This window comes from Sus scrofa, chromosome 3 (assembly GCF_000003025.6).
Source record: "Sus scrofa isolate TJ Tabasco breed Duroc chromosome 3, Sscrofa11.1, whole genome shotgun sequence".
NCBI classification, from domain to species: Eukaryota; Metazoa; Chordata; class Mammalia; order Artiodactyla; family Suidae; genus Sus; species Sus scrofa.
Window position 1 is genome coordinate 69,481,013 of NC_010445.4, and position 113,703 is coordinate 69,594,715.

The 113,703-nt window shown below is 49.9% G+C and overlaps 6 protein-coding genes across 10 annotated transcripts; 3 read left to right on the plus strand and 3 right to left on the minus strand.

Annotated features, from left to right (window-relative positions):
* EGR4 (early growth response 4) lies at window positions 4,907–7,776 on the plus strand. Its single transcript, NM_001285968.1, is given in 2 exon segments — window positions 4,907–5,526; window positions 5,928–7,776. Coding segments are annotated over 2 exon segments (1,770 nt in total). The 5' UTR covers window positions 4,907–5,072; the 3' UTR covers window positions 7,244–7,776.
* On the plus strand, window positions 15,515–44,842 carry FBXO41 (F-box protein 41). 5 transcript variants are annotated; one of them, XM_021087375.1, is made up of 14 exons: window positions 15,515–15,793; window positions 28,916–29,050; window positions 30,528–31,794; window positions 33,856–34,081; window positions 34,580–34,653; window positions 34,922–35,280; window positions 36,582–36,823; window positions 37,056–37,171; window positions 37,293–37,445; window positions 37,602–37,697; window positions 39,841–39,959; window positions 40,134–40,292; window positions 40,497–40,612; window positions 40,745–44,842. In XM_021087375.1, exons 3-14 carry the CDS (start codon window positions 30,893–30,895, stop codon window positions 40,805–40,807), a joined length of 2,625 nt encoding a protein of 874 aa, XP_020943034.1. In that variant the 5' UTR covers window positions 15,515–15,793; window positions 28,916–29,050; window positions 30,528–30,892; the 3' UTR covers window positions 40,808–44,842. The 5 variants fall into 5 exon arrangements, with proteins under 5 accessions (XP_020943034.1, XP_020943035.1, XP_020943038.1 ...); XM_021087376.1 differs by having other exon boundaries at window positions 30,745–31,794; XM_021087379.1 differs by having other exon boundaries at window positions 28,916–31,794; window positions 40,157–40,292.
* On the minus strand, window positions 46,226–59,477 carry CCT7 (chaperonin containing TCP1 subunit 7; the record flags this gene model as incomplete). The annotated part of the gene is given in 11 exon segments (NM_001170522.1): window positions 46,226–46,447; window positions 47,282–47,488; window positions 48,217–48,349; window positions 48,746–48,843; window positions 49,449–49,637; window positions 50,713–50,877; window positions 53,387–53,558; window positions 54,142–54,194; window positions 55,699–55,824; window positions 58,452–58,558; window positions 59,324–59,477. Coding segments are annotated over 11 exon segments (1,626 nt in total), but the record flags the coding sequence as incomplete, so codon positions are not given.
* PRADC1 (protease associated domain containing 1) lies at window positions 65,826–71,002 on the plus strand. The gene is made up of 5 exons (XM_003125011.4): window positions 65,826–66,732; window positions 68,899–68,999; window positions 69,396–69,505; window positions 70,071–70,238; window positions 70,462–71,002. The coding sequence occupies exons 1-5, from the start codon at window positions 66,498–66,500 to the stop codon at window positions 70,580–70,582; spliced, it is 735 nt and encodes a 244-aa protein (XP_003125059.2). The 5' UTR covers window positions 65,826–66,497; the 3' UTR covers window positions 70,583–71,002.
* On the minus strand, window positions 71,719–85,001 carry SMYD5 (SMYD family member 5). The gene is made up of 13 exons (XM_003125012.4): window positions 84,855–85,001; window positions 80,206–80,314; window positions 79,107–79,246; window positions 78,267–78,388; window positions 77,816–77,885; window positions 76,892–76,996; window positions 76,013–76,075; window positions 75,736–75,806; window positions 75,327–75,433; window positions 74,876–74,932; window positions 73,926–74,020; window positions 73,190–73,260; window positions 71,719–73,089 (listed from the first exon to the last, which is right to left on the minus strand). Exons 1-13 carry the CDS (start codon window positions 84,948–84,950, stop codon window positions 72,942–72,944), a joined length of 1,254 nt encoding a protein of 417 aa, XP_003125060.1. The 5' UTR covers window positions 84,951–85,001; the 3' UTR covers window positions 71,719–72,941.
* On the minus strand, window positions 85,100–90,153 carry NOTO (notochord homeobox). Its single transcript, XM_003125030.4, has 3 exons — window positions 89,616–90,153; window positions 89,061–89,275; window positions 85,100–87,287 (listed from the first exon to the last, which is right to left on the minus strand). The coding sequence occupies exons 1-3, from the start codon at window positions 90,031–90,033 to the stop codon at window positions 87,129–87,131; spliced, it is 792 nt and encodes a 263-aa protein (XP_003125078.1). The 5' UTR covers window positions 90,034–90,153; the 3' UTR covers window positions 85,100–87,128.

A 113,703-nucleotide genomic window follows, 5' to 3' on the forward strand; every position in this document is an offset into this window, starting at 1 on the left:
AATTGTATATATCTGGGTATAGAAAATGAAGAAAGATATCTTCATTTTTTCACATTATAAATTGTAATGTTTCTCTCTTTTCCAATGAGTCTATGTTAATTTTTGCGGTCATTTAAAAAATAATAATAGAACCCAAACCATAAGTCAACTTCTGAACATGGTCAGGAAAGAGGGAGGGGACAGAGAAGGCCCCTGGTAGTGGGTCCCTCGCCTCAGGGACAGATAATGGACTCCTTCTAGCCTAATGGTCCGTGAGGCCCAGGGCACCCCAGGGTCTTGGGGAGGGGAGTTGTGTATCGCAGAGATTGCAGTTGGAGGCAAACTTCATCTCTGCTGCAGCCTCCATGGCCTTGTTCCTTGTTCATCTGTTGGCTGGATCTTGCCTGTGTCCCTGTTTTTAAATAAATCTTTTAGGAAGAGAAAAAGAGAGGGAATGGAAGGGGGAGGGGAGAGAAGAGAAAAGGAGAGGATGAGGCGAGAGAGGAGAGGCAGAGAGGAAAGAGAAGGGTGAGAGATGCTGCGTGCCTGCATCTCCATGGCCCCAGGAAGTGGGACGTGGAGCTGCTCCTCAGCATCTCTGCCAGGAGTCGCCATGGAGACTGAGCGCTGGCCTCTTCATGATTAATACTCTGAGGCAGCTGTCTTCTTGGAGTCTTTTAAAATATACACTATTATTTGAACACAATGATATTTAGAGCAGAAAGATCAAGGTGGGGAGTGGGGGGAGGAAGCAGTAGTCTTACCCGAATGACAGGGGCGGGGCCCTTCCCAGAGAGAGAAAAGGGAGGCTTACTTCTCCCCATCCCTCTCCCCTCCTCCCTCCCCAGATCCAGAGCTTCCAATCTCATCCACTGCGACATCAGCATCGACATCAGCATCCGAGGGGCTGTGCGGTGCCTGGCACAGGGCTGTATTCAATGAATATTTGATGAATGAATTTGTTCATTCATTAATTCATTCAGGAATTGTCTATTCAGTGCTTGCCTGGAAAGTAAACTCTCCTTCCCCCACCCTTTCCTATGGAAATCAGAAATTTCCTCTCACCCTCCCCAAGGTCACATTCACACCACCAACCACCATCACCACCAACGTTGACACTCGCTCCCAAGGGCCTTTATGCTCTCCTCTTCCGCATGTGTGTGACGTGACCCACGGCATTCCTAATGGCAGATATTCCAGGAAATTCTTGCAAGAATGGACACCAGCCAGATGGAGTTTGCGCATTATACCCTATTTCAAAAGCTAGAGGAAAATTCTCCACCTCAAGCCATCCTAAGGTGAAGTTTTTTTGCAAAATGTATGATCTTTTCCTAAATTATCCTACGGACTAGGTCAGCCTGGGCTTGACTCTCAGCCCCAGCACTGAATAGAAGTGTGGCCATGGGAGGAGTTCCTGTTGTGGCTCAGCGGTAAAGAACCCTACTAGTATCCATGAGGATGCAGGTTCTGCATCTCTGGCCCTGTTTCAGTGGGTTAAAGGATCCGGCATTTCTATGAGCTGAGGCGTAGGTTGCAGATGCTGCTTGGATCTGCTGTTGCTGTGGCTGTGTTGTAGGCTGGCAACTGCAGCTCTGATTCAACCCCTAGCCTAGGAATTTTCATGTGCCCTAAAAAATTTTCAGGTGTGGCCCTAAAAAGCAAAAAAGAAAAAAAAAGGGGTGGATTTGAGTGGGTTCTTTAACCTTTTCAAGTCTGTTTCCTTATCTGTGAAATGGGTCTTCAGTTCCTCATTTCATAGACCTTTTGTGATGATTAAATGATATGTCTGTGGAGGACTTGATTTCCTTCTTTTCTTGTGTGTAAATTAGTGTTTTTATATTTGAAGTACAAACTAAAGTGGAGCTTACGGATCTAAACTCCTCTCTCCTCCATGCCCAGGCAAAGACCTTTGTTCTATCTGGGCCCAGAATCTCTTTTTAAGTTGGTAAAATTTGGGAGTAAGAGGAGCTGAGCTGGGAAGGGCTACAAAGTGCCCACTTCCCTTTTATATTCCTTCCTCCTCCTCAAGGAACCACAGGCAGGTGCAACTACCCTCCAGAGGTAACCGTGTGTGTAGTGGGGTGTGTGTGTGTGTGTGTGTGTCTGCTGAAGGTGATTGGTGCAGGAGTGGGACTGGGCCAGCCTACACCCAGAGCACAAGCTAAACTCCCCATCTCCTCTCCTACTCACTCCTCCCTCCCCGGCTCTGCCTCTAGGCCTGGCCTCTAACAAGAGGAAGGTGGACCTTCATCTTAACACAGACCTAACCCAACGGCCCTTGGCAGAGAGCAGCAATGGCCTGGGAACTTGCCAAAGGAGTAGGGGAATTAGCCATGACTAAGAAGGAGGAGGAATGCTGTGGCAGAGGGAAGAACAGCAGAGGGACGGAGAACCTGGGGCTGGCCAATCTGGCCCGACGGGCCAACCTGGGGAGCCCTGGACACCAGCCTAGCCAAACTCCTCCACTCCCCCTCCCTCCCAGGCAGCAAGATGCCAGCATGGATTTGAGACATGTGTGTCCTGTGTGTCTGATGTGGGCTCACCTGGCTTTGGGCAATGTATTTGGGTTAGAATTAAACACAGGGTCAGAAAGAGAGTGTAAGGGAAATAGTGCCCTGGGTGTCTAATCCTTACAGCCATGTGCTCGGTTTCTGCATCTCCTACATGGAAACATCTGTGCTGCTAACACAGAACTCTATCCGCGCCATTGCTCAGGTCATGCTGCATGTGCACAATTTCCAGATGCAAGAAGATGAATGCAAGTGTGTCAGCATGTGTTGTGCGAGTGATTATGTGATGACATAGTCTGTAAACACACATGTGGTGTTGTTGTGGGGTGGGTGGCAGGGCAGCTAGGGATGGAGTTGGATCTCAGGGTCCTCAGAGATGGCAAAGCAAAATCTACCTTCCGGCCCCTCATAGGCACTTAAAGAATGAATATTAAATGAATGAACATTGAGAAGCTGAATGAATGAACGTTTGGATGATGAACATAGGGTGAAAGGCCTGAGAATTTGGTGGGATTTGGGCATTCTTGGTACCCTCCCTTGAAAAGGAGAGTAGTGGTGGACAAGGGAGGCTGGGAGATACGCTGCCTGTCATCACCCCTGAATGGCTTTGTTCCCATTCCTAGGAAAGTGAAGAAGGAAGAGAGAATCCCAGTCTTGCCCTCCCTGCCCTCTGGCACTCAAAATCCCATGAATTTTTTAAAATTTATTTTTTTATTTTAATTTTAATTTTTTTGCTTTTTAGGGCCGCTTCCAGGGCATATGGAAGTTAGGGGTCAAATCACAGCTATAGCCACTAGCCTACACCACAGCCACTGCAACTCCAGATCCGAGCCTTTCTGCAACCTACACCACAGCTCATGGCGACACTGGATCCTTAACCCAATGAGCGAGGCCAGGGATCAAATTCGCATCCTCATGGATACTAGTCGGGTTCATTAACCATTGAGTCACCAAGGGAACTCTCCCAAGAATTGATGCTCTTCATAAAGAAAAACATACTCTTCCCTGTATTTACTTAATCTTAAGTGAACTATAACACAAAATAAAATGAAAAATTTTTAAAGATGAGAAAATAAGATAGAGGGAAAACCACAGCAGAAGAGAGATGAGATTAGGAGCATAAGCAGGCTTCACTGCTGGAGTTGATTGGCCTTCTGCAGTCAAGATCCACAGCCTCTCTAAGGTTAGGGAATTTCTTTCTTTCTTTCTTTTTTTGGTCACACCCAGGGCATGTGGAAGTTCCTGGGTCAGGGACTGAAACCTTGCCACAGCAGCAACCCAAGCTGCTGCAGTGACAACACAAGATCATTAATCCACTGCGCCACAAGAGAACTCCAGAATTATTATTTTTTTAAGTTTTGCAGAAAAAGCCCAATTATTCCAGGAACTGATTTCTGGGAAATATAGCCTGTGGATTCTTTGTGTACTTCTGGGAACAACATTCTTAAAGTCATTTATACGAAGGCAGAAAAAAGTCTCCCACAGAAATATCTCATACCCTGGATGGATGGGTGGTGAGGGAGGACCAAGCAAGAACTGGCCCTAGTTCTCTGGAGGACAATTGCCAGTTGTATCAAAATTTTACATACTCTTAGATCCAGATTACACTCATTGGAATTTCTCTTACAGATATATTCACTTTTATGTACTCAAGGACTACAACGATGGTCAGCAAAAGCAAAAAGTTGGAAACTTTCTATATGCTAATAAATAGGGGATAAATTGACCTCCCTAACAATCGAGTATCATACAGCCTTAGAAAAGAATGACCCAGCTCTTAATATTTGGACATGGAGCAACCTCTCAGCTATTATAAGTGGGGAAAATTTATATTGCAGGACAGCATGTATGTCTGCATATGCATAATTTTTTAAAGGACCCTAGACGTGGCTACCTCAGGAAGGAGTTAAGTCGGGAAAAGAGAGACTTTGACTTTACAATTTAGAATATATCCTTATGTGCCGGTTGACTTTTTCTCTCATGATAATTTTTAATTTTAATGTTATTTTTCCAAGAATAAACTAAACAAACAAACAAAAAACTATTAAGAAAATAAAAACACACAGATGTGAGCAAGTAACGAATAATGGCAATAGTCTCTAGGGTGTATTCAGTGCCCCAGTGCTTAGAATTTCACATGCTCTAACCCGATGACTCTTTGGAGCAAATTTATGATGTAGATATACGTATCTCCATTTGACAGGTGAAGAAACACTGAAGTTCAGGGAGATTAAATGACCCAGCTGGTAGATGGAAGAGAGGAGATTCGAACCCCAAACCATGGAATCCCTAAGCCCACGCGGTCTTTTCCTAGCAGTCCTTCGGCTTCTGCTTCCGCGCGGAAAGTGCACTTGCTGGACGTCTGGCCTCAGGCGGCGCAGCGCCCGGGCCAGGCGCACCCTCGGCCCGGCGTGCACGGGGCTCCACGCTCTGGGAGCGCGCGCGCACGCAGCGGCGCGGGCCCGGCGGCGGCTGTAGGGGCGACGTCACAGCCCGAGTTTTCCTTTTCGGGAGTCCCCGGCACACATCCTGTGTCCATGTTTGGGCATTTACGTCACGGCGGCAGGGCCGGGGCCTCCCGAAATGGCAGTGGCCCGGGGAGTCGGAAGCCCTGAGCCAGCGCCGCCGCTGCTATATAAGTGGGGGGGCCTCAGGTTGGGGGAGCCCGGTTGCGCTTTGGAGAGGCGAGGAACCGCCATCCGAGGCGGTCCCAAGGAGCAAGGGCGCCTCAGCCACCCCCCATCCCCGAACGCTTTCCCAGAGGTGAGAGCCCAGAGCCAGGAACCCGGGCTCCTGGGTCTGCAAGGCGCGGGGTGCCCCGACTACCGGCCTCCCCGCCATCCGCGCACCATCCGAGCCCAGCGGGCGAGGCCCCCGGAGCCCCGCAGCCGCCGCCGAGCCATGCTCCACCTTAGCGAGTTTTCTGGCCCCGACGCGCTCCTAGTGAAGTCCACCGAAGGCTGTTGCTCCGAACCAAATACTGAACTGCCCAGACTGTCCACCAGGGACCCAACCGCAGCCTCTGGCTATCCGGGAGGTAAGGAGCGCGGCCGGGGGTGCTCAGACGACGGCGCAGCTCGGGGACACACGGTGCCTGAGAACAGGCAGGGACTGGGACACCGGAGCTATGGGGGTAAGGGCCATAGGAGATTCGGGGTCCTGTGGTGCGCACCCCCAAACCCACCCCCACCGGGCCTCCAGCGCCTCTGCAGGAACCTGTGTGTGTATCAAGGCGTCTTTTTGCCTGTGCACGTGTGTTTTGCGTGTGCATGTGTGTATGTGCGTCTTGGGGCGTATGCTGGCTCCGGCTGGATCTGAATGTGCAAAAGGCACTTTGTGTATGTTAATGCGCACCCAGGGCTTCTTGGGTAGGGGCTGCGGGTTCTGAGACGCGGCCGTTGATGTGCGCCGTGTTGATTCCTGCTCCCTCCTCAGCAGGTGACTTCTTGAGCTGGGCCTTGAGCAGCTGCGGCGCCGGGGGGGACTTAGCCGACTCCTGCTTCCTAGAGGGGCCTGCACCCACGCCCCCTCCAGGCCTCAGCTACAGTGGTAGCTTCTTCATCCAGGCAGTACCCGAACATCCGCACGACCCGGAGGCACTCTTCAACCTCATGTCGGGCATCCTAGGCCTGGCACCTTTCCCGGGCGCTGAGGCGGCAGCATCCCGGTCTCCTCTGGACGCCTCTTTCCCCGCAGGTTCCGACGCCTTGCTGCCAGGTCTGCCAGACCTTTTCTCCCCGGATCTGGGCGCTGCCGCCTTCCCAGAGGCGTTCTGGGAGGCCTCGCCCTCGGCGGGCGTCCCCTCACAATGCCTGTATGAGCCTCATCTCTCCCCACCCGACGTCAAGCCAGGCCTTCGGGCTCCTCCGGCTTCCCCAGAGCTGGACACTGCCACAACCTTCAAAGGTCCCTACGCGCCGTGGGAGCTGCTCTCAGCCGGGGCTGCAGGCAGCTGTGGATCACAAGGAGGCTACCAGGCCGCTTCAGAGGCCCGTTTCCCCCCGGTGGGGGCCAAGATTGAAGACCTGCTGTCCATCAGCTGCCCCGCGGAGTTGCCGGCTGCCCCCACCAGCAGACTCTACACCTCGGGGGCCTACGACGCTTTCCCGCTGGCCCCAGGTGACTTAGGGGAGGGGACCGAGGGCCTCCCAGGGCTCTTGACCCCTCCTAGTGGGGAGGGAGGGAGTAGCGGCGAAAGCGGAGAGTTTCTAGATGGTACGCAACCGCAGCTTTCCCCGTTGGGCCTCCGCAGCGCCACCGCGGACTTCCCGAAACCTCTGGTGGCGGACATCCCCGGGAGCAGCGGCGTGCCAGAGCCTCCTGGACCGCCGCCGCCCGCCCCATTCCCCCCAGCCAAGGCGAGGCGCAAGGGGCGCCGGGGCGGCAAGTGCAGCGCACGCTGCTTCTGCCCTCGGCCCCATGCCAAGGCCTTTGCCTGCCCGGTGGAGAGCTGCGTGCGCAGCTTTGCGCGCTCCGACGAGCTCAACCGCCACCTGCGCATCCACACCGGCCACAAACCCTTCCAGTGCCGCATCTGCCTCCGCAACTTCAGCCGCAGCGACCACCTTACAACACACGTGCGCACCCACACGGGCGAGAAGCCCTTTGCTTGCGACGTGTGCGGCCGCCGCTTCGCGCGCAGTGATGAGAAGAAACGGCACAGCAAGGTGCACCTCAAGCAGAAGGCGCGCGCCGAGGAGCGGCTCAAGGGCCTTGGCTTTTACTCGTTGGGCCTCTCCTTCGCCGCCCTGTAAGGGTGAAATGGGTTTGTAGATTGGGGCGCCGCCGCCTGGCGCGCAAGAGAAAACCTGGCCCGCCCCCGCTCTCCGCTCTCTTTCCTACTTCTTCCCGGCACGCCCTGGGGCGGGCCTCTAGTCCGGCTTCCAGTTCCCTTGAAGCGCCCGCCGCACACGCCTTGTTCAGCACCAGCTTTCTGGACAGCTCCCGCGGTCCCGGCGCAGTCTCCGAGTCAGACGCGCTACAGAAGGATGCGCTCTCACCCACTGAGTAGGCACATCCCTGGGACTTAATACAATCTTTTGTAACTGGCGCACACCCCACGCCCTCTCTTAGCCCCCCCCCCCCAGAGATAGGCTGGGGCAGCGCCGAGCTGGTCTCGCGCGGGATTTTGTACAGCAATGTCGTTTTCAGCAGCCATTGGTTGTAACGTTTTGCTTTGGGGTTATTTCCTTTTTGTTGTTGTTAATTTTTGTAAAGCAGACGCTACTCTCAAGCAGTTGACAAAACTGTTTATTTTTGCAATTAAAATTATTGTGCTAAAAGCTTACTGGATCTGCCATCTAAGCTCCTGACCATTCCCTCAACAACTACCCCAAGAGAATGTGCCAAAAGAGAAAGGAGATCCTCATGCTCATGGAGTCATTAAGCACCCATTAGGCACTGTAGCACATGGTAGGCATTCAATAAATATGTACTGAATTAACAAATGAAGTTAGTCACAGCTGACCTAAGGCCTTGAGGTGTTTCTGGAACTTGAGAGTGGTTGAAAGGCTTAGGTATTAAACATTGTCACATTCTATCCTCCTTAGTTCTCATAACCCTGAGTATAGCATCAGGAAGCCTCCCTCCTGGTAACCCAGATAGGAACAGACAGGGTCAAACTCAGATCTGTCTGGCTCCAAAGCCAGTGCTTTTTTTCCCCAACCCCAGAATGGCGGCACCTCAGCTTAATAGCAGTATTTGGAAAGGCATCCTACCAAGAGGTGAAATAGATTTGGCAACTAGAGGGAGCTCTAGGCAGTAATGACAGCAGCAGAAGACTGCAGTATTTGAGTGCTGTTTGTGAACACCCAGAGTGTTGGGTATCACAGGGTCTCCAGCCGGTGCCTGTGCATCTGTATGAGAATCACATGCTGTCAGGGCCAAAAGGGACTCAGCATTCATTCATCCAGACGACTGACAGGCAGAGCCAAGCCCAGCAAGGAGAGGGTGCTTGTTAGAGGCCCACCGTCACATTAACTGCAGCCCACTTACTTCTAGTCATGCACCAGCCACAGCTCCTTTTCCCTAGCTCTGCTTCAGGTGAACTACCAATGACTTTGGAAGTGGGGTAGAGCTAGGAGGGTGGTGAGGAAAGTAGGATCTTATGATGCAGAAGGTGGGGAATGGGTGAAACTTGGCCATCCCTTTACTCCCCACACTTCCAACTAGAAAGCTTTTATTCTTTCTGGCCATCTTGGGTGGACACTGGAGCATTAGAAGCCTACTGTGCACCCCATCTCTCCTCCCTAACAACTCCTCTCTGCTAAGGAGAGGATAGAGCCCCCTGGAGGCTTCATTCTTTAAAGAACTCAGCTATTCTTGAGTTAAAGAGAGTCCTATAGCCTAGGATGCCAGATCAACCCTGCTTCTGGTCCTTTGGTTACTTCATCCCTTCACTGTCAGATACAGTCATCTTCTATCCCCACAGTCCAGCTAACCAGAGACAAAATTATCAAGTCAGAGAATTCCACCCATTTTTCCCATCAAGGGTTAAATGCTTTCATGTGGTTGAGTACCTTGGATCAGATAAGCCAATTTGAAGTAAGGGATTCAATACTACCTCTTCTAGAAGAGTTAACATTTTAATAGAGTACCCTGTTTAATAGAGGCTACTACTACTTTAATAGAGTAGGACAATGTTTCACCCTGTAGTGAGGTTCAGATGATAGACCATCAGCCACTGTAAGAGGTAAGTGGTAGATTTATGTAAACATAAAGTGATGACTCATCTTACTGTTTAAATGACCACACTTCTCACTTACAGGTATGGACCATCTGACTTCACATTCCATATAGTAGGATAAGAAAGAGCATAAAGGCCCAGATTTCAAGCAACTGGACCCAAACCAAACAACCTACATACAGGCTGTAGGTGGGTGGTGTCTAACCTCCCCACCCATGCCCCCTTCAGTAGCATTCTGTCAAGTACTAATCAGCTCTGTTTGACCCACTTTGTCCTCACACCCACCTAGGCCTAAAATCACTGATGAGAACATTAAACCCCAAAGAAGTGATTTAGTAATGTTGCTGGTACCAGAGCCCAAGGTGGTTTTAGAACTCCCTGCTGAGAAGTCCCTCCTATTACTCCAAAGGGAAATGGCTCCATTTAACAGAACTTCCCCCTAGGGGTTTTGAGGGAAAAGAATGTTAGGCCAGAGATGGAAAGTGGTTTGTTTTTTTGGTTTTTGGTGGGTTTTTTTTTTGTTTTTGTTTTTGTTTTTTTGCTTTTTAGGGCTGCACTTGTGACATATGGAAGTTCCCGGGCTAGGGGTCAATTTGGAGCTACAGCTGCCAGCCTACCACAGCCACAGCAATGCACGATCCTAGCCATGTCTGTGACCTACCCAACAGCTTATGGCAACGCCAAATCCTTAACCCACCAAGCAAGGCCAGAGATCAAACCTGCATCCTCTTGGATGTTAGTTAAATTCGTTAACCACTGAGCCATGATGGGAACTCCTGGAAAGATTAAAAAAAAAAAAACAAAAACAAAAACAGAAAATCATCCCAAACCCAGGACCCAAACATACTCATGGACTAATAGGGAGCTCATTTTCCTTACTTGCTCCTATTTTTCATCTGGTCCTCAAAATATGGGGGTTTTTCCTGCTCTGAACTCCCTCCTTCCTCATTTCAACACTGTCCTTGGAGAGCACATTAATTCCTAAGCTTTCAGCTAACAGTGCTACATAGATGACTTGTAAGCCAGCCAGCTCTCGGCTCTACTCCAGCTGAAGCCCCAAAGTTCTGACTAACGAACATCTCCATATAAGTATCCTACCACCTGTCTAAAATCAAATCATCCTTCCGTATACCCAATTTATGCTAATGAAACCATCGTTTGTTTGGTTCCCTCAAATCACCTAAATAACTACTGTTCTTCTGAGGCATTTGTTTTTGCCCCCATTCCACCTCTGCATCCAGGCTGTCACTCAGACCTGTTGGATTTTAATGATGGGTCTTATTGAAGACTATAGAGTCTTATCTACTCTAATTCATGGCATATTGTTTTCTTTTATGTATTGCAATTTTTAGCTTATGAGCTCAGTCCTAAGTCGGGGTTTACCTGGGCAATAATATTCTGTAACCTGGGTTGAGGGTATGTTTCTCCTAAGTAATTTTGTATTGGCTTCTGCCAGGCATTCTAGGAATATCAACTGATGAAGACCAGTCTTTTTATTTTTTTGGTCTTTTTAAGGCTGCACCTGGAGCATATGGAGGTTCCTAGTCTGGGGGTCAAATCAGAGCTGTAGCCTCGGGCCTACGCTACAGCCACAGCCATGCCAGGTCTGAGCTTCGTCTTTGATCTACACCACAGCTTACAGCAATGCCAGATCCTTAACCCACTGCGTGAGGCCAAGGAACGAACCTGTGTCCTCATGGATACTAGTCAGATTCATTTCCACTGAGCCATGATGGGAACTCCTGAATATCAGTCTTTATGTTAATTGCTTGGCTTGGGATTCTTGTACTATGCAGGTGTTGTGAGTTCAAACTCTAATTTGGGTAGTTATAAATTCTCAGAGGGAACTCCCTCTGCTGTACCCAGGGCCCAGGTCACGACTGACAAGAAACATGCTTCCTTCCCCACATCTCCTGTGGTTAATCGCAGCACATCTTGTGCTTATATTTGTTAGTCTGAGTTCCCTTGTTTTGGTGCAAGTAGATTTGCTTTCCTTTTTGAAATTTCAGCTAGGCATTTCAGATATCTGTTATATTTTGTGAATCGGTCCATGCATTCTGTAGCAGGAGGGACTTTGGCTTATTCGAAATACTGCTGAAGGAGTTCCTGTTATGGCAGGTGGGAAATGAATCTGACTAGTATCCGTGAGGATGAGGGTTTGATCCCTGGCCTCGTTCAGTGGGTCAGGGATCATGGCATTGGTGTGAGCTGTGGTGTAGGGCACAGATGCAGCTCGGATCTGGTGTTGCAGTGGCTGTGGTGTAGGCTGGTAGCTGTAGCTCTTAGCCTGGGAACTTCCATATGCCATGAGTGTGGTCCTAAAAAAAAAAAAAGAAAGAAAAAGAAAAGAAATATTGATGAAAATTAAAGCCAGAAGATACTGATTCCTCTATTAAAATATTTCCCCCATTTCTCCTCTGTGCCTATTGCCAGCACCTCAGTCCATGCCACCCCCTCCACATACACAAACACTTTGGCTCTGACAAGCACATATAACACGAAGGGGAAGGAGCTCACAGGAACATGCTGTTTGACCCCTTCTTCTCTGGAGGAGGAAACTGAGGTCCAAGAAGTTTGAGGATTTTCTTAAGGGCACACAGATGAGGAGAGATTCAAATGGGCCTTGAACTTGGGCTTTCCACTTCCAAGACCAGTGTATATCCATATGTCCACTTGTTGTACAAGTATTTCTGAGTGCCTACCATATCCTGGGCCAGTGGTTCCTGAATTTTTCCCTTCCAGTGCACCTGAGGAATTCAACGCACATGCATTAGTAACAAAGCCTCACTCAAATCATCTCACCCTGGAGAGACAAGGAAGAGTAATGGGAGTCTAGATGCAGTCGGATACGGAGGAGAGTTTGACAGAGCAACCTAGAGTGCTATTTCCTCCCTCTTCACCCCAATATCTGTGCCCTGTTTTGAGACAATCCTGCACTATACCAAACTACTTCCTGTGGTCCCTCGCCACCATTCTCTCTCCTTCCATTTCACATTGCACAGCACTGATATAATTTCCCTAAACTGTTACTCATGGTGTTTTATCTCAAACTGACCACAGCTTCCACCTTCCCACCAAAAAATACATTGCAGTTAGAGCCCTCCATATCTGATTCAATCTTATCATCCACCCTCCTCTGTCATCTCTCCCTTTGCTCTGTCCTCTCCCCTCCCCCACCCCCACATATTATCCAAATCCTCCCACTGTTGGTCCCCTTCAAGGGCAGAGACCTTGTTTGATCCACATGTGTAGCCACTATATCACCAAGCTTTCTGCCCAGCACACCTAGATGCTTAACTGTTGTGTTAATGGGTTGGCAAAAGAAAAAGATGGAGCTCCCATCGTGGCTCAGCAGAAACAAATCTGACTAGCATCCATGAGGACCAGGTTCCACCCCTGGCCTCACTCAGTGGGTTGAAAATCTGGCATTGCCGTGAGCTGTGGTGTAGGTCGAAGACGAGGCTCAGATCCTGAGTTGCTGTGGCTGTGGTGTAGGCCGGCAGTTGTAGCTCTGATTCGACCCCTAGCCTGGGAACTTCCATATGCCATGGGTGTGGCCCTGAAAAGAAAAGAAAAAGAAAAGAAAGCCTAAAAAAAGAAGGGAAAAAGAGAAGGGGGAAAAGGAAGGAAGGTGGTTTGAGAGCATGAAACTGGGAAAGGATTAGGAGGGAAATGGAAAGAAGCAAGACTGAGGTCCTGGTCCAAGCTATAAGGTCCCATGAATGGGATCGCAGTTCTGGCTGGTCTGTGCCTGTCAATTTCTTCCTTAATCCATGATGCTGTGCCTCAGCTCTGGGCCTCCAGATGTGTCGTCATTCAGCTCTCTCCTTTTTGGTTTCTCTGGCCCACATGGAGTGGGATTCAGTTTAACATTTTTAGAACCGTGGTTCCCATAACAACCAAGCAGGAACTGTTGTCCATAAAATGTAGCATGGGCACACGTGTGAACATGCATACACATATATGCACAGGTGTACATGTGTGCACCTGCGCACACACACAAGTACATGCATGTTGACTTACACGTGCATTCACTCGTACATATACACACTTATCAACCAACATGTATGTACATGCATGCATCTGCACATGCGTGTACTCATAAACACACATGCACACATGTGCATATGTATAGCTATACACCTGCACACACATCTGATATATACACATGCACAAAAATGCATGTGTACATACACAAGCATGCCCCAAACTGTTTTTGCATATTCGCAGGAAACACAGAGTGAGGACAAATATCACCAGAACAAAAGACAATATGTGGATATTTTTAGCAGTCTGCACAAGCAGGTGGATTTAGAGAATCTTCATTTTTTTTTTTTTTTTTTTGGCCATGCCTGAAACATGTGGAATTCCCTAGCCAGGGATCAAACCTGCGCCACAGTAGCAATCCAAGCCACTGCAGTGACCATGCCAAATCCTTAACCCACTGAGTCACAAGGGATCTCTTCATTTTGGCAGGGGAAGGCTCAGTGGGGTTAGTATAGCAAAGGGGTGGCTGGAGGGCACTGTATTTAAGCATAGACTTTGGAGAAATGTGACTTGAATTCAAATCCTAATGTGCCCTTTCTTGAGCTCTGAACTTTAGCTTTCCAATCACTGTAAAGTGGGGGTGGTAATAATAACACCTACTCAATAGGTTTATTGACAATTGAATAATATGCATAAAAATGATTAGTGTTATGCCCAGCATTTGGTTCATAGGAGCTGTTGTAATTGAGGTCTTAGGATAATGATTTCTTATTTGCTCAATCTAAGACTTTCTGAAGGGGGAAAGAAATGCAGGAGCTAGAGGAAAGTCTGACATGACTGGCCTGGGTCCATATTAAATTTGCCTCTATTCACAAGCCACCTGACAGGAGTTCCCACTGTGGCTCAGTGGTTAATGAACCTGACTACTATCCATGAGGATGCTGGTTCAATCCCTGGCCTTGCTCAATGGGTTAGGGATCCAGCATTGCCCTGAGCTGTAGTTTAGGTCACAGACATGGCTCAGATCTCCCATTGCTGTGGCTGTGCTGTAGGTGGGCAGCTACAGCTCCGATTCAACCCCTAGCCTGAGAACTTCACTATGCTGCAGGTAGGGCCCTAAAAAGCCAAAAAACAAAACAAAACAAAACAAAACCAAACCAAAAACCAAAAAGCCACCTGACAACTCTACAAATTATCCTTCCAGGTACTAAATAAACAATGTCTCTGGCTTAGCAGAAAGAGGATGGGGTCAAGGAAAGTCGCCATCAGCCTCATTTATTGGAGAACCCTGGGGCCATGCTGGATTTCTGTTCTGCTATAGCTGGACCACCCCTCATGGTCTTGGCCCTCATCCCTTCCCAAGCCAGTTTCTTTGCCTTTGCCCAAGCACTACCCCTAGTCTGAAATGCCGTTTCTTCCTTTCCTTATCCAAAGCTCAATTCATCTCAGCACTGGGCTTAGTAACCCCAACACCCTGTCCGATTTCCCCACTGTGGCCCTGGAGATTTCCTTCAAGCCTAGGAGAGTCAGGTAATTCCTGCTTCAACAGCTGGATGGGCAGTAAGCCCAGGGTGGGCCCTCTAGGTGCTCCAGTCCCAGGGAGCTAGGCTTCTCCCTAACCAAGCGGTGAGGTGGGAGTGGCTGGGAAGGAACCAGGGCCAGAGGCCACTGCCCCTTTCTTCCTCCTCTAGCTGCTGGAAAGGATTTGTGACAGGGACACGTGCTCCTAGACAGCACCCTCAAGGGCAAGGTTGGGTCTCAGGGCATGATGGATGGACTCTGGCTGAAGACACTCCTAGTTCCTCTGGTTCCCTCGGGATGTCGAGAGGGCACTGACCCAGGCAGGCTCCGCTGAGACTGTGCATCTGACCCGAGGTCGCTGAGTGCACAACCCAGGCGCGCATCCCAGGAAGCTGCCTAGGGCCCGTGGTGCAGATCCCAGGAGTAGTGCAGCCTGCCGACTCTCTTCCCACAGAACTGCCCACCTCGAGGATTTGCCCCGAGTGGGAACAAACCCAAGCCAGAGTGGTAGGAGAAGTGGAGAGGTTCAGATTAAAGGTGGGCGGCAGAGGTCACAACAGGACGTGCCCGGAGAGGGAGAGGGCACTGGGCGGTGCCGCAACATAGGAAGACAGGGACTCGGGAGGAGCGTGGCGGGAGCTGCCCCTGCACCCCCAGGGCGGCGCCGCGGACCCCTCCCCCACCGAAGCCACCTTCAGCGGAAAACGTGGGGTCCCGGCGCAGCCGCTTCTGGCGGCATCTGCCGCTCCCCAGCTCGCGGGAGAGCCCGCCCCGGAGGAGGGGCCGGCTCCGCCCCACCTCCTCGCCGCCTCCCTCCCCCTTCCCCCTTCCCTTCCTTTCCTCGGGCCGCGCGCCCCCTCCTCCCTCCTCCTCCTCCATCCTTCCCCCACCCTGTTTGTGTGCCCCTCCCGCTGCGACTGGCTGGGAGGCTCGGCCGCCCCCGCCCGAGAGGGAGGCGGGGGCGCTAGCCGCGGCGGCCACCCGAGGCTGCGGAGGGGAACAAGATCCGAGGCCCCGAGGCGGCCCTGCATCTGGCCCAGGCACGCGGGGGCTGCCTCTGCACCCCCCAGCCGAGGGCCGCGGGGCCTGGCCTCGTCGCGGGGTGGAGGAGGTAAGGGCGAGTCGCGGGCGCGCTGCGGGACCGCTCCTGGAGAGAAGGCAGGGAGGACCCCAGCCGCCGTCTCTTCCTCTTGCTTCTCCCCCACAGCCCTCTGGAGGCCCGAGAGGCTCCCGGACCGGCAGGGATTTGGCCTGGCCAGGCCAGAGGCAAGGAAGGGGTTAAGCTAAGGAATTAAAATCAGACCGATTTGAGACCAGTCTTCCCATCCCCCCCTCTCACCAGTCGCTCTCTGAGCCAGGTTGGGGGGCGGGGGCGGGTTCCAGACCCCACTGGGACTCTGGACCTTGGAGAGCAGGGGCCAGAAGGAGGGAGGTGCAAGAGCCCCCCTCAAACCCCAGCCCTCTCCACCTGCTTTTGAGAAGGGGTGGGGGAGGGGCTTAGTGTTGAGGCCTGGCTGGGCACCTGTGCGGGTGTCTGAGGGTGGGAGGGTTTGGGTGCCTGTGCGCACGTGTGATAGTCTGGATGGTTTGGAGGTGTGCGTGTGTGCACACGCATATTTCTGTCTCCTCATATCCCAGTGCCTCCGCCGGTGATTGTGCCCAGGGTGATCTGGATGTGTGCGCCCCACTGCATTGCTTTGCATGTGAGTGTGTGCCACGGTGCCTGTGTGCACTTGCCACAGTCTGCCTGTGAGTAGGAGTGGGGCCTGCTCTCTCTTTAGGTCCAATCTTCAGCGAGGGGCCCGGCTGGTTTTCTGGGTGTGGGATCCAGGTGCTGGAGCCAAGTGTGTGTGACCTTGGGAGGTGTGTGCATGTTTGCAGGAGTCTGACAGTGAGGCAGGAGCTTAGAACAGAAAAGGCAGTGTCAGGGCTGCGAGGAAGCAGGGGACTGGACCCATTGACCGCTGTAGGTCTTCACCAGGCTATAGTGACTGCTCTGGGAGGTACATGTATTGTGCCACAGCTCCAGGTGTGAGGAGCCAGAGCCCCCCACCTTCTTGGGGCATCCAGAAGGATTTGGAGCATCAAGGGGCATTCCTTTATTCCCCATCCACAGGGACACCTCCAGCTGCCTCCCCACCTGCAGGCAGATGTCTCCGGGAAGCAGCGAGATTAGAGTTGCATTTCTTTGGCCTGTAATGACATCAACTAATAACCAAATTTTTTCCTTCCCCATTCTGTAATTTCTACTTTCTCTGCTTTCCTGCATGTGGGTTTTATATGAAAAGGGAGAAAGAGCTCTTGGACCTGGAAGGCCAAGTGAGAGGAGATGCCAGGGGCATGGTGGTGAGCTGGGGGCAGAGGGAATGACCATCAGAAACCAAACTCAGTGAACTTCTCAATTTTGCCTGATCTGAATTTACAAGACAGAGATTGGGGGCAGAGTGGGGAGAGTGAGGGTTTGGTGATTTCTACATACTTCTTTCTAGATTTGGGGAATAGTTGTTTTTGGAATATTTCTAGTAGAAAGGGGGTCATGGTTGTGGAAAGGTGATTGTCATACTGCCTTTGAATTCCCTGGACTTTCCTATCTCTCTCTAGCCCACCACACCCTGTATTCATTCATTCAACAAACACTACCGAGTGCTACTATGGCCCAACCTGTGAATATTATAGTATTAGTAGGACATTCCACTCACAATCAGAAGGAACATAGCATTGAAACTAAGAGCCTGGTTTTTGAAGTCAATCAAATAGGACTGGGTTCAAATCCTAGTTTGTCACTCTTTCACTTCTTCACTGGTGTATAATAAACCTCCCCAGAATATAGGGGCTTAAAACAACACTGATTTATTGTTTATTATTGTGGTCTGTGGGTTGGCTGTGGCAGTAGCTGTGGACTCATTTGGCACTACTCAGCTGCATACAGTTGAGAGACTGGCTGAAACGAAACATCACAATGGCCTTTCATCCACCAAGGCCTCTCTATGCATGGCATCTGATCACTTAGTAGTCTGGCCCAAGCTTTCCACATAGCAGCTGGATCCCGAGAGGAAGTATTCCAAGAGGATAAACTCTAAGCAACTGCTTATCAAACCTCTGCCTGCATCAGGCTTGATTAACGTCCCATTGGCCAAAGTCACACGGCCAAGCTCTGAGCCAGTGTGGGCGAGGACCACATAAGGGCAGGAATACTGGGAGGCATGGCACATTGGATGCCACCAAGGCAACAGTCTGTTATAGTCACTTACTGGCCTTGAACAAGCAATCTGGCCACTCTGAGCCCCAGTTTCCTCATCCTGTCATGGAAATGATATACTTACTTGGCAGCACTGTTGTGAGAACTCAGTGAAAACCATGTTGTCTCCCCAGAATAATTAGGAGGTAAATGTTCACCATTGTGGTTATTAGACTACAGGTACCTTATTGTCGTTGATCTTTGTGCCCCCAGTGTCTGGTGTGGGCCTTGTGTGTGACATCTTTTTGTTGGGTGGATAAAATAGAATGAAGCAGACGAGTCCTAAGCACTGGAGCTCTGCTAGAGCAACAGTGTGGAGTAGACACAGCAAGATCTGACCTCCAATGGGTGACTAGCAGAGCCAGGGGAGCCCTTGTTATTCCAGGTGATTCTTGAATTGATTTACTTGTAACCAAATTCACCCAGTTCCATGACAGTAAGTGGTGGAAATCACTTTGATTACATAAACCAATCCATTCATCCTCCAACATTCCCTGTGATTCCTCTAAGAATATACTGATGTCTCTTGTGCGTGGGAAAGGTGTGGGGATGAGTCATTGCCTGGCCTCTGCTCTCCAGTGTATGTGTAGGGTGGGATCTGATGTGCAGACAGGTCATGACCATCTAGCATGGGACACCTGTTACCATACGTGAAGAGCCATGGTTAGGAGCGATTTATGTTGTGATGTGACTTGAGCTGGAGGAGGGGGTAGAAGGCTTCACAGAAAGGGTCGCATCTGAGCTGGGCCTGTAGAATTTGCTGATTGGAGCAGGGAATCCCAGGAAGAGGGACCAGCATGAGCCAAGACTTGAGGATATGACATCACGTGGCACTTCTCAAGGAAGCCAGGCCCCCCTAGGGCTCACTCAGGATGCAGGCAGGAAGCAGAAGCTACGCTAGGGCTGACAAGGCTATGCAGTGGTCAGAGTCCAGACAAAGCGGGGTAGACGCTACTTCTTAGAAGATGCTGCCTTCAGAGATGTTTTATTAGAAGAAGGGTGACATGACTGGATCTCTTTTTGAGGAAACCATGAGAATTCAACGCTGAAGAAGGTATAGAGATTCCGGTTAGAAATAGTATCAGTGTCCAGATAGAAGGGTTAAGAAGGCTGGGGCAGTGGCTATAGGAATAGCAGGAAACAGAGGCAAATATTTAGGAGATAATATTGACCAAAATCAGCAACTGACGAGATCAGAGGAGGACTGAGGTTTCAGAGGTGTCTTGTGGGTGGCACACAGAGGCCTGAGAAGCTAGTGAGCTTGTTGGTCAAGATGGGAAACAGGAAGCAGGTTTGCAGGTGAGTGCCGTGGTGAGTTCACTATTAGCCATATTAAGCTCTGAGCTGCCTGCACTGAAACATCATCCATTTCGTCCTCTCTACTTGCTGCTTCTAAGAAGCACTTTTAAAAAAAGAGTTGCTATAAATTATAGGTCTGAGGCATGGAGTTATCCATGCCTCAGGCTAGCGGAAGTGATGGTATAGATTAAAATTAGCTTCTCCCGAAGAAGCATTTCAATATGTTCAGGTGTCTTTCATCTTCAGGACTGCCTTTGATTGGCCCAGGCAGCCTCCTCCCCTTTGCAGCTGAGCCTCCTTTGTGCACTCACTGTCTACTCACATTCTTACCTCACTCTCCTCAACCCACATCAGCCAGGCCCATCAAAGCTGCCGTCCTAGGGAGTTCCTGTTGTGGCTCAGCGGTAAGGAACCTGACTGGTATCCATGAGGTCGCGGGTTCAATCCCTGGCCTTGCTCAGTGGGTTAAGGATCTGGCATTGCCACCAGCTGTGGTGTAGGTCACAGACACAGCTTGGATCCTGCGTTTCTGTGGCTCTGGTGTAGGCTGGCAGCTGTAGCTCCAATTCGACCCCTAGCCTAGGAACCTCCATATGCTGCAGGTGCAGCCCCAAAAAGGCAAAAAGCAAACAAACAAAACCTGCCCTCTCTAAAATTGCCAGTGGACTTTTTCCATCTCTGCTCTGAATTGAGTGTCACCTCCTGTTGTCTCCACTGTTTTCGACACTCCTCCCTCCATCCAGCCATGACATCCTCTCCTGAGGTTTCCTGCCAGAATTCCCATGTCTACTGTTGGTTCTTAGGAACTTCCTGGTTCTTCTCCCTCTGCTGCCTCTCTGAGGGTCCACCTTCTTCCCTCCATCCCCCGCTCTCTTCTCTCTGCACCCTTTTCCTGGTCCTGCTCATCCGCTTTTGTTTTTAATGCTTAAATTGCCAGAACTGTATTTTCAACTCCATATTGCAAACTATGTGCCAAGCATCTCTACTTCCAAGGCCCACTAGAACCTCAAACTCATGGAATGTACAACCATACTCACTATCTCTCCCCCAAACCTGCCCTCATTCATTTTCCCTCCTTACTGAACCACATCCCCATCTACATAGATGCTCAAAACCCAAACTTGAGACTGATCCTTGAGTCCTCCCTTTTTGGATCCACTGCAGTCATTCTGTCCCCAAGCCTTCTCCGGTCTCCTTTCTTGATTGCTCTCAGATCTATCCTTTCCCAAATTTGCACTCCTGCTACCTTGGCTAATAATTTCTGTGTAGTGTTCCTACAGCCTTCTTCCTGACCATGGCCCTCTGTGGTCCATTCTCTAAACTACATCCGACTGAGGGAGTTCCCATTGTGGCACAGCAGAAATGAACCTGACTGGTATCCATGAGGATTCGGGTTTGATTCCTGGCCTCACTCAGTGGGTTAAGGATCTGGCATTGCTGTGAGCTGTGGTATAGGTCACAGATGCAGCTCGGATTTGGTGTACTGTGGCTGTGGTGTAGGCTGGCAGCTGTAGCTCCAATTCAACCCCTAGCCTGGGAACTTCCATATGCCGTGGGTCTGGCCCTAAAAAAAAATATGTGTGTGTGTGTGTACATAAACTACATCTGATTAAGTCCTTGCCATTCCTTCATTCCACAAACACCTACTGAGCACCTACCCCATGACGAGCACTGTTGGTAAGTGCTGGGGAAATAGCAGTGATTGAGAAAGACAATGTCTCTGCCCTCCTTTCTTGTCACTCCCTAGCCTTTGAATGTGCTCTTTCTGCTGCTCAGGACTGTTTATTCCCCTCCCCAACCTCATAATTGCCCTTCCTCACCTGACGACTTTACTTTGCTCTTCAAGAGTCAGCCTAGATGCTACCACATCTGGGGGTTCCTCAAGCCCTCAGTTCCTTGCATAGCATTTATCTCATGACTGCATCATCCAAAGACTTGGTCTGTCCCAGATCACAGACTGCTTGAAGGCAAGGTTTGGATCTTGGTCTGTGTGTCCTCAACATATCTAGCACAGCACCTGGCATAGTTCATGGCACAGAGTAGGTACTCAGTAAATGTATGTTGAATGAAGTTATGTTTGAATAGAGTTCAAGGAGAGAATTCTAGGTTAGACACGCAGATTTGCCAGAGTATTAGTTAAGACTTTTGATTGCAAGTGGACAGAAATCCAACCCAAACTATTTTAAGAAAAAAGGGGAGTTCCCGTCGTGGCGCAGTGGTTAATGAATCCGACTAGGAACCATGAGGTTGCGGGTTCGATCCCTGCCCTTGCTCAGTGGGTTAAGGATCTGGCGTTGCCGTGAGCTGTGGTGTAGGTCGCAGACGTGGCTCAGATCCTGCATTGCTGTGGCTCTGGCGTAGGCTGGCATCAACAGCTCCGATTGGACCCCTAGCCTGGGAACCTCCATATGCCTCGGGAGCGGCCCAACAAATGGCAAAAGACAAAAAAAAAAAAAAAAAAGAACATGTACCAATTCATATAACTAGAAAGAAGAAGGATATTTGTGTTTTGGGCATAACTGTACCTAGGTTCTCAAAAATGGATGAAGACACGCTCTCTCTCTCTCTCTCTCTTTTTTTTTTTTGTCTTTTTCCAGGGCCACACCCACGACCTATGGAGGTTCCCAGGCTAGGGATTTAATCAGAGCTACATCTGCCGGCCTACAGCAATACCAGATCAAGCCCCAGCTGCGACCTACACCACAGCTCATAGCAACGCTGGATCCTTAACCCACTGAGCAAGGCCAGGGATCAAACCTGCAACCTCCTGGTTCCTAGTTGGATTCATTAACCACTGAGCTGCGATGGGAACTCCAGGACTCTCTAACTCTTGAGTTGGCTTCACTCTGAGTGTTGACCATTTTTACCCCACTATTCATAGGTTGTCTCCATGTGGTGGGTTGAGGTTGCACAAGGCCATAGACAGCTCCATCATCCCTAGCATGTGATCCCAGAGAGATACGAGGACTCCTCAGTCTTTCATATAAACTCTCAGTGAAGGATCCACTTGGCTCAGCCTGAGGACTCAATATGGCCAAGAAGATGGGGTTCTGTGATTGTTTGGGCCTGGGTCCACCCTGCTAGGATCGGCAGCCCTGTCAGAACTACATGGAGTGGGCAGGAGCAGCTCACCAAAGATAGGATGAGATGTTGCCATTTCCAGAAGGTGAAGGAGACTTTCTGAGTAGGTAAGAACAATACTGGTCACTGCAGGAACTCTCAGTGACCACATGGTAGTGGAAGCAATGAAAATGCAAGGTTACCTGTGTTTCTGGCAGAGTCAATGTGCGAAAATGTGACCGTACACAGGAGCCAGAGAAGACACACATATTGGGATGGTTGGTCTTCTTTGAGGATATGAGACTCACACACTGGAAAACCATAAAACAAACATAAAAACCCCACAGATGCCTCTGATTGATTCTTCTACCCAAAGAAAATCTTGAACTGGACTTAAAAGAAAGTAGACTTGAAACAGACATCTGAGATGGGGGAAGAGATTACAGGTCCTAAGGATGGTGAGGAGGCAGGGCCAGGCCAGAAAAGGAGGCAGGTCTTAGGTCTATAGAGGTTGCTGATTTGGAAAGACTAGAATGCAAAGACCGTTCTGTTCTTAACAGGCTGCAAAACAGCTCTTAAAAGAGTGTTCTGTTAAGGTGATCATAGTGCAGGATTGTGATAGGATTTGAAGAGTCCACACTAGAATTTTTCTTTTTCCCTCTCTCCCTGCCCGCCCCCCATCACCTTCTTGCCTGCATTCGGGCACAGCTTCATGCTCATGCTGAGGATGTGGGTAGAGCTGGGCAGAAATATTGCTAAGAATGACTCATAGTCATTCCTCAGCTCCAGTAGATGGAGGAAAACTGTGGGGTGGGGTGGGCCGGCCTCAGGTGAAGAGCCACCCGGATCCCAGAACCCCTTTCTACATCTGGCTTGCACATCCACACTCGGGGCAGCACCTCCAGGTCTCCCCCTTCCCCTGCTCTCTACAAGCCTGGCTAGCAAGGTGCTTTGTAGGCAAGATTCCCCCATAGTAACTGGGACCAGCACTTAGCTGGGATGGACAGACATGCACAGATGCTCAGATGCCAGGCTGATCGTGAGCAACAACAGCCCTGTTCCTCAACAGCTGTGTGTGTGTGTGTGTGTGTGTGTGTGTGTGTGTGTGTGTGTACCAAATTCTACTTATAATATGTCCCTGGTCACTTTGCTGACTTTTCTGTTGTATCTAGAGTCAGTAGGCTGTCCAGGTTTTTTATTTCTTCTTGAGTCAATTTTGATAATTTACATTTTCCTTGAAAAGCATTCAGTTCATCCAGACTTTCAAAAATTTGGGCCAGGAGTTGTACCTGGTCGCATTTCAGGAATTAAAGAAAAATCTTCTCTGTGTCAGTGGTTAGATCCCTTTTTCTTATTATATGTGTTATGTATTATAGTGTTATGTATTTGTTTTCTTTCTTCTTTGTCTTCGAATAGACTTGCCAGAGGGCTATTTATTTTCTTGGTCTTTTCAGAGAACCATCTTTTGGATTTACCTCTCAAAGCTGCTCTTTGAGTTTTAATATCCCTAAAAGATGATGACATGAGAACAGTCACTAACATTTGCTTTTTTTAAAAAGAAATGTAAGGGAGTTCCCAATGTGGTTCAGCAGATGATGAACCCAGCTAGCATCCATGGGGATTCAGGTTCTATCCCTGGCCTCGCTCAGTGGGTTAAGGATCCAGCATTGCCGTGAGCTGTGGTGTAGGTCGAAGACCAGCTTGGATCCTTAGTTGCTGTGGCTGTGGTGTAGGCTGGTAATTGTAGCTCCAATTCAATCCCTAGCCTGGGAACTTCCATATGCCATGGGTGTCGCCCTGAAAAGCAAAATAAATAAATAAATAAAATAAAAAGAAATTTAAGTCCCTGTCTTATACATACTAAGGTTGTTTTTTGTTTTTGTTTTTGTTTTTATTTTTTAGGACCGCACCCGAGGCATATGGAAGTTACCATGCTAGGGATTGAATTGGAGCTACAGCTGCCGGTCTACACCACAGCCACAGCAATGGCGGATCCTTAACCCACTGAGTGAGGCCAGGGATCAAACCTGCATCTTCATGGGTACTAGTCGGGTTCGTTAACTGCTGAGCCACAACGGGAACACAATGGGAACTCCCCTAAGGTATTTTTAGATCAAAAAAATACAATGCCTTGGATTTGCTTGAGATTATCTGGTGGTGAGCTGGGTGAAGTGTGAAGCCCGGAGCAGTGTACAGATGAAACAAACTGGCCATGAGTTGATAATTTCTGAAGCTAGAGGATGGGTACATCAGCATTTTTCTTTATTTTGGAATATGTGTGAAAATGTCCATAACAAAAAGTTGTGTTTTTTAATCTTTGTCTCACCATGCATATCAAAAATTTCTAGATGGATTAAAACTTCAATGTATAAAGGGAAACCACACAGCTTTGTAGTATTTGAATGCTACCAAGTCATTATCAGTGTCTAGTATTATGGTTATTTATTTAAAGCCCTTAATTTAAAAAATGTTCTGGGAGTTCCTGTTGTGGCGCAGTGGTTAACGAATCTGACTAGGAACCATGAGGTTGCGGGTTCGGTCCCTGCCCTTGCTCAGTGGGTTAATGATCCGGCGTTGCCGTGAGCTGTGGTGTAGGTTGCAGACGCAGCTCGGATCCCGCGTTGCTGTGGCTCTGGCGTAGGCTGGTGGCTACAGCTCCGATTCAACCCCTAGCCTGGGAACCTCCATATGCCGCGGGAGCGGCCCAAGAAATAGCAACGACAAAAAGACCAAAAAAAAAAAAAAAAAGTTCTGGACTTAAAGAAAAAAAAGAAATCACAAAGTACTGAAAGAAAACATATATAACTGTTTATATAATTCTTGGGTAGGGATGGACCTCCTAAGGATTACAACAGAATCTGGAATCCTAAAGAGGAGTTCCCGTTGTGGTGCGGCAGAAATGAATCTGATTAGTATCCATGAGGATACGGATTCAATCCCTGGCCTCCATTTGGTGGGTCGGGGATCTGGTGTTGCCATGAGCTGCAGTGTAGGTCACAGATGAGGCCCAGACCTGGTGTTGCTGTGTCTGTGGCCTAGGCCAGCAGCTGTAGCTCTGATTCAACCCCTAGCCTGGAAACTTCCATATGCCGCAGGTGTAGCCCTAAAAAGCAAAAGAAAGAAAGAAAGCCTAAAGATTTTACTGAAGCAAACTTTACGGCTTTAGTATCAATAAAGACTGTAAAAAAAAAGTAAAAGCCAATCAACATACTTGAAAAAAATATATTTGTAGTATGTAAAAGACAAGAGATCAATACTATAAAAAGCCTTTGCAAATCAATGAGAAAAGATGAACGTTCAGTATAAAAATGAGTAAAGTAGTGGCATAGACAAGTCACCAAAAAGATATAAATGATGATAAATTGTGAAAAAATACCCAGCTATTAGTAATCAAAGAAATGCAAATGAAACTGCCAGGCCATTTTTCACTTTCAAATTGGCAAGAGTACATCAAGACCAAAGGATGAAGCTGAGGCGTTTGGCTGCAGTTAACAGATGATGGGCACCATTGCAGAAGCATGAGCAGGAGTCCTCTGTTGACAGAGGCACCTGCCACCTTACATAGCATGGTAGAGAGCTATGACACTGAAGGCTGGGCTGGGGTGGGGAGAGCATAAAGCATGAGAAAAGAACCGTTGTGTTGAGAGCATTTGAAGAAAAGATCAGCAGGTCTGGATGGTTAGCAGAGAGCAAAATCTAGATGGCTAGGACTGTGGGGTAAGTAGGAGGACAGTGGCACAGTTGAGGGGAACAGGGATGCTGGGAGTGGGTGAAGGGAAGTCCAAGGTTAGTTTTTTGACCCTGTGGGTTACTGTGTCAGTCTAGAGCCTCATTACCCACAGCTGACTCAAAGGTTTCAAGCTACAACATTTTTTTTTTTTTTTTTTTTTTGGCTGCCTCACAATTGCCAAGTCCTGGTTAAAGTTTGAGGCACATCTGGATCAGGATGCTCAAGGGATGTCATAAGGAGTCTTTCTTCTTCTTGCCTAAGAGAGAGGACAGAAATGGCCTGCAGCAGCTCCAGGCTCACATTCAGCCAGCTGAGCACAGGTCCTGGAGTACTGGTCTGGTCTAGGAAACGTGCCCAGTAGCAGGTGATAACTGGGACTAATGAACAGGCCAAGGTCACATGCACGTCCCTGGAGCCAGGGGGTGGGATCAGCCTTACCCAAACAGCATGGACTCAGAGTGAAGGGAATGGTTCTCCAAGGGAAAACCAAGGGTGGGAGGTGTCTACCCACAAAGGGGGACTGGAGTTGAGCAGCAAAAACAATAAATGTCTACTACGTTCCTCCTTTGTCCAAGATCTAGACAGATCCTTCCTGTATAATTTAAACAGTTTTTCTCTATTTATCATAATGCAACTATCCCTCACAAAACAGAAAACACACTTTTTTGTTGTTGTAGTTGTCTTATTACCATTTCTGTGACCTACACCGCAGCTTGCGGCAATGCTGGATCCTTAGCCCACTGAGTGAGGCCAGGGATCAAACCGAAACCTCATGGTTCCTAGTTGGATTCATTTCCGCTGTGCCATGATAGGAACTCCAAAACCCGAGGCATATGGAGGTTCCCAGGCCAGGGGTCGAATTGGAGCTGTAGCTGGGGCCTACACCACAGCCACAGCAACACAGGATCCAAGCCACGTCTGCAACCTACACCACAGCTTATGGAAACGCCGGATCCTTAACCCACTGAGCGAGGCCAGGGATTGAACCCGCAACCTCATCTTTCCTAGTCAGATTCGTTAACCACCGAGCCACTACGGGAACTCCCATAAAACACACTTGTCCCATCTCTGGAAGGAGATATTCCAGGTTCTCACCCACTTACCACATCCAGCTCCAATTCCGGATCTTGGTGATGGGCTATCTTTCACAGTACTGAGCTAGCCCCTCATGGTCTTTCAATGTATGGCCAAACTACAATGATGAAAGAAAAATTGGATAGCTGGGAGTTCTCCCTGTGGCTCGGTGGGTTAAAAACTCAATTAGTATCCATGAGGATGCAGGTTTGATCCCTAGCCTTGCTCAGTGGACTAAGGATCTGGCATTGCTGCGACCTGTGGTGTAAGTTGCAGATGTGGCTCGAATCTGATATTCCTGTGGCTGTGGCATAGGCAGCAGCTGTATCTCTGATTCTACTCCTAGCCTGGGAACTTCCATATGCTGCAGGTGCGGCCCTAAAAAGAAAAAAAAAAATCGGATAGCGGAAAGAACAAAACCCCTCCTTGTTGAAGAGGGGAGATGAGGGAAAACACTCACAGGTCACAGGTCATTTCCCAGTCCACTTGCTTGACCAGTCAGCATGGGTGAGGTTCACTGGCCCACCTACCCGCTCTGGTTCTTCTGTCTCTGAGAGCCTCCCTTATCCTTTGAGCTCTGTGGCCATGTGCAAAAGGGGTTTTGGAGTGGCTGTCATGGCGTATCAGAAATGAATCCTACTAGGAACCATGAGGTTTCAATTCGATCCCTGACCTCTCTCAGTGGGTTAAGGATCCGGCGTTGCCGCAAGCTGCGGTGTAGGTCATAGATGCAGCTAGGATCTGGCGTTGCTGTGGCTGTGGTGGAGGCCGGCAACTGTGGCTCTGATTAGACCCTTAGCCTGGGAACCTCCGTATACCATGGGTGTGGCCCTAAAAAGCAAAACAAACAAAAAACTGAAAGGGGTTTTGAGGGGTCACCTCCCATTGGTGCAGGTTTAGGGGTGGGAAACGTTAGGGGCTGAGTAATCCCTGGCCTTTGTTTTCCAGGTTTGTGGTTTTTTTCCTGGCAGTACAATCCCCTTAATCATTAGGAAGCTCTCAATCAGTTTGCATTCAGCTATCCCCAGAGCCATTAACCAAACTAGAGACCTCATTGAAAGTTATAATTCTTGAATCAAGTCCCTGGTGATGGTGTTGGGGGAGGAGAAGGCGTTGTCTCTTAGCAACAGGCCTTGGTGCTCTGCCTGTCCCAGGAGCCCATGGTTCTGTGGCTCTAGCTAGGCCTCTGCCGCCAGGCAATGCAAACTCCTCATCTATGGTGAAAGGCAGAGCTCAGTGGCCCCTTCTCAGTCAAGCTGCATCCCAGTGGAAGGCTGCTTGTAATGGTTGCCTCCTTTGAGCTGGGAGGGCACAGCAGGAGGGGTTCGAGAGGGCCTGAGGAGTCAAGAGCCTCTCAGGCCCAGGTTTGTCTCCCTCTGTGTTTCCAGCCTGCCTATCTTTAGCTAGAAACAGAGAACTGGCTCTTAATTATCTGACTCTCAGCCATACTGGATTACTGGCCTTAGGCAGAAAGGGCCTTTCTGGGCAAAGCAGCATTTTCTTCCCCTCTGCTTTCCGATAGGCCTTTTTCAGCCGGAGTGTGTCTCTTTCTTATTGGACCTTTCTGAGGTTTCTGGGAAAGGCCGTACCCCAGCATGGTGACATTTTTCTACAAGTCCCCTAAAGTGCCAGTCTTGGTAGGAATATCTGAGCTCTAGATGCAGTGGAAGCATTTAATCAGCTGCTTTGCTGCTTTGTAGCAGGATTCACCAACTTCTGAGTAAGAAGCGGTACTACCCCACTTAGTTCAGCTAGCTCCTTCTTAGGGTCTATCTTTTCAAAATTTCATTTCTGATTCTAATTTCTGGGTTCGGAATTTTCCTTGGTACCAGTAACAGAGACCCAACTCCAGCTGGCCAAAACAGAAAAGGGAATTGATTGGATCACACCATTGAACAAGCCAGGATCTCAGTGTAGCAATCTCTTTCTCCATCTCAGCTCTGCCTCTGCATTGGCTTCATTCCCAGGTGGGTCCTCCCGAAGGAGACAAAGATGGCCCTCACGGCTCTGGCCCTCCCCATCCGCTTAGAAACCTGAGCCCAAAGAGGATGCACTCCCCAGTAATGCCAGAGAAGTCTTGGAGAAATGACTCCCTGAGACAAGGCAGCTGATCTGTGTCCATCTCAGGACTTGGATCCGCCAGGCCTATATCGCATTCTTCTCCTGCAATCAGGGTGGATCATCAACCCCCACCCAGACCACATGGACTGAGAAAGTGGAGAAGGAACGATGGTTCCCCACAGTCAAAGCAGGGTGCTCTTGCCAGAAGGAAGACTGGGTGTTGGGCTGGTAAAGGGAACAGACATCCACCCATACATCCCTGTGGAAAGCCAGGAGGCGGTCCGAACTCAAGAATAGGTCAGGAAAGGGAGGTAGAGCTGAGAGTCAAGGCTTAAAGGTGTGCGTGAAGCAGACTACCTGGGAGAGGATAGAGGCAAAGAGGGCATCAAGGCAGACCTCCCACCAGGAGACAGGAAGAGTAGGAAGGCAGCAAGAAGAGGAGGTCAGAGAGGCCAAACAGGGCAGCAAGGGACCAGGTGGATGAAGACCCTTGATGACAACTGCATTGTCTGATTAGCAGGTGGCCTGTGAGCCAGAGGAGCACAGTGACAGCAGAGGGTGGTTGAAGCCCAATTGCCGGCAGTTAGGAAGAGGATGGCAGTGAGGAATGGGGTAGAGATTTCGTGAGGCGGGAAGCCAGGAATGAGGGGGAATGGGCACCAAGAGTCCAGGGTGACTGGGATGGGATGCAGGAAGGGTAGGGACTTGTGCCAGAAGGGGCCCGAAAAAGACAAATATGGCCCTTGGAGCAAAGGGTAGTGCAGGATGGGAGGGCATAGGACAGAAGCAGGACCAGGAACAAACAGTGACACGCACACATAGGTATCATCAGATGAGGTGACATCTTGGTCACTGCACCATGGTACTAACAGATCAGCCAGTCTGATGAGTATGGTTTGGAAGTCATAGAAATAGGGTTTGGGGTTTTGTTGTTGTTGTTTTGAGATGTAACATACATACAGCCAAGTACCTGTGGGTGCACTAATCTAAGTGTACACCTGTATAACCACCACTCATATCAAGATAGAGAACATCTTCAGCATAAGTTTCCCTCCTGCCCCTTCCAGTCCACACAGGCCTCAGGGGGTAACCTCTGTTCTGACTTCCATCATCATCAATTTAGTCTGTTCTTGAGCTCCATTATGCACGAAATCCACAGTGTGCACTCTGGTGTGGCTGCTTTGATGCAGCATAATGTTAAATGGATTCACCCATGTTGTTGCATGTACCAGGGGTTCTTTTTCTTATTGCTGGGTAACATCCCGTTATGAATATAACACAATTTATCCATTCTACTGGTGATGGGCACTTGAGTTATGTCCAGGTTGGGACTATTATAAATAAAACTAATGCCTTTTTTTTTCTTCTTCTGCTTCTTCTTAGAGAATTCTCATTCTTTCTCACGCTCGTGCATGTACAGCCCTCACACAGGTACCAGAGCAGGCCAGTTCGCTCTGGCAGGACTGGCCGTTGGTCCCACCTCGCCCCTCTCTTCTGGGCATGTGTTTTCTGGGGAAGTCCTTTTCGTCAAGGATCGGGGCATAAGGGATGGAGATGCGGAGGGTTACTACCCTCCTAAGGCTTGCTCCCTCTCTTCTAGCCTCCTTGCCCCTGGCCGCCAGCGCCCTGAGCCTGCCTGACCCCTCCTGACCTCTCAGGGGGGCTCGCCCGCGGCCCCCCATGAGCGCGCCCGGCTGACCCGCAGGGCGGCCGCGGTGGAGCCCGGGCGCGGCGGGGGCGGCGGGGCCATGGCCTCGCTGGACCTGCCCTACCGCTGCCCCCGCTGCGGGGAGCACAAGCGCTTCCGGAGCCTGTCGTCCCTGCGCGCGCACCTGGAGTACAGCCACACGTACGAGACGCTCTACATCCTCTCCAAGACCAACAGCATCTGCGACAGCGCCGCAGCGGCCGCCGCTGCCGCCGCCGCCTCGGGCTTCCAGCTGGCGCCCGAGCCCGCCGCCCTGCTGGCGGTGCCCGGCGCCCGACGCGAGGTCTTCGAGAGCACGTCCTTCCAGGGCAAGGAGCAGGCGACCGGGCCGTCGCCCGCGGCGCCACACCTGCTGCACCACCATCACCACCATGCGCCCCTCGCCCACTTCCCGGGCGACCTGGTGCCCGCCAGCCTGCCCTGCGAGGAGCTGGCCGAGCCGGGCCTCGTGCCTGCCGCAGCTGCGCGCTACGCGCTGCGCGAGATCGAGATCCCCCTGGGGGAGCTGTTCGCCCGCAAGTCTGTGGCCTCCTCGGCGTGCTCGACGCCACCGCCCGGCCCCGGCCCCGGCTCCTGCTCTGGGCCGGCCTCCGCCTCTCCCGCGTCCCCCTCGCCCGCCGATGTGGCTTATGAGGAGGGCCTGGCGCGCCTCAAGATCCGCGCGCTGGAGAAGCTGGAGGTGGACCGACGGCTGGAGAGGCTGAGCGAGGAGGTGGAGCAGAAGATCGCGGGTCAGGTGGGCCGGCTGCAGGCCGAGCTGGAGCGCAAGGCGGCAGAGCTGGAGACAGCGCGGCAGGAGAGCGCGCGGCTGGGGCGCGAGAAGGAGGAGCTGGAGGAGCGCGCATCGGAGCTCTCGCGCCAGGTGGACGTGAGTGTGGAGCTGCTGGCCTCGCTCAAGCAGGACCTGGTGCACAAGGAACAGGAGCTGAGCCGCAAGCAGCAGTGAGTGGCCCACCGGGCCCTGTGGGTGGGTGTGTCCGCGAATGTTCCTGAGTAGGTGACTGCACGTGTCACTGTGCCGCCACCACTGTCGCGAGTGTGGCAACGTATGTGGCCGAATTATATGGGATCTGTGGTCACTAGCATGTAACGGTGGTGCGTTTGAGGCCAAGAGTGTCATGAAGGTGTGTGTGTTTAGAGCTCTGAGTCCATGGCAGTGTGACCACGTGCCTGGCAGTGAAGATGGTTTCTCTTTCTTCTCTATCCTCCTAGTCAAGGCCAGCTCCTGATTATGGCACCAGATCCTCTTCCCTGTTACCTACACAGAGATGGGGCTCAGTTCCCCCCCTCCCTCATCAGGTTTTCCCTATCTACTGTATCATTCCCAAAAACGTGCAGACATACTGTCCTTTCTCCTATCTGTCTAACCCCCTTGTCTCCTCCTTACAGAAAACTTTTTTTGTCTTTTTGTCATTGCTTGGGCTGCTCCCACGGCATATGGAGGTTCCCAGGCTAGGGGTCAAATCGGAGCCGTGGCCGCCAGCCTACACCACAGCCACAGCAACTCGGGATCTGATCCGAGTCTGCGACCTACACCACAGCTCAAAGCAACGCCAGATCCTTAACCCACTGAGCAAGGCCAGGGATCACCGCAACCTCATGGTTCCTAGTCGGATTCATTAACCACTGAGCCACGACAGGAACTACCTTTTTTTTTTCTTTTTTTCTTTTCAGAAAACTCCTTGAAAATATTGTTCATGTTCCTTGTCTCCAGTTTCTTTCCCTACTTTCTCTCTTGAACCTCCCTGATCAGGTGTCCACCTCCATCACTGTCCTCTCACTCTCATCAATGACCTTCATGTTACCGAGACCAAGTCATCATCTTACCTGGACCATCAGCAGCATTTGACACAGTTGATCCTTGAAATGCCTCTTTAATTTGCCTTCTAAGACACTCTCCTGGGATTTCCATCTCTCTCTCTTTTTTTTTTTTTTTTTGTCTTTTTTTTTTTTGCCATTTCTTGGGCCACTCCAGTGGCATATGGAGGTTCCCAGGCTAGGGGTCGAATCGGAGCTGTAGCCGCTGGCCTACACCGGAGCCACAGCAACGCAAGATCCGAGCCACAGCTCACGGCAACGCCGGATCGTTAACCCACTGAGCAAGGGCAGGGATCCAACCTGCAACCTCATGGTTCCTAGTTGGACTCGTTAACCACTGCGCCACGACGGGAACTCCCTCCATCTCTCTTTCTGTTGACTTCTTCTCAATCTTCTTGGCTGGCCTCTCTGGTCTTTAAATTCCTCTGGTCTTTAAATGTAGAATTATGAAGTCTATAGATGTTATTTATCTGTCCCCATTGTGATATAAGCTCCATGGGGGCAGGAATTTTTCTCTGCTTTGTTCACTGCTGTAGTCGCAACACCTAGAACTGTGCCTGGCACCTAGAAGGTGCTTAATAAGTGTTGAATGGTCGAATGAACAACTGTGAATGCATTCAAGAGTAAAGACTCACATGACTTTTAAGTGTGCTGTGTGCACGCGAAACCCCTGGAGGTTGGTGTAACTGTAAGTGTGCTTTTCTGCATCTAGGAATGTTTCTGAGTGTGTGTGTGAATGTGTTGGTAGGGCTCTGCACAGTCTAAGGACTGTGAATGTGTGCCTGTGAATAAACATGACATAAATACGTGTGTAAGAGTGGGTGGGGCTGGTCACTGGGCTATGTGGTCTGTAAGTGTGTGCCCATGAGTGTTTCTGGAGGGAAGAGGTGGCTGTGTGTGACTGAGGAGGCCTGCGAGTATTTCTCTGGGAAGCAAGAGTGTCTGGTGTGTCTGGGGCTGGCTTGGTGGGGGGTGGGGGTATGACTCGGAGTGTGTGCTTGCCTTTCTGCGTGTGCCATCGTGTGGGGCAGTGCTCCCAGCTGGGTTCTTCATCTACCCACGTGACTGCCAGTGGACACCACGGCCAGCTGTGCCCACGTCTCTCCCTCCCACTCAGGGGCTCCTCCGGAGGGTGGGTGGGCAGCCGGACTGAGGCACTGGGGTAAGAGACTGCTCCGGGCCCAGGGAGGTGGTGCAGATTGACCAGTTCCTGAAGGAGACGGCAGCGCGGGAGGCCAGTGCCAAGCTGCGGCTGCAGCAGTTCATCGAGGAGCTCCTTGAGCGGGCTGACCGCGCCGAGCGGCAGCTGCAGGTCATCAGCAGTAGCTGCGGCAGCACACCCAGCGCCAGCCTGGGCCGCGGAGCTGGGGGAAGCGGCGCTGGGCCTGGCACCCGGGGCCCCGGCAGATCGGTGAGTGCCCACCGCCTTCCCTCCCCCACCTGGCCCCCTGCAACCTGGGCCACGTGGCCCGACATCCCCCTGTGATGCTCCAGGCTTCTGGGGCTCTTCCCAGAAGAGTGGACCCCAGGCCTGAAGCAGGGGACTGGGAATAGGGGAGCCCCTCTGACGGCAGGAGGGCCAGCCCCGAGGCGGTCGTGAGATGTGTCCAGCAGCCCCCATCCTCAGGCAGGGGCTCACCTCTGCCCCTTCCAGCAAATGAGAGTCCAGGAGCCACAAGCCGGGTCTGGGGTGCTTCGTGGGTGTGGGGAGGGGGCCGGTGAGCCTGCCTCTGTCTATCTGTCTGCTTGTCCATCTTTCCCAACTTTTATCTTTCTTCTCTCTCCTCCCCATCCCCTCTTCTGTCCATGTTGTACCTGTTTCTCCTGTGCTTCTCATCCTCTGGCCTCCTCTGCCCACCCCCCCGACCCCCCGCCACCTCCACCTTTCCCTCCCCTCTGGGGCCCGCAGAGAGAACACCACGCGGGCCCGGCCGTGCCTAGCACATACGCGGTGTCACGGCATGGTTCCTCTCCCAGCACAGGGTAAGCCTCGGGCCTGGCCCACCCCCCACAGCCCGCCCTCCCCCTGGAAGATCCACTGGCCTGTTGCGTGGTTGGCCCATCTAGGAGCTTGGCTTCTTCTCCTGCCCTCATCCTCCTTGGGTCACCTCTGCCTGCTCTTCCACACCCAGAGGCAACTCTTAGAAAGTAGGGTGGGTGGGTTGGTTGCCCTGGGTGGTAGGGGTGGTGTGGGAAGTTGGGGCAGGCCTAGTACCCGTTGCTCCTCACTATCTGGTCCACCCCACCCCAGGGCCTCCAGTCGCATCCCAGCTGCATCCCAGAGTTCAGGTTGCTATGACAGTGACAGTCTGGAGCTGCCCCGGCCAGAAGAGGGGACCCCCGAGGACAGTGGCCCCGGGGGCTTGGGCACACGGGTCCAGGCTGCCAATGGTGGCTCAGACCGGGCCCAGCCCCCCCGCAGCTCAGGCCTGCGGCGCCAGGCCATCCAGAACTGGCAGCGCAGACCCCGCCGACACAGCACGGAGGGGGAGGAGGGTGACGTCTCGGATGTGGGCTCCCGAACCACTGAGTCGGAGGCTGAGGGCCCCTCGGATGCCCCTCGCCCTGGGCCTGCTGTGGCTGGGCCATTGAGCAGCTGCCGGCTCTCAGGTGAGTCCTGGGAGGGTGGACTAAGAGGTCAGTCTTTCCACAGTGCTGGGCCCTCTCAGGGGACACAGAGCCAAGGCATACATCTCCTGGGCTCCTGCACCACCATTCCCTTTGCCCTGGACTTCCCACAAGTGAGAATGACAAGCTCCCTCCTGCACAGTGCCCTGCTAGCCTGGGGTCGGAGCTGCTGTGACAGGGCAATGCCATAGCACGGGGGCTCTCGGGGTGGGTATCGCGCAAGGATGCCGCAGCTAAGGGGGTCCATTCTCGTGACATTCACGGGAGAGGAGTTGAGGGTTCAAACTGAAGCCCTGGGACAGTGGGTCTAGCCCCGTCCCATTTATACACAAGGCCATGTGCCTATTTGGGTTCCAGGGTCAGGAGGCTGGAGGGTTCAGGTCTATTATGTATGGCTGTGCCTCTGTGACTGCTCTGGGCAACCTCTCACCTACCTTCTGTTCACAGAGGTGCAGGTTTGTGGGGTTTTTTTGGTTTTGTTTTTTGTTTTTGTCTTTTTAGGGCCACACCCACGGCACATGGACGTTCTCAGGCTAGGGGTCGAGTCGGAACTGCATCTGCCGGCCTATACCAGAACCAGCAACAGTCAGATCCTTAACCCACTGAGCAAGGTCAGGGATTGAATCCACATCCTCATGGTTACCAGTCAGGTCTGTTACTGCTGAGCTACGATGAGAACTCCTAAGGTGCAGGTTATGTTACGTCCATCTGTAACCTAGCCTTCCAAACCCCTTCCTTCTCCAAACTTGACTCAGTCACTCATTTAGGGGATAACTTTGGGTACGTGATGATGTATGACCTTATAAAGAAAGTTCGGGAGTTCCCGTCATGGCGCAGTGGTTAACGAATCTGACTAGGAACCATGAGATTGCAGGTTCGATCCTTGGCCTTGCTCAGTGGGTTAAGGATCTGGCGCTGCCGTGAACTGTGGTGTAGGTCGCAGATGCGGCTTGGATCTGGCTCTGGCGTAGGCTGGAGACTACAGCTCCTATTTGACCCCTAGCCTGGGAATCTCCATAGGCCGCAGGTGCGGCCCTAGAAAAGGCAAAAAGACAAAAAAAAAAAAAAAAAAATTTTCACACGAGAAAGGGCCACCTTCTTCTAATCTGCAAAATTAGGGATGGGGATGATGCAGAGGGGGAAGCAGAGGCCCTTTGTCCCTCCTCCCGAGCTGCTGGTCCCCCAGTATGGGTCTGTCACGCCCATTCCTCCTGCAGCTCCTGCCCTACCCCAGGTCCCCACCTACACCCCTCGCTGACCTTTGACCCTCTGGTATTGTGCAGCCCGCCCTGAGGGAGGCAGTGGGCGGGGTCGACGAGCTGAGAGGGGCAGCCCCTCACGCTCCAATGAAGTCATCAGCCCAGAGATCCTCAAGATGCGAGCGGCCCTTTTCTGCATCTTCACCTACCTGGACACACGCACACTGCTCCATGCCGCCGAGGTCTGCCGGGACTGGCGCTTCGTGGCTCGCCACCCTGCCGTCTGGACACGGGTGCTGCTGGAGAATGCCCGAGTCTGTTCCAAGGTGCCTGTCCCTTCCCGCCTTCCCTGCCCCCCTCCCCACTCCCGGTCACCCTTGCCATGGACCCACCTTTTCCCTGGCTAAGTCTGGCCCTCGCAAGCTCTGGTCTTGCATCTCTTACAACACTGCAGTGCTAGCCTGCTCCCTGAAGTGGCCTCCTATTCTGGGGCTGGTCCACCTCCAGCCAACCAAACTCAGATCCCCTGCTCCCCAGGTAACCCCTCTCTCCCTGCAGTTCTTGGCAATGCTGGCTCAGTGGTGCACCCAGGCCCACTCGCTGACACTGCAGAACCTGAAGCCCCGGCAGCGGGGCAAGAAGGAGAGCAAAGAGGAGTATGCCCGGAGTACCCGGTGAGGCCATGGTGGGCGGATGGGGGGCTGCTCCTTGGCCGCAAACCCAAAGTTATGTGGGGATGCTTCCCAGGGGAGGAGGTGGCCACAGGCAGTGCCCTGACCTCTTGGCGTTCCCCAGGGGCTGCCTGGAAGCAGGGCTGGAGTCTCTGCTGAAGGCAGCGGGGGGCAACTTGCTGATCCTGCGCATTTCCCACTGTCCCAACATCCTCACGGACCGTTCGCTCTGGCTGGCCAGCTGCTACTGCCGAGCCCTGCAGGCTGTCACCTACAGGTGGGTCCATGCCCTCAGAAGCAAGGCCTCAGGCCCAGGGGACCCCTGGGCTCTGCGTACCCCTCCCTCATGGTTCCTGGGCCAAGAGCTCTGTGGCCCAAGGGAAGGGAGCGGGACCCACCAGAGTGGGTGGTCCCAGCTTTGTCTTTTCAACAGAAGCGCCACAGACCCTGTGGGCCATGAAGTCATTTGGGCCTTGGGTGCGGGCTGCAGAGAGATTGTCTCCCTCCAGGTGGCACCACTTCACCCCTGGTGAGCCCAAGGGGGGTGGGGGTTGGAGGAGGGGGCGGGGTGGGGGGGCAGGTGTGGGGCTGAGGACTGAGCAGATGGGGGCCCATTCTAACACCTGTTCAGGGTGACAGATTCATATTCATCAGTCTCTATCTTTAGGCGACAGGAGCAGGGCTTAGAATCAGACTTGGGATCGTGTCCTGGCTTGCTAGCAGTGTGACTTTGGGTAACACAGTCATGCCTTCATTTCTCAACTGCGAAGTGAAGATGCTGTTAGGGCTCTGTGAGCTTTCTTAGGACTGTAGCTGGCTTAGATGAGATATGTGCATAAAGGCTACAGATCCCATCGTGTGTGTTCCTAAGTGAGGGCTGGAAATAGCCAGGCTTGTTTGGCACAAAGGAGGCAGTTTAGGGAGGTCAATTTATAATACACAGAAGAGCTGGTTTTCAGAGAACCCAGGGTATGAGATCATCCATGGCTCTACTTGGAGTTCCTCAAACATACCAGGCTTTTCCCCTCCCTGGACCTGCCCTCCATGCCCCTCCTCCCAAGTCACCCAGTGTCCCCTCACCAACACCCTGGTAGAATTTGTCCTTGCTCCCCTGCCTCCATTCCTGTCGCACCCTTTCCTGGCCCCTGCTGTAGTCCATTTTACAGTAGTTTTCTCTGTATTTCAGTCGACCCTAGACTCACATTTCTCAGGGCAGAGGCTGTGAATGTCTGTTTCCGTGTTCCGGGTACCAGGCTCACTGCAGATGCCTAAAAGAGGCCTGCTGCCTGGGCGATTGTTGAGGGATGAAGTGTTCAGGGAAACAGCAAGTTTGGTGTGAGTGGTGAGCAGGAGCCAGCCAGCACAGAGTGTGGAGGAGGAGGTTGGGCCAAGGTCAGAAGGCCTTGCCTAAGGGTTTTATATTTTTGCTTTTTTTGAGGATACCCTGTGGCATATGGAGTTCCTGGCCAGGGATCAGATCTGAGCCACAGTTGTGACCCATACCACAGCTGTGGCAACGCTGGATCCTTTAACCCACTGTGCTAGATCTTTTAACCCACTGTGCTGGGCCAGGGATCGAACCTGTGTCCTGGTGCTGCAGAGACACCACCAATCCTATTGTGCCACAGCGGGAACTCCCTAGAATTTTTTTTTTTTTTTTTTTTTTGGTCTTTTTAGGGCCACACTCGCGACATATGGAGGTTCCCATGCTAGGGGTCCAAGAGGAGCTACAGCTGCCAGCCTACACCACAGCTCATGGCAACACCAGATCCTTAAACCATTGAGCAGCCAGGGATCAAACCCACAACCTCATGGTTCCTAGTCAGATTTGTTATCACTGAGCCATGACGGGAACGCCATCTCTATATTTTTTGCATTTAATCTTGAAAGCACTGGAAAGCTAGGAAGCTATTGGGTCATTTTAAGGGCTTTAAAAAAAAGGATTAGGGAGTTCCCGTCATGGCGCAGTGGTTAACAAATCTGACTAGGAACCATGAGGTTGTGTGTTCAATCCCTGGACTGTGCTCAGTGGGTTAACGATCTGGTGTTGCCGTGAGCTGTGGTGTAGGTCGCAGACACGGCTTGGATCCCATGTTGCTGTGGCTCTGGCATAGGCCGGCAGCTACAGCTCTGATTGGACCCCTAGCCTGGGAACCTCCATATGCCGTGGGAGCGGCCCTAGAAAAGGCAAAAAAGACAAAAAAAAAAAAAAAGGGATTATATTAGACTTGTAATGTTCTGTGTCCCCTCGACTGTCCACCTTGTAAGCGCAGGCACCATGTCACCACTGTATCTCCAGGGCCCAGGTCAGTTGTTCTTGGCCATCGTAGACACTTGAGAAGCATTTGTTGAATGACTGAGTGAGAAAGTGTGGGCATGAGTGGCTCAGTGTCAGCAGCGTGGAGGATGAGCCAGCACAGAGACTGGGTTATAATCAGATAACTGTTGATGGTGGTCGGAAGTGCAGATTGAAGTTATTCAGGAATCAGATTCTGCAGGTCTTGGCAGGAGGTGAGGGTGGAGGGGTCATGGATGATCCCAGGTTTCTGACTTGAGTAGTTGGGTGGTTGTTGGGCCCTTGCTTCGCAGGCCGGCCCCGAAAGAGGAGCAGGCTTGGGGGACCCTGCAGCCAGTGGCTTCCCTGACAGCCCTCCCTCGACCCTGTTTTCCAGCCAGCAGCCCACGCGCTTCAGTAACCGCTGCCTGCAGATGATCGGTCGCTGTTGGCCCCACCTCCGGGCCCTGGGGGTCGGGGGTGCTGGCTGTGGGGTGCAGGGCCTGGCATCACTCGGTGAGTCTTCTTTGGGACCGGGGTCTGGGGTGATGGGAGGCAGGCATAGATGCAACACTGAAATCGCAGCCGGGCTCGGGGTTGCAGGCCGGGTGGCGGCGGTAGCCCCGCGCTGGGCAGGAGGTGAGCTGGGGTGTTTGTCAGCAGGACCTCCCCTCCTTTCCCTCTTCCTAGCGAGAAACTGCATGCGGCTGCAGGTCCTGGAGCTGGACCACGTGTCAGAGATCACCCAGGAGGTGGCGGCGGAAGTCTGCCGGGAAGGCCTGAAGGGACTGGAGATGTTGGTGCTCACGGCCACCCCTGTCACCCCCAAGGCCCTGCTGCATTTCAACAGTGAGCGATGTCGGGCACCCTCTGCTCTTTGACCCCACCCTCCACCTTCCCCCCCTTGCCCCGCTGAACCCAGGGCAGCATGGGTCCGCTCCCCGTGCCTGGCACACAACTGTCTCTCAGAGGGTTCTGACTTAGTAAAAGGAGAGGAACCAGCCCCATTGCCCAGGTCAGACGCCGGCCCCCACCTTACCCACCTTTTCCCAGGCATTTGCCGGAACCTCAAGTCCATTGTGGTCCAGATTGGGATTGCCGATTATTTCAAAGAACCCAGCAGTCCTGAGGCCCAGAAGCTGTTTGAGGACATGGTGACAAAACTCCAGGTGAGCCGTTGGCTATGAGGCCGTCCAAGACCCCAAGTGGCATCCATAGGCTGGGGTTGGTGACTCGGGTGTTTGAAGGGAGGGCTTCACCTGTCTGGCCCCGAGGGGAACTAATACAGGTTTGGTCTGCAGGCCCTGAGACGGAGGCCCGGCTTCTCTAAGATCCTGCACGTCAAAGTGGAAGGCGGCTGCTAACCCGGGTTGGGGGCGGCAGGGCCCCTGCCAGCCCCACGCCAGGGCGCTCTCTTTGGACCTCCAGAGGGACCCTGATTTGGACTTGACCTTTGGAGGCCTAGTGATATCCTCCCCGGCCTCCAGGGAGGGGTTGTCAGTCTCCTGTCCTCCTGCTGGGACAGTGGAGCAACAGGCCTGACCCTGAGCACAGCCCCTCCTGGGCAGGAGCTCAGACAGAAGCTGTCCCCTGACTCCCCCTACCCCCACCCCCAGCTGGAGCAGCCTTCTGGGCACAGCCAGAGAAGAGCTGGGTCACCACCAGCACTCGGTGTCATCGCTCTGAAGATCTGCAATAACCAACCACCCAGGGCTCCTCAGCTGCTCAGTTGGCTGGGGCAGGCCTCTCCTCTCGGAGGTCCGGCCTCCTGGTCGGGGGCCTCTGCTGGGCCCCAGGCCAGAGGGTTGCTCCACCCGGCAGCTCAGACTTGCAAGGAGGGCTCTTCTCTCCCCCAGCCCTGTCCCAGCCCACCGTGGGGCTCCCCCTTCAGGCAGCCCTCAGGGCTCTGGGTCTGCATTCTCCAGGGTTAAGAGACAGGCAGAGGGGTCTGAGAAGGTGGTCCGCCCAGAGTGGGAGGTGGGGGCGCAGTGAGTGAGTGGGAGTGGGCTTGAGGGACAAAACATTCATCCAGGACTTTTCCCCAGGACATCAAGACCACCCCTCCCAAGAGGGGGCTGTTGCCAGGTTGAGAACACTTAGTGTTTTTATTGCTGTAGAAAAAAGACCCCTCCCAGCTGCCAGGTACCCCACGACACACCAGAACTAAATTCAGAGCTAAAAGGTGCATGTTTCTATATCTTCCACCAGCCCTGAGCCTCTGGAGGGGCGAGGTCCCAGCTGGGAACTGCTGTCAGCAATGAGAAACAGATCATGTCCTCAAGGAATGTACTTCTAACCCAGGTGCTTGGGCAGGAATCTGATGGCCTTTGGGTCCCCAAGGCTCTGGGGAAGGGAGTCACTAGGCTGCCCTCTGTGCAAGGACCTGGAGGAGCCCAGAAGAGGCGTGGTTTGGTTTGGTTCTCATCTGGCTAGCTTGCTTGCAGTTGTGGCCTTGGTAGGGAGCCAGACCCATGGGGCCAAGAATGAGGATGAGCCCCCCTCGTCGGACTTGCTCCCTCCAGTCTCTGCTGGCCCCACGGGCTGAGGGCTGTGTTGGGCATCTTCTGCGTGGGGCAGTGCTGGGACCTGAGCAAGACCATTGGCTTAATACGCAAATGGGGGCCTTCATTGACCCTTGCATGGTTCCCAAAGGACCAGGTCCTGGCACTATGGCTTTAAAGACTCAGGTGTCCCCAGTTCCTCCTCTCAGGACTCCCACAGTGATACAAAAGCTGTGGGTCCTGCCAACCTTCATTTGGAAAGTTCTTTCAAACATTAACCTAGATCCATCTTAGGGGTTCCTTCTCTCCTGTTACAGGATGGGCTCTCAGCCCTGATTATTAGGCCCTTGGTCCTGGCTGGGGCTGGGCTCCTCTAGTTTCTCAGTCTTTTCCAGGAACCCAACTCTCTGCCACAACCTGGCATGGACATCAAGACCTGCCCTGGGGTTCCCTCCAACGAGGCCTCCAGAGCTGGGACCCCATGGGATCAGCAGTGTGCCGAGCTCCCCCGGCTCCCCACCCAGCTGTGTCCCAGCTCTTCATTGTTGATGATTTTCCTCCCATGGCTCGTTCTAGCCCTGCCCTTTGAAGACCTGAAAACTACCAAGGGTGTCATGCTGGCAATTCCCTGTCCAGTCCTGCACGAAGCCTTAGCTGTGTGGCATCCCCACCCCAGAGCACCTGGTTCCATTGGCTCCTAACTCCCCAGCCTTGTCTCCAGGAGTCACAGAGGAGAAGCACAACTTTGTTCTGGGGCCTGGAAAGGAGGTGGCAGTCCACTGGGCCTGGCTGCCCTGGGTGTGTCTGCTCTGCTTTGCCACCTGCATCCTCAGAGCCCCTGCTCCCTGTGACCCCAGGACCAGAGGTGCTCCTTCCCTGTCTCCTGGACAAAGCACAAAGGGATGCCCTGCTTGGCCTGAGGCTGTACTACTGAGGGACCTTTTTCTACCCCAGGAAGCCTCCATCTCTGAATGCAGGGCTTTGGGCAGTTTCTCCCAGGGAAGATGCCCTCCGGAATGCCTGGTAGCAGTTCTGGGAAAGGCTAGAATGCACAGGTAGTGGGTTCGAGTGGGTGGGAGGTAGTGCTGAAAAGGACTGACCCTTGTCCTGGGGCCAGTGCCCCCGCCCACGGGAGTGATGGGTCACAGGGTCCCACTGCACACCTGCGGCTGACAGACGGGTGCGCCCCGGCCTTCGTGTCTGCCCCTGGGAACTAGAGGGTGTGCAGGCTCCCCACCAGATCTATGCTATTTTTTTGCCTCCCCTTGGGGGATGGGCGCTGTCAGAGTGGGGAGTTTTGATTTGCTCGGATGCTCTACTTGGTCACTTTAGCAGCCACACAGCTAGGGCTGAAGGTGGGGGGCAGGGATAGAAGGCCTGGCCATCTGTAGGAGCCCCTCATCCTTCACTCCTCTGTTATCTCACACCTGATGGGATGCAGAGAGGAACATCTGAGAGCAGACCCAGGCAAGCCCTGCTCCAGGGGTCCCAGCATGTGTCAAGGCCCCTGGGTGGTGGCCACTTGATGTCCCTACCACCACCTCTCCCCATCATAGAGTCCTGCCCAGCACCTGGGAGACTTGGCAGATGTGGCCTGAGTACATCATGCTTTATTCAGGCTGCCTCCCTGCAGCACTGGCAGAACAAAGGTGATGCCCTATGTATCTGGATCCCTGAGGGAGAGGGGACTGCCCAGAGCTGTGCTTTTCACCGGCCAAGAGACCACCCAAGGACCAAGGCAGCTCGTGTTTTCCTAGTCCTGCAAGAGAGTGGAGTTTGAGGCAGCACCCCTGCCACCCCCCCTCAGGAATTGTTATTTTAAAAAAAGCCGCCTCCTTCCCAAGGCCTGCTGCTCCAAGGTTTGACTCTGTCTTTTGCATTTGGGGCCTGCCTGTTCTCCTGGTCCTGGTCTCTAGTCTCTGGGCCATGGGTGAAGAGCCCCCCATGTCCAAGTCCCTCTCGGGCGCTCAGTTGAAGACCTTTCCAGAGGACTATTGGTGCCAAAGACCCAGTTCCTGGTGGACTTGAGGTGCAAAAAGGAGCGTCGGGGAGTGGGTGTGGGCCCGCGGGCCTGGAGGAGTTAGCTCATACCAATGGGATCTGTCCCAGCTCAGTCCCCGATGAGTGTAACTTGCCTCCCCAGAGGCCTGGCACTTCTGTCTTTACCTGCTGGTGGCTGTGCTTTCTCACCCGGCCTTGTCCCAGGCCCCATTTCTGTATATATTGCTGTGTACTGTGTGTATGTATTTATTCCTGGACAAGTGTGTTCATCTGCAGCCTTGCTGAGGATAAGGTTTAGGATTGGGTGAAGATCAGAACACCAAGGTCAACGAAGGCACCAGCTCCTAGACCTACCCCAACCCCTTGGGACCCTGGCCAGTCCCAAGACTGCCCTGACAATCAGGCAGGCTTCCCCGCTGCGAATCCAAGCCTCGCCTGCCACTGCTGGCATGGCCCCAGGCCTCAGCTCTGCCCCGGCAGGTGTCCTGTATCCAGGGGCAGGATGGCCTCGGTGGCTGGCACCAGTAGGCCTGGCTCTGGTGAGCCCTGCTGGCGGGGACCTCCACAACCGGCCCCCAGGCCCTTCTTTCCCCGCAGCCAGGCTACAGTGGTCCTGAGCTGAGACGGGAGCTTCCCCCACCCCAAGCACATCAGGCAGAGGGGTGGAGAGCATTTTTGGTTTTGTTTCTGAAGTGGTGCCTGTACCTCCAGCCCCCAGGGGGCCTTTCCTGGCCCCACTTTTCTGCCCCACCAGGGCATCACCGTCCCAGCACTTTGCTCCACATCACCCGTAGATGATGCCCTCTGCCCAACGTACCCTGTGGATGTATTTACAAGGACTCAAGCGGGCATCAGAATTTGTGGCTTTGTATCCAATAAAAGATGGTGAAACTGGAATCATCTGCCTCAGGGAAGTAAATGGTAGGTGGCCACATTTGCCAGGTTGTCACCAAGGCCTCCTGCAGCCAAAATGCACTGAGGTAGGAAGGAGGTGGAGGACGTGAATGGCATCGAGGTCAACGGAAGCGTTAGGAAGACCTGTCTTAGGACAGCAGACAAGGAGCCTGGGAGTGTCCCCCCACCCTGGCTCTCAGCCAGGAGAGGCCACCTTTAAGGGCAAGCCCTGCAGAAAGACAGCAGCCACGGCCCATCCCCTCACTGGCTTGGTCACCTGGGTTGTCTGGCCAGCCAAACAATCTTTGGCCTGATGGAGACCAAGTTACCCCCACATGATCTGGCTCCACCTGCCCATTTTACAAAATGGGATTGCCCTACTTATTTGATTCCTGAAATATCTAAAACACACACACAAAACGTGTGCGGCTCCAGCATCAAACAAGTAGATGAGCACTTAGCCCCACGACTCTGAGTCAGCTACAGGTAGAACAGCTGAAAAAAAATTTACTTTTAAGAATCATCAAGTTAGGAGAGATGCCAAACTCCAAGTCTGGACTTGTCACCACCCCATTCTGCTTTTGAGTCCATCTAACCAGGAGTGGCTAGAACTCCGAAGATTTAAAAAAAAAAAAAAAAAAAAAAAAAAAAAATCACCTCCCAGGGTCAGGCAGTGGCTTGAGGCGACAAAATCATTTATCTCTAGCTTCAACAACTATTAATTACAGCTAGCTGCAGGCCAACTCTCAGGACTAGCATCACATGAGAAGCAGTTAGCTTATTTGTGCTGGCCCTTCATTCCAAACTTCCCCTAGCAGAAAAAAGTGGAAGCAACCCCCAAGACCATTGGTAGCTGAAGACCAGGCGGCTCCCTCAGCCAGGTCCTCAATGGACTTACTTCTAAGGAGTCTCCAGAATACAGAGAGGCCAGAGCCGATTAAGATGATGTCAACAGAAAAGGAAGCAATTCCGCCTCTCCCAGCTGCTCCCAGGACTGAGAAAGCAACCAAAGTCAAACTTCCAGACCAGCGGCCGCATGGGCGGAGGCCCCCCACCCCGCAGAGTGGACCCACGTGCTGCCTCAACAACTAACTACTACAGGCTGCAGAGGACTCAGCTTGAAGGCAGGAAGGTAATGTTCTCTTTTCCACCACTGGGTGAGTACATACAAAGCTCAAATCTGGAGAGGAAATCAAAACATATATGAGTAAAACCCTGTGCCCATATAACATGCAAGATGACTTCTAAGTCTTAAGTTTTATTTAAATAACCTTCAGTGAGAACAGAGGGTCAAATACTAGCCCTTCCTTGTAATTCCATTTGACCAAGACAGAGTGAGTAAGAAGCGCAGGCTGCAGGGCGCTCGTGTGAGGGCCGGGGTGCACCTCAATGAGGGCGGCCACGACCTCGGCCCCGGCCAGCAGCCGGGGGAGCGTCCACTGTGGAGCGTGGGTTCTTGATGGTTTCGTCCACGGACACGATAAGGCAGGCCGCCTCAGAGGCGGCGGTCAGGGCGTTGATCCGCACCATAGCGGGCTCCCACACGAAGGCCTCGAAGTTGTCAGCAATGTCCTCGTTGTTGATGTCCACCCCGTACCACGTGCCCCCCTGAGAGGGCAGAAAAAGGGGGAAAGCCATACAGAACTGCTCCAATTTCCTCCTGCACATCCTCCAAGCAGCGGGGATTGTTAGGAATCAATCCTCAGACTCTGAACCTGCTGGCATCTCCCCGAGGCGCCTGGAAGCGCATCTCCTCCCACCCCTGCCCAGCCTCCCTCTCTCCCAACCTTGGAAACGTGGACCACAGGAGACCTCCGGGCCCCTCCTGGGTCACCTGGGGACACTAAGCCAAACCACGCTTCTCAAGAGGAACAACTTCCAAGTCCTTATCTCACTGCTTCCATGAGTCCCTATTTTACACATAAGGAAACTGAGGCACAAAGAGGTAGAGTGACTTGCCTCAAGTTCTAACACAAGTCAGAAGAAGCATGGTCACTCACTGCCACAGCACTAAGCATTTAACAACATCTCTAAGTGAATATTTGCTAAGTAGGAGAGGAACAAATTAAATCCTCAGAGAAGCCACAATCTGGAGCCAGGTGAGCCATAGCTGGACTATGGTCAGCAGGGCCCTGGGTGCTTCCCGACCACACTGAGGAACCCGGCACACAGGGTCAGCATGTGTTCCCATCCAGGCAGGAGGCCACAGGGCTCCAGGTTCCTCTCATTTCACTGCGGGGAGCGATCAGACCCTTGGTAGGAACCTCCAGCCCTGGCCTGGGGCTTTCCTCCTGACCTTGGAGGAGGCAGTCAGCTGGTACTGGGTTTGGTTCCAGCACCATGACCTGGGCTGACCACACAGGGCTTGGGTAAGCACAGTACACTCCCAGAACCTAGCCCCATTCACCCAATCCCTGGACCCCGAGGAGAGGAATAACTCACCTGGGCATGCCGAGCCCGCAGTTTGTTGAGGATGTTTGTGGCATCAAAGCCAGCATTGTCACAGAGCTGCCGTGGAATAATTTCCAAGGCCTTGGCATAGGCCCCAATCAGTAACTGCTGTTTTCCTGGAATGGTCCTTGAGTAATCTCGTAGGTACTTGGAGAGCTCCATCTCGATAGCACCGCCCCCAGCCACCACTGAATCATTCTGCAGAGATGAGACCCAACCTCTCAATGCAAGGGGTCCCTTGAGCCAAGCTCCAGGCATGGCCAAATCAGGCCACTCTTGCCCAGAAAGAGGGTGGCTCCTCGGAGTTCCCGTCGTGGCGCAGTGGTTAACGAATCCGACTAGGAACCATGAGGTTTCGGGTTCGATCCCTGGCCTTGCTCAGTGGGTTAAGGATCTGGTGTTGCCGTGAGCTGTGGTGTAGGTCGCAGACACGGCTTGGATCCTGAGTTGCTATGGCTCTGGTGTAGGCCAGCGGCTACAGCTCTGATTAGACCCCTAGCCTGGGAGCCTCCATATGCCATGGGAGCAGCCCAAGAAATGGCAAAAAGACCAAAAAAAAGAGGGTGGTTCCTCATTCCCTCCCTCAGCCCCAGCCCCAGGAAGCCCAGGTCCAGCACAGCTCAACTTCAATCCGGTGAACCTTATGGTTTCTGACCACCTTCAAGGTCACCAGTAGCTTGAGGGGATGGGCACAGTCTCTGGGATGGCTAATATCATCAGCTCCACAGCTGCTCACAAGAACAGGTCTTAGGCCTTAAGGCAGCCGTGACTTTATGATCATACTTTAAGATCTGTGAGACGAACCAGGGCCCACAAGCCCCACATGGAAGGACAGGCTATACAAGGAAGGAATGACCCCACAAATCCAGGGTCTCAGCTTGGAAGGAGGAGTGAGCCGTGCAGGGTGGAACCCCCCAGCCTAGTACCTTGATGGCCCTCCTGACAATCATGATGGCATCATGCAGGGACCGCTCTGTCTCCTCCATAAACTGCTCGGCGCCACCACGGAGGATGATAGTGCAAGTCTTGGCCTTGGGGCAGCCAGTGAAGAAATTGTACCTACACCCAGGGTCAAATCATACATGTGAACTCCTTTCATACATGTAAACTCCTTTCGGCTGCCAACCCCGTGTTTTGACTTCACCAAGTCCTCCTGACAGTCAGCACTGCTCTTCTGTTCCTCACTAAGGCTCTCCAAGCCCACCCTTAAAGACATGTTCTTGGGAAGGTCTAGGGCTGCACCACAGGAGCAGAAAGACTGCAGAGTTAGACTTTAGACCCAACTCCATCTTCTGCCCTCCTGAAACACTATATATCTGAACTTTTTATGCCCAAGAGATGAAGCCTGAGAAGAGTAGCTCATGCTGTAATTACTACACCGAGAAGACAGCAGAAGGCCACACCCAGGCAGGCCCCATCAGCTAAGCACACAGGGAGCCCAGGCCTATGGCTCACCTCTCGCCTCCAATCTGGGTCTCTTCAAAGACTTGGCAGCGGCCCAGCACGTCTGACGACAGAGCATTCACACTGGTCTGGATGGAGCCTCCGCAAGCCTGAGGAACACAAGATCATCTGGCAGTGAAGGTTCGCACAAGGCCAAAAGCGAGCTTCCTGCCACCCAGTTTTAAAGCCAATTCCCATGTTAGACTGCCATGGTGCCCCAGAGCTCTCTGTACTAGATGACCCACTCTCATCCTTGACTTCCAGGCTCCCTCTTCAGGAGGAGTGGACAAAACAGAACTAAGACACATGAAGGGCAAACAAGCCAGGTTAAAAGGAGACAGCGACCCTTTGCTTCACCCAACACCCGCCCCCCCCAAACTACGGTGCTCTGGGTCCAGCAACTAAAGGCAGGATCAGTGCTTTAGACCCAAAGCGTCTGTGGTGAGGTGCTCAGGAAGAAAGGGAGAAAACCTGGCTACAAGCATCAAGATTTGAGCTTATCCAACTAATCCTAGCACTACAGCTAGGTGGCCTCAAAAATCCGACTTCCTCATTGTCTTGGCGAGACTTTTACACACTGAGCACTCGCGTAATGACTAGTGTTTCATGACCCCCAGGCCCAAACCCCACAGTGTACTCTAGCATGTCAGCGTGGAAAGAGAAAACCCCTGTGGCGCCACAGAGACCCAGAAGCAGCCTGTCGGAGTTCAGTTACCATCATCGTCCTCTTCAGATCCTCCTCAGGCACTCGGCCGGCACAGAACATGTCCCTGTCAGCAAAGTACTGGGTGGCCACATCCCCAATGGGCAGTTTGGACAAGACGACTTTGGCTCCGGAGTGATAGATCCTCTCTAACTTGTCATAGAGAATGTTCCACTCAGCATCGACAATTGCCTGATAATCCTGGAAAGCCCAGAAAAGGATGAGGATGCTCTGGAGTACGGGTTAGCATATGTGGTGGGTTAAAATACAACTGCCCCCCAACCATGAAACATACTGATTTGAGAATTAATAGCAGTAAACGGTCCCTCAGTCAGAACAACAATAAAAAAAAAGACCCTCTAAGTTAACTTAGGAACCTTAGGAATCACATAAAACTTTTTCTTTTTTGCTTTTTGGGACCTCACCCGCAGCATATAGACGTTCCCAGACTAGGGGTCGAGTCAGAGCTACAGCTGGAAGCCTACACCACAGCTACAGCAACACCAGTTCTGAGCCGTCTTCGACCTACACCACAGCTATGGCAACGCCGGATCCCTGACCCACTGTGAGAGGCCAGGGATCGAACTGAGTCCTCATGGATACTAGTCAGATTCGTTTCTGCTGAGCCACGATGAGAACTCCCCATCTAAACTTTCAAACACAAAAGAAGAAAGTAACCCTGGGACTGGGAGCTACTCCAGAGCTGGCATTTGCCAAGGTGGGAGACATAGTTTGACCTGGCCAAGTTCTAGCCTCCTCTGAGGTGCTGCACGCATGGGGTTGCCAACCACATGACCTTGTCCCCAAAGGCCATTCTGCATAGGAACATATTTTCCAAGAATACTTTACAGCTGGGTGACACTGCTACCTCCAAGATAGCCTTGGTGAAATCACTAATGGGAGCACACCTGTCCCTATAGCGTGGGAGCCAGTCTAGAAGAGGTGGAGCCCACATCTGCCCAAATAAGAGGAATTAAAACACTGGGATCACTCTATCGCTGGAGAGCCCCTGCTAGCCCCTTCCCCGGGGCCCGAGGATAACATTTCAGCAGGTTGGTCCTACCCCAACCTCCTCAGGCCCAGGTCACTCAGAGAAAAGACAGTGAGAAAAGAAGTGGGCATGGCATTTAGACATCAATATTTAGGGGGACAGGAGGAAAAAGAAGCCCATAAGATATCTGAGAAACAGAGTCAAGCCCAAGTTGGCCACGAAGGCCCAAGTGGTTAGCCCAGGATGCTGCCCATTTCTAAGCCACTGGCAGCTGGTAGGACCTACCTCAACAGTGTGGACTCTGATTTCAGCATTATCCTTCTCAGCTTTCAGCTCGAGCTCGACGTTTAAAAGGGCAATCATTGGATTATGGTACTTTTTGGGTTGCATTTCAAACCCAGCATAAGAGAAAGTCTTCTTAAATGCGACACCGGCTACAAGCTGGGACTCCTGTTTAAAAAAATAATAGTTCAACAGTTCAGCACTGGCACGAAATGGAATCAAGTCAGTGGTGTGCTGGACTAATGCATGTCCATTTCTGTGAACCTGAGTTCACCATGCTTTTATTTCACTATTGTAACAAAACTTTTCAGTCTTCGTAAAAGCTAGGAAAAGCACAAAACATTTTGGTAGTCCCTTTGGCATCAGGAAAATTATTCGGCTTGCTGAGGCCAAGCGCAAAAGAGAGTGAAGGAGTATCTGGGCTGTCCTCTGTCCTCAAAGCAGGTGCCAAAAGACGCACTCTGATCCCAGCCCCTCACCTCCTAGACTTCCCTACACATATGTACGCATACCCCTCCCTACCTGGATACACCTGTGTGCTGGAGTCTAGATGCTTCCTCTTCCCAGGAGATGAAAACAAAAGGTCACAAAGGTCAGAAATTTCCTGCACAGTTTCCGAGCTATCACTGTGGCTTCTTCTCCCTATCTCAGTCTCTCAAAACACAACTTGTTTCACACCAGCATGCTGTGGGGTGGATTTAGCAGCAGGGCATAATAGAAAGCATGCTGCACTTGGGAGCAACTTCAGCACAATCAGAAGACTTAAAGATTCAAGTCTCAGATTTCTTACTCAACGCCCTAGTCATTTTCCGCTCCCTAAGGGTGTATTCAGTTCAATGACCTACATGCTCTCTGCCAGCACTAATCTACAATCCTAGCCTACAATACTATAGCCTATCAGCAAACAATTGCTACATCATTCAAATCCATAGCCTCCTAAAGGGGATGATAGCTGAGCTGAATCAAGATGGATGAGCCAAAATTACTCAAAGAGAAAAAAAAAAGCAAGAGGATATTCCCAAGAGGCAGAGGCAGTGTGGTGGAATCAGAGGGTGAAAAGCCATTTGTAGTTGCTGGGATACAAAATAAGAGGGCGAGGACCAATTTAGAAGAATCTTAAAGGCTCTGCTAAGGACTGGCTCTTAACCTGTAGCGGAACCAACCCCAAAAGGCTTTACAGAGTGTAAATTGGGGAACTTTACTCTGTAACAAAAAAACGGAGTGGACTTAAGAGATGCAAGACTGGAGGAAGGGTGACCATCACCACGACAGTAGTCTAGTAAGAGGCAGACAGAAGAAATAAATACAAACTGGTTGGTAAAATGAGACAATGGCGATCAAAAGGTTGTGGGAAGCCGGGAGTAAGATGGCCCTAGACTTCTGGACCGAGTGACTGAATAAAAGTGGTGATACCAACTATGTCAAGGGCTACGGAAATACTATATGCTTGGAGGACAAGGTAATGAGTTCAGGAGCAGTGAGATCCAGGACTGTGAAGCTCTAGAAGTGTAAGGACTGAAGATACAGATCATTAAGCTTTCAGGTAATCCTGAGAATGTTAATTACTACCACTACATACTGAATTATCTTAGGGCTTCACATGCATTTAAGGGACATGGGACAGTCTGAGGAAAACATGTGTGGTTTGGAGCCCTGGCTTTCTCACTAGTTAAGACTATTAGTTCTGATGCCTAGTTTAGTGAATGCCAATCCAGTCTCAAGGGTTTCTGGAAGTAGGAAGGCCCAGGAGAAGATGGAATATTGCTACCAAAGCAGTGTGTGAAGAAGCTGGGAAGCCATGATATAGAGAATGGCTTGAAACGTGAGTGGTAGGAGGGGCAGAAGACAGGGGCTCAGATAACCAGACTCCTCCCAGCTTCACTACATGAAGAGCACCTCAGCCCACTGACTGCACCATGTCAGGAGGAAGAAGAGGGAGAGAGACAGAATATCAATGCAGTCTGGAGGGGCAGAAATCAAAGAACAGAAAGCAAAGGGCCAGGATACAGTATTTCAAGCAGGTCTCGCCCTGTCCAAATCACTTCAGGCTGAGACTGAGGAAAAGTAAAGTAAGCAGTAGGGCAGGTCAGAGGATCAGAAAAGGTCCAAAGCAGCACAGAGACACCAACATCAAAGAATGTTTCTAGACAGATTCTTGTGTTAAAAAAGAACAAAGTTATAGTTGTGCTGTGCAGTAAAGGAGCCACTAGCCACATGTCACTATTTGCATTTAAATAAGCGAAAATTAAAGCAAGAATGACACAGGGGACATATGTTTTTTCTTTTAGGATCTTCTATTCAGTTTGTATTATGTATCGTTTATTCAAAATAAATGAATAAAAGGGCCGTATCACCTGGAGAAGAATGGACTGAAAACTACTTCTCATATTTAATGAGAGGGTTTTAGATAATTTATCACAGCTAACTCTATCCCTTCGCACATGAACACTGACAGTCTGAAAATCAGCCACTTCAATCTTCCATTCTGCTGATAAGTACAGATGAGCAGACATTACAAATGTCCCTACAGGAGACAACAGCCTCCCACAGCAGGGTGGAGAGTACAGCTCCACTGCCTTCGGGTGCAACGGTGCAATGAGTGTCCTCTCCTCCTACACCAAGTTGCCTGACAATGTTAAAAAGCAAGAGCCTCCTAGGGAGGCCACAGCGGGCTTACCTCTAGGGCTCCGCCCTGCACCTTTTTGATTCCAATCATTTTAAGCTGCAGCAAATCGTCGAGCATCATCACTGCATCCACTACCATCTTAGCGAAGAAGGCTTTCTGCTGGGAGATCAGCTTGGAGCTCAGAGCAGTCATGGCACATTTCTCTAGCAGCTTCCTCTGCTCCCTGGAACACAAGGGTGGGACCTGCATCAGGCCTTGAAAGCCCCTCTTATCTGATTATTTTTTCCTAAATATTTACTATTTTTTTTTTATTATAGTTGATTTACAATGTTCTGTCAATTTCTGCTGTACAGCAAGGTGACCCAGTTATGTATATATATACACACACACACACAAACATATACACACACATTCTTTTTCTCAGATTATCCTCCATCATGTTCCACCACAAGTGAGTGGATATAGTTCCCTGTGCTGTACAGCAGGATCTCACTGCTCACCCACCTCTTATCCGATTCTACTACAATGTGGAAATGGTTTCCATTCTAGCTTCTAGACTCAGCCCTCAACAACTTCATCTTCTCTATCTTCAGGGTGATGATCAGTGACAGATGGCAATGCAGTAAAGACCTCACAGGCAACAGCTCTTAAGTTACAGTCTACAGTCTCTCTTGTACTCCATGGGCCCAGCCAAAGTTCTAGCAAGAGCCAAACAGCCTCAAGCCCACATGGGGTTTCCAGCACACTTCTACATTCAACTTGGCCATGGGAAGTCAAGGTTCTGACAAAGCCCACCCCAAACTTACACTTTATCTTCCTTCTTCACAGTCACGGCAATCTCTTTGATCTTGTTAACTGCCTGCCAAGAACAGAAGCTGAGTGAGTCTCTCATGCTAAAGACAAACTGGAGGAGAAGTGGATCCCAATCTCTCTCACTAGTTCCTAATCTGTTAACTCCCAAATCTTAGGCATTTCTACTCTACAACTGAAGCATCAGGGTATATCCAGGATTTAGCTCTGAATCTGCAAGCAACACATTGAAACAAATGAATGGAAGCACACTATGACACTAGATCAGGACAAAACTTCTGGCTTATGAAAAGGACCCATGACAACTTCTAGCACTTTACATATTAAGTATTTTATATAGTACACTATACATATACTCATATGTTAACATGGTATGTTTTCAAAGCTCTCTTTTTCAAAATGTATTCTTTCATACTTACTTTTCATATACGACTTCATTTTATTTTTTTTTGTCTTTTCTAGGGTTGCACCCATGGCATATGGAAGTTCCCAGGCTAGGGGTCTAATCAGAGCTGTAGCCGTCAGCCTACACCACAGCCACAGCAACGCGGGATCCGAGCCGAGTCTGTGACCTACATCACAGCTCACGGCAATGCCAGATTCTTAACCCACTGAGTGAGGCCAGGGATTGAGCCCACAACCTCATGGTTCCTAATTGGATTCGTTAACCACTAAGCCACAAGGGGAACTCCACATGACTTCTTTTAATGCCACCACCCCAAAACAGAGAAAGTAAAGAAGGTAAGGCATGGAGGAACTGACTTGCTGCAGGTTATAGTATGAAAGTCAAAGGTCAATAAAAACAAGATCTCAGGATGTGCCATGAGGTACTGGACAAAAACAAAAACAGCTCTGGGAGTTCCCGCTGTGTCGCCAGTTAAAGATCTGGCATTGTCTCTGCAGCAGCTCAGGTTGCTAGGGAGGTGTAGGTTTGATCCCCAACCCAGCACAGTGGGTTAAGTATACAGTGTTGCTGTACCTCAAAAGATTCAATCCCTGGCCTGGCAAAGTCCACAGGTGCAGCCAACCCCCAGCCCCCCAAACCAAAAAAACCCCCAATGAAACTCTCACTGAGATCCTATAATTTGTCAACATCAGGAAACTTGAGACTTTAAGAGATTAAATAATACACCTAGTCAACAGCTACTGAATGGTACAACTGAGATTCCTAGGGACCAGAATTCAGAAAATGTCCAAAGGAGTTCCTGTTGTGGCTTAGAGGAAACAAACCTGACTAGTATCCATGAGGATGCTGGTTCAGTCCCTGGCCTCGCTCAGTGGGTTAAGGATCTGGCGTTGCCGTGAGCTGTCATGCAGGTCACAGATGTGGCCCGGATTCCATGTTGCTGTGGCTGTGGTATAGGCCGACAGCTGCAGCTCAGATTCGACCCCTAGCCTGGGAACCTCTATATGCTGCAGCGTGGCCCCAAAAAACAAACAAAACCCCAAACAGAAAATGTCCAAGGAAGCCTGTTTCCAGTCCCTCCGCAACCCAGGAGAGGTAGGATCCTAGGAGAACATGAAGGCGCCCAAGTTCACCAGCACTCCCTTACCAGCTGAGTGGCAGTGCGGAAAGCTCGGATGATGATCTGTGGGTGCAAACCTTCTTCCACATAGGGTTTCACCTGCTTCAGAAACTCTGCAGCCAGCAGGGTCACTGAGGTGGTGCCATCACCAACCTAGAAGAGGATAACAGGAAATTCGCGTTTTCTCATGTTCATGGATAAAGCCCTGAAAGTCCATTCGTAGGCAATCTACCCATTTAAACTGGGACTGTTTAAATGGATGCCAAGCCTTTTCCAGGAAGCATAGCTTTTTACAACAAATAGAAGGAAGGTATTGGTAGTTAGGTATCTATTCCCATCAAATGGTCCTGGGCCACAAAATTAACTCCCCAACAAGCCCTATTCTCCAAAGAGGACTGAATTGGACAAATTTCCCTAAAATATGAAATCATACATGTAAATTAACTGAGAACATTTAAATTATGTACAAGGCACTATGATTAGTAAAACAGTTTTGGTCAGGCTTCTAAGACACGCTTACATGTTCTAATAACCATGGTATAGCAAGAGGCATAAAATAAATATTCTTTAAGGAGAAAAAAAATACTATAGGAGCTTACAAAACAAACCTCTAAGGCCCAGCCAAAGTCCTTTGTATTTATTTTTTAAACACTATTCAGGGAGTTCCTGTCGTAGCGCAGTGGTTTACGAATCCAACTGGGACCATGAGGTTGCGGGTTTGATCCCTGTCCTTGCTCAGTGGGTTAAGGATCTGGCGTTGCCATGAGCTGTGGTGTAGGTCACAGACGCGGCTCAGATCCCACGTTGCTGTGGCTCTGGCATAGACTGGTGGCTATAGCTCCGATTCGACCCCTAGCCTGGGAACCTCCATATGCCACAGGAGTGGCCCTAGAAAAGTCAAACAAAACAAAACAAAACAAAAAAAACAAAAAACACTATTCAAAATAAGCAGATTACTAGTCTGCTAAATTTTTTTTTTTTTTTTGGCCGTGCCTGTGGTGTGCAGAAGTTCTCAGGACAGGGATCTGAACCCTAGCTATAGTGGTGACCAATACCAGGCCCTTAACCTACCGGTCCACCAGGAAACTCAAGCAATTTTCTATGATGGGATCTAATAAACCCTACTATTGTTATATTTTTTTTTTCTTTTTTGGCCACCCTGTGGCAATGCTGGATCCTCAACCCACTGTGCTGGGAACCTGCAGAGACACCACTTATCCTGCTGTGCCACAGCAGTAACTCCTACACCTTATCTACTTTTTTTCCCTTTTTAGGGCTGCACTTGTGGCATATGGGATTCCCCGGGCTAGGGGTTGAATCAGAGCTGCAGCTGCCGGCCTACACCACAGCCACAGCAATGCGGGATCCAAGCTGTGTCCTCGACCCAGGCCCCAGTTTTTAGCAACACCAGATCATTAACCCACTGAGCAAGGCCAGGGATCAAACCTGCATCCCCATGGACACTAGCCAGGTTCTCCTGAGCTCCAACAGGAACTCCCCAAACCTTATTTTTAAAGAAGGAGAAAAAGAATAAGAGCTTTTAAGAAAACTGGCTAATTTGGGAGTTTCTTAGTGGTCTAGTGGTTAGGATTTGGCACTTTCACCAGTGTGGCTTGAGTTCAATTCTTGGTCTGGGAACTGAGACCTCACATTCAGCCATTGCTCGCCATGGCCAAAAACCCCAAGAACCTGGCTAACCTCTGATTAAGAAGAAATTTATTTTTAACTCACCTATCTCCACTGTGTAACATACAGGATTTTAGGGAGGACAAAAGGTTACTGTGGTGAAGGGTTTAAACTGTTAAATTCCTGGACAGAAAGGGATTCCCTTGTTGAAAACATTAACAGATCAAATCTAGATTCTTCTCACTTTAATTTCATATAAGCCATACTGTTTTATAGGATACTGAGTTGTAAAAGATGTTTCATTATAACTTTAGGACATACCTGTAAGACTCTGAAATGCAAACTTGCCTCTCTCAACATTTATTACCAAGACCTCAGTTAGAAATGATTTTTTTTTTTCCTTTTTCTTTTTAGGGCCACACCCATGGCATATGGAGGTTCCCAGGCTAGGGGTCTAATCAGAGCTACAGCTGCCGGCGTACACCACAGCCAGAGCAACACAGGATCTGAGCCATGCCTGCAACCTACACCACAGCTCAGGGCAATGCCAGATACTTAACCCACTGAGCGAGATCAGGGATCAAATCTGCAACCTCATGGTTTCTAGTCAGATTCATTTCCACTCTGCCATGATGGGAACTCCCTAGAAATGGTTTTTTAAGAGGCAGATGGGTTAATGTCGCTGACTTGCACATGTTTAAATGGTTAAAAAAAAAAAAAAGTAAACTGGAGGAGTTCCCATCATGGCTCAGCAGAAACGAATCTGACTAGCATCCATGAGGATGCAGGTGCAATCTCCTGGCCTCTCTCAGTGGGTTAAGGATCCAGTGTTGCCATGAGCTGTGGTGTAGGTCACAGACACAGCCTGGATCCTGAGTTGTTGTGGCTGTGACACAGGTTGGCAGCTGTAGCTCTGATTTAACCTCTAGCCTGGGAACTTCCATATGCTGCAGGTGAGGTTCTATAAAGACCAAAAATAAATAAATAAATAAGAGACTATCAATTCCATCTAAATACTTTTACAAGCATGTATTATTACTTGTGAAATTATAATTTTAGATATAAAATAAGAATGTTTTAAAGGAAGGAGCACAAAGGAGCAAGCAGACATGTGTTTCAATCTCCACTGATACACATAGGCTTGATTTTCCTACCTCTGCATCCTGGGATTTGGCAATGTCCACTAAAGTCTTTGCTGCAGGATGGACAACGTCAAGGAGTTTCAGAATTGTGGCCCCATCATTAGAAATTGTTGCTTTGCCTTGAAAGGGATAAACACAGAGTAAAAACGTAAAGACTTTTTCTTAAATTGTCTTCTAGTTGGACTTGGAGCCCATGTACACTTTACTGGGATGGGACAGAGGGGCTCGTGGTGGGAATGAACTGATCTTTTTACATAGCTCTGAGTACAAAGGGCCACCTAAAATCACACATTTCCAAACACTAAGAACTCCCGATTTTTCTTTTAACAGCAAATAGCATGCCTTTACTCGATGTAGAAAACATTAAAAAAAATAAGAATGAATAACCATTTAGATATTCTTAAGAGTTGATACCCTAACAACTCACTTGTAAATCAATACACTAAAACATAAAGGAGAATTTTGTCTCAGCAATGTGATACAATGAAAGTGACCACGGGCAACTCCAGGTTCTATTTTGTGTTTCTAGGACAAATCTCTCTACAAGGTGACACGCTCCTGAGCCTGGTTTCTTCTACGTATATTCCCTGAGGGCTCAGCATTCAGGACAATGTATGAACGGAATCGCTTCATCTTGAGCAATCCTTCAGAGATCTTAAAAGCACTGGGATGTCTTTCGTGCACTTGTGGCATTCAGAAGTTCCCCGGCCAGGGACCCTTGCCACAGCAGTGATCTGAAGCAGTCTGAACACTGGGTCCTTAACCTGCTGCGCCACAAGGAAACTCCAAGCAGTGGGATTTCTGATGCCAAACTCTGCTAGCTCTGAACACTCTAGAGGAGCCTACTCTTCTGCACAGTGGACTGAGGAACTCTGCAGACTTACCTCGGCCATCCACAATGAGCTTGTCCATGCCACGGGGGCCCAGGGTGGTTCTGACAGCCTCAGCAATCACCTGGCAGGCACTGATGTTACTTACAAGCTGGGGGATGCCTTGGGAGCTATCGGTCCCCTCTTTCAACAGGATAACGGGTGTGGGCTAAAGAAGGAAGAGCAAATGACTGATTTTGTTGTTTTAAAAATCATTCATTTCATGAAACTCCCTTTTCCCTCAACAACATAAGTATCTGGAGGTCCGTTTAAATCACATTCCCCCACATCCACTTCTCAAACAGCTTCTACCTCCAGAGACAGCATGCCCTACAGAAGTGCTAGAAAATGGTCTGAAAAGCACTGATTTAGTCAAAAAGACCAAACCATGTAATGTGTTCTCCAGTGCCTAGCTAAGTGAGCACAGCCTTTTCAACTTCCGACCCTATTCCCTGTGCTTAGGAATCAGGTCACAGCACAGGAGGAAGCAAGCCATGCTCCTCGTCCACCTCCAGCAAACACCCATTTATCTGCATTACAGCCTAACTGTGGAGAGATAGATGGGGTACTGATGAGGTGCCAACAGCTTCAGATGTTGTCCTGGACATGCCCAGGCAGACAGCTTTACCAGTGATGTTGAGCTGGCGTGTAGGGAAGTGGACAGGCAGAGAAACAAAAAGCACTTTGTCCTGCCTCACAAAATGACAAAAAAATCTAACTTGTACGGCAATGTTTCCATCTCTCATGCTGGTTCCATAAGGACTCCTTAGGATCAATTTCCCACCAGATACCATAAATGAGTTTTTCTCTATTTTGCATCGGTCTCCAGAGCAGTCCCCATTCTTACAGAGGTTTAATCTGCAGACTTGCTTAAAAACTCTGGGAAGACAGGGATATCTGCTTATTTTAAGGGGTCTGCTTAGGGAACTTTTCTCTAGTAATCATTAGCACAGAGAGTAAATTCCTCAGCTTAGCAAAGAAGACTGCTTTCTCTCTGCATCTAAGCCTTGCCTTTAGAGATGGGCTCATGAAACAGATCCAGTCTTCCCAGTATTTCTAATTTTGAGTGTGAAACAGAATACAGTAAAAGCAAATACTGTTTCAAAACTCTTGTTATGTTAGTTATGGGTGTGCTATTAGGCTCTGCACTGAAATTTATTTTTTACTGTGAACTGCAATATAAAGTTTGAAAGTCACTGCCCAGGCTCACCCCTAGGGGGTACTTCAGGTATCTGAGCAGAAAAGCACAGGGCTGTCTCTGCCCAGCAATAAGAAGCCAGAAATTCACATGCCAGAAGAGACTAACAATCCATGAGATTGACTCCATATTAACCGGGCAATTACTAAAAAAATTTGACTCCTTTGGCCAGTGCCTCTGGAGGGAAGTGAGTAAGCCAAAAACGGCACTAAGGCTGACAAGCAAGCAGCAACAATATCACTACTCACTTATAACTATAGTAAGGAGTTTAGATTTTATTCCTACAGAGAAGGGAAGCCCTGGAAAGACTTTTATTTTGTTCTTTTTTTTTTTTTCCCCCTTTTGGTCTTTTCTAGGGCCACACCCGAGGCATATGGAGGTCCTCAGGCTAGGGGTCCAATCGGAGCTGTAGCCACTGGCCTATGCCAGAGAGAGCCACAGCAACTCGGGATCCGAGCCGCGTCTGCAACCTACACCACAGCTCACGGCAACGCTGGATCCTTAACCCACTGAGCAAGGCCAGGGATCAAACCCACAACCTCATGGTTTCTAGTCAGATTCGTTAACCACTGAGCCACAACAGGAACTCCTGGAAAGACTTTTAGCAGAGAAATAGCATAATCTAATTTGCCTTTGGAAAAAAACCAAAAAAAAAACTATAGAAAATGGGTAAAAAGAGGCAAGATATAATGTGCAAACCCATAAAAAGATGCCCAACAAACTCTAACAGGTAAGAGTGGTGGGGATGAAAGTTCTGACACTTGGATATTTTGTTTGCTTTCAACTTTTCCTAACAAACATATCATACTTTACTCAAAAACAAACAAACAAAAAAACAAAACCAGTTGTCTCTGCTGCAGAGGTGCAGGTCTGGACCCTGGCCCAGTGCAGTGGGTTAAGGATCTGGCACTGCCACAGCTGCACCTCTCATTCGATCCCTGGGCTAGGAACTTCTCTACGCCTCGGGTGTGGGAAAACAAACAAAAACTTTTCACATAATTTCCTAAATCTGAGGCTCTAGTGCCAGGCATGAGCTGGAAGGGAAATTCCTTCCTTTTCATGGAAGCATCCAGGTTTGATGGCAAAAAATGGCTTCTCTAAACTCTGGGCATTCCTGCAGGTTCCTCACACAAGGAAAAGCATGTTCCCCATGAGCCCCCACCTTCTCCCCCGTTCTGCTAAATTGCTCCTCAGGGCAGCCTCGCATCACTTCTGGTCCAACGCTGGCCTGGATGGAGGCACACTTTAAATCAAAAACCAACTAGAGTCTTAATCTCTTCCTATTTATTTCAACAGATTCTTTCACTTCTCCAAGGCTAATTTATTCAGTATCTTTATAAACTTTTTCTCACTTCTACCTCCAAATTGTACCATCACCTACAAAAGCCACACTGCCAGCTTTCTACCAAAACCACTTTCTTACCACCAGGACAGCAACTCCTCAGGGCCTCCTTTCTTTCAAGTTTTCTCAACAGCAGTTAACATGGGCATCTGGAACATAACTCTCCCTGCTTCTGCTTCTTTTTTGAGGGGCCACGCCCAAGGCATACGGAAGTTCCTAGGGCCAGGAATCAAACCTGCACTAGAGCCGTGACGCCAGATCCTTAACCACTAGGCCACCAGGGAACTCCCTCTGCTTCTTCGTGAGCACAATATTTATACTGTTATTCATCTTAAAGTACAAACTTCCCAAAAGTAAGGACTACAGTAATCTCAAGGCGCAGAGTACCTAGATCTGGCCACATATGAAGCAATACACAAAAGCCTTTGGTGTTGAAAATTCAACCAGTTACATATTAGGTGGCCCTTGAACAACATGGGTTTGAACTGTGTGAGCCACTCACATCTGGATTTTTTCAATAGTAAACACTACAGTACTCCACAATCCAAGGTTGGCTGCATGCACAGATACAGAGGAACCCTGAAGATGGTAGGCTGATTAAATCATATGCCAAAAAAAAAAAAATTTTTTTTTTTTGTCTTTTTGCCTTTTCTAGGGCCACTCCTGCGGCATATGGAGGTTCCCAGGCTAGGGGTCTAATCAGAGCTGTAGTCACTGGCCTACGCCACAGCCACAGCAATGTGGGATCCAAGCCGTGTCTGTGACCTACACCACAGCTCAAAGCAACGCTGGATCCTTAACCCACTGAGCAAGGCCAGGGATTGAACCCATAACCTCATGGTTCCTAGTCGGATTCGTTAACCACTGCTCCACGACGGGAACTCCCCACGTGCCAATTTTTGACTGAGGAGTCGGGGTCCCTAACCCCCAAGTTATTTAAGGGTCAAATACACTTGAAAGTATTTTTTAAAAGCCATGAGGAGTTCCCGTCGTGGCGCAGTGGTTAGCGAATCCGACTAGGAACCATGAGGTTGCGGGTTCGGTCCCTGCCCTTGCTCAGTGGGTTAACGATCCGGCGTTGCCGTGAGCTGTGGTGTAGGCCGCAAACGCGGCTCGGATCCCGCGTTGCTGTGGCTCTGGCGTAGGCCAGAGGCTACAGCTCTGATTAGACCTCTAGCCTGGGAACCTCCATATGCCGTAGGAGCGGCCCAAAGAAATAGCAAAAAGACAAAAAAAAAAAAAAAAAAAAAAGCCATGAAATAAGTTGGCACTCACTTCTTATTTTTGGAAAACCATGAGCAGTATGGTGACACTAAATTCACTAAGAATTCTTAAGTACAATGCAGGAAAGGCTTGGAAGCAGCTGACCACTGTCCTCAAGTTGCCGTGCTTCGCAGGCCCTACAGAATGGCAGGCTGGGTACAGAGATCCTCTGGGGAGGGAAAGGTGGCAGGGCTAGACTGAGGATGGGTCCTCTTGTTTCAGTTCCCTGGGGGCAGACACTGTTATGGAAACCCGACCTTTGGTACCGAAATTACCTTCCTACCACATTTTTACTCAAAGAAACAAGAGCAGAATCCAGTAATCCAAGGGTATCATGGAAGACTTGGTCATTTCAGCTTAATGATCATCTTCATCCTCCTTAAAAACTTTTATTAAGCACTGTTAAGCTTGACGTTCTATAAAACAACAGGTGTTCATAAGCCAAGGCAGGCAGCGCTCAACACCACAAAGGCAAAGACATACATACACTCAGCTCAGCTGTACCAAAGTAACAGGACTGAGCTTTTTGGGGGACCCTTTTACTTCTCTTCCAATCACAGAAGGCTTCCAGAATATCAGTTACCAATTCAATAACAGCAAGAACTCTTGGTGACTGAGGTTTCAGACACCCAAATAAAGAGATATAAACAGCCTGTACAGCAGGGAAACAGAGCAGGAGTCAGTTCAGGAAAAACCCAAGGGGGTGTGGTCTGGAGCCTCTTGGTGAAGGGTTTCATCACCAGTCAGAAGAATCTTCGTTCTGATCCTATTCTTTGAAGGCCAACCAAAACTTACCGTAGCCTCGGCAGAAAGATTACAGGGAAGAAAGGAAGCAAGCGACCAGCTAGCAGACTAGCTAACATACTGCTTACTACAAGCTGGGCTTCATAGGTACTCACTCATTTAACCTCCTCTAGAAGACTGAGGGCCAGCAATGAAATAGCACGCTCAAAGTCATACACCTAGGAAGTGGCAGAGCTAGTTATAAACCTAGGTATTCACTGTGTAGCTCCAGAGCCCTTACTCTCAGCTGCTCTACCGTGTTGCCTCTGCAAAGAAAATGAAGATGACTTCAGGAATGTTGAAGATGGACTGAAAAAGGCAGTTCTGGAGATATGAAGGGGAGGGGGTATACAGATTAACGCCAGCTTCCTTCCTTCTTTAGGGTACAAATAGGATTCACAGAGCACTTGATAGCATAATGAACACCTCAGAGGTGTCCATTTGACATCTACTAGGACAGAAAGAACCTGAGGAAGCAGGAAAAGAACAGAGAACTGAGTTGGATTGATAGGCTAAAATGAATGCATGAAATGCCAAGTGCACAGAGAACACATGAAGCGCCCAGCTTGTAGGAAGCAGCATGTTAGCTAGTCTGCTAGGTGGTATCTTAGGGTTTTGCCTCAAGCACTTAAAAGCTGGCCCTGTTCAACAGCAACTCCGGAGACCACCGAGGTTTGGGACCCAAGGAAGGTACCTGCAGCTCTGAGATGGAGAAAGGGATACTATGGAAAGGGGGGTGGGTACAGAGAGCCTCCCAGATTCACTAACCGCCCTAATTTAAGAAAAACGAAAACTAAAGTTAGGTGGCCAACTAGGAAAGCTGTCTAATGTCACATCTAGGGTAGCAGACAGGGTCAGAGTCAGAGGCCGGATCTTCCTACGTCTGAAGCAGGGTGCCCATCTGCCCTACCCATTCTTCTGGCTGAAGAGTTGCACCTGCAACAACCAGCGGAGCCCCGCACATTCAGTAGACACTAAAGATGACTTTACTTAACGAACAAGTGAATGAATGAATTCAAGTACGAGCAAAAGGGTCTGTTTCCATTTGGTAGCAGCTGGCAGGGAGGGAGGCATAGCTGAGATCCGGGGTTCCGCTCAACATAAGGTCCCCATGCTGCCTCTGCCGGTCCTAGTGAGCACCCGGCTTTACACTCGAATTTTCCAGTGCAGCCAGAAGTTCCAAGCCCGGCCGTCGACCGCGTTATGCACGCTCAATCCGCAGTCGTTTCACCCGGGTCGTGACTCCGGGGGGGGGGGGGGGGTCCAAAAACCAGCTTGCCAACGCGGGTTCGCGGGTTCCGAAGCACCCTGGGACTTGTAGTCCCCAGCCGGCCCGATCAGAGCCTTTCCTCCAGTGCCACACAGCCCTCGCCCAGGAGCCCTACTCGGAGCCCGGGCCCACCAAGGCCGCGGCGGGCCGGGGTCACCCACAGACAGGGGTCGGGGCGAGGACCGAGTCATTAGGCAGAGGAAAGTCCTGCGGGACCGGCCTTTGCCGGGCGGCGCCAGCTACCAACCAGATGGCAACGGATGGAGACGGATGCGCGAGACGCCACTCACCATCATCTTGTAAGCTTATCCAGTGGCCCGCTACTCCTCTTCCCTGCTTCGCGCCCGGGCCGCCCAGCAACCCCACAATCCTCCGCGCCAAAGAAGTCCCCAGAACCTTCGCCAAGCAGTTGGACCGGGAGAGGAAGGGGATGGGCCACTTCCGCCACTCTATGGTTCGCTACCACAGAGTCGGCGTGGCTAGAAGGTCCAGAGGCTGGTCCTCTGCCGGAGCTGTTACAGGAAGTGTTGGTAATGCAAGGGTCGCGGGCTTTCGAAAGTGTCATTCTTTTTGAGTATGTAGGGTCCTTGCTCGGCCCCCGTCACCCACTAACTCTAATTCTATTCCCCTTCTCCCTCTGGAGCCAGGCCAAGGAATGAAATAAAGGCAAACATTTATTGAACGCTGACTGAGGGACAGTTTTTGCCAAGTAAACATTTGATGTGAGTGATCTCATTTAATCCTCACAAACCTATTGGTATTGTTGTCATGCCCACTTTACAGATGAGGGAACTGAGGCCGAGAGGTTAGGAAGGGTGTCCAGAGTCACAGCTGCATAGTAAATGGTAGAGAAACAGGAGCGGACACCTAGCCCCTATGCTCGCATTCTGGCTCGGCACTGGTCAGAGCTTCCTCGAGGGTCGTGTACATCCGGCCACGTCGCCAGGGCACGCAAGCGCTGGTGGAACTAGGCAATAAGATCAGAGTAGGGGTCACCGGAGACCACTTGAGAGCTACAGGAATGCCATTCCAAGGAGGGGATGGGAAGGAGGAAGGCACAGCTGGAAGAAGGTATACCCTCATCTTGCAAAGCGACCGTGAGGAGTATTGGCCGAGACTTTCAGCGGTTGAAGCCAGTCCTGCGATCGGCCACCTCCAGTTCTGCCGACCCACCCACCAGCCAGCAAGGTGCTGCCGAATCGAATCCAAACTGAGACAGGCTGGGGCGGGGGCCGGCAGTTGCAGTTAAGAGTTTGGACCAATCAGTCCTCGGCCCCACTTCTCTCGACCAATAGGAAGTGGGCTAAGGCGCAGGGGCGGAAAATGTGGCTACATGAGCAGGCGTCAGAGCCAATCAGCCGTGGGCCTCGTTCCAGTCCGCCAACCAGCAGCCAGAGCGGGTCTGGGGGCGGGAGGCCAGAGCAGCTGTCAGGCCAAAGTCCAGCGAGCTACGCGCGGAGGGGCGGCTGGAGGAAGCGGGGCGCCGGGCCGGGCCCTGGAGATGGTCCCCGGCGCCGCGGGCTGGTGTTGTCTCATGCTCTGGCTCCCCGCGTGCGTCGCGGCCCATGGTGAGCGGCAACGGGCGGGGCTGCGCATCGGGGCGGGGCTGGGAGTCCACATGAGCGCGTCTCGGGCCGGGGGCCACGGGTCACCTTGGGGACCCCGCGAGTTCTGGGCAGGGTAGGTTCAGAAAGAGGCGCCACGATTTGGTGGGTACTCGTCCTCAGGGACACGAATTGGGCGCGGCTGGAGGCTGGGCTTTGAGTTCTGAGCTTCCCACGTCGAAGCAAGACTCCCCCTACCCCCACTAGCGCCGAATTAGGTGGCTGAGGGGGCGAGGAACAAGGACAAGCTGGAAATATGTGAGCACTCATATACATAAACGGGACCACACATTGCTACACTTTGGCTCACACACAAGCACATAGGTACATATCCTACCTGTTTGCATCTATACGGGAACATGAACATATAGCCACTACATCCATGAGCACATATGTATACCTACACTTAATTTACACGGATCGCAGATGCAAAGGCCAGGCAAAGATGTGTATGGGAAGGCGGGGGAGTTCTGTGATCATCCAGGAGGGCCTCCTGGGAGTGTGTCAGTTTCTGATGGCAAGTCTCCATTCCCACGATAAAAGGCTATATATGTAGTCCAGTGCCAAGCTAGTGGAGTTCTACCTCATGGCTGGGCTTTGGAGAGTAGAAGGATAGCTAAAGCCACCATTGGTCCCAACCCTGGCACACAGTAGCAGCCTAATAGTTTGTTGAGTTGACTAATGGACAGATGGCAGCAGCTTCCACCCTTTCACATTCCTCAATCTCTCTGGGCTAAGGAAACCAGGGCCCCAAGTTCAGATAAAACATTAAACTTTGGTGCTGATGAGACCCATACTCCAAAACAATCTGGTTGTTCTGGCAATTCCCTTCCTTAATTCGACAACCTTTTTGAGCACCAACTATATTCTAAACACTATGTTAGATAATGTAGATATGGCACTGAATGAAGTTACAAACATGGTCCTTGTCCGAGTGCAGGAAATGAGATAAACAAAAAATTACAAATACTCCATTACAAATTTTGTTAAAAGTGTCATTGGAGAGGAATTCCCATTATGGCTCAGTGGAAATGAATCTGACTAGCATCCATGAGGACACAGGTTCCACCCCTGGCCTCGCTCAGTTGGGTTAAGGATCTGGTGTTGCCGAGAGCTGTGGTGTAGATTGCAGACTCGGCTCCAATCTGGCATTGTTGTGCCTGTAGTGTAGGCTGGTGGCTATAGCACTGATTTGACCGCTAGCCTGGGAAACTCCATATGCTGCCGCAGGTGTGGCCCTAAAAAGACAAAAAAAAAAAAAAAGTGTCAGTGGAGAAAAAGTATGTTTTGAATGGGTACAAGGGGAGGGCAGTCACAGGGCAGGTTTCTCTGCAAAAGTAAGATTTAAGCTGTGACCTGATGGATGAGTAGGAATGAGCCATATAAAGAGACAGAGGTGGGGTAGGGTGGGGTGAGGTTAGGAAGCCTCCTAGATAGAGGGAGATGTGAAGAAACTGAAAGGAGGCCAGTGTAGCTTGAACACGGGAAGGAAGAGAGAAGGTTTGAGTAGTAGTCAAGGGCCAGATCAATCAGGACCTTGCAGACCAGAGTTAAGTTTAGATGTTAAGTTCAAAGGCAAGTCGTGGAAGCATACTGAAGCTGTGGGAGTGGTGACGTGACCATATTTGCTTTAAGACGTTTTAAGAAGATCCCTGGCAATTTTGGGGGGAATGGACCTTAGGGAGCAAAAATGGAGGCTGATAGACCAGTTAAGAAGATACAACAGTCAGGACAAGAAATAATAGTGGCTGGACTAGGGGGATGACAGTGGAACCAGAGTCAACTTTTAAGTTTTAGTGAGAGCTGTTTTGTACATAGGCTACCCCATCTCCACCTTGAAACACCCAAGTCTGCTTCAGAGCAAAGATAGATTAACCCTCAGGTAACACTGGAGCTCTGTCTTTCTGGCTCCTGAGTGTAAGGAGCAACAGCTGTAAATCTCTGCGGTACTGACTTTGTCTGCATCGACTCTATCCCACCCACCTGGAAGATCCAACTGGCCAAAGCTGGGTCCCTGGGCCCAGACCACAGTCAGCCCAGTTGAAGGCATCGGGTCCATGATCTGAACCTGAACCGGTTTTGTTTTTTTTTTTCCCCAGAAGCTTCTCACCTGTACCTTTTGCCTTTCAGGCTTACGCATCCATGATTACTTGTATTTTCAAGTGCTGAGTCCTGGGGACATTCGATACATCTTCACAGCCACACCTGCCAAGGACTTTGGTGGCATCTTTGTAAGTTCAGGGAGGCCCCCTCACCTCTGATCCTGTCTGCACATTACCCTCACTAAATTGAGGTGACCCTCCTCCTGTCCACCGATACCTGAGTGCTGGGGCAGAGGAGGCAGCAGAAGAGCCCTGTCTCCCAGGGGCTACAGAGCCAGAAAGGAAGGGCTACCAGATATTCCTTTGGGTTCAGTACAGACCTGGGCACCACAGAGGGAAACGCTGTCTTCTTAGGGACACGAAGTAGTGAAAAACCAAGGGCTCTGCTAGCTTTGCCTCTGAACTATGTGACTTAAGGCAAGTTATGTTCCCTCACCCGGTCTATACCAACTTCCCTCTCGCCGGGAAAGGCAGGGTGCGATGGGCCAACTAGATACACCCCGCCCCCATCTGAATGTCTTTCAGCACACAAGGTATGAGCAGATTCACCTCGTCCCTGCTGAACCTTCAGAGGCCTGCGGGGAGCTCAGCAACGGTTTCTTCATCCAGGACCAGATCGCCCTGGTGGAGAGGGGGTAAGGAGTGGCCGGGCATGGGCACAAGCAGAAGGCAGTAGGATAAATTCTGAGATATGTTGATGGTGGTGCTTTAAAATAGTTTTTTTTAAAAAAATTTTTATTTTTTTGTCTTTTTAGGGCCACACCTGCGGCATATGGAGGTTCCCAGGCTAGGGGTCTAATCGGAGCTGTAGCTGCCAGCCTACGCCACAGCCACAGCCACACCAGATCCAAAGCACATCTGAGACCTACACCACAGCTCATGGCAAGGCTGGACCCTTAACCTGCTGAGCAAGGCCAGGGGTCGAACCCACAATCTCATGGTTCCTAGGCAGATTCATTTCTGCTATGCCACGATGGAACTCCTAAAATAGCTTTTTAAAAATAAATCATCTTTTTAAGGGTCTTTAAGAAATGCCTTAAATTTATCCAAGCCTTTGGCCATTGATTTGTGAGCCTTTATAAAAAATCCTCCCCAGTCCTTCTTTCATCTTACCAGGGCGGAGGGGGTGGCAGGGGAGAGATCTGGGAAGGGGTAGCTAGGGCCCTGCCTTTCCTTTGGTCTCATCACCACCTCTTCCAGGGGCTGCTCCTTCCTCTCCAAGACCCGGGTGGTGCAGGAGCACGGTGGGCGGGCAGTGATCATCTCTGACAACGCGGTTGACAATGACAGTTTCTACGTGGAGATGATCCAGGACAGTACCCAGCGCACAGCTGATATCCCTGCCCTCTTCCTGCTCGGCCGAGATGGGTGAGGGCTCCTTGTCTCTGGCTGTATCAGCACCAGACTGGGTGCCATGACTTGGGGAGGTCAAGGGCAATCACCAGTCCCTACCCACAAGCTTCACCTGGGGGTGCCCTGGTTGGAGGGCCAAAAGTCCCCAGGCTCTGGAACCCCCAGAGTGCTGGGGACAGTGGGGCATGATGGGGTGCTGAGAAAGTGACCATGGCCACTTCTCTTCATGCCCTCCCAGCTACATGATCCGCCGCTCCCTGGAACAGCATGGGCTGCCATGGGCCATCATTTCCATCCCAGTCAATGTCACCAGCATTCCCACCTTTGAGCTGCTGCAACCGCCCTGGACCTTCTGGTAGAAGAGTTGGTCCTACCTTCCAGCCATAAGCAACTCTGGGCTGGGAAGGGGAAGTCTAAGAATTCTGCTGTTTGGGATCTGGGGACTGGTGGAGCCAGGTAGAGGGCAAGGGCTTGGGCCCCGGCTAAGCTAAGAGAAGCCACGCCACGGGCCTTTCCCTTCCCGGGGCTCCCTAAGGTGTCTCATGCTGAGAAGAGGCAAGAGCCAGACCACAGGGCTTGTGAGCTAGGGTCTGGAACAAAAGGAGCCAATGGCAGGTACTCTGAGAGCCATCTGAGATCTGTCACATTCCCCCTGGCTCCAGCCTCCCCACCCAAGGTCTTTCACAGCAGTCGCTGGAATGTATGAAGGAGCTGGTGTTTGAGGACTTAATAAACCCTCACTGACTTTTTAGCAATAAAGCCTCTCGTCAGGGTTGCAACTGTGTCCTAGAATAAGAGCACACAGGGGTGGGAGGGGCCTTCAAACACTCACCTGGTCCCACATGCTTGTTTTGAGGGGAAGAATGTGAGGCCCAGAGAGGATAAATGACTTGGTCTAGGTCCTTAGGGACCAGGGTGTGGACTGCTGATCTTGGATCCCGACAGCCTCCTGCTCAAGGACTCAGGAGGCTGTAGTTCAGTCCCTGAAGAAAAGATTCATCTTGTAGCCTGCTACTGGGGATCCACATTGGACCCCAGAGGACCTCTGCTCTTGGACTTTATTTTTTTGTTTTGCCTTTTAGGGCCGCACCTGAGGCATATGGAGGTTCCCAGGCTAGGGGTCGAAAGAGAGCTACAGCTGCTGGCCTACACCACAGCCACAGCAACGTCAGATCCAAGCTGCATCTGTGACCTATGCCATAACTCATGGCAACGCCAGATCCTTAACCCACTGATTGAGGCCAGGGATCGAACCTGCATCTTCATGGATACTTAGTTGGGTTCATTAACTGCTGAGCCACGACGGGAACTCCACTGGACTTTAGAAACATGTGCACAGCAGAGTAGAAACCGGAGCTGAACCCAGACCCGGGAGCTGGAGCTCCCATCTCCTGCTGTCACCTGCCCTGCCCCAAGAACCTCTGCACCCCCCGTGTGACTGCTGCATATCTAGGGCAGCAGGTCAAGCTGTTCTCCACAGAGCATTCCTGCAAAGGCCTGTTACCACTCAGGTTTTATTGAGAATAGTGGGCAGGCAGGATAGGAGGGGGTGCTGGCTGTGACGAAGGAGTAAGAACCCAGTAGGCCAGACAGGCAGCTTCTACCTGGCTCGTGGTCCAGGAAAGGGCCTGTGGGGCGGCACCTGCCTGCCTTAGGATCCCTCAGCAGGGGCCGGTGGCAGGCCCCTCATGGAAGCCGGGCAGAAAGGAACTGCGGGGGATGGGTTATGATTTCCACAGCTTCCCACCCAAGAGGAAGGGGCAGTGCTGACCTGGGGAGGAGGGGGACACAGTCAGGGCTAAACTGAGTATCCAGTCCAGGTCCTCTAGGTTTCTGGAAGACTTCAGTGTTCCTCTGTGCAGATCCTAAAGATGGAGATTGCGGCCAAGAGAGCCCCTCACTGACCTATGTTCTAGAGGACTCTAGAGCATCCTACATTAAGGAGCACAGGCCTTTGATCCCCAAGTCTCAGCCATGCTGCTAGAATCCTCAATGTGGAGAGGGAGTGAGGAGGAGTGAGGGCCCGCGTGCCCCTCCCGTGGGAAGCAGTGGCCTTTCCTATCCCCTGTGGGGTGGCCACTGTGCCAGGGCCGGAGAGGCAAGGCACATGATACAGAGATTCTGGAGTCTGGGGAGGGTTCATCTTCACTCCTCAGATGTCTACACGGTGAGAGTGGGGAGGTGGGCAGAGGGAGGTAACCTCCCGGTTCAGTGTTCCCACAGAGAGCCTTGGGGAAGGAGACCCTCCCTCCTGCCTCTGCCAGCTATGCTAGTGGTCAGGCTATGACAGTGAGAGGTAGGGAAGGTTAAGGGCGTCTCACCCCCTCTCTTCTTCAGTGGAGTCAGGCTGTTCTCAGGCTGCTACTCTGTCACCGCCTCCATAGTGGGTGTGAGGGGGTGAAGCCTCAGGTGGATGGTAAGTGTGGCCATGGGCCCAAGGGAAGAAACACTGTGAGGTCCCGACCTTGGTTCCAGCCACCTATACCCGCACCTCAGGGGGAAGCCAGTTGTGAGAGGCGCAGTGGCAGCGCAGAGCCTGAGCTACCCAGCAGCAGTGTCCAAGGCGTGAGGTCTGTGGCAGGTGGGGGGCCTGGGGTCCAACCTGTCCTACCCACAGGCAGAAACAGCTGGAATAGGGGGGGAAGCAGGCAACGGCAGTGGGGTGTTCTTTCCAAGCCTCTGCTCTTGGGAAAGGCCCCCTCTTCCGGCAGGATGACATCACACATCAGTCATCTCATCCCCCAGCTCCGCAGCTTCCGGCTCCCCTTCCTCCTCCTCTTCATCCTCCTCCTCCTCAGAGGTCATGTTGGGCTCATCAGCCTCTGCCAAGCATTTGGGGCAGGAACAGACGAACAGGTAGTTCTCCCTGCAGAGGGTGGGGGGATGAAGGTGGGCATCCAAAGGCAGGCAGCCCCCAGGATGGAGGACCCCAGAGCCCAGATGCCCGCCCCATCCCCAGCAGGTACCTGAGGATCTTGTGGCGGCTATGGCGGCTGCGCTCCCGCTGACAGCAGTCCAAGTAGCTGATGCAGATTTCCTAATGGGTAGAAAGGTGGCTCTGGCGGTGCGTGTTTTTTATTAGATGGGATCAGGGCTTCCACAACGACCACCCTATCTCCAACCACTGTCCCATTCCCAAGAGCCTGAGCTGCCTTCCATGAAGAGGCAGGCTGCCCTGATCCTTTCTGCTGTGCTCACAGCAAGGTGAACCACTATGAGGCTTTTTAACAACCTGTGTCTGCGACAGGGTTTAGCTCCAGGTTAAAGGCAGTCATGGCCAAGGTCTGTGGCTGGGGCAGATGTTATCTTGGTGGGACGCTACCTGCCCTGAAAGAAACTTCAGCCAGGCTCTGTGTACTGCACTGCGAGACTCCAAACCCACACTAGCACCCCACAGTCCAAGCCACAAAGGGCTCTTTCCTGCTTCTTTTGAAGCTGCAGATTCCTTGATCAAAACGTAGCTGGGGACAAGAACTTAGGCACACAGTACTACTGAGGCTTTCTGGATTTTTTTTTTTTTTTTTTTTTTTAATGTGGGGCTGGGTCAGAGCATACCCAGGGGTAAGACTCAGATCCTGGGGCACGTGGGGATTCAACCCAACAGCCTGAACTTGGAGGCTGTAGCCAGTGCTGCTCCCACTTCTTGGAGGGAACTTGCAAGGCTTACTGCCCACCCACCCCCACAGCTACTGGCCCCCTCACCTCTCCTGGCTTAATATCCTCCAGGGCGGTGACGTGCAAAAGGAAGTTGTTTTCTGGGAAGGAGGTCTCTGCATTGGGGACACAGCTGTGGTTGCCTGGGTCATGAGAGGCAGGTAATGAGGACTGTTGACTAATAAAAATAACAGCCTCGACTGGGTTCCCTCTGTCCTCATTCTCTGATCCCTGCTAGGGCTGTGCAGGTCCTGGAACCCCAGTTTCCTGACTCCCTGCCCAGTGCTCTTTCCTGAAGACAAGCCAAAATGCACTTCCTCATCACTCCCCGCCCCCGCCTGCCTAACTGCCCCTGCTCCCCTCCTCACTGGCCACCCTGATTCTCAGCTGTGTTCCCGGCGTCTCGCAAAGAGAGGGACAAGACTGTGCAAGGGATGCTGGTGCCAGGCCACTTAACTCAGTCCTGTCTGTTATTAGATGTCCGCCAACAGCTGAGCCAGACCCTGTGAGAGCCTAGTTTGGGAGGAGAAGAGTATCCCCAGAGCCTGGGAGGAAGGGTTTGCAGTGAGGAAGGCAGAGGGTGGGAGGCTGAGATGTGGAAAAGACAAGAGGCTGAGCCAGCTCTGCCCGCCTCCACTGGGTGCTGATGAGACTGCCTTCCAGCCTGAGCTCCTCAGACTCACAGCACTTCCCACCAAGGCTCACAGGGCAGTGGTGGTGCAAAGCCCATGCCTCCCTTTGCAAGAATCAGAGCTCCGTGCCCAGCCTCAGCACCAGGCCAGCCCACTGGAAGGTTGTACATATAAACATATTATCAAGGCACGAGCAGTCCAATCAATGGAAAAGTGACAGGAGGACAGGCTGAGGGAAAATCCCCAAAGAAGAGCAGGCCTAACCCCACCCCCAGGTTCAACTCTACCAGCCCAGACGGGGACCTGGGAGATGACCTGCAGCTGCCCCCTTTCAATGAGGCTACCCCATTTCAGGGCCAGACTCACAGCAGCTCTGTAGCACAAAGAGGCCAGATCCTTCACAGTTAAGAAACTCGCCAGTTGCTGTAAGACAGTAACGTACAGATGTTATTGCATCCATTTGACAGGTGGGAAAAGGAAACCAGGCTTACGAAGTCAGGCAGTGGCTCCCCTGTCTTGCCACCCAATCACTGCCATTTTACCTGAACTTGCTTCTCTGAGGCACAAGCCTCCCTTTTCTAAAATGATACCACCGTATGGTCCGTCCAGCACTCCCTAACCCCTAGCATCAAGCCTCTGCCCGGACCTCAGGGCCATCTCTCCTGTGTGTCCTGTGGAAAGGGCTGAAGCTTCCCACAGGCACACAGGGATTAGCTTCCCCAACCATGAACCCAGAGTTCCCTGGGGGAAGACCATCCACCTTCTGACTGATGGGTGTCTCCAAAGTTGGGTGAGGCCAAGGCTGCATTTCACTAACCTGCCTCGATGTCCTTGTACAGCTGATCGATGAAGGCGTCCAGCTGCTCACGGTCCTGAGGCTTCAGCTCCAGAGCGTCACAGGCGTGGACCCACTGGCTCAGGGAGCTGGGGGTCCCAAGCAGCCAGGGTTGGAGAGAAGGAGGCCCAGCTCACAGGGCTCTCCACCTCTAAGCAAGCTGAGTCCATTTCTTTCTCCAGGGAGAAGGTGGGGGTGGGTGTCCTTCCCCAACAGACCAAGTGTTCCCAAGAAAGACTCAGTCTCTGACTCCCACCACTGTGTTCTGTGCAGCATTCTGGCCACACAGTCACACCCTGCTCCACCCTCATCTTGAAAGGAGCTCTGGCTACCTTCCTCCACCCGAGCTCTGAGGGACAACTCCAACAGCTCTAGAACATTCTCTCCTGACCTGGTTCCAATTCCTTGGCCATTGGTCCCAACAAGAGCAAAGAGAGACCGGAATCCATCTGGAGTGAACCACTGTGAGGAGAAGAGCACTCAGGTTACAGCTGCTTGCTTCTCTTCCTGATCCAACTCTCCACTGATGTTTCCTATGAGTCCGTCCCACCGCAAGTCCAGAAGACCAGGTCTGCTCTGGCTCAGCTGTCCCAATAGGAGACGCTGACCTGGACGCTCCAGGAGAGTGGAGGGCCCAGGAGGCCCTGGTCTGCCTTGCCCACACTCACCTGGCTGAGTGCTTCCTCATAGAGCGCCTCTGTGAAGAGTCTCCGCAGAAGCTCCAGCTGGCCCTGGTTTGGAGGAAGCAGGGAGAGACCTGCGTGCCTGGGGGTTTCCCATCAGCACCGGGGCAGGGCCCACAAGACCACGTAAGGGGAGGAAAAGGGCCAGCTCTGCAGACCCGAGCTTTCCCTGGGGGGCAAAGGAAAGCCACAGAGTCCTTATTTCCAAAGAGCCTTGGCTGTCTGCTGGCCTGTTCCAACCCAGGGGAGCAAACCCCAAATTCCTACTTTCCAGCACCTGCATGAGCAGGGCTGAGGCAGCCTGGTTAGAATGCCTGTCCTCACCACCGCCCTCCAGGCTCCCCGACCCGGCCTCCAGAGCAGCCTGCCCCTCCCTCTCTGCTCCCCAAAATCCAGTGCCAGAAGGCCCGTCCCGGATGCCCTTTCACACGCCTGCCCACCTGCAGGCAGCTCCTGCGTGGAAGTCTGCTCTCCTCGGTGAGAACGAGTAAGTCTTTGATTTAGAGCGGGCACTTGCTACACTGGCCACTAAAATTCTGTTTCACGTCGCTTGCTGACTCTGTGCTGCCCCCCATTTCCCACTGTACTTGATTTGCCCACTGCTAGCCTATCATGAAGTCCTGCCTTCCCACATCAGGGCACCCAGCCTCTCCCTTCTCAGTCATCACCCCGTGTCCCAATTTTGGGTCCACATTAGGTCATGAAGTTAAATAGCAGCAGGAATACAAGTCTTTGGATAGATTTTTGGTCCCAGGCTCTAACTTCTTCCCGTGGCCAGGAAAGGAGCAAATGGGGAGCTTCCCTCAGGAAGCCAAAGTCATCCCAGGCTCCTGGGGGGTGGAAGAGTCATGGGGGAAGACCAACCTTGAATTTGTCCCCCAGGAGTTTGTGGACAATTTCCTCCTCCTCATTGGCTGTTTTATTACAGAACTGGGAGTAGAGCCTGATCCAACGATCCTTATCCTTAGCCTGCAGTGAACAAATATACTCCAAGGTCATGGTCCGCACATGCCTGTGCACACATGGACTCACAGACACCCTCCTCCTTCCTGCAGCTCCCGCCCACATGGGAGGAGTAGGCTGTCATTCTAAAGTCCCTGCCCTCAGAGAAACACCATTGCACAACAGCTTCTAGGGAGACCCTTCGTCCCCACCCTGCCCGCACCCAACGAGCTCCGCAGCTAGTGCCAAGCCAGACAATTCAACACTTGGGAAGAGAGGAGAATAAGGCTGAGGAGCAACAATATTAACAGAAGAGGTCAGAGTGGCTTCTCTCACTTTATCTAAGAGACACAATCCTGAAAAAGTAGGGCTTATTAAATGCATGAATTGCTGCTGCACAGGACATCATCTCATAGATCAAAGACCACAGGTAAGATGAGCCCCTACTCCCCACCAGATTTATGGTTAATTACTCCAAAGATGTGCATAGCTAGCAGCTCTCCTTTGGGAAGCCTAGAAGGAACTTTGTATCCAAGCCAGGGTATTATTATTATTTTGTAATGGCCACACTCACAGCATACAGAAATTCCCAGGCCAGGGACACAATCCGAGCTGGAGCTGTGACCTATGCTGCAGCTATGACAACACCGGATCCTTTAACCCACTGCCCCAGGCCAGGCACTGAACCCGCACCTCTGCAGCAACATGAGCTGCTGCGGTCAGATTCTTAACCCACTGTGTCAAAGTGGGAACTCCCAAGCCAGGATCTTAAGGTGAGAAAGAAATTGAGGCCAAACATTGAACAAGGCCAGACTCAGCTTCCCTGGGAAGATCAGGTGGGCTCACCTGCTTCACTGTGGCCACCATCCGGGCCATCAACATGATGCTTGCAGTCTCAGGGGGGTAATGAACACTCCTGGGGAGAAAGAAAAAGGTCTGGCCTAGACATTCCCTCCCGGAAGCTGAATTCAGGGAAGCCCAGTCTGACTGCTAGAGAATCCTTCCTACCAATCCCACTTATAACCAAAAAGAAAGTTCCCGACAAGGACTTGGGCAGGACTTTATATCCCTATGGGCTAATGGGGCTCTTGCTGGGAATGTGTAAAATACTGAGGAGGGTGGGACAGGCAGCTCACCGTAAAGGCAGGGGGTGGGGTGATATGACCTCTGTCTGACCCCAGGAATGAAGGACAAATCTAGGGGATGGGAACTTGATAAAGATGGCTGCAGCCACGGAGCCTGGGAAGGCAGGCAGGGAGGGAAGGGTAAAGGAAAGAAGAGATGAAAAGCTACCCACCTCCATGCTTCCTGCAGCTTATTGAGAGGATGCAGGGGGTCATCCTGGGAGGGGCCTGGGCACAAGACCTGATGGTACTGCTCGGCAGCGGCCAGTCGACATTCTGCACTGCAGTACATCACCTGTTGGGGAGGTGGAGGTCAGCACCCCAGGACCTGGCCGTGGCGTGAGGCACAGACGCCCACGTGGTCTCACCTCCTCTAACCGCACTCCTTCCACAAAAAGCCCCTGAGCAGTAGTCAGTGGTATTATGAGAAGAGAAAGCATTTGGTGCTCTGGGGGCATGTGGCAGGGGCATGCAACCCAGGCCTGTAAAACCGTGGGAAGGACAGACTGCATCTCAGGTTCGGCTCCTTGAAAGAGAACAAGCCCCCACTAAGCCTATTTTCTAGACAATGAGACTGGATCAGAGAGAATGAAGCTGGAACAGTAACTGAGCCTTTTCTTTTCTTTTTTTTTTTTTTTCTTTTTTTTGTCTTTTTGCTATTTCTTGGGCCGCTCCTGTGGCATATGGAGGTTCCCAGGCTAGGGGTCTAATCGGAGCTGTAGCCGCCGGCCTGCGCCAGAGCCACAGCAACGCAGGATCCGAGCCGAGTCTGCGACCTACACCACAGCTCATGGCAACGCCGGATCATTAACCCACTGAGCAAGGGCGGGGACCGAACCCACAACCTCATGGTTCCTAGTTGGATTTGTTAACCACTGCGCCACGACAGGAACTCCCAACTGAGCCTTTTCAATGTCTTTTCCTACACCAGGTCTCTCAAGGGCCATGACCAGGTCCGTCCTCACTCCTGTCTCCCCAAAGTGGATTTCAGCTCAGACCCCAGGGACACTCACCTGGCAGTGGGGACAGTTCTGGTGGAGGTCCTTGCGCACAGTGCACAGGTCAGGGTGGGGCAGAACCTGGCCTGGTTTCCCCGTCAGCCTCTGGGCATTCTCCTCTGCCTTCTCCAGGGCCCGAAGGCAGTGGTCACAAGCTGGGGGAGAGAGCCAGACATGGCAATGAAGTGTCTTGAGAGCAAGAGCCAAGTTTGTCCTTTTCACAGCAGTATCCCCATGGCTAGAATAATACCTAGCACATAGTAGGTGTTCAATAAAAGTCTGAGAAGTGAGTGAATAACCATGTTAAAGAATGGGATGGAGTTCCTGTCATGGCGCAGTGGAAACAAATCCAACTAGGAACCATGAGGTTGTGGGTATGATCCCTGGCCTCGCTCAATGGGTTAAGGATCTGGGCATTGCTGTGGCTGTGGTGTAAGCCAGCAGCTACCACTTTGATTCGACCTCTAGCCTGGGAACCTTCATATGCCGTGGGTGTGGCCCTAAAAAGCAAAAAAAAAAAAAAAAAAAAGAATGGGAAGAATGAATAAATTTCACATGCATGCATTCAAAGACAGAGATGTCTTCTTCCCTCTCTGGAGTCCCCACCCCTCCTGGCAGACTCCCCTTGCTTCTCAGTAGGTCTTAGTCAGTGGGGCTCCCTGCCGACCACATTCTGGAGCCAAGTGACCCTCCTTTCACAGATTTTCTCTAGCTCAAGAAAAGTATGAAAAAAAGCAAGTGGCTGGCAAAGCTAAGGGCCTTCTGTTTGCTTCCGACCCTAAAGCAGTCTTTTTGGATTAAGGGGCATGTGGTCTCTTCTGGGAGGAGGGCTCCACTTTGGCCCAAAGTGCTTTGCCATGACCTCTGGCACCTTAGAGTAGGGGTGGGACTGAGTCCTACCTGAGTGACAGTCCACTCCCAGGGAGCACTTTGGGAAAGCTTCTCTCCTGCAGGATCCCGGCCCCAAATGGCCTGGGATTAGATAGAGGCATGGTTCTTGGGCACAGTTCTCCAAGCAACAACACGCTTTCCTCCCAACACCCAGAGTCCCAGAGACATCAGCCAGTATGGCTGCCGGGCCAGCAGCCCTTGGGAGTGGCCAAGACGTGCTCACCTCGGTAACGATAAAGTGCATTCCAGAGAAACTGCGCAGCCACCAGGGGCTGTTCTACAAATATGGTCTCCCCCTTCCGGATCAGCTGTGTGGCAAAGAGCCCCTTTCCCTAAGAGGGCAGAGAAAGGATAGGCCATGAGAAGAGACAAAGGACAGAGTTTTGAGGGCTCCTTGCCCCCACATGCTTCCTCCTCAGCGAGGCTTCTGCCTCAGGAGGGTCATGGAGCAGAGTCAGCACCCTCTAGAACTGCCTCCTCTGGAAATGCAGCTCTGACCTACTTTCAGCCACACCTCTTCCAACCTGTCCACAGCAGAGGGCCTGGGAGGGGAGGACAGCCACCAAGTCAGCCATGTCAGACTGAGAATTTTCAGAACGGCCAGGGCAGGGCCCAGGTTCAGAGCAGGTGGAAGCCTCCAGTACCAGGAGCCCATGATGGCAGGGCAGCCTTCTCTGGGTCAGCCACGTGCCCCTCCAGAGCCCTGGTGGTGACGCTGCTGCTCAGTGTTGCAGAAGAATCCTACACCACGGGAGAGGGAGGGCTGGGTACCCACAGCACCTGGCACAGTACGTGCTACCCCATAAGTTCACAGGTGTTACGCTGAAAGGAATAACCAATCCTAGAACCAGTCCCGATGCTAACTTGCTATGAATCTTTGTGCCAACTGCTTCACTTCTTTGTATCTGTTTCCCACGTGAAAAGTATTATAATAATACCTACCAGGTAGTTTCCAGGATGCGATGATATAGCACAGGTAAGTGAATCTCCTGAGCTCTAGCTCCTGACTACTCAAAGTGAGGGGACGGATTGGCAGCATGGGCATCGCCTGGGAGATGTTAGAAATGCAGAGTCTCAGGCCCTCCTCCAGGCCTGCTGAATTAGAATCTGTATTTTAACAAGATGCCCAGGTGGTTCATGTGCATGTTAAGTGAGCGGTACTGGTCTAAAGCACTGTGTACATCATGGAAGGGGAGAAAGATGAGAAAACAACTGTTGAACTTCCACCTCACACATGTGCAAAGGGGTGAAGGGGACAGCTTCAGAAGCTAGGTGGTTGCTGGCCCTGCTGAGCACTTTCTCCCACTGCATACTTAGAGGAGTGACACTGAACTGTCAAAATGGGAAAGAAGAAAAAAAAAAAAGACTGATACAGCAGTGAAATGTCCTGCCATGTGGCCTCCTGGGTAGCTCCTGTTTCCTTCTAGCACTGGTGTTCTGGCTAGACAGGGGCACCTCCCAAAGTCAGAGTAGCAGGATGTGTAGACCTGGACAGGCCCTGAGCAACCCATGAGCCACAAATCTCAACCCTGTGAACAACTCTGGAGGCTCAAACAGTAGTGTGAGACAGCTGGAACGAAACCACTGGCAAAGCCATGGATGTAGCCTGGTTGTCTTTCTAGAAGCCCCACCTCCCCACCTGGTTGGCCCTGGGATCCAACCTAGCAAGATGAAAACATGGCCTTCCTCTGTGAGAATAAAAGATACGGATGGGGCCCTCATTACCTCTGAAAATTTCAAATTTCAATATTGGATAAACAATGATCCCTTTTCTCCCTCTTTCTGGAGGATCAAATGTAGGGAATATTTAGTCATCAAAGCAAAGGGAAAAGAATAGAGCCATTCCTCTATAAAACCACTCATTGCCCAGACATATGAAAAGTATTTCAAGAAAAAGAGCTCTAAGTCATATTACCAAGAAGCTTGGGAGAGAAATGAATCTGAATGAAAAGGGTACAAACTATGCAAAGTTATTTCCAATTTTAAAAGGAAGTTTTTTTGAAGTTCCTGCCGTAGCTCAGCAATAACAAACCCAACTAGTATTCACGAGGACACAGGTTCGATCCCTGGCCTTGCTCAGTGGGTTAAGGATCCAGCGTTGCTATTAGCTGTGGTGTAGGTCGCAGACATGGCTTGGATCCGCATTGCTGCAGCTGTGGTGTAGGCTGGCAGCTACAGTTCTGATTTGACCCCTAGCCTGGGAACCTCCACATGCTTCAGGGGTGGCCCTAAAAAAAAAGACAAAAAAATAAATAAGGGAAGTTAAAAAAAAAAAAATTTGTACAAAAATTTAAGATTATGTAATAAATGATTCTCTAGAAAAATATCAATTGCCAAAGGTGAATTCAAAAGGAAGACAGCCTAGACAGACTAATACGCAGTGCCAACATCTGCCTGATGTGCACTAGTATGGCATTCCAGTTGGCATCCACCATATTTGGTCATGTCCCTAGGCATCACAATTGGTAAAATTTTGAAACAATCCCCACACATATCCACAGAGGCAATAGAGAAAGTGGTCAAAAACTTCCCCTTGTTAGGCCTCTAGCCTATATGGTTTTATGAGCCAGCTCTCTCAAACCAAATAAGTAATTCTCATGCTATTTAAACTATTCCATAACAGAAAAAAAAGTGGAAAGATTCTCTATTTTACCAAAAAACACAAGCATAACTTTGATGTGGTAACTGAGCAAGAGGACATAAAGAAAAAAAACTCACAAAGCAATCTCACTGGATGAGTGCAAAAGCCCTGGAATAATCCATCCTGTCACCAAATCTAGTATGTGTTTTTTCTGCAGCAGCAGACCAGCTGTAGGCATGGAGAGGGAAGCCGGCTCATTGTTCCAAAGCTGGGGTTTTGATAGAAGGCTAGGACAGGGCAACTGGGCAAGAAGAGTGGCTGCTGTGATGAAGTAAAGACTGGAGGGGGCTGAGAGAAAGAGGGCCAAGTGAAAATAAAGGTGAGTATCTCTGCCTGCTAGTATTGATGGAACTGAGACACCAACAAACTGTGAGCCAGTCATGAGCACTGGAGGCCTTGGCGTGGAGCAGCTGAGGGGACCCAGGATATAGGGGAGCTGATTTACCATGGAAAGAGAGGAATGCTCCCGAAGCCTCTGGAGTGCAAAGAGGGCAAGGGAAGGTTGGGTTGAAGTAATGAGTATGAAGATGCTGAGAGCAGGAGACAGAAGACTAGAAGGCTGACATCTTGGGCAAGGACCAAGGATACACACAGCCACTACACATGATAAATTATTCAACCTCATTAGTAAACAAAGAAATATAAACAAAAAGAAAGTGATACCATTTTGTACCTATCAACTAGCAAAGATAACCAGGAAAGAAGAGACTCGGTGCTGGGGAGAAAAGGATGTGTGCACAGAAATTAAGCTGCGATAGCTTTGTTCTCAGGAATGAAGAACAATATACAACCTAAAGGACCATAAATGAATAGTTGTTGAGTGAACTGTGGCTGTCCCATGAAAGAGACTATTACTGAACTCAAAAATTAATATGGAAGAATAGGATTATTGATATTGAAATATTTATTGCTACATCAAAAAGCAGTAAGGCCTAAGTAAAGTAAGTCGGAAAGAGAAAGACAAATACCACATGATATCACCTTTTTTTTGTTTTTGTTTTTTTGTCTCTTTAGAGCCGCACCTGCAGCACATGAAGGTTCCCACGCTAGGGGTCTAATCGGAGCTGTAGCTGCTGGCCTACACCACAGCCACAGCAACGCCAGATCCGAGCCACGTCTGCAATCTACACCACAGCTCATGACAACGCCGGATCCTTAACCCACTGAGCAAGGCCAGGGATCGAACCTGCAACCTCATGGTTCCTAGTCGGATTCGTTTCCGCTGCGCCACGACAGTAACTCCTACGTGATATCACTTATAAGTGAAATCTTAAATATGGCACAAATGAACCTATCTACAGACTTCACAGACACAAGAGAACAGACCTGTAGTTGCCAAGGTGTAGGGAGGAGAGAATGGGATGGACAGGGAGTTTGGGGGTTAGTAGATGCAAACTATTACATTTGGAATAGATAAGCAATGAGGTCCTACTATACAGCACAGGGAATTATATCCAGTCTCTTGGGATAGACCGTGATGGAAAATAATACAAGAAAGGGAACCTATATATATGTGACACTTTGCTGTAGAGCAATAATTGGCACAACATTGTAAATCAACTATACTAAGAAAAACAACAAAGCATTCTAAAATGTAACTTTAATATGCAGGCATTTGCACAAATATAGGAATATAAGTGTTTTATTTTCTTTCCTTACGTTCATTTTCAATTCTTTTCTACAATGAACTTTTACAGCACGACAGTAAAATAACAAAATGACACCCTCGTTTAAACCCTTCGAAAGGTCCCACGGACTTCAGTACAGTTCCTTTGCTCTCCAAGACCCATGGTTAAGTGTCCTGCCTTTCTTCTCATCCCCTACCCAAATCTCCTTTAGAAAGTTCCCTGAGGACCCACGCTTTTTTATACCGCAGCTCCCTCTGCAGCCATGTCCCGCTCACCGCTCCCGGGAGCTAGCAGCAATATCCCCCACCCCGGCGACCCCCGACCGCGCCTGGAGCAGCGGTGACAAGGCCACTGGCACGCAGGCCCTGTTACACAGGAGAAGGGAGACTCCGCGGGCCCGGGTCCACCGAATGACAACCCCCCTTCACCACCCGGAAGCCTGCGCGTGGAGACAAACTGGGAGCCCCCGAGCCGCGCGCAGCGGCCGGGCCGCAGCATCTGAGCGGGAGAAGAACCTCCAGCCTCCAGGCATGGGGCCCCGCGGGGCTCTGTCTAACGCCGGACGGGGTGGGGGTCTCTCGGCACGGACCGCCACGGCCTCACCTTGGCGCTGTTCACAAAGCGGACTTCCACAGGGACCCCAGCCCGGCCCGGCACGCCCACGCAGAAAGAGAACACGTCGCACATGGAGGCCGCCATCTTGGGCGTACCTCCGCCTTCTGACCCTTGACCCTGCCTCGACCTGAGAGGCCCCGCCCCTCACCACTCCCGCCCCCGGCGTGAGTGTCCATTGGGCTGTGAGGGTTTGCGCGCTAGCTGGTTTTAATTTGGATCTTTTTGATCTGTGCGTGTGGTCAAGCAGTTGTAGAGTGGGTGGGCCTGCCTTTGTACTTTTACATCGGTGCAGTTTTGCCTGTCTTCGTGGCCAGTACCACAGCCATATGCGAGTAGTTTTGATATATCTGTTGTCTCTGCCACCAAGTGGCCTGTCCTGACTCAAGGGGTCTTTGGACCCAGCTACGGGTTAGAGAGCAATAGGCTGGCTTTCTGCTATCCTCTCTGAACCTCAACCTGAGGGGAAGAACTAGCCTACCCCGCCTATCCATCTTACAAAGTCCGATGCAGAATTTCCTTTTTCCACAGGTAGCGGGGCAGTCCTTTGAAAGACCAAGCCGGATGTGTGCCTTTGTCAAACTCTTCAGGAGCATAGGGACCTTATAGCCTGGGGACAAAGTGACAGGGTCACTTTGCTGTAGAGCAATAATTGGCACAACAATTGGACCCTCCTGGGGGTGCAGGAGGGTCCTAAGGAGCTGTGAAATTGTACGCAGAAGTGTCTGCATAGGCACATTGTCCCAACAGCAGGAGAGGGGCCTGTTCTCTTGTTCAGGACCCCAAAAGGCTGCAAACCACTGACCTATAGCATCTGTCTCCACAGCCAGGCCTGACTGCCATGTCTCCATTTTATTCCCTGTCCTTGAATTGATTCTGTGCTCCTTGAAAAGGGGCCCTTGTCTCCATATGTTGTGGTCTCATGGTGACATTCACGGATTGGATAGTGCTCCATAACTGCTGAATAGGTAACTGACTATTGATTTAAAAGGAGGGGGGCAGGGGAAGGAGCCAATGATTCCTGCAAGAGGCAGATGCAGCTGTGTTCCTTTGATTAACAGTGTTGGCTGGGTCTAGCATTAGGAAGGATTTCCCTGAAGACAGGAACAGAGGGGTTCCCTAAGCTGGATCTTGGCCTCCCTCCAGCTGTAGCCTGACGTCCTAGAGATGGTGGTCCATGACCTCCGGGGCAGCTGGTTTCCCAAGGCCACCCCAGCTCCCTGTCTCTCCCCCAGTCCTCAGGAAACAGTGGAGAGCAGTGTGGGCCATGCCCTCTTTCTCACCACCAGGTGGCAAGGCAGGCCTCCTTCCACCAGCTCACCTCAACCCCCCCAGAAGTCATTCAAAATTCCAAATGAATACCCCCCACAGAGGCCTGCCAGGAGTGCTAGAGAAATTGGCTCTGGAAATGTCGGTGGCAGGCGTCACAAGGGTAGGTTGTTGGCTATGCTTCTTGGAGAGAAACTGAGCAGATTCCTGGGAAGGAATGGGAGCCATGAGTCCAGGATGTGAAGGGGGGCAGGGAAATAATAAAATAGCATTCATGACAACATGCCCGTTTGGGCAAAGGCAGAGTTAAATCTCTCTACTACATATAAAGATGGAGAGGGGGTCAAGTAGCTAGAGGGAAAAAGATGGTGTTTGGGGTTCGGGGTAGCAGGTCTGCTCCAAGGAGGCATATGGGCCTGAGCACCTTCTGAGAATGGTTAACAGTTCAGACAAAACAAGAAAACTTTGGGAAATTTTGTGAAAGGCAGTGGGCTAAGTGGTCTGCCCCTCCCTCTATGCTCTCATGTCCACCATCTCCCAGATACTGCTGCAGGGAGGCCCTCTCTCCTCTACAGCCAGGAAAAGATTAATCCCTGGAGAGGCCAGGGGTGGCACAGGTCCTACTCAAGCCTTAATAGTCACTTCACACTTAGTACCGGACCTGGCACACCGTGTTTTACAGATGTCATCTCAGCCTGGGAGGTCTAAGTTGTCAACACACCTATATACAGATGGTGAAAAAAAGCCTCACAAGTTTGATAACTTGGTCAAGGACATAAGCTGAAGGCCAAAGCCTGTGCCCCTGACCATTTTCATTGTTACTGCTCCCAGGTGTTGATACAGAAAAGGGGCCCCTGCTTTACAGTTCAGACTCCTGAGTCAAGATGCCCTTTGACTTCACAAGGCTCTTCATTAAGAAGTGAAACAGGGAGGTCCAGTGGGTGCCCCCAGGAAGAACCAGCCCAGACAGCCTGAGCTGAGCCTCTGTCCCCATCCTCAGCTATCCATTCCTGGCTCTGTGTCTTCTCTCTGGACGCTGGTATCGGAGCTGCTGGAGGGCTCATCCGGGGAGGCAGCCATGGCAGATGCAGTTGGTACCTTCAGCCTTTGCTGCTTCTGATACTTGACCCTGCGGTTTTGGAACCAGACCCTGACCTATAATTGAGGCAGTGGGTAGAGATCAGAAAGTAACCAGCAGTTCCCACTGCTTCCCCCATCCCCACAGAGCCCACTCCTCTCTGGCCAGAATTTACTCTTCTAAGAGAAGCATCTCCTCCAAAACACTTCCCCTTTAATTCCACCTGTTCACCCAACAAGTATTTATTGAGCTCCTTATATGTACAAGACACCATCCTAGGTGATGGTGATAATGGTGAGCAGTGGAGGCATGATCTCTGCCCTCATGGGGCTCATAATCTAGTGGTGGGAGAATAAACAGAGAAATAAACACAAGTGGGGGTACAAACAGGGGTTTGAGCCTTCCTGAAGAACCAGCCCTTAGGCTGAGGCTCAGAGGATGAGAGGCCAGCCTGAAAGGGACAGGGAAAAGTGAGCCAGAGCAGGGGACCCAAGCTTGGAGTATCTGAGGACCAGAAAGGAGGAGAGCATGGCAGACACATCTGAGAGAGGGGAAAGCAAAAGAAGGGAAAAGGCAGGGAGGCCAGTGGGGCCAGATCACCCAGGACTGTGGAGACCATGGGTTGGGAGCATCGACTTTGAGCTTTGAAGTGGGATGTGACATAGTCCTGTTTCATCTCTGGCAAATTGCACATCTGGCGGCTGTGTGAAGAATGGGTCTAACAGGTTCAGGGAGACAGCTGGGAGACTACTGCAGTGATCCAACAAGAGCTGGAGCTGCACACTCCCTTCCCTGTGGGATGAGAAAAAATAGTCCCACTTGAAACTGGGGGAAGTGGAGAGAAATGAAGTGAGTCCGGTTGTATTTTGGAGGTGGAGGTGAAAAGGCTGGCTGATGGACTGGAGGTGGGAGAGAAAGAGGAATCTAGGATGACCAAGTATTTTGAGTAACTGGGTGGACAGTGGTACCAAGAGTGGGGAAAGGAAAATATCTGGGAAGGAAAAAAAAAAAATCAAGAATTGGAGTTTTGACTTGTTAAGTTCAAGATACCCAAGTGGAGGCCTTAGATAGGTAGTAAGATATACAATTCAGAAAAGAGGGGTGGGCTAATGATATAAATTAGGGAGTCTTGACTTATAGATGGTATTTAAAACCATGGGAATAGACGGAATCAGCAGGGGAGGAAAATCTGAGGTCACAAAGAGAAGAGTTGCCTACAAAGGCAACAGAGGAGAAGGGACCAGAGAGTTGGGAGGAAAACCAAGAGTGTGGTTGGTGTCTGGAAGCCAAGAGAAGAGGGTTTTTCAATAAGAGAAGTGCTCGACTGTAATGAGTGGTGGAGTAAGATGAGGATTTTGGCAACATGGAGGTGCTTAGAGACCTTGATGAGAAGGTTTGATAAAACGCTGGGGAAAGAATTCACATTGGAATGAGTTAAGGAGTAGATGGGAGGTGAGGACCTGGAGAGAACAGAGCCAGTTCTCAAGAAGCTTGCCTGTGAAAAGAGCAGAAAAATGATGCAGGAGCTGGGGAGAAATATGGGGTCAAGGGAAATGTTTATTGTTTTTAATATTCAGTCCCTTCAATACCTAATTTCACTGTCAGCTCCGTATTTAGCATGGAGACATTATAAAGTTCTAGTTTAACGCTGTGTGTTGTTTCCATAATGTGACTTCAAGTAGAACTTTCTCATCATATAGGAAAGGGAGTGTGCCAATGGTTAGGTCTCCCCAGTGGTCTGGCACAGAAAAGAAGGCCCATAAATTCCTCCCAGCCCCCACCCAGGCTCTGTGAGAGAGTAGTGTCTGTCCCCAGGAGCAGCCGGTGCCCCCAGGAGTCCCTGCTCTCACCTGGTTCTCTGTAAGGTTGAGCTGGGCTGCCAGCTGGGCTCTCTTCTTCCCCACCAGATTGTGCTGTTTTGCAAACACTTTTTCCAGCTCTTCCAGCTGCTCCAAGTTAAACATGGTCCGAACCCGCTTTTGAGATCTCTCAGTGTCCTGAAGGTCCTGAACTGGGGTCCAGTTTCGGGGACCCCAGAGACCTAGGCAGTGAGCCAGGTCCAGTCCTGCAGAACAATTAGCAGGAGGATAGGTTAGCCAGCATCCCTGACCCTCTCATCTTGGAGGAGAGAGTACAAGCTCACCACTTCACTGTCCCGTCTCAGCTGTGGCCGGATAACACAGTAAGAAGGCAGAGTAGGAAGAGACTGCACAGAAATAAAACAAATGGAAAAGAAACGACAGCCTCGCGCCCGGCTCTGGCCTCAGGGGTCCCTCTCTCCGCCCGGTTTCAACTGCAGAGTCAAGGGTCATGGGGTTTCTACCCACTGCAACTCCGTGGCTCTCAAACCTGGGGGCTTCTCCTCTAGCCTATGCCCGTCGTCGCAGCCGTACGCCACCTCGTACCTGTGACGCCGAGGCCCTGGAGGCCGCAGAAGTGGGCCGCGCGCAGCCGCAGCCCAGGGTGCTGGGGACAAGGCAGGTCGAGCCCCGCGCTCAGGTAGGCGGACGGCCCGGTCCCCGGGCACGCGCCGGGCAGGATCCGGACGGGAGGCCTCGGGGGAGCAGTCCAGAGGCCCGCGGCAGCGCCAGGGGGCACTGACAGTGGGGAGGCCGCGGGCCCGCGGGGGTCGGGTCTGGCCAGGATGGCCTCGACGGAGAAGGAGGACTCCAGGCGTGCGGGCGCGCGGGGTGCGCCTGGGCCTGCCGAGCTGCGCGGCAGCGCGGGGATCGCGCGCGGTGGAGAGCAGTCTGAGCGCGGGGGCTGGACCCCAGTGGCTGGGGGAGCGAGCAGCCGGCAGCCTCGCGGCTCCAGGCTGGGCATGGCGCAGCCCTTGCCCGGACGGGCGCAGGAAGGGGAGCCGGGGCCTCTGGGCCGTGTGGGCAGTGAGGACACCTGCTTTAAATAAGAGAGCGAGACTTTTTGGCCAGGAACAGCCGCAGCTGTCGCTGAGGGCTCTTAAATTGGACGGGGCGGGGCCGGGCCTCTTCTTCCCGCGGTCAGGGCGCCGCCTCCCGCGGGCAGCGGACCTGGAGGAGTTACAAAGCCAGGTTCGCCCTGGCGCCTGAGGCCGCGCCCTCCCTCCTTCCATAGTAAAAATTACCCCTTCTCCCCGTCCACCCACCCCCCAGCTTCTACCCCCCACCCTGTTCGATCCAGGAAAGGACCCTGAACTCTCTGTGGCATGCGAGATCCCCCGCCAGTTACCCTGGCAGTGGACTCATCCACTCATTGTCTTTGAAAAAGAAGCCCTGGCCACACTTGCCTGTGACTACGCAAGCCCTTTAATTTTTAAAAAATTTATTTATTTTTATGTGTTCTTTTTAGGGCCCCACCCGGGGTATATGGAAGTTTCCAGGCTGGGGGTCGAATTGGAGCTGCAGCTGCCAGGCTAGCATATAGCAACCGCGTCTGCAACCTACCCCACAGCTGACAGCAAGGCGGGATCCTTAACCCACTGAGCAAGGTCAGGGATAGGACCCACATCCTCATGGATACTAGCCGTGTTCATTACCGCTGAGCCACAGTGGGAACTCACTAAATTTAATTTAAATACTTGTTTAAACACAGTGAAAAGTAAATTTCCCATCTTGTCCCCCAGCCATTTAGTTTCCCTGCCTGAAGACACCAATGTAGTTACCAGTTTCTTTTGGGTCTTTACAGGAACTTTAGGCATCCACATTATCTAGGCCCCACTGGAAAAATTCTTCCTGTATCCAAAAAAGTGGAAGAGTAAAAACTGTAACAGTTCCAGTTTAAGAAATACTAATTTATTGCAAATGCATGAGAGTTGATGTCCTACAAAACCTGCATTATGTGGAGTTCCCGTAGTGGTTCAGTGGTTAACGAATCCAACTAGAAACCATGAGGTTTTGGGTTCGATCCCTGGCCTTGCTCAGTGGGTTAAGGATCTGGCATTGCCGTGAGCTGTGGTGTAGGTTGCAGACGTAGCTCGGATCCTGCGTTGCTGTGGCTCTGGCGTAGGCTGGTGGCTACAGCTCTGATTAGACCCCTAGCCTGAGAACCTCCATATGCCGCAGGAGCGGCCCAAGAAATGGCAAAAAGCCAAAAAAAAAAAAAAAAAAAAAAAACCCAAAACCTGCATTATGTAAGTGTAAGGCATTGGTATCCCCACTGTACAGATGGATAATCAATACTTAGTATTGTTTTTGGGTGAATTGCAAGTTACTGTTTGAATTTCTTCACCTGTAAAATGGATCATAATAGCAGGAACCTAATGGGGTTGCTGTGTGATTACACGAATTAATGTGCATAAATCTTTTTGAATTGGCCTTCTGTGTGGTGAGCACTCTGTTGGGATAGTGGAACTCTGAGAGAGTCCTGCCTTCCAGGCTTCCCATAGCTTTCTGCTTCCCCAAATCAATGCCTAACATTGAAACTGCGCAGTCAGGTGGAGATGCAGTTCAGTGGCATTGTCCATAGGCCATCAGCTATTTGAAATATCAACATGCCCTATCTGCTCTGCTAAGGAAGGGCTGGACGAATCTTGCTGGGGTGGCCAGACACCTGCCTCTCCCCACTTCCCACTTCAGCAAATACTGGCCCTGCCTTCTGAGCAGCCCCTAGGCAGGCAGCTTGGAACTTGAGATTGTAGGGAAAAACCGTGCCCAAGTGACCCATCTGTTCCCAGGTCTACACATACTGTGTTCTGGCCAGAGGATGCAAGGTCAGAGATGAGGGAACACCAGTGGGAAGAAGCATTCATGGGAGGGGCTCTCTCTTATGTGAAGTTATATCCCCTGGGAATTGGAAAATCCTAGACCACTCTCAACAACTCCCAAATCCTATGCGTAGCACTCCATTTCTCAACTTTTTTTTTTTTTTTTGAGGAACTTTTTCTTGAAGCAGGAGGAGCTGGGTGACAGCCCCTGGCAGGACCCACCCAGACTGCAATGCCAAGGCACCAAAAGCCGGCTTGTGAGGAGGGATACACTCATTTTTTTGGACTCAAAAGACAGCAGCTTTTGCTTTTGCTGTTGGGGATCAGTGAAGCATAAGGATAGAAAAAAGTGGATTTTGGAGTTAGACAAACCTGACTTCAAGTTCCATCTTTGCCACTGAACTGTGACTTCAGATAAGTGATTTATTCACCCTAAACTTCATTTTCTTATAAAGCTGCAATGATCTCTTAAGTGGGAAAATAATGCTTATTTAATGAGATCCTTACAAGAATTAAATGAGACTGTGTTTTACTAGGTGATAGCTATTACGGGGAGGAAAGAGGCTGTTTACAGTAACAGTGCACCGTGGAAGCAGGAGGAGTTGACAAAGGATAAGACAAAACGTGTAAGATGAAAGGCACATGAACATTTTCTTACATCTGTTTGTGCTGATTTTTAGGTAAAAAATATGGTTACTGTGTCTCTAGGTCTGGATTTTCCGTACATGATTCACTGTATTTCAGCACATAGTGAACTATTTCCTGTTGGTTCACCTGTTTCTCCTCAAACTAAGTTCCTGAGGGAGTTCCCGTCGTGGCGCAGTGGTTAACAAATCCAACTAGGAACCATGAGGTTGCGGGTTCAATCCCTGGCCTTGCTCAGTGGGTTAAGGATCCGGCGTTGCCGTGAACTGTGGTGTAGGTTGCAGACTCGGCTCGGATCCCATGTTGCTGTGGCTGTGGCGTCGGCCAGCACCTACAGCTCTGATTCGACCCCTAGCCTGGGAACAGCCATATGCCTTGAGAGTGGCCCAAGAAAATGGCAAAAAGACAAAAAAACAAAAACAAAAGAAAACAAAACTAAGTTCCTGAAGATATAGACATTAATATCCTTAATTTACATGTAAGTAAATAGAGCAAGAGAGGTTAACAGTCTGCCTAGTTTCAAATCCCCTAGCTATGTGACCTTTAGCAAAATATTTTAATTTACATTTATTTCCCTGAAGACTGTTGAAGCTGAGCATCCTTTCTTAAGCTTATCGGCCATTTGGATCGCCTCTTTGGTGTGCAGGCCCTGTTCAAGTGGTTTATTTTTCCATTGGGATACTATCTTTTTCTTATTAATTTGTAAGAGTATTTGCATATAGATAGAGATAGAAATTTTGGAATCAAATCTTTTGGTACAATATGTATAGAAGCAAATATCTTCCTCCCACTCTGTAGCCTGCCTTTTCTTTCTTTTAAAGTTTTCTTTTGGTGAACAAAAGTACTAATTTTAATAAATCTTAATGATCGGCATTTGTGTCCTTCAAAAGAAACTTTTGCCCACCCAAAGTTGTGAAGGTATTCTGATAGTTTAAAATTTTTTTGTTTTCTTACCTTGTATATTTCAGTCTGGAATTGATTTTTGTGGTGTTAGAGAAAGGACTTTGCAAGGATGAGTCAAAATCTGAAGCAGTAAGGGAAAAGACTGATTGATTCAAATACACAAAAATTTAAAAATTAGTTGTAGCAATGGTTTGTAACTATACTTTATTTTCTAAATGATTTAAGGGACTAATACATTTAAAGAAAAAATTTATGTGAAAGCTAATACTACTGTAATTTTGGCTTGTGATTCCGAATTTTGTTTTCTACATAACTTGAGACAAATGCATTCAAAATAAGTATTAGTTCATGTTTTGGGTACACATGTAAATTTGTGACATCATTAACAAACGAGTGAAGAATGGAACTGTAAATAAGCAGAGTTTTTGTATGTTGTTGAAATTGAGCTAGTGTAAGTTCAAATTAGAATGTTATAGGACATTAAATGTAATGTGTATGGTAACCACAAAGAAAATAGCTATAGAATATACATAAAGAAGACGAGAAAGGAATTTAAACATTTCACTGCAGAGTTGACTAAATACAAAATAAGACAGTGCTGGAGTTCCCGTTGTGGCTCAGTGGTTAATGAATCCGACTAGCAACCATGAGGTTTCGGGTTCGGTCCCTGCCCTTGCTCAGAGGGTTAAGGATCAGGCATTGCCGTGAGCTGTGGTGTAGGTCACAGACGCAGCTCAGATCCCATGTTGCTGTGGCTGTGGCGTAGGCTGGTGGCTACAGCTCCGATTAGACCCCTAGCCTGGGAACCTCCATATGCCGTAGGAGCAGCCCTAGAAAAGGCAAAAAAAAAAAAAAAAAAAGACAAAAAGAAAAAAAAAAGAAATGAAAAAAAGACAGTGCTGTAAGAAATGAGAGACAGGAAAGCTATAAGGCATACAGAAAGCAAATAGCACAGTGGCAGAGATAAGTCCCTCCTTATCCATAATTACTATAAATGTAAATAGATTGAACTCTCTGATCAAAATCTGGAGAATGGATAAAAGCACAAAATCTAACTATAAGTTTGTGTCAAGAAACTCATTTAAGAACCAAAAATATAAATTGGTTGAAAGTGAAAGGATGAAAAAAGATATTCCATACAAATAGTAACCACAAAAGAGTAGGAGTAGCTATACTAATATCAGACAAAATAGGCTTTAAAACAAACAAACAAAAAAAAAGTCTACAAAAAGACGGACATTATATTAATAAAAGTTTCAGTCATTCTCTTTAGTATAGTGGTGAGTATCCCTGCCTGTCATGAGGGAGACTGGGGTTTGATTCCTTCCTCAACGGGGAGGCAACACACCCTGGAGTTCCCATCGTGGTGCAGCTGAAATCAGTCCAACCCAACTAGGAACCATGAGGTTGCGGGTTTGGTCCCTGGCCTCGCTCAATGGGTTAATGATCCGGCGTTGCTGTGACCTGTGGTGTAGGTTGCAGATGCAGCTCGGATCTGGTGTTGCTGTGGCTGTGGTGTAGGCTGGCAGCTACAGCTCCAATTAGACCCCTAGCCTGGGAACCTCCATATGCCACAGGTACAGCCCTAAAAAGGACAAAAAAGACAAAAAAAAGTTTCAATACAGCAGGAAGTATAATAATTATAAACATTTATGTACCTAATGACAGATCATCAAAATATATAAAGCAAAAACTGACAGAATTGAAGGGAGAAATAATAATTTCAATTATTCAATAATAATATTTGAAAACTTTAATACTGTACTTATAGTAATTCATAGAACAAGCAGAAGATAAGGAAATAGAAGCCAAACATCACAATAAGCCAACTAGACTAAGAGACATATACAGAACACTCAACCCAACAACAGCAGAAAATTTTTAAATTTTGTGCATCAAAAGATATTATAGAGTACAAAGACAACACAGACAATGGGAGAAAATATTTGCAATCATGTATCTGATAAAGTATTTACATCCAGAATATATAATATCCAGAATATTAGAGAACTCCAACTCAACAAGAAAGCAAACAACTTGTATATTTAAAAATGAGCAAAAGACTTGAATAGACCCTTCTCCAAAGAATATAGATGAATGGCCAAAAAGCACATGAAAAGATGCTCAACATCAGTAATCATTAGGGAAATGAAAATCAAAACTATAATGAGGAACCACCTAATACTAGGATGCTACTATCCAAAAAAAAAAAAAAAAAATCCCAGAAAATAACTGGCATGTGCTGGTAAGGATAGGAAGAGGTTGGAATCCTTGTGCACTATTGGTGGGAATGTAAAACGGTATAGACACAGTGGAAAACACTATGGCAGTTCCTCAAAATTTTTAAAATAAAATTACCATATGATCCAGCCAATCAAGTTCTGGAGTCTACACCCACAAGAACTGAAAGCAGGGTTTTGAAGAAATATTTGTACACTCATGTTCATAGCAGCATTATTCGCAATAGATAAAAACATGGAACAAATCCAAGTGTCCATTGATGGAAGAATAGGTAAGCAAAACGTAGTATATACATACAATGGAATAGTTTTTCTCTTATATTGAAGTATAATTGCTTTACACTATTATATTAGTTGGAACATTTAGTCCACTTATATTTAAAGTAATTATGGATAGGAATGTACTCATTGCCATTTTAGTTGTTTTCTGGTTGTTTTGTAGTTCTTTTTTTTCCTTTTTCTTCTTTTGCTTTTATCCCTTTTGATTTGATGCCTATTTTTAGTATTATGTTTAAGTTCTTTTTTTTGTGAGAGTTTCATGGGAGTTCTTGTTACAGTCTTTAAAACAAAGTTTATAACAAGAGACAAAGAGGGACTTTACATAATGATCAAGGAAACAATCCAACAAGAAGATATAAAAATTGTAAATTATATGCACCCAACACAGGAACACCTAAATACATAAAGCAAATATTAACAAAACATATTGTTAATTGACAGTAACACAGTGATAGTAGGGGACTTTTCATGTGTCTGTTGGCCATCTGTTATATCTTCTTGGGAAAGTGTCTATTCAGGTCCTTTAATCATTTTTAATTGCTTTTTTTTTATATTGAGTTGTGTGAGTTCTTTATGTATTTTGGTTAGTAATCCCTTATCAAATGTTACATTTGCAAATGTCTTCTCCCATTCAGTAAGTTGCCTTTTCATTTTGTTATAGTTTCTTTCACTGTTAAAAAAACTTTTAGGAGTTCCCTTTGTGGCTCAGCGGTTAACGAACCCGACTAAGATCCATGAGGATGCGGGTTCGATCCCTTGCCTTGCTCAGTGGGTTTAAGGATCCGGCATTGCCCTGAGCTGTGATGCAGGTCACAGACGTGGCTCAGATCCTGTATTGCTGTGGTTCTGGCGCAGGCCAGTGGCTACAGCTCCAATTTGATCCCTAGCCTGGGAACCTCCATATGCGGAGGGTGTGGCCCTAAAAAGCAAAAAAAAAAAAAAAAATCTGAATAAATGAATGAGAAGATGCAATGTAAAAAGATGACAATTATTGGAGTTCCTGTCGTGGCTCAGTGGTTGACGAATCCAACTAGAAACCATGAGGTTTTGGGTTCGATCCCTGGCCTTGCTCAGTGGGTTAAGGATCTGTGAGCTGTGGTATAGGTTGCAGATGTGGCTCGGATCCTGCGTTGCTGTGGCTCTGGTGTAGGCTGGTGGCTACAGCTCTGATCAGACCCCTAGCCTGAGAACTTCCATATGCCGCAGGAGTGGCCCAAGAAATGGCAAAAAGCCAAAAAAAAAAAAAAAAAACCCAAAAAAACTCCCAAAACCTGCATTATGTAAGTGTAAGGCATTGGTATCCCCACTGTACAGATGGATAATCAATACTTAGTTTGTTTTTGGGTGAATTGCAAGTTACTGTTTGAATTTCTTCACCTGTAAAATGGATCATAATAGCAGGAACCTAATGGGGTTGCTGTGTGATTACACGAATTAATGTGCATAAATCTTTTTGAATTGGCCTTCTGTGTGCAGCCCAAGAAATGGCAAAAAGACGAAGAAAAAAAAAAAAGATGACAGTTATTCCCAAAAATTATCTAATTACATGCAATTAGAATTTTTTAAAATCCCAATAAAATTGTAGAACTTGACATAGTGATTCAAAAACTGTAGAACAAAATAGCAAGAATATCTAAGACAATTTGAATAAAATGAACAAAACAAAGGAACTTACCTTCCCCCAATATCAACACTTTTTATAAAACTACAGTAAAATGTGGAGAGATTAATTGGTTATAAATATGGAAAAAAGGAGATTCCTACTTCACAACATATTTTTATGACCTCAGGATAAGGAAGAATTTCTTAAACACAGGAAACACTCACCATTAATTTTGATGCATTCAAACTTCTGTACAATAAAAGACACCATAAATAAAGATAAATACGAGTCACAAACAGAGAAGATATTTATCACCCACAGAGCTGACAGAGTTTGATCAGAGAATCCAAACTACTAGGGGTAACATAGAATAAGGAATTTACTATAGAAATTTGATCTTATGTAGTTACGGGAGCTAGTTAAACAGTTCATGTACAGCTATTGCTCCTGCATCTAGTACTAAGACATCAAGTCAGCAGGGATGGCACTGAGGAGCAAAAAGTGGACATGAAGTGGGGAGGAACAGAATAACTGGAACCTTCCAGGAAGAGCTGCAACTCACAAGAAGTCAACTTTTTTTTTTTGGCTGCATCTGTAGCATACAGAAGTTCCTGGACCAGGAGTCAAACCCATGCCACAACAGTGACCTGAGCCACAGCAGGGTCAACACCAGATCCTTAACCTGCTAGTCCACTAGGGAACTCCATCACTTCCTTCTTTCACTACCTCCAAGTCTCCAACTTCCAGGTTGCAAGAAATTGGTAGGAGACTCTGGTGCCTTCCATCCCAGAACTGAAAATGCACCTAACCCAGGACTTGGAGAGGCTGAGGGAGGAGATCTGATGAGAGCTGAAAGAATGGCAGAGTTGGCTCTTACCTCACACCAATAAAGTAAACCAACAGTCCACAACACTATCCTGGAGCTGGCTGCTGCAACCTCTCAAGTATAAACATGGCTGCTTCACTTCTGTCTTTCAAATATCATGACAGTTTCTCCCTCGGCCAACCCTAACTCAGAACCATGCAGGAAAGGGAATTCTAGGGAGTGTGATTCCAGCTTAGCTAAGATGACACAGCACAAAGCCATCACAGTCCACCCTTTGTCAACATGGCATCCAAAAATACCTATTTTCACCAGACTTAACTTTCAAATAAAGTTTGAAACAAAGTATAGCAAAATTGTGCTTCTGCTTAATGTTCCATTGTACTGAGTGTTCCTCGGTACATGAAAACATGTCCAATCAACTGGTTATCTCTGCATGTGGAAAAAGAAAAAGTTCATCTCTAACCCTCCCCTGCCCAAAGAGGATACAAAGTCTCTAAGTTTACGGTTTCCATGGTTTGGTGATGTTCAGTTCTCTTCTAGCTAATTCATGCTGGTCCTGTGACATCCTGTAATTTACTGATGAATAAGGTTAAAAACTTATTTCGACAGTAGAGGAATGGAAGAGGAAGAGAAATGTTGGTTAAAACACAAAAATATTTACATCAAAATAAGAAAAATTCTGGGAGTTCCCTTTGTGGCTCAGCGGTAATGAACCCAACTAGTATTCATGAGGACCAGGGTTCCATCCCTGGCCTCGCTCAATGGGGTAAGGATCCGGCGTTGCCATGAGCTGTGGTGTAGGTCGCAGATGCAGCTTGGATATGGTATTAGTGTGGCTGTGGTGTAGGCCAGAGGCTACAGCTCTGATTCGACCCTTAGCCTGGGAACTGCCATGTGCTGCAGGTGTGGCCCTAAAAAGCCAAAAAAAAAGAAAAAAAGAAAAAAAGAAAAAAGAAAAGAAAAAGAAAGAAAAGAAATAAGAAATAAATAAGAAAAGTTTCGTCCTTATTCCTGCAACTGGTTGTGTTGTTTTAGCTATTATTTATAAATACTCTTCCACTACCCATTTCATATTCCCTGCCTGATGGGGTGACCTTTGTTTCTGGTCTGTGCCAATGGTCTCCTCCCTGTATGAGTTTGTAGTAGTTTTAATGTTGATTTTCCCCCACAGGAAATGAGAAAACCAAAAGGCTCCCCATTCCCACCTCGATCATCAGGACCAATCACCCCAGGTAGTGCAATAATCTTCTTTGCCTATTGGTTCGCTGGCAAGAGAAACCCAAAGTAGCCAGGGCCCCAGGCTCAGTTACCAGTTCGGTGGACCTCTCAGGAAATATTTCTCTTTGGGGAACTCATATTCTAGATTAGCAGAGACAAAGAGCAATAATGTTGCTAGAGAGGCACTGTGTTGTCTCACTTCCACCCTCTGCTTCCTGACCCACCAACTCCTTGCTTTGGGAGAACCAGCACCACATGTTAGTTGCTCACTTAGAGCACATCCTGCATCCTGAAGGGCATTACGCAAGCCCTCAAGCTGTTGCCACCCACCTGGCTCCCTAATTGTGTCTTTATTTTTATTTTTTTTATTTTTTTGGCTTTTTGCTATTTCTTGGGCCGCTCCCGCGGCATATGGAGGTTCCCAGGCTAGGGGTCGAATCGGAGCTGCAGCCACCGGCCTATGCCAGAGCCACAGCAACGTGGGATCCGAGCCGCGTCCGCAACCTACACCACAGCTCACGGCAACGCCGGATCGTTAACCCACTGAGCAAGGCCAGGGACCGAACCCGCAACCTCATGGTTCCTAGTCGGATTCGTTAACCACTGCACCACGACGGGAACTCCCTGTGTCTTTAAAAGGTCATTCTACTGTTCTCTCAGGCCAGCTACTTTGGAGTGATGGGGAACATGGTAAGACCAGGGAATTCCATGAGCCTGAGCCCATTGCTACTCTTCATTTGCTGTAAAATTTGTTGATCAGAAGCAGTGCGACGTGGAATGCCGTGACAGTACGTAAGGCACCCTGTACGTTCCTGATGGTGACTTTGGCAGAAGCATTGTGGTCAAGGAGGACAAACTCATGTCACAGTTACTGGATATTCCAGTGAGAACAAAGCACCGCTTCTTCCTATGTAAACAACCCTCCACCAGGTGGCTAAATGATTTCCAAATTGGGAACTCAGTGTGGGCTTCTACCATTGGCAAGTTGGGTACTCAGCAGTGGCTGTAGCCAGATGAGCCTTAATGAGTGAGAATCCATGTTACTGAGCCCATGTGTGACTTCCATCTCTCCCACTACGGCCACCTTTTTTCATGAGTCCATTGCAGTAACCGTATGTACTTTGTATTTGGTGATTTAAGTACCATCATTTGGTCCCTGCTAACCTGGGATCCCATCATCCCTATTGAATTTGGGGAACCAGATTCAATGGTGTAGATTCCTACCATCATTTTTGGCTTACAGAGAGGGTTGCCACAATTGATCTCTTGGAGGATATCAGGGCTCTCCTTGTGAGTGTGTTTCTGACAGGCTTGGTGAAAGGAGTGTCTTCTGGACTTTCGGGAGCACATTTTTTAGGAGGCAGGTAAATAGTCTGATATGATAAAGCTACTGTCACATTCCAATCTCCCTTAGCCTTTGGATACTTCCTTCTACAGTATACCAAAGGTGGTTTTGTTTTTTTTTTCCCTGTCTTTTGTCTTTTTAGGGCCGCACCTGAGGCCTATGGAGGCTCCCAGGCTAGGGGTCCAATCGGAGCTGTAGTTGCCGGCCTACGCCACAGCCACAGCAACGCCAGATCCGAGCCACGTCTGCGACCTACACCACAGCTTTCAGCAGCGCCAGATCCTTAACCCACTGAGCAAGGCCAGGGATTGAATCCGCATCCTCAAGGATACTAGTCAGGTTTGTTAACCATTGAGCCACAATGAGAACTCCTCAAAGAAGTTTTGGTATTCTAGCTTCCAGATTTCAATAAACCAATGGAGCAAATGCTGGAACCACTTAAGCTAACACATTGAATCAGAAATCTCTGCTTGGAGTTCCCGTTGTGGCTCAGTGGTTAACGAATCCGACTAGGAACCATGAGGTTGCGGGTTCGATCCCTGGCCTTGCTCAGTGGGTTGAGGATCTGGCATTGCCATGAGCTGTGGTGTAGGCTGGCGGCTACAGCTCCGATTCAACCCCTAGCCTGGGAACCTCCACACAAAAAGACAAAAAAAAAAAAAAAAAGAAAGAAAGAAAGAAAGAAATCTCTGCTTAGTAAGCCCTAGTAAATAAAAGTAGCCTAATTTGTAGCTATATTCCTTCTACTTGATTCTGCACTTTAAGGATCCATATCTACACATTCCCCCAGGTTTCCACTGATATAAGTTGTCAAAGCCACACAGTTCTTTTGATGTGTATCACATCTTCTTGTGGATCATGCTTTGTCCTTCACCCTTTGGAGCCTGTTTGGAGTCGAGGCTATAAGCAGTGAGAGGTGATGGAGGTAGATTGTGAGAAAAAGCAAGACTACCACTTCAGGGAAGGCCTGTGTGCCCTTCAGGCAAGGGAGACTTGCCCAGATAGAGGTAGAAAGGCCATTTCTACTAAAAAAGGAAGTTCAGAGGAACTCAGGGACTCAAGGTCCCCAGGTTCGTTGGACTCTGCCAATATATATCTCCATCCTAACTAACTCTCATTGTCCCACTCCTTCCCAATCAACTACCTAATTTTAACAGACGAGACTTATGAGGTTGGGAGCCTAATTTGTCCCATAAGACAGCCTGAGAAACTTTCAGGTCCCTGGCATGGACCTTGAGTTGGGAATTTAAAGCCCTGTCTCATCATATTCTTTGTTCAGAATATGGTTCTTCAGGGCACTTTAGCGACCCACCACATCTCATTCTAATTTTTATGTTCAAGCAAACCTTGGTCAATCAAAGCACTGATTTCTATAGGCATTTGACTGCAGTTGTCTACAGGTGACTATTTAAAAAACATTTTTTCCTGTTGTATGCCTTTACCTGTGATCCCTTTACCCCCGGTAACCCTTGGCAATCCTCAGTAAGGCTCATTTATGCCTTTAGATCTAATTAGATCACAGGATGAATTCTAGATGATTTAGACCAAATTTAGAGAACCCCTCACTCACTAAGTTTCTGTTCTTCTTGGTAGCAAATTCTATTCCAGTCAGGATCCAATCTGTGAAGCAGAACCACCAGGAGTAACATAGGAGAAGGAATTTATTGTGGGTCTGCAATTCGGGGAGCTGGTTATAGTCTATGTGAGGCTGTTACTTTGTTATCTGGGGCTGGGGACTGAACTCCACCGAGCAGGCAGTCAAGAAGGAAAGATGGATGTGAAATAGAGGAGCGAGGACAAACTGGAATCCAGGAGGAAGAGAAGAATGAGCTGGAAATTGCTTCAGTCTCACACCACCTCCAAACCTCTGACTTTGTTGGTGTCGCAGACCTGCAACAGAATCCGGTGTCCTTTGTTCTAGAACTAAATACAAAGCTAGCTCAGGAGTGGGAAAAGCGAAGAGGGTCTGGAGAGCGATGAAGGAATATATATATATATATGCCCACGTGCTTCCCCCACCAGCAAGGGGAGTCAGCAAATCTGTCATAATGTAGTTAGTTGATCACAGTGTGAACATGAGGCCTGCTGCTTCACTTTTGCCACCAAGCAGATTTCTCCTGTGGCCAAACCTAGGCCAGAACCATGCAGAGGAGGGAATTCTGGGAGATGTAGTTCTAGCTTAGCTAAGTTGACATAATACAAAGCCACTAATCTGTTTATAAAAAGATTTAAAACGTGTAACATAAAACATAAATGGTATGAGTATAAATATTCTTTTTTTTTTTTTTTTTTCCTTTTTAGGGCTGCACCCGCAGCATATGGAGGTTCCCAGGTTAAAGGTCTAATCAGAGCTATAGCCACTGGCCACAGTCACAGCCACAGCCACAGCAATGCCAGATCAGAGCTGCGTCTGCAGCCTACACCACAGGTCACGGCAACGCCGGATCCTTAACCCGCTGAGCGAGGCCAGGGATTGAACCCTCGTCCTCACGGATGCTAGTTGGGTTCATTAACCACTGAGCCATGACAGGAACTCCCAAGTATAAAGATTCTTAAGCATGATAAATCTGACAATTAAAATAGAGATGAGGTCTGGGGAGGAAGAGGGAATAGGACTAGAGAGGGGTATACAGACTATCAATTTTCTGTTTTTTTTTTTTTTTTTTTGGCGGCCCCACAACATATGGAGCTCCCAGGCCAGGGATCAGATCTGAGCTGCAGATGCAACCCATGCTGCAGCTGTGGCAATGCTGGATCCCTTAACGCACTGTGCTGGGCTGGGGTTCGAACCCATGCCTGGTGTTGTGGATATGCGGCAGATCTCATTGTAGCACAGTGGGAACCCCTGTAATATTTTCTTAAGAGAAACAACTATAGTAAAAGTGTTTCGTAAAGTGGATGGCGGTGGGCATAAGGCTCTTCTTTTTTATTATTCTCTATATATGTGTGCGTAGGTTTGAAATGTAGAGAGGAGGAGAAGGTGGAGGAAAATGGGAATAGTAACAATTGCTAATATTTACTGATGACTAAGGCTTTGCACTTGGGTTGAAGGAGGGAAGAAGCACAGCTGCAGACACCATGTTTAAGCTCTAGCCAGGGCCCCAGGGCCACTGGAGACCTAGGAAGTTGGACAAGAGGTGTTGGGAGGCCTCTTGACTCCCCTTCTTCCAACGCCCTCATGAATCCTTGTCCCTTTTCTCCTCACTCACCCTCTCTTTCGAGAGTCTCTTTCCATCTCTCTTTTTCTTTCATCTTTCCCAAGGGAGACTTTTTCACCCTTTCAAAGGAAGGTGCTAAATGGGGAATATGCAGGACACTGGAGCTGAGATGCGGAATTGAGGCCAACACACCCCAGGCCTAAACTCAAGCCTCGCCTGCAGGAGAAGAGGGCCTGAGGGCTACCCTGGAGGAAACGCCACACCTCCTCCCCCTGCCCTGCTGCTGCTGCTGCTGGGCTCCTGCCCGCACCTGCTTCTCCCCTCCTCCGCCCCTCCTGCATCCCCTGGCACCTGACAGGCCAAGAGCAAACAAGTTGTTTGTTCCTCTCTCCCAGGAATGCCCAGGGACACAGAGGAGACACACATCACTCACACACATTGCACTTTGCAGTTACCTACTGCTTTTTCTTATGTATGCTGCTCTTCAGACTTTCTCTGAAAGCCTATGCTCTTAATTAGTCTGAAGTCAACACACATCTGTTTGTTTGAGACTATTTAATGTGCCGGGTTTATGAGGGGTACAAAGGAATGAAGACGAGAATCTCTTCCCATTGGGAACACACAGCCTCACGGTGGGGGAGATTCACAGCTAAGTAAGGCAACTGTCAAACTGAAAGGGCAGATTCTGTGGGAGCAGGAAGGACAGAGATTAGCTGTAACTTAGAGATCCAAGAAGGCTCCTTGGAGGAGGCTTTCCTCTGCAGATGCCTCCGAAGAGAGGAAAGGCTATGAAGGCAAGGAGTGCGGGAGATTATGCAGAAAGAAAGTGTTACGCAAGAAGAGTGAAGGGCTGGCTGGTATGGACCCGCAGTGGATTCCTAGCCTTAAAGATGTGCAAAGGCAGAGGGAAGAAGCAGTGATCAGAGAGGAAGTATAAAGACCCAGGCAAACAACCCTTGTTCAGTGCGACTAGTCTGTTTTCTGCCCACTTTGGAGATGGTTGGGGGCTTTGCAGCCAACTAGTCAAAGGCCTTTGCTGTACTGAGAGGAAGGCTACTGAGGCCCAACTAAGTGGGGAGCAATATACACAAAAGGCAAAGCTCGATCCAGGACTCAGCTTCCAGCTCACTGGGCACCAGGTCCCCGTGACAACCCCAGCCCAGGTCAGCAGCATCTTTGTCACTTTACCCACTAGCCACGCCTAGCCCAGTGCCCCGCACACAGGAGGTACAAACGTATTTGCTGAAATGAATTCTATTTCTCCCTTATTCCTCCAGTTTCTAAAGAATGGAGCAATAGGAGTTCCCGTCATGGCGCAGTGGTTAACTAATCTGACTAGGAACCGTGAGGTTGCGGGTTCAATCCCTGGCCTTGCTCAGTGGGTTAAGGATCTGGCGTTGCCATGAGCTGTGGTGTAGGTTGCGGAGGCAGCTCGGATTCCGAGTTGCTCTGGCTCCGGTGTAGGCTGGCAACCACAGCTCTGATTAGACCCCTAGCCTGAGAACCTCCATATGCCGTGGGAGCAGCCCTAGAAAAGGCAAAAAGATAAAAAATAAAGAATGGAGCAATAAAGAGAGATAGTCCCTGATGGAATCCCTATTTATGCCACAGGCACTGTGTAGGGTGTATATTGATGTTATGCTGTTGATCCCCACAATCCCACTGTTATTCCCACTTTACAGATGGGGAAACTAGATCTTGAAGAGCTAAGTGATGCATTTTACAGCTAGTGAACTGCCAGAATTCAAATCCAGGTAGATCTGACTCAAAATGCCACAGTGAGAATGTCAGTTTAAATGGTTGAGATTGAATTTAATTGAATTAATTTTTCCTCTGTGCCCACAGCCCTTCAAGGGGAAGGATTATTTTTTCTTTTAGGAATGAATGGGAGATGGAGTTATAGTAGAAGAGTGTGTTTGAGAAAGTAAATCCTTTTTTCTTTTTTTCTTTTTAGGGCCCCACCCGTGGCACATGGAGGTTCCCGTGCTAGGGTCGATTTGGAGCTGCAGCCGCCGGCCTATACCACAGCCACAGCAATGCCGGATCCCTGACCCACTGAGCGAGGCCAGAGAGCAAACCCAAGTTTTCATGGATATTAGTCAGGTTCATTACCTCTGAGCCACAACGGGAGCTCCAGTAAATACTTTTAAAGACTAACTTGTTTCGGGAGTTCCTGTCGTGGTGCACTGGTTAACGAATCCGACTAGGAACCATGAGGTGCAGGTTCAATCCCTGGCCTCGCTCAGTGGGTTAAGGATCCCGTGTTGCCGTGAGCTGTGGTGTGGGTTGCAGGCGTGGCTCAGATCCCACGGTGCTGTGGCTCTGGCGAAGGCGGCAGCTACAGCTCCAATTAGGCCCCTAGCCTGGGAACCTCCGTATGCCGCAGGAACAGCCCTAGAAAAGGCAAAAAGACAATAAATAAATAAATAAATACTAACTTGTTTCAACTGCTCATAACTGATTGAACTTTCAGCATCAGTAGAGAAGGCAAACAAAACACGGTTTCTTTTTGAAAGGTCACCACCCGGCAGCTTCAGTCCCTCTCTGCAGCCCCGCATTTGAACCTAGTCTGTGGGTCCTGAAACTCAGGGATGTTGTTGAAATGGAAAAACACAGAAAGAGTCAGGTTCTCATGTATGTGCTCTCTTCAAGTGTCTTGTAAGCAGATGGAGTTGGAGGGGGAGGGGAGAGGATGAAAGAACTACCTAGAAGGCAGTTTTCATATTCAGAAGAAAAGAAAATAGAGACGGTGGTGGTGGCAGCTGTATTGCGTGTGTGTTGCAGGCAGATGTCAGGTGGCGCTGGGCAGGGAGAAGAGGACAGACTTGTGACCGGCCCTGCCTACTGGCCCAGACCTTCCTTCATGCCCTTCATAGCCTTATTTTTAGTTTTATTTTTTTACGGCTGCACTTGTGGCATATGGAAGTCCCAAGGCTAGGGACTGAATGTGAGCTGCAGCTACCAGCAACAGCCACAACCACAGCAACACTGGATCCCTGCTACCTCTATGACCTATGCCACAGCTTACAGCAATGCCGGATCCTTAACCCACTGAGGGAGGCCGGGGATCCAATCCGCATCCTCACGGACACTATGTTGGGTTCTTAACCTGCTGAGCCACAATGGGAACTCCCCCCTCGTAGCCTTAAAAAAGGCTTTTCCACAAGGGGGCTTCTGGGGTTGTCACGGTGCCTCTGCCATCCCCCACGAAGGCTGGGGAGAGAACTGGACTGAAAGAAGCCCTGGAGATTCTGGGAAACTTCCCTTACTGGGCCAGGTGCAGAGGCTGGGCTTTGCCGCCAGCTGGGGGTCCAGGACTCGGGCGGGGGCTCTGGCTGCCTGTTTGTTCAGCACTGAGCTGAGGTTCCTGTCAGGAAGTGACCTTATTTGTGTTCAGACCGATTTGTTTGCTGTTCACACTTGCATGGACAGCTGCCCCTTAGAGTCCTGGCTTCAAACATGGGGTAGAAGTGGGAAGTGGGAGGGTGGCCAAACTCAGAGCCTACAGGGTCCAGAGAATATGCTGAGAAAATCAATGTCTACACGCTCCTGATGAGGAGAGGGGGTGGACCCCCTGGAAGCTCAGCCCTGGCTCCCGGCTTTCCAGAGAGGAACCACATAGAACGTCCCACATGGGGTGTCCTCAGCCAGGAAGGGTTTGGAGCTTGGCTTCCTCACTCCCCTGGGGAACTGCCTAGTGAACAAAGTATCCTAATGCCAGGGTCCCACCTTGAGATGCTGATTTCATTGGTCTGGGTGTGCCCAGGGCACCAGGACTTGTAAAACCTTCCCCAATGATTCCACCATGTGGCCAAGGTGAGAACCACTGTTCTAGGGCCTACAGCTTCTCAAACCTTTACATGCCTACAAATCATCTGGGAATCTAGTTAAATTGTAGATCCAACTCGTGGGTCTGGGTTGGGTCCTTGGATTCTGCATTTCTTTTTAATTTTGTGGCTGTGCCTGCAGCATGCAGAAGTTCCCGGGCCAGGGATCAAACCCATGCCACAGCTGTAAGCAAAGCCACAGCAGTGACATGCCTGATGCTGATTCCTTAACCCACTGAGCCACGAGGGAACTCCAGGTCCTGCATTCCCAACTCACTCCCAGGTGATTCTGGTGCTGCTAGTCTGAGGACCATACCTTAAATGGCAAGGCTCTATATCTGCTTTGAATTCCTCGCTCCAGTTGTCCTCACTGATCAGAGGGAAAGGGGTAGAGCCATGTCCCCACACTCTTTGCGTCTGTTCACTCAGCTCACCGTTTCCGCAGTACTTTACTTGATAAAGTGGTCCACCTACTTCATAGCCTCTCTGGCCAAGGCCAGTCCTCTAGTCATTCTCAGAGTCTAAGTGTACTAAGCAGATCTTTTACCCAACTCAAGACAAACCAATTCAACAGGCTCCAGTGGGGAGTGTGGCAGAGGTAGGGAGAGGGTGGCAGCAAAAGCACAGGTACATCCTTCTCTTGTCCTCTTGGGAACTCAGGCCCGATGGGCAGATGAGAGGCAAACATCAGGTGGTAGGGTATGATCCCCAGCATGGCTGTGGTTACACCTTCCTCCCACATGGCCTTTGCAAAGAGGCCTTACCATTGCCCCGTCCCCTCTTCTTGGATCTGGGCTGGCCCTGTGACTTGTTTTGATTAATAGAATGTGAAGAAAGTGACACCGTGCAATTTCCGGGGCAGGACCTTATGATCTGAGGCTTTCCCTTTGCCATTTGGGATGTTCGCTCTTGGGAGCCAGCTTTCATGTGAAGAAGCCCAAGCTAAGTCATGCAGAGAGAATGAGAGAGTCCCAGCCTCCCAGTCCAAGACACTAGATTTTTTTTTTTTTTTTTTTTGGTCTTTTTAGGACCACACCTGCGGCCTATGGAGGTTCCAGGCTAGGGGTTGAATCAGAGCTGCAGCTGCTGGCCTATACCACAGCCACAGGAACACAGATCCAAGTCAGGTCTGCGACCTACACCACAGCTCATGGCAATACTGGATCCTTAATCCACTGAGCAAGACCAGGGATTGAACCCTCTTCCTCATGGATACTAGTTGGGTTTGTAACTGCCAAGCCATGACGGGAACGCCCACAGGACCCTAGTTTTGTGAATGAAGACCTCCTGAATGTTCCATTACTCCTTTGCTCAACTCCACTGACTCCCCAAGTCACCCCAGGTAGGGGCTGACAAGGCCCTCCCCTCACCTTATTTCTCTAACCTTGTCCACTCCTCTCCGCCCATCTCATTCTGCTCTGGCTACACTGGCCTTCAGGCTTTCCCCTGACTAAATACATTCCTGCCTCAGGGCCTTTGCACTTGCCATTCCTCCTCCTGCTTGTCCTCCAGCTATCTGCCTGGCTCGTTCCCTCACCTTCTTCCAGTCCTTGCTGCAATGTCACCTTCTTAATGAGGCCTTCCTGACCTGACTGACTCTGCCTTCTCCTACATGTCTCATTTCCCTGTTCTGCTTAATTTTCCTCCATGGCACTTATTACCAACCAAGAACCAACCAACATATTTTCTTTCCTTTATTTTCCTTTTTAGGGCTGCACTCACGGCATATGAAGGTTCCCAGGCTAGGGGTCAAGTTGGAGCTGCAGCTGCTGGCCTATGCCACAGACACAGCAATGCCAGATCTGAGCTGCATCTGTGACCTACGCCACTCCCTGTGGCAACTCCAGCTCCTTAACTCACTGAATCAGGCCAGGGATTGAACCGGCATCCTCATGTATACTACTCAGGTTCTTAACCCACTGAGCTACAATGGGAACTCCCATATTTTCTTTATTTACTTTTTTATTGGCTGTTCCCACAGTCTGTGGAAATTCCTAGGCCAGGGATTAAGCCTATACCACAGTAATAACAAGAGCCACAGCAGTGAAAATACTGGATCTTTAACCCACTGAGCCACCAGGAAACTCCCTTATTTACTTATTTTTATTATCTCTCTCAACAATATTGTAAGCTCCCTAAAAAGCAGAGATTTGTGTGTGTGTGTGTGTAAGCTCCCTAAAAAGCAGAGATGTGTATGTGTGTGTGTGTGTGTCTTTTTAGGGCCACACCCATGGCATATGGAGGTTCCCAGGCTAGGGGTGGAATCGGAGCTGTAGCTGCTGGCCTACACCACATCCATAGCAACGCCAGATCTGAGCTGCGTCTGTGACCTACACGACAGCTCATGGCAACACTGCATCTTTAACCCACTGAGAAAGGCCAGGGATTGAACCCGAGTCCTCATGGATACTAGTCAGATTCGTTTCTGCTGAGCCATGACGGAAACTCCAAGCAGAGATTTTTATCTGCTTTGCTTACTGATTTTTCTCTTTGAACCTGGCACAGAATGGTCAGTCCACAAATATTTGTTAAATGAGTAAACCAATGAATGAGTATAACTGATGGTATTAGCTTCACCAAATACAGCCCACTTTGTTGGATTTGGTGAAATCTTGAAGAAGAAATAAATATACAGGTCCTGGCATGGGACAGAGCTCATGCACATACACATGTGGGCATTGGGGAGATGATATTAGCAGGGCAGGCGACATCAGCCTGATCAATGTCTGCCCTATTGGCCAAGTGATCCTCTCAAGGAGCCACGTAAGCTGCCACCAGCCTTACTTTCTGATCCAGGATTACCAGGGCTTCCACTTTCACTTAGGGAATTTGGGATAGGGATTGATTTGGGCCAATTACCGTATCTCATGAAACGCACCACTTTTCTAAGCAAAAATACCTGGCCTCAAATTCCTGCAAGCTCTCCCTTCCATCTCTCTAAATCATCTTATAACTCATCATCTAGTCCATTGATTCTCAACCTTTTCTCTGAATTTGGAAACACTTTTCTTTTTTCTTTTTAAAAGATCCCTCCCTGCTTTGGGGCCTCAGGAGCTGAGAGCTGAGCTAATCTTTCCTATCTGTTCATGGCCACGACCATCAGAAATCTACGCTAGGAGTTCCCATTGTGGCTTGGTGGTAATGAACCTGACTAGTATCCATGAGGGTGTGGTTTTGACCCTGGGCCTCACTCAGTGGGTTAAGGATCTGGTATTGTTGTGAGCTGTGGTGTAGGTCGCAGACACGGCTTGGATCTAGCATCGCTGTGGCTGTGGTGTGGGCCGGCAGCTACAGCACCAGACCCCACTCTTCTTTTTTTGTCTATCTTTTCCTCTTTATCCCCATCCTTTTGCCAATTCCCCTAATAAATCTTTCTCTTGTGTATTTGTTATTTGTTATTGACTATTTATGGATCCATGTAAAATATGTAGGACTGTTTTATAGATATATGTTTTTAACTTAATATTTATTAATTTATTTGGCCATGGCATGCAGCAACTTGATGTGAGATCTCAGTTTGCAGACCAGGTGTTGAGCCCAGGGCACAGCAGTGACAGTGCTGATTCCTATCCACTGGACCACCAGGAAACTCCCCTGTATATAAGTTTTTAATTTACATAAATGTTAAGTATTCATTTCTTTCTCTTGTCCCTTTACTTAAAACTATTTTAAAGTTTTCTCCTTGGTGTGTTATGCGTAGAAGTTTCCTTGCTTCTAACAGCTACTTTCCTTTTTTTGTTTTTTTGGCTATGCCTGCGGCATGCAGAAATTCCCCAGCCAGGAAAACCTGCACCACAGCAGTGACCTGGGCCACAGCAGTGACAACACCAGGTTCTTAAATGCTAGACCACCAAGGAACCCCCTACTTTCCCGTATTTCACAATGCAGATGAAAAGTCTGCTGTCAGATTGATTTTCTTATTTGTAGAAACTCTGTTCTGCTGTTATAAAACTCGGATGATCTTTTTTTAATTATTTTTTTATTTTTTATATCATCGGCATTCAAAGATTTCAACAAGATGCTTTGTATCTATTTTCTCTCAACATGTTCTTCCAGCTGTGGGTGACAGGCAGTTAGAAGGGGGGCTTTTGGTTGTGTTGAGGATGAGAAACAGCCCAATGGGTATTTCTGATAGGAAGTGAGGTAAGAAAAGTTATCTGGGCTGGATCTAGATTGAGGAGTCACCTGAACTTGGGTTCTAGGCTGAAAAGAAAAACATGGATGGATGAGAAGAAAGATGGAGGAGAATTGGTCAAGTGGGGAAGTGAGGGGGCAGAGCTGCTGAAAGCAGGGAGTTATCAGAAGGTCTGTTACGAGATAAGCAATTATTTTCTTCTCCTTTTTTATTATAATAAAATGTTTCAAACACCAAGAAAGTTGTAGATAAAATAGGATAAGTACTCAAGAACCATCCAACTTTATTGACTTCAGCCTTTGCCATGTTTACTTCAGTTTTTGTTTTTAAGTAAAAATGCATCACAGACACATATGCAGCCTCTTTGAACCTGTCTCCAAGTCCAGTCTCTGGAGGTAACTATCATTCTAACCTGATGTTGTAATTTTCATTCATGGTCTCGTATTCCATAGTTACTTATGCATAAGCAGCATATAGCATGGAATGTTTTTCATGCTTCTAAGCTTTATATATGTAGCATCGTACTGTTCTTGTCATCCTCCAGCTTGTTTCTTTACTCAGCACTATGCCTATGAGTTTTACATACGTAACTATAGTTTATTAATTTTCATCGCTGTAGAATATTCCCAAAATGAATATACTACAATTTATTTTTCCAATACACTGTTTTGCTTTTTTTTTTTTTTTTTTGCTATTTCTTTGGGCCGCTCCCACGGCATATGAAGGTTCCCAGGCTAGGGATCGAATCGGAGCTGTAGCCACTGGCCTATGCCAGAGCCACAGCAACGTGGGATCTGAGCCGCGTCTGCAACCTACACCACAGCTCACGGCAACACCGGATCCTAAACCCACTGAGCGAGGCCAGGGATCGAAACTGCAACCTCATGGTTCCTAGTCGGATTCGTTAACCACTGCGCCACGACGGGGACTCCTATTTTTCCAATACACTGTTAATGGACATTTGTGGAGCATGTGTGCTGGAAATGGCAAAATTGTGGCAGTGAATCTTCATCCCAACCTGTGAAAAATCATGAATGCTACTTTATAGCTCAGGAACACAAGGCTCAGAGAGGGTAAGCCACTTATTTGGATGACACAGCTAGTACTTAGGAGAAGGGTGCCTCCTCCCTCCAGGACCCTCTGGCCCTTACTTTGCTTGTCTTTCCTTCCCCAGAGAACTCACAGCCTCAGCTGTGTGTGTGTGTGTGGGGGGGGGAATGCTTCTGGAGCTTTTCTGAGCTGGTACTTTTCTGTTGGCCATGAACACACCTGGACTTGGTACTGTTAGTGCGCCCTGCTCAGGTAGGCCTGGCTCAGTGATAGCACAGGTACACTCACAATTCTGGCCCCTGGCCTGTGTGGGCAGCTGACAGGACACCCAATCAGGCCTGCATCTGCTCTGGGGCTCGAGGTTCTTGAGACATAGGACCTGGTTTTCTGTCTCCATAGAGCTCCTCATAAAGGACCTGGAGAAATTAAGCCCTCTGTTTCCTCAGTGCTTTGTAGAGGTCTGGACTTGCTGTTAGCATATTTAGGCTCTAGTCTGCCCCTGCATCTATCTTGCATGATGTGGTGCAGAAAAGTCACTTAGGCCCCCTTTGAAGTGGGATGATAGACTCGGGGGTGATGAGCC

Coding starts and splice junctions, on each gene's coding strand:
- FBXO41 (XM_021087375.1), top strand. CDS start 30,893: ATGGCCTCGCTGGACCTGCCCTACCGCTGCCCCCGCTGCGGGGAGCAC. Junction 34,082..34,579: donor CCCGGGGCCCCGGCAGATCG/GTGAGTGCCCAC, acceptor TGGGGCCCGCAG/AGAGAACACCACGCGGGCCC. Junction 39,960..40,133: donor GCAGGGCCTGGCATCACTCG/GTGAGTCTTCTT, acceptor CCCTCTTCCTAG/CGAGAAACTGCATGCGGCTG.
- PRADC1 (XM_003125011.4), top strand. CDS start 66,498: ATGAGCAGGCGTCAGAGCCAATCAGCCGTGGGCCTCGTTCCAGTCCGC. Junction 66,733..68,898: donor CGCGTGCGTCGCGGCCCATG/GTGAGCGGCAAC, acceptor TTTGCCTTTCAG/GCTTACGCATCCATGATTAC. Junction 69,506..70,070: donor ATCGCCCTGGTGGAGAGGGG/GTAAGGAGTGGC, acceptor CACCTCTTCCAG/GGGCTGCTCCTTCCTCTCCA.
- SMYD5 (XM_003125012.4), bottom strand. CDS start 84,950: ATGGCGGCCTCCATGTGCGACGTGTTCTCTTTCTGCGTGGGCGTGCCG. Junction 76,076..76,891: donor TCCTGGGGGACAAATTCAAG/GTTGGTCTTCCC, acceptor CCTCCAAACCAG/GGCCAGCTGGAGCTTCTGCG. Junction 74,021..74,875: donor CTTTGTGCTACAGAGCTGCT/GTGAGTCTGGCC, acceptor CTCATGACCCAG/GCAACCACAGCTGTGTCCCC.
- NOTO (XM_003125030.4), bottom strand. CDS start 90,033: ATGCCCAGCCTGGAGCCGCGAGGCTGCCGGCTGCTCGCTCCCCCAGCC. Junction 89,276..89,615: donor CCAGGGCCTCGGCGTCACAG/GTACGAGGTGGC, acceptor ATTGTTCTGCAG/GACTGGACCTGGCTCACTGC. Junction 87,288..89,060: donor TCAACCTTACAGAGAACCAG/GTGAGAGCAGGG, acceptor CCTCAATTATAG/GTCAGGGTCTGGTTCCAAAA.